The sequence below is a fragment of the Phasianus colchicus genome, chromosome 4 (assembly GCF_987193195.1).
Source record: "Phasianus colchicus chromosome 4, bPhaCol1.hap1.1, whole genome shotgun sequence".
Lineage (NCBI taxonomy): Eukaryota > Metazoa > Chordata > Aves > Galliformes > Phasianidae > Phasianus > Phasianus colchicus.
Window position 1 is genome coordinate 25,088,839 of NC_143439.1, and position 114,133 is coordinate 25,202,971.

Below are 114,133 nucleotides of genomic sequence, written 5' to 3' on the forward strand. Positions count from 1 at the left end.
CCAGCTATGGCAAAATGTCCAGTACAGCTCCACTGACTTGAAGGAAACAGTGCTAATTTATGCCAGCGGAAGATGTTGATGGCAGTGATGAAACAGGACAAACAAAGATAGTATAGTTTGAAAGTGGAGTGATGCTAAAAGAGAGAATAATAAGAGTACCAAGTTAATCTGATGCACAACATGAAGACAATAACATCAAGATTAAATAACACGCTGATTAATCTGCCTAATTTAGGCAGATTTTTTTTCAGAATTGATTTAAATTTTCTAGTTACCACTTTATCTGTCTTGCTGTGAGAATCAATCTATGCAATTTTTCTCCTTTGCTAATAGCCTAATTTTTCTTACTTTGTCCAGCATTATCAAACCATGCCACATATTCTATTAAGTTGTTGTGATGCCAAAACTTGTGGTCCTGGCAAAATGTATCATGCAGCATATCTAGGTAAGTGAATTAAAAAAGCATCTGAGCAGGTATCTGGTGCATGTCACAGTTCGTTCTTCCATAATAAACTGTGTTCTCCTTCTCATTCATTTGTCAATCATAGTAACTAAAGATTATTATTTGCTGTATGTACGGGACACCAGCAATTTGCAAAGTCTGTTGGCAAGAAAATCAGGTTAGAATGACAGAGTGAGAAATTAAGCAGAAGTCTGATGTAATTAGCTACAACAATCAGTGCTCTAATTTCTGATTTATTGTTTCCTGTTTTCCTGCTGCTTTCAGTCCATGCATACTGTATACGCTTCATATAGGTCAAACAATTGCCTTATCAGTCCTGGCAAACCAAGAGGTCAGAGTTAACAATATTTATTTGAACATGCAGGATGCTTCCCACTGCAATTAGGAAATAACTATTACTAATAGGTCTTTGGTGCTATTTCCTCATTTATACAATTTTGTAAAGAAACAGGCGATAGGGGAATTCAGGTTTCATACTTCTTTGTAAATATTTTTTTGCAGATAGATTTACTTGTCTAGTAGTAGCCAGTTTGGCTAAATTGGCCGTACTGAATTCTCTCAAATGACAGTTTGACAAGTATTAATGTGGAATGATTAAATTTACTTGTATCAGTTTAATAACTATATACATACAGCATATTTTGCATTTGTCATGTGAGATCTTAAAAAGAGACTAGCCAGTTCTTAGTCCCCCTGAAATCCATGAGAGTTTTGCTTCTGACTGAGATGGGATTACAATATGCCCTTGTAAATTTGTTCTGCTTGGCATTTTCACGCTGTGCAGAGTTCAAGGTCTTTGGATGAGCGATCCTTTTTGCTAATACAAGACAGCGTATATTTTACTCTCACATGGTTCTTGCAATTCTATTAGGAATTCCTGTGACTGTTTGTTTTGATTTGAAAACTGTACGGTAAACTGTGTGTTTCAGCAGAAAAATATTTACTATATATATTTAACCCCTCAGAGTATGGACACATTTTCATAAAAAGTGAAGCTAGAGGAAACCCTCAGAGGCCATACAGCCTGGCCATCAAACTATTCCTAAAAATAAATGATAACTAAAACATTCCTGAAAGAAGTTGGCTTGGCCTATTCTCTAAAAACTCCAGAAATGGAAATCCTACAACCTGCTCATGTAATCTATTCCATTATCTACTCTTACAGAGGGGGAATAGGAATAAAACTCCAACCAAAACACCCTTGCTGTAAATTGACTCCATTACTTATTTTCCTTCCTATAAATAGGCATAAAGAGTAATATAATGTCTTTACAGAGACCTTTCATATAGCAACATCATGTCTCTAAAATTTTTTTACTTTGTACAGCAGTATACAATATTTGTTCCTTGAAATTCACATTTTGTTAAGCTCTGATCATTTGCTTTTTTAATGCTAGACCTTGTCCTTTATAGGGCAATTGCAAAATCATGTGTTCAGCACATAACTCTCGTAGCTATACTTTACATTATTATAATTGCTTTATTAAAATTGCGGCACTGTTTTGACTCTTGATACATCCAGATCCCTTTCTATAGAGCTACTGTCTAAGCAAGTCATTTCTCATCCAGTATTTGAGAAGCCGATTCACTAACTAGAATTGCATTCTATTTATTATAGTCTGTTTCTTCCATTTGTCATTCCTATTTTGAATTCTAACCATGTCATTCAAAATGCTTGCATTCCTTCCAGCTTCTTATCACATAAGATTTAAATAAACTTACTTGCTTTTGTACCACTTAAGTCATTAATGAAATAACTATGTAGTACCAGAGTCAAGTAGTATTGTGTTCAGCAGAATCCCAGTTGATACCCTAGTATTTCAGCACACTGTTTTCCAACCTCTTCCGCACTCTTTTTGTACTATTATTGGACAAAAGAGTTATTTTTCTTTAATTTTTTTTCCAATCAGGTTCTCATGTGTGTAAAACAGTATTGACAGTTTTAACAAAAAAAAAAAATACACAGCACATATACTATTCTTTCTCTACGTCTGAGACTTGCTTCCTGTCATACAAGAGAATTAGCTTGCTTGATATATTTATTCTAGTTACATTATTTTTGGCCATTACTTATCATTGGTTAATCTTTTAAGTGCCTAGAAATAGATGCCTTGTTTATTTCTCAGTGTTTTGATGTCAGACCAGCTCTTCTAGGATTCCTTATTTCTCTCTCTTCTGAGAGTAAGCACAACATTTGTATTTTTTCAGAGCTTCAGAACTGTGATGTCTGTAGATTCTCTAATTTGTAATAATTTTAGGATTACTCTGCCACTTCCCTAAATATCTACTGGATTTCATTCAGGCTCGGCCTTTATGAGGTCCTTTATAACTCAGGGCAGTTGAGGTATTACCTTATTGTTAATGCTAATCACAAAATCGATGCAATCTCAGATAACTACCTTTCATGAGAACTAAACAATTTACTTCACTTTTCAACCCTTTGGACTACCAGGCTTTATTATTGTTTAGTCTTCCTCTACTAATAATGTAGATTTAGAGAATAATTTCTTATGATCTATTTGATCACTGCATGGGCCTGACACTGCATGGGCCTGATCATGACTTCATCTTTCTAATTTTTTAATCCTACATGCTGTTATTTTTGTATATATATGCTAAAGCATATATATGTCAGGTCATTGTTGAACCTCAAAGTAGAGCCAAACAACTTCACAAACAAAACTCAGAACTGAAACTGAGTGAGCATTTACTTTCTTAAGCTGCAAACATTCCTTTACATCTTCACATTCTCAGTTGTTTTCTCCCTCTTTGTCAAAAATAAGAGTAACATCTATGTACTTTTTCTGCCTCCTCTTTCAGAAAGTTTTCCCATGACCATAAATCTGCACTGTGCTTCTCCTTTCTTCACATAGCTGGAGGTATCTATCATCCTGTACATTTAAAACTTATATTGGTTTATGAAAAGCTTTTTCCACATTAGACTCTCATGTGACAATGCCTTTTGTTTGGTTTTTTTTTGTTTGTTTCTTTGTTTGTTTTCTGGAGGCTTCTTAGAAAATGTAGCTGCTACAAGGAGATCAACCTGCTCAGAAGCACTGGAAAAGTCTCATATGTGAAGGCAAGTTCTGCAGATAGCTGTGTGAGCCCCAGGGCTGCTCTGAAAAAAGTAGAATTATGATTGCAACATGCAGTATTATAAAGTCATAAAAAGGATCTGATATTCTGCAGGCTTAATTTATATCATGCAACACCCGCTGCCTACAGATATGTGTGACTGCTTCAGCAAAGGGTGGATGAGAATGGAGGGCAAAGACGAATGGAAGTGGATGATGATGGTAAACAAGAAACATTAAATTGGTGACAGAATGAACTGCTACGATCATTATTTTCAGAGACTATGGATTCCAGCCAGGGAGTATGTCAAACAGAATATTTGTGAAAAACAAAAATTTGAATTAGTACATCTTAGAAATTGATGTTTGGAAACAAATAAAGGGAGCCTGTAGAGAACAGAAGACATTGGAAGATTAAATTCGGAATTCAAATTATTTTTTAAACAGATTTCTTTTTTTTTTCTTTTTACAGCTGTAGCAGTTTTTATGTTGAATAAAGTGATTCAGTTTGACTATCCTGCCTATTATTTTATTTAGTCTTTTACATTTTTACATTTATTGGTTTCAGACTGCATTAATCTTAATTCTATGAGCAGGTTACTCCACATTTCTTTGTTAAGACTTTGTGGACTGAAGACTACATTCACAGTATGAAGTTTACTCCCCAGCTGAATGAAAGTTGCATTCAATTCAGACATTCCAACGATAATTTCAGCTGAGTTTTTTTACTTTTTTTTTTTAATTTTTAATTTTCAAATCGTTCACCTTTCTTTCATTTTTCTCATAATTATTCTCCTTGAACTGTACTGCACAGGCTGTGTTACAATGCAGGGAAGTAAAATTGACCAAAAGTTTTTTTCAAAATTTTGTAAAATGGATGACTACACTGACTGAGAACTTATTTATAAGCTAACATTACCTAAATAGAATTTTTCTTTTGGTTGGTTTATATTCCCTAAGGGATATGTCCCGTTCCCATTGCTGTCAATGAGAAATCTCCCATTAAGTTAAAAGGGTGTGGAATCAGGTCTTTAAAAACATTATATTGAAACACAACATGGTTATAAATGCTAATAAAACTTTCAAGAGTGATCTTTCAATGACCCTAAGAATTGAGGGCTGATCCACACGAAAACATGCTTTCTGAAACAGTGTAATGCAAAATCCTTCCTTGTTCCCCTGCTTTCCAAAAGTTAGAAAGAAAAGTATAGAGAACTCCTTGGAGAAACTTTCTTGTTCAGAATCAATAGTTTTTCATGGAACATATGAATCTGCTTAAACTCCAGCACACATTCAGAAGTTTTCTGTGTGTACCTTGAACCAGCCAGTTTCAGGGCTGTGAACTCTAATGAGGGCCTGACTTCAGGCTGGAAAGAGACCTCCCGAACCAAGAGGGAGTTGTTGCATCTTCCCATCTGTATGGTGAAAGACACAAGACGCCAGAGCAACAAAAACAGATGTTTAATAGCCAGGTAAATCCATACTTTAACTTCTCTTTTTGTCTATTTCCTTGGTGCACTGTGTGTTAGAATTTCTGGTGGTTTCTGAAATGTATACATATTTTTGATAAAGAGTTACTACTTAAAAGCTTATTATTTCAGAAAATTTTATTTTCAGTAGTACTTTTCTTGCATTTCAAAGCACTTCATAAACAGGATGAGCCTAATTCATCATTATTCACACATCAATGTTTAGGTCAAAAGGGACAGCACAATTGGAACGTAGTTGTCAAATGTGTGTGTGAAGGTACTGTAAGAAAATATCACTGTGCTGCTTTGCTGGCTATCATTCAAGGATATAGAACAATATCTTAAAGCTTCCTGGGAACACAGGATAAACCACTGTAAGATCCAAAATAGAGATCAAGAATTTTAATTTCCTGTAACTGACAGTTCAATACAAATTAACATCTTGGCCAAATGTTCAGCAAACATCAATCATGATAGATTCCCTGAAGCCAATTTACACCACCTTATGGCAGATGAAGATAGCTGTAGGATATCATAAAGATAAAAGACCCACTGGTATGAAAAGTTCTTTCACCATACCAGGCTAGTCAAAATGTGAGGAAATATTTTCTACAAAAAGAACAGCTTTTTGGCCAATAAACATTGTTTAGAATATCATTGTTCTCCTTCCACCCACTGGAAAAAAAATCTTATCACTCTCAAAATTCTCATTTTTAAAATACGAATTAGTTTGGTCTTATTTTCTTAAGAACTTTTTTAAGCTTCTTTATAATGCAATGAATGGCTGTGACATTCTTGAGCTCTGTCATCTCTGTTCCTCAAAACTGAAAAACCCTGACGCATCAGATAAGAGCTGATTAAGTGAAGAAATTTAGGAAAACGTTATCAAATTGTAATTTCTGTGGCATTTGATCCTTTAGAAAAGTGTCAGAAATTATGTAGAGCAGAACTTCTGAACTCTTCAAATTACTTCTGCTGAAGAGTCCTGTAGGTCCAGAGTCATGATTTCTTTTTTTTGGACACATATAGAGCAGAAAATCCATCTATCCTGAGTAACCAGAGCATCAAAGTTACAGACATATATTTAACATTATGAGATGAAACTCAAGACAGAAAGAGTATTTCTAATCCCAAGCATTGGAGGTATCATTCCCCATGTATTAAAGTATCAGATACTTACATTTCGAAAGACAAAGACATACAAATGCTAACATTGTTTGCATCTTAACATTTGACTGTCCATGTACGTATGTACTTTATCTGTCGTGGACTAAAAGAAGCAATAACTAATATTTTGTTTTCCAGTTTAAACAAACAAACAAACAAACAGGAACACTTTATGACTTGCTGACTCCACTGTATTTATGCTCTTGCTTAACATTGAAGTTAAACACATGCCTCAATGTCTGATAAATTAACAATATATTTTTAAAAAGAAATAAGTATTTATTCCAGCAAAATTAACATTTTCTACATTTCCATTTATAGCCAGTTATTTGCTGCAAATTTAAACCTAATGTGACATTTTGAGTATAGTACTTAAATTAAAAGTTTGTGGCCAATAATCATTGCCCAGATTACTAATACTAGATTTTAGTTTAATTTTCTAAAATTTCAGGTAAATGTCAACTGAACAGTATTATGGTCTGCAATTGTCCCAATATTTATGTCCCCCCAATTTTTAGTGGGCCGTTATTTTTTTCCCAAAGAAAGTGACTTAATCTTTCTTATTTGCTTCAAAGTACTAATGATAATTTTCTTTGCCAGTTCATTTGGAGGTAGAAAATCTAACTCGGGCTCAGACCCCCTTGTTTTATAATTTAATACCGATATTACTTACATTATTAGTTTTACTGGTAAATCAAGGAGCAAGTTGCCGGAATCCAGCTGTGACCCCAGGGCAGGAACTTTCTGCCGGCTGTCACCTTCTGACAGTTCGGGCTGTTAATTACCTCCAACAGTTGGAGCACAAGCACCTCTCTGTCTGCCAGCTGGCAGCCTCAGCCTCAAACTGGCAGCCTGAGAAGATTTAAAACCTGTAACAAAAGGCTGCTATGTAAACAGTTTATCGTAAAATACACAATGGCAGCAGTAGACCCACATCAGGAATCAAAGGTAACCCCTGCGCTCGACTGGAAATGGTACAAGCTCCTGCCTGCCTCTTGCTGCCAGCCAGTGGACAAAACCCAAAGTCCAAAGGGAAACTCCAGAGCAGATCAGGCTTTGCAAAGTAAGTCTGAATACTTGAATCTAAAGATCTGAATTGTTGAGCTACCATTGAACTATACCAATTACTGCAACAAACAAAAACACTGCAGTGACATTTTAACTGCTTCATTTGACAGCCACTTAAGTTTCGAAAAACAGAACCACGGGTTTCTCTGGAAGGAGGGTCAAAAATGTTGCCCAGAATATTTTGTTACCTGCAGCTAGAGCACTTGCTGAGAGGCAGTGCTGGATTGCTGTCCACCTCAACCCCGAGAGGGTTCAAAACCTGGTGATAAGCCCTGTAATTTCCAGGTGAGTTTGGGCTGCTGGAGACCTGGAATTGCAAAACTGACTAAACCAGAGCAAGAAGGAGCTTGCTCTGTTCATAGCTGTGTATCAAGATGAGAGAGTACTGCCTGGCAGGGAGTTGTTGTGGATTTGATTCTTACTCTCAGCAATGCTCATATGCATAAGCATGCATATTTTTATGTGCTTGCTGTTTTCTGCAAGCACACAGCTTATAAGCACAGGATTTCTTCAATGGAAATTTGCAGTTTCACAGTTCTGAGGTACAACTGACAGTAATACCATATTATCCCACACTTTCCAAATGTCCAAATGTGTATATATGCATTTTAATGAAATGCACGTAACCAAAGATAATATGCTACTATTAGGCTTGCATATCCAATTGCATATCCAATTTCAGGCAAATGCAATGTGTTCTTTATCAAACTTAGGTAAAAGATCTTAACAGTGGGGACAAGTGAGATCTTTCTGGGGCCTTTAAATGGTGTCAGTAGAACAGCTGAAATCATTGTTTAACTGTAAGAAATGAAGTAAAAAACCTCACATTTCTTGATAGAAAATAAGTGAAGATTTGTAACAGAATGATTGCTGTGGAAATGTTTTTGATTAATCATTATAAGATATTCTTTTTCACAGCCTCTGTTGCTAGGTTTTCACTTGGAATCTAAATAATTAATTCATACATTGGTATAAATAGTACTTCTTAAGTGGAAATGAAGTTTCATGTCAGTGATATGTTTTCCATAGTTGTCAAAATATTGTTTATTAAATGCATTCTAAGAAATGTGGCAGTTTATGTCCTTTGGAATTACTCTTAGTAAAAAGGTTCAAATTGCAGCTTGTAGAAAAACATTCCTATTGAACTAGCAAGATCCAGGGATTTCTACAGTAGAAGTCAGCCTGAGTTCCCTAATAGATTCAGATCCCACTATTTTTTAATTAACTTTTAGGCAAAGTTCAGTACAAACTTTGCTTCTGAACATATTTCAGATCAGGCATGGAAACATCTCTACATCCTCCGTCCCTTGCAGATGTAAGGAAGCCAGAATAAATTGTTCAGAAAAAGGGGAGGCTGAACTTTCAGTTTTGCAAAAATTGACAGTAGCAGTTCCACTTGCCTGGTTTTCTGACTTGTAAATGAGCCTGCAGCTCCTAGGCAAGAGATGTCTGAAATATTTTAAAATTGACACATCTGGAAATTGCTTTTATATCACTATGGAGCATGCAATTTCATTCCTATGCTTGCAATTCCTTTGTTCCTAGTTGTCTCAAATATGCAAAGTTAATAATGCTTATTCTCACAATATCCATTCAGATTGAATGTCTCCAGTGTTAGGATGTACCAAATTCAAGGTTGATTACAATGGAGTTGCCCAAGTTTTATGCTGGCACAAATAGGAGGAAATATTGGTCCACTGTCTTCAATTTGTAACTCCTGAAAAATTCTTAAAATGTATACCTAATCTGAAGTTTGAAATGTTGGATACAAGTAATACAAAAGTAACTTTTAATCACTTTTCCCTATGATTTATGCATCTTAACCATTACTTATAAATTCTTTGCACATTAGTATTGCCAGATGCTTTCAAATGACATCTAGAAATGCAGTCACTTACTGATATAGAGAAAGCCCACCTTCCCTACCAGCCAAGCTAAAGTAAGGTCCATTCCTTGCCATTTCCTTCACTAAAACCGTTGACAAACTTTTTGACAGCTCCCACCCCTATATGCAGTTCCACCCTCACATGGTTAACTGCTTCATTATTGGCCCAGCAGACACAGCTGTTCTGTGCTGCCATGTCAGGCTGATGCTTCCTTGAAGCCAGGAAAATGTCAGCAGGACATACCCAGTATCCATCATCCGCAATCAAGCTATCAGATAACTGCAGCAAAAACATTTCAAAGTAAATTACAAGATATTCTAATATTTTCATAGATCAGAAGCACCAGAGTGGTGTTGAATATCTTTTTTTTTCATCCAAATAAACCTCTTTTAATTATCAGTTAAAATAGCAAGTACAAAGATATTCCAGAATTGTTTTTTGAGCAATGTATTTTTTAGGAAGGAATTTGTTTAGCCAATTTTCTGGCCAATCTCTGCAACTGTTTATTTTGTTTGAAAGTTTTTGTATTCCCCTTTTCTCACCAAAGTATGTTCAATTCAATTTTCTAGTACAACATTTACATCTGTAAAGTCATTTAGTGTGTCTTTATTGTTCATTGGAAAAGTTTATACAATAAATAAATAAATAAATACAACGATATAAACATTAAAGATCAGATTTCATGGTCACTTTCATTAAAACACTGTGAGATTTTAAAGCCTTGTGCTTAGACAGGCCGCTCTGATGAAGATGTAAAAATCTACGCTGGGGATTGGAGGAGATGCAGTCTGTGGGGGAGGGATGCCTTCATTTCCCTTCTTTTTGTGATTTCAAGCACCATAGAGAAGAGGGAAGTGTAGGAAAGATAGGTCAGGGAAGAAGAAGCATTGCTTGGACTTTCTTTGATCTGCTCCAGGTGAAGCTTTTCTGACCCAGGCAGAGCAGATCAAAGAAAGAAACCAGAACACAGAGCACTCGAGTATTTCATGACTGTAGAAAATATTGCCACAAAAGTGCCCCTTCTGTATTCTGAAAATGTGCTCAACTTACTTGTAACCTGTCATGGCACTTCTTACTAAAACCAGATGATCACAAACTATTGATTATTTCATACATCTCCTTCAGGAAGGCATTAGTTCAATACTCAGAATAAAAAAACCCTACAGAACTGTGCCTGGCATGCAATAAAATCAACAGGAAAAAAATATTATAAATCGCACACCTATTAAATTTCTAAAAAGATTTTTGTGTAAAGAAAATCTAATTTCTAATCTTCATTAAGTTAGTGATTAGTAGAAGACTTCCTTTAATCACCAGTAAGCCCCAACATTATCTTGATAATTCAGCCCTTTTTCAAAGGTTGCTAGCTAGCTCTTGTAACCAGCAAATTGGGGCTGCAAGCAAGATGATGTAGTGCTGTCTCCTTACACTCACAGCACTGAGTGGTGTTTAAAATGTATAGTAGTACGACTTGGTAAGGCCTGAATCCTGATATAGATCAGTTATTAGATGAATTTATATCTTGTATATATATGCATATGCATGCATGTTATGCTAAGCCACATGCTTCGTGCTGCATATAGCCATTATTAGTGGCCCCAGAGGCTGCTAGCGAGGCCTTCTCCCTGGGGCTACATTTCTGCCTTGTGGGCAGCTGCACAGATTTCCACTGGACTTGCTGAAAAGTCACGATAGTCTCAGCTGTGTAGTTCTGTTGTGCTTCCCATAGTCTGAAGACATTGCAGTCAGAGAGAAGGCTGCCATCTACTGAGGCTGCAGTTCACTTCTTGCTGTGCACACAGTGCTCCCAAAACACTTCTCAGCACTGCACCAAACCGGAAAGCTCATCAGACTGAAGTAAACTCAGGAATTTGACAAAAAAAAATCGTTAAAACGAGCACGTGAGGCTGAGATGCATTTGTTTGAGTTAATGTCTTACTGCTGTGGCCATGTACTAAGTAAATCCAGTAACTTTATGATGAACAGGAATCTGATGCAAAAGATGCTTTTGGCATTTATGTTTTAAAATAGCAAAACTCATGATAAAAACCTGTTATTTGCACTCTTACTGGGTGAGTTGGATTGAGCAGCTGCCCTGTAGGTGCTTCAATTTTTAGCCCTGAGTTTACTCTGTCTTCTTTTAAGGAGCACAACATTTCTGTTCAGCATTTGTTAAAATCCAGCTTATGTTGATTGTTATGCACTGAATTATCATTTTATGCCACACTTGTAACTTTAAACTCATTACCCTTAAAATATATTACAGAACTATTTCTGCTAATACTTTTATCCAATACAAAATCCATCACTGTGACACTTTTTATAATGAGGGCTACATACATAACTTTGTAATCACAGCATATTTTCCTTGTACAAGAACATTTCTGAAAGTTGTCTTCTAAGTGCTTAGGTCAGTATGTTTGCTTTAAAAGCCAGATCTGTATTTTGCAGAACAGACTTGTTTCATTATCTATTGGTGTCTGTCTTCTTTAATGAGAAAAGGACACTAAAGACACTGGAGTGAAAGAACGAATACCTTTGTATATGGCTGTGAGTAAATCACAGGCTGTGTGCAAGCCTAGCACATGCTTTCTGTTCATAATCCACAAGGGAGTGTACTAATCATGCATTTTTACTGCAGCTCCATGTATCCAAACATTTGACCAGGTAAAATTATTGGAGATGTCAGGGAAAAAGATATATTTGCTGTTCTTACTTTCACCTCATCTTAGAACATAAAACCCTGTAAATAAAAGCTAATCTTGACAAATCATGCAGAAAAAGTCAAAATCAACTTGTCAAAGTAATAAACAGTCCAATACAGCTGACAGATTTCTTTGTTACGAAATAATATACACATATGTCAGCTGTAAAAAAAAAGATAGGCTGAGACCTTACTGTACTGCTTTTGAAAAAAACAAGTTTGTAACGTTCTTGTTCTAGGGATTCTACACAACTGGGCTATTGTGAAGTTCAAAAGAAATATTTAATGTATTTTTTCCTTAAACATTTTCATCAGCCCAGTAATTTATGCCCTCTGATAGATAGCAAAACCAGAGAGGAACATTGGTCCGTAGCTGCACTGGTTTGGGGGGATTTTCTTTTCTTTTACTGAAGATTGACAGCTGAGGTTGGAAATTATTCAAGTATATGCTCTTTGTGTCTTTGTCATTCTCATCACAGGTTTATGAAATAAATGCATATTTTCAAGTGCAGATGTAAATTCCATGAGTGTGTTTGTTATCAAGAAGTATTTATGGCAGACCAAATTGTTCTCTGATGTTTTTGGACAGATTTTACACTCAGCAGGTTGAGTTAACAGGACTTGTGAATTGTATCTAAAAAGCATTTATAAACAAAAGTCAAATTTATACATGTAAGAGAATACTGAAAAGTTTGACTAACACTGTCAACATTTCTGATGCCAATACAGTCTTCTTCTTCCCTTCCAGTACTTTCTGCTAGGATTCTTTTTTTGAGATAGCTTATTCCCTAACCAGATATGCGTGTATTGTTTTAAGCTGCCAAATGAAACAAAGCTGTGTGGCTGTTATTCCAGAGGTTACCTGCTTGTAAAAGTGGTTGGTTTTTTTTTTTTTTTTCCCTGATACTCCTAGGGTATCGCTGCTTCTTTGATGCAGATGTACAGAATTCAAAATATTTCAAGCCAAGCTCATAATTCTGATGAAGGGCCTGGAGAACACCAATTTAGTTTAGAAGCAACATGGCTTATGTGTCTCTCTGTGTTTTATATTGTCACCTATGCTTTGGATGACTGCATGATCTTCTCCGAAAGAATTAAGAAAGTTAAAATTAGGTGGATTCTTTATGTTTTCCATGCTTATTTTTGTATTGTTTACAGAATTTCAGAGCTCACCAAGGCCCTGTTGTGAGAGGCACTGGACAGAAACAAAACTCCAAGCCATGCATGTTCAAAATACACCTTGTAATCGTTCATACCCTGTTACCACTGCCCACTGTGAAATCATGAAGACTCACTGCAGATTTAATGCAGTCTTTCTGGGTTGCTTCTAGAGTAAGATGTCATGGTGTCATAGTCAAGCCAAAATAAATTTTTAATGAATTGCATAAAAAGTTGTCAATAATCAGAAAATAATCAAGAAAATTCATTCTGCCCTCGTTTTTCCCAGTTGAATGTGGAAAATATACATGTGAACTGTGTCCTATTGCATATATAGAGGGCTATGAATCATGAACTCTGGTATTTTAACTCTGGCTTTTATATTCAGTCATTGTTTGGCTTTGGGCACAGAATTGAGGCACTCCATACTTAACTTTTTGTATATTTAAGAAAAGGGAGAGATGGCAACAGCATACTTACCCACCTCCCCTTTTAAGGGATGATCAGTTAATGTCGTTACAACACTTTGAAGATAGGCTTTCCAGAGCTTAAATATGATTAGACGTTTATACAGATAATAAAACATCCATACTTACCTAGGATAAGATACAGAAGATTTTAAATACTCAAGCTTCCTGGCATAACTAACTGCTTGAGATTATGAGGGAAACTTTTCCTGCAGGCGGGTTATTACTCAGGGTATTACAGTGGGTTGTTATGGGTTGTCATGCATTTTCCTTTGAAGCATCACACTCTGCTTGCTGGAGCAGAATACGAGGTTAAAAAACTGCTGGTCTCACTGAGAATGGCAGATCTTCATCTCTGATGGTTCTATATCCTGCATGCCAGGTGAAGAGAAGCCCTCCTGCTTCCTCATGCTTTGGTAGTACTCAGAGCATGCCTGCTTATAACTACAGCAGGGTAAGATGTGTCCCACCCTGTCCAGCACCTTAGGCATTTCTGTATTTTGTATTTATAATAGGAAATTTTCAAGCTTGATGTTCAGTGACATCATTCAAATACGAAGAACCTTACTAAGTAGAAGCTATTCAAGTACTCTGGGTCCCTTTGACAGAGCTTGAATAGAGGGTGATTAAATCTAATTGTGCTGATAGATTTGGGATTGGATTGTCTCCAGTGCCAGTGCCAGAACTGAGTATCCTCCTGATACATTCAAACTATACCTCGCCCACTCATTTCAGGAGCTGGAGTGGGGGGAAGAAAACCTGCAGCAGATTGGCAGACAGGACCTCGGACAACCCTTTGTCACCCATCACGGTGCCTGTGACCTGGTCACTTGTCATCCTGATGCTGGAGTGGGAGGTGCAGAATCTGCTCCAAAGCGGTCTGCCAAGATGTACTGAAACAGTAGAACTGCTGCCAGGATAAAGCCCTCTGTTGGAATATTTGGAATAAAAGAAAAAATAAAGCACTAGATATTGACTTACATTTAACAAATAAGAACTTTCCTCATGGCAAAAAATGCAGTTTGCACCTTTGCCCTTGTATTTTAAAATGCACACAACGGTATGCAGTGCGTTTGTGGTATGTATGCACGTGTTTGGGTAATAACTAGCTTAAATTCAGGCATGATTATTTTTTTGAACTTGCTTATTGGACAGCATGTCTCATTTAATTTCTATTCAGCACATAGTTTATGTTTTACAGCCTTATTATATTCGTTGAGTTCACTGGATATTTCTTCTTCGTCACCGTTTTTTTTTTTTCCTTTTGTTATATAGTTTTTGTTATATAAAAAGATAAATACACACACAGAGCAAAATAATTGCTTATGAGAAATCTTAAAACTCTTTCCCTTTCCTAAACAGCAACAAGAGATTTACGTATACAAGCAGAGAACTGTGGGTAGGGAGGCAGGATGCAAGCATACGACAGCAGTGAAGTTACACAGATAAATTTTTTGGTTCTTTTATCTAGTAAACATCCTAACAATCAACATCAAAGGCTGGAGAGAGAAGTCGTTTTTCTCTCTTGTGCCAGACTGAGAAAGAGTGGGCTCTTTTACATCTCATATGGGAGATATGAGGAGCCTTTGAATGGATCATTGCTTTTTATGAGTAGTAATGAGGTGAGAAGTATTCTAGTGTGTGGCACAGGCCTTCATTAAAAGCGTGAAGCAGAATGGCTTATGGTTAAAAGGAGTAATTTGTTCTAACATACTTGCTAAATTGTGCTGTAACCATGCCAGGTCACTGGACTACATTTTCCATAGGATTCCCGAATGCATTTGTGTGCAATTACTCTGCCTGTAGAGAGTTCAGGGATTTTTCCAAAGGCTTGTGCTAACTAGTTGACAACACTCATTCCTCTACTGGAAACTTCTCTAAATGCTGTATTTTAAGAGGTGTGGAAGAGCCCTGATTCTATTGCTTGAGCCGGTATTTCCTTAAAAGAACCAGCAAAACAAAATAAAATCAATGTAACTGCTCTGAATGAAGATCTTCCTAGCATGACAAAAATAGCAGGAAAACCATCCACACTGCTGCCTCCCCAGGGCTGCCAGGATATTGACTCCATGCAAACTTAAGGCAACTTGTTGTATATTGTTGTCTTTTACAGTAGCATGTTCGAGCTTCCCGAGCTCCTATAGCTCTGTTCAGCTGCTGCTGCTCACATTATTGTCAGTGGTCAACTGTGACAGGTGTCACTTTGGGAAATCAGCAACTTGCACCCTGTGCTGCCGAGAAACATGATAATTAAGCAGCACCACAGATAACACTGTGCACAAATGCTTTCCCAAGTTCTCATTCCTCTCATGCCTTAGGAGAGGAAACTTAAATTTCATGTGCGGCACAAAATTCTGCCTGGATAACTTTCTGGAGCAGAAAAAGAGGTATGGTCCCTGGAAATGACACTTGTGAACTGTGAAGGACTGGAATAAATTACACTGGCAAAAGAACAGTTTTTCCAGTGAACGTTATACACACAATAGGAGTCCTTTTGTCAGCAAGACACTCTTAGCATCTAGATCTGACCTTTAGGCATTAAAAACACGCAATCTGCTCAGGATTATGCGTCAAGGCAGTGGCAGAATAAGGAAGAGAATGCAGACTACAGTCTTTCCCCTGCTGCACTCACTGCACCGTGCTGCCTCCCAACTCTGTAAACATGTTTCTGTTCCCAGCACTGAAAGAGAAATAGCCTTAATCCCTTTCACGCACAGGAATGGCAGGTCTGAATCTTCAACTTCATCCAGTGTAGAAGTAAAAGCTGACTAGGGGATTTTCTGTGGAGCTTCTCTAAAAGGAAGCGCTAATTCATCTACATTTAAAAAAAAAAAAAGCAGAAGTGATCAGCTACAATTTATGCCTGTTCAAATAAAAAGAAATAAAAAGAACTAGAGGGAAATCAAAGTGGACAATGTATGTGTATTTTGTCCTCATTTTAGGACTATTTTATAGAAGAAACATCAACAAATCACAATGTCTAAGAGAAATTTTAAAAGCCCAAATCTTACCAAAATGTTTTAATTAAATCAAGCTTTCGTTTGGAAGGCACACTGATGAAAATTTATGAGATTCCAACTTTTTGCCCTGAGTCAGAGCAGGAAAATGTTTGAGATCTCAGAACCATTTCATTCCAAGCTTTGAACTAAGGGAAGGAAGACTGTGTGTCCATGCGTGTGTGTGTGTGTGTGCGTGTGTTTGGCAGCAATTAAAATATGAGAGCTGAGCTTAGAGCCATATGCTTCCTCAGAAACTGATAAAAGTTGCATGTGTATAACTGATGGAGAAATTGTCCCATAATTTTAAGTCAGCTGATATAAGCACAGTGGTTTCTTTAAGTAAGATATTTCTTCCTGTACAAATCATGACAGACTAGCCCACTTTAACCGATTGAGATTAATGAAAAAGTAGAGAATATTGAGAGAAACACATGAAACTTAGTCTGCTTACTGTTCATCTTCTGAGCGTCAGTCACTCAGAAAACTGAGAAACGGATGAATGAATTTCTCCACATATGCAGGATATATATTTTATGGTCATTTATGGTAATTGCTAGAGTCATTCCTCATAACTGTATTCACAAAGATTTATTTTAAAATGCTAATGAGAATTCGTTTATTTCAATGCTGTGAAAAAAAAGTAGAATGAAGCAGAGCACAGCACTTAGACACACACAAAAAGTATATATATGTGTATGTGTATTTATGTATAGTGAATGTGTGCTACTCCATACTACATACAAACACAGCACAAGCAAAATTTTTGAACAAGCAAAAAATACGATGTCTTTCTCATATAGGTTAGAAAGTTTTTCTTAGTTTTTCAGTCAGAGAGGCTGCAACAGGGCTAAGATTGGGTACTATGCCTGCAGACATCTGGAAATTATAAGGGAATTGAACATATTCTCTCCCTAAGCATGAGTGAAGAAACTCATGCAAGCTGATCCAGGCTTTTACAAACAACTGGGTGAACCCAGGTTGTCATGAAGGTTTCAAAGGCTGCCTCCAACAAGTATCTGCTACTTGTTTATTGAGATGATCTGAATGTCTGGCATTGCAAGAGCTGCCTGGGATGCATAACAAGATAAACATGCCTTCACACCAGATTAATTGGGAAGCCTATATTTATATACTCTGATAATACTATTATGATATTAATAGAAATTGTCAGTTGTCATGTGTTATGAATCAGAACTTTTAAAACACATACTGAACTGATGGCTCCTCTGTGGTTGTAAACAATGTTTGAAATGAGCTTTCTGTTTTTGTAATGATGCCTTGAATTTAGGTCTACCGTGCCACTTTTGCTTTTAATCTGACTGCCTTACAAACAACATAGAGCTTATACTGGAACTACAATTAAATATAATATTTCTAAGTTGGGAGCAACTTACCTGTTCTTCCCCTCTCTCTTACCTCAAGTGCACAAGTGCACATTAGCTTTGAAACAATTTGTCTGAAATTGTTTGCTCTGTAAATAATTGCTTAATTGCTAATCACTTAAAAAGAGGAGAAAATAAAGCTGAGTAAATAAAAACCTTGAGGCTGTTTGGGAAAGAAGCAAATGCAATACTCCATAGCTACCAGCAGGCAGGATCACAGTTTGAAGCAATGGAGCTAAATTCATCCATGAAGATACCAAAATCTACAGCTGGTTGTCACAATCCTGCCCAAATGTCTCAGACAGTATTCAAAATATTTTTGTTTCACAAATTCTAAGGTTTTAAAATTTAAGAAGGACTTTCAGATTCTGATAAAATGACTATAAATATTGATGTTAATGCCCTCTCTATTAATAATTACTAAAAAAGCAGGAATACAAGCATTATAATGAGAGTCAGTCTTCCTCTGTGCCTCAGTTTCTCTCCATAGTGTGTGTACAGCTCTCAGTTCTCTGTGATTGAGTTTCACAGAGTTCAAAGTACTTGATAGTGGTCAAATTCCTATATTCAGCTGCTTCATGCAAAATTGCAATCAGTGACTTCAAACCTCTCTCGATTAATCTTGAGTTAAATTATCATCTAATATTTCTCCACTTTCAGAAGGGAAACATATTTACAATGAGTCTACTCTCTTTGTTGTGTCAAGGTCCCTTTATCCAGATCTGCTTGTAGAGCATCACATAAAAAAAGGAGCTTATATGTCCACTGTGTACTTTTTCAGACTGTTCCTTTACAACACAAATCCTGCTGCTTTCTCATGTCTTGAGTCCTACATGTGAGCCAGCAACAATCTAGCTTTCAGGAAGAAATTATAGGAGGCAGGTGTATCAATCCTCTTCATCCCTCTATTTTTATATGGGACTGGATATACAACTTAATCTATTTTTGGCCTGTACAACTTTCTGAAGAAAGTGACTACATTCTTTAAGGTGACACACTTCTGCTGAAAGTTGTATTTATTTGCCTTCTTTTCATGCTTTTTGCCTTCAGGCATGGCTCCAGGCTTGCTTTTTGGGCTTTGGGCCTTAGTGCTGTGTCATTACTCCTGCATGGGACCACAGTCTTCTTTTCCATTCATATCCACACACTGCTAGAATCTTTTATTTAGTCGCTCAGACTTTCCTTGCCTTCAGAAAGTCTTAAGTATGTGATGAAATGTCCAGTTTGCCAGAACAGCTCTATAGCCAACTCAGTAGACTCATTTTGGATGAGAAGCTTAATGTCTTGTCCTCATCTTTATTCCAGGCAAATCTCATCCAAGAGTACTGCGAGTATGATGCTATGGGCACTCCAGCAGTTCTCTACTTTTGGCTGTTGTGCATCTGTGAACCTTAATGACCTACTGAAAGCAGAAGGACAGAAAAAGAATTAGCACACTGTGGTTTCAATCACAAATCACAAAGGTGATCTCTATCCTAGTACTAAATTTTTATGTATTTTTGGAAGCTTTATATCTTGCTTAGAATGCAGAATTTTCTTATATCACTTATGGAAGAGCTGAAAGTTTATCCCACAGAATGGTATGTTTCTTTAATAAGTGAAGGATCAAGCCTAAGCCTGTTGCCGAGTACCCAGTGATGCCAGCAGCTGGGCTTGTACAGCTGATGGAAGGCAGCAATCTACCTCTCCAGCCAGTGGGAGACTCTTCAGCTGTCCCTAGTGGAAGCTGCAGGTCAGTACCACTGCTTGTCTTCTATACTTACAGATTTGGCTAATTCCAATAAGACTCTCAGACTTCTCCTTTAGATCCTGCTGGAATTTTGCCCTTGTGTTATTCTTTTACTTACAATCCCCAAAATGTGGAATGCAATGAGAAAAATAAGTTATGCTGTTAACTGTCAAGTATGGAATGGAAATGTAACTACAAAAATGGAAATATTTCCAAAGGAATAATTTTTGAAAGCTATTGTCCAGTTAACAAATACATGAAAAATGTGACAGTCAGTGAAAGGGAAAATTACTGCTGTTACTTTTTTTGTAGGTCTCTTGTAACATTTTATACCACTCTGCTAGTCTGACCTAGAGCACAGCCACATCAACAGTTGCACTGGCACAACTGGGGAGGCAATAAATTGAAGCTGAGATTAAGAGAGTAAGTGGATGAAACAAAAAATAAGTGTTTCTTTTCTCATTTCGCTGCCAAGCAAATCATAACTTGGTAACAGACCTATGCTTTGTGGAAGTTTGTGTTTATGACTCGGGTTTAAGCACATCTCAAAACACTGTGCATGCAGAAAAGGGAACTGAAGATTTCCTGGTAGCAAAGGTTGTACTAACTATCCCTGGTAGTGGCAGTGGGGAGTAGGGATATAAGGCAGAACAGTATATGTGAAGTATATGAAATATCCTGTAAAATCTACTGGAAGTAAAATACATGAGCCACTGGGTACTTAAATTATGCTATTCTGGTGTTTGCTAACATTTTTTTTCTTATAAAATGCCTAAAGAAAACTTATTTTTATAAAAATGACAAACAGTTAACCCTTCATTCTTAAGCTCTCACTTGTGCTGTTGAGATCCAGCATGTACAGTATGTTTCAACTAGCTGCTAATTGGGCTCCCTGCAAAAATGGCTATTGAGGTCAGTTGCATCAAATAAGGAGAGTTCGACCTTTAAATCCTGAGGATCCACACCCTTCTGCTGATTACAGGCAGCTGCCTTTGCTACTAATTAGAGTAAAATGCATTTATCCAGAAAGAATAGGCTCTTAGCTAGTTTTGTGATCATGAATAATGCTTCTAATAATGTTCACTTGCATTTGGAGTTGCACATCAGAAAGTGTAATGCTCATTCCCAAGTACTTTGAAACAAAAGTATATCTGCTTTGGATTATACAACGTAATTAATTTTCATCTTTTTTGTTTCTGTCTTGGACTTTTTTTCAGTATGCTTAAATAAAAATGAACCATAGAATTAGAAAGTTAGAAATCATCATATTTTGGAATGCATTAGAATATTAGAAGTCCCAGCTCTTCTGTAATGTGAGAACATATTTCAAATGCTACTTTTTTTGATCTTATTGATTCTGACATATATTAACACGTCTATTTCTTTTATTTTAGCACAAGTTGAATGGGTGTGAAGCAAAACAAGAGAATTTATCAGCACTGTCTAATAACAAAAGTCTGCTAATCTACATGCTATCTTCACAGTGGCCATATAGTGTACTTGTTTTTGAGGCTGAGGTTTTGTGAACATCCTGCCAGCAGAGCAAGAATCTCTTATATACATCTTAAGTATGACTATCAAAGTCAACAGAAAATCTCCCATTGTCTATACTCATAGGCTGTGTAAACAAAACATTTGTGAATACCTCACTTATCCTGAAGCCTTATGGAACTGTTGCTGATTAAGGAGTCTCTTTACTTAGCATTTGTCTTTCACATTTATTTTTAAAAGTATTTCCGTAACAGGCCAATGTGACTGAAGTTTCCTGACCCTCTGCCAATCACAATATAACCTTCAAAGGGAAGAGATAACCTCCCACTGAAGTAAGCAACAAAGAAATGTTCTTTAGAAGAAAATCCAGTAAAATTCAAGTAGGGAGTGGAAAACTGGAACTGTATTTGAGAGCCAAACACTGAGATTAATTTAACTCTTTAACTGGTAGTGAAGGGACTGAATTAAATCAGAGTTCAGTCTACCCAACCATGCTGCAGGGAGTAATAGCAGGGTGAGATAAGACCTTCTGAAGGAGACTCTTTGAAAGGCAGTTAGAAGCAAGGATCTTTCAGCCAGGACTGCTTGATGTTTATCAAGTGGGAAGAGCTGAGATAAGCAGATCTTAGATTCCTGTTTTCATTAGATCTGAGTGATGGTGAGATTTTGGTCCCTAGAGGTGTTCTGATATATTGATATTGTTTTCATCCTAAGTCCCAAGAAGCTTGGAAATATCATATTTTGTGGGATTTTTCATGATTTCAAAATTATGGATCATTTTGTCTGTGTCTGTTTATAAATAATCTGCATTGCTGCACGAGTATGATAATCCGCATTCCTTGTGCCCGAATTCTTTTTGTTGCCAGTTTTTTTCTGGCATTATATTTCTTTTCAGGAGCTGGATGAATCATATCTCAAGGAAAGGAATGATTCCAGAGAATAATAGGAAGTGCTACTTGTTCCAACGGTACCCATGAAAATGATGTTTCTACTTTTATACTTCTCAAATATAAGTGATAACTTCTCAGTTACATAAGAGACCAAAATAATGTTCTGTAGAAGAAAATTCAGTTGTTGGAAAATGAAAATAATCCAGATATTTATTTATTTATTTATTTACTTATTTATTGCTTCATGTATTTCACAGAAAGAGCTAAAAGAGCTATTTCCACTGGGCACAGCCTCATATCTCTGTGTCTGTTTACTATATTTATTGACAAGTGATGTTTAACTGGAAATAACCAAGGTTATTAATTGTAGCAAAGAGTATTACCAAACCATCACTAGATGCCTTATCTATTTTCAGCATTTATTTTTACTTATTTTGAGAAGGGGGGGGGGAGGGGGGGGGGGTGAGTGGCTTACATACTGCTTCCTAGAAACTCTCCTTTTTTTGTCTGAAAGTATAAACTCTGTCTTTGCTTCATAGTGGTCAAAGCACTTTCATTTTTCTCCTTTGTTTTGTTGTTTAAATTCTGAAGGGAAGCAACTAAGAATCAGGTTGTGGCTGGCCCTTGCACAAAGCAGAGGCAAGGGCAACTTCTTGGCATTACAGTAACCTACAGAAGCACGTGTATTCATGTAGAGTATGTATCATAAAATATTGCTCACTCCCTCATTATCTTCTCTGAATTAAGGAGGAATAATTAGTCATGCCTGTAAAATGCCACAAGAAAGCACTGTTTTTTAACTAGAGCCACCCTTGATTTACGAATGTGAAACCAAAGATACACAGAAGAAATAGAACCTCTACTGCTGTTCTTGCCAATATTTGGTCTAGGTTTGTAAGTAAATTCTGCATTTCATCTTATAAATCAAGTGACATTTTATTTGTGTGAGTCTGGTGCTTTTTTGAAGTCCAGAAGAGGAAAACTGGTGACAGATTGTAATAAATGATAGTTCAGAATTTAGCTAATTGTGATCACAGAGTCATTATTATCTGGACAATTATTTTTTCACTTGAAGTTACTTGCTTTTTATCTTGGACACTAAAACTGCCAATTAACTTACTTGTACATTCCACAAATGAATTGATGTACATTTACCAACTTTGGGGTGAGAAACTTGTCTCATCCTTCAACAGAATTAAACAAGGCAGGTTTAACCTGAGGCAACAAGTACAATGTTATTACAACTACTTAAACATTATCCTTGAGTTTCTCTCCCAGCTTTCATGAAGGCCACTTAAAGTTCTGCTTTGGTATCAAAAGCCAGAAAATATGGAAGGGGAGAAGAGGAAGGAATCCCATCTTGTATCTTTAAAGCTATGGAATGGTGTAAATTATTACAGTGGTTTCACATTTTCATGGGATCAAGGCAACAACAGTAAGCTCATAAAACAGATACCACTAATTATGCAGAGGAGAAGTCATAAAGTCACTGGTGGAAGCATGTTTTATATTCATGAACACATCATTAAAACTTTAAGACGCACTATCAAATTCTACGTTTTAATACTACACCCAACTGCATTAAACCCTCCCAACAAGAAAATCAGATTGTTTAATGATGGTGTTTGTCACACAGGTTTTATATGTCTGCTGTTGAAGCAGATGTGGACTTTTCTGTTGCAGGACAGCTTTTATCACTGGACAATTAAAAATAATTTTTATGCAAACAGCTTAAAGAAAAAATATATACCAAAAAAAGGAAAGAAAATTACCAAAATCTTAGAAATGTTTACTTGTAGAAATATTTAAAATTACCTAATCATATAAAAATGTTTTTATAGCATTGTCAATTTGATTTTACTTCTCCTGTATTTTTTCCTTTTAATTAAAAAGTCATTTTAAAGTAAAAGGGTAGGAATTCCAGCAGGCTAGAGGCCAGCATGAAAATGGTAGGTATTTTAAAGGAATTTTTAAACATGGGTTAGCCATTTAAATAAAGGGAAAAACTGATAGGAGATATTTCAGACTCTACTGCATCTCTTGGAATACCTAGGAGTGTCCTGAGTGACTTTCACTACAGTCACAGAGAGGCCACTGTGAGAAAGGGAAAGATGAATTTTAAGGAGCCAAATCCTTTGGTATGGGAAGAGGTGCAGCAGGTGGTAGATGAATGGGCTGTTGTCGGGACAAGGACAGCACTGGTGACCCTTTCAAAGCTAATTCTTATAGCCTACAACAAAGACTCCTGATTGTGGGTTTGGACAGACAGATGCAAATATCTGTGAAGTCACACATTTGCACGTTATGTCCCTTCCAAACCTCTGCTGTGGACAACTCCATTTTGTTGCTCTATTTCCATGCTGTTCAGTGAGCTGCTAACATTTGGGACTGCTAGAAATCTGTCCCCCTCCAGAAAGGCTGAGCACAGTCAGGCCAATCAACTCATTCTTAATAACTAGTATCTGTAGCTAAAATTGCAAGTTATTAATGCTACATATAAAATTCATATTTTTAACATACAGCAACTGCATTTTGTGAAAACATTATCAAAAGAATGAAACAGGTCTATGTCAAGTTAATTGTTATATGTTGCCTAGGTATCAGCTCATACCACAGTTAAACATTTATCTGACAAACAGTCAAGTGGGATTTTCAATTATTAACACAAAATTGTTGCCATGAATTCAGTTAGAAGTCAGTGGAGACTTCTGCCTACAAAAAAAAAAAAAAAAAAAAAAAAAGTCAATGGCTCAATAAGGCCTAATATTAGTTCTTTTCTAAACCTTTCTTTCTCCAGAACCAATATTTGGCCTACACTATCTGCCAGCATCATTTTAATGAGAAGCACACTTCTAAAACCTCTCACAGCTCTCAAAATTTAGGAGTAAATATTTTTAAATTAAAACCGTATGCTAAGCAGTGCAGATTTGCTGGTGCAGATGTTATTTTTGGCTCATTTTCTTTAACTGATTCGTAACCATTATACTTGGGCCTATGTTTCTACTTTTATTATGATGATGAATTCTACAGATAAAGCAAAAGATGTTAATAGAGTTAATAACTCAAGGTGTTTTAGGCAGTTTTTTATTTAGCAGTGAAATCATCAATAAAATTCAGTGAATGAGATGTATCCCCAGGACACTATCAATGGGGAAAGTGAGGGAAAAAATAGGAAATATGGAAATAAAGATGACCTATCCTACTTGTTCCATTGTCTATATATGTACATATAGTCAAATTTTAAATTCCCCTGCACATAAAATCCTTTGGCAATTGTTTTTTTTTCTTTTCTTTTCTTTTCTTTTCTTTTCTTTTCTTTTCTTTTCTTTTCTTTTCTTTTCTTTTCTTTTCTTTTCTTTTCTTTTCTTTTCTTTTCTTTTCTTTTCTTTTCTTTTCTTTTCTTTTCTTTTCTTTTCTTTTCTTTTCTTTTCTTTTCTTTTCTTTTCTTTTCTTTCTTTTTTTTTTTTTTTTTTTTTTTTGCGGTTGATTGTTTTTTTTCATCAATAGTGCCTTGGGGCTCCCACAGTCATTCCAACACTTGGGGATTTGTTACAACATCTACTTTTGCTGACTACATGTGTCTGCTGTCATTCTCCTCTGTGAGACACCGGAGCCTCTGATGGAAGACACAGACCTCCACCCTCTGCTAAGTCTTAATTAATTTTTAGTCGGAGTTAATTCTCTGGTTATGAATGGTCCTGTTGTTTGCCAAATTACTATATTAACCAATGGTTTATTATAGAATGGATCATGATTTTTTAAAATCTAATTAGCCTTCTTTCAAATGCTGGGGTTGGGCTAGTATGTCTTTAGGATCTTGAAACCTCACTATTTCCAAAGATCATGGTGTTCCTTTTCATCAAACATGGAAAAACACTAACACAAACAGAGCTTCAAAATTAAGGAGCTACTCAGGTTAACATTTTGAGTGGACAATACAGTGACATAAAGTTTGAAGAAAAGAGATGCTGTCCATTTCATTTGCAGTGATCTGTTAAGATTTTTTTCTTTAGAGCCCAAAGTTACCATTTTTTCCTTTGTTCTAACATGAATAAATTTTCTACTTATTTCAGCCCATAACTTACTTAGAGAATTGTAATATTAAACAATTGTGACATTGGGCAAAAAGGTTTTTTTAAGCAAGTAAGGAAATGTGAAATTTGAGAATGAGAAGTCCCAAAGGCATGAAGACAAAATAATAGTCTAACATCAATTAATGATGCATGAGCTTACACAGGGAGTGTGGGTATAGGTATAAAAAATGTTCCAGACTATATGTACTAAACATCTAGTGTTTAACATGTAGGCCCAAAAGAAGTAAACATTAACTGAAGATTTTTTTTTACAGGATCAGGTCTTTTGACAGAATTGCATAGGGATGGCTGAACTCCAAGTTTTATGCTACTAAATGTTTTTGTTTGTTTCTTGTTCTGTTTCATCAGTTACATTTTAGACCTATATAAGATACTGTTTTGTCCTTGATGCTGCAACTGCGACTTCATAATTTTCAAAATTACTTTTAGTACTGTAAAGTAGAAAAACTAAGTTGTTCCAGGATTCTTACATCTTTTGAAATGTTTTTTCCCAAAATTGTGGATGTTTTGCGGAGTGTCACATTTTTTTGAAAAGAAACAAACCCCAAACCTGCAGGTTACTCATTTTCATTGTCCTCTGGAACAAAACAGAAACATGGAAAAGGTGGAAAATGTCAAAACCAACTTTTCACCGCTTTGTTATAAAGAAGTCCTGATATATCGGTGAGAAAAGATTCAGGAAAAAAGAAAAATCTTTGAATGACATGTTCACAGGCTGTCATTCCCCAACCACAAGGATTCATATATAAAACAGATAAGAAAACTCTCTTTAGCCAATCTAATAATGACCCCCTGTTATGAAGATTGCAAAGTCATTCAGCAGCTAAATTTAGGCATAATTTATAAGGCAAACTTCATTGAATAATTTTTATTGTTTATCAAACTAAGCTAAACTCTGTGGTTCGGTTTAATTGCTAGCTTCATCTGTTTTAATGCTGGTCAAGGATTAGGTTGGCTTGGAGAATGATTCGACCTCTCCTTGTGATCCTGATCCCACCAAAACATTTAGCTGTCAAATTCCTAGTTACAGATTTCAGAGGAGACTGTTAAAACGTATGTTTTGATGCCATATTAACCATTGAATTATCCATACCATACTACCTAACTCTCTAATAAGAGCTTAAAGCTGCTTTGAAAAGCAATGTGAGAATCACATTAGTAAGCAACTAATATGTTTTAATGTTCTGTTTTTTGTTACAGAATGCAAAAATGCTGAAAAATGAGCCAAATTGAAAAAGAAAAAATGATGGAGTAAGATTAATTTTTATGTTTGCAGGGAGAAAATATTTGAAGTTAATATGGATAACTGAAAATTTCATATAAAAACTCTTCTTCTATGGAAAAACAGTTTATGATTTCAACTTTTCACAAAAATGCCCCTAAACAAAACATTCTCAGCCAAAAATTTGTCTGGTTTTGGTTATTTGGGAGGGAGGAGGTTGAGAAAGAATTAAAATTTTACAATATGGGTCTAGAAGGGCTCTTCTGCAGTTAGTTATGTATATTTAAGAAATATCTCCCTCCTGGCATGATTTGCAACACAATAATGGAGCAATGTTGAGAAACCAACTCTATTTCTCTCTATTTAAATTCCCAGAATTGTCAATCTGGCATCTCTCACAGTAAAACATTTACATAATTTTTAAATTACAGACAATTACATAAAACCCTTCTCCATCAAAGGACCAATTTTCTTCCCCACCCTCCCCCTGAAGTCAACAGTAAAGCATCCTTTCTCAGCAGTGGAAACAAAGTGTTTGGTGGTTATACTCATGAAATAGCACAGTATGATTAAAATCATTATATTTTTGCTTTGACCGATACTATGGTATGTGAGAAAGCATGTCAGTAATGAAGATGCTATGGACAGTAGCTATGAAGTCTTTGACAGTATGCATTGTTCGAGTAGAGCAAATATAGTGACTACTAAGAAAGAAAGAATCTAAGAAATAAGCAGGTAATGCTGGATTTTTGAGTCTGTAGAACTGGCAACTCAGACAGGAATAAAAAAAAGGTTTAGCAGGAAAATTGCCGATAGGCTTTTTGTTTGTTTGTTTGTTTTGTTTTGTTTTATTTTGGAGTGTGTGTGTGTGTAAGTTAAATGAGTGTAAACAATAATTGTCAGCCAAGGAAACATAATTTCCCGAGTGTCCTCTCTTTCTTGCCATCAGCCCTTTAGCTACATGAGAATTACACTCTTTACAACAGCTAGCATGAAACAACAAAGGATTCCTCTTATCTTTCACTGGTACCATGGATTTTTTAACAAAATTGTAGACAGATGGATGCAAATATGAATGACTTACTGCTCACTTTCTTGTAAACTGCAGTGTAAGCATGTGCATGTGTGTGTATACATAATGTTGATGTGTAGATTCACATACACACACACACACATTGTAACTGGTGTTTGGCACATAACTTTGGGACAAACACATGAGAGAGAAGATTTGATTGTTTTTTCTACATATTATGTATTGATTCACAAATGTGTTTAGTTATAAAAAGCTGACTCTAAAGGTTTTCTTTTTTGCTATAGCAGCTGTTCATATGAAAAGAAAAACAAACAAACCCAAAAACTTTTCTTTGATTTTACTGCAGGATGTATTCTCAGTTACTCTCCTTGTGATGAATAAATAATGCCCTCCGTGCAGTGTAGCAGTGGATCTTGCCCCTTTTTGTTGTTAACCAGCAAAAAAGGCTGCATCTGCTTATTCTCAGACATTAATACAGCTAAAGGAATAAGACATCAGAGGCCTGTGAATAAGAAGGTCTTTTTACATTTACAAAGCATTCGCTCCTGAATCCACCTCATCCAGATTGGGGAAAGTGCTTTTGGCACCAAGTCACCCTTCAGGGAAAGACTGATAATGATCACTAAAGACATACTACGGGCTCCTGCCTCGCTCACTTCAAAGACCTTCTCTCTTAATCAACATTAAATCATCATTTTGCCTTGGATATAGGGACAGCTGTACACAATCTATTTGTTTTAAAACAGATTAGGAATGGTTTTTCTGCCAGAGTATAAGCTGCATGATAAATGTACTTTAAAGATATAACAAGGAAAAACATTGCTCCTTTGCTTAGCTAGATCCTGATACTAGCTGAGAACATGAGGCATTTAACTGGGATTGGATCCTTACTTAGATGTTCAGCAACATCCAAGTGCACTCAGGAAATATAGTAATTTAGAAATATAAAATGTATCTATTGGTCTTATCTATGTATTCTGTTGAGTTGCTCATGGACAGCAATAGTAATGGTAAAAGTAAGTCATATAGAATCTTCTAGATCTTCCTCTTTTTATTTCTTTCTTTATCTATTTATTTATTGCCCTATTTTGTCCACTGACAGTCTCACAAATGGTAAGGTGACAACAAAGGCCTTTTATTACCCAGTTAAATACTGATAGCCTAATAGTGACTAAGTAATTAAGTAACAGTTCCTAGATATAAGGCTACACCCCTCATCTAGATTCACACGAGCTATTTTACACAGCTACTAGGCATCTCTCTAAAGGCAATGCAATGTAAGTGACATACTGACATGTGAGATTTAAAAGATTAGCCAAGAAACAAGGTGTATTTCCAGAATAGAACAGAATGTTTTGTGAATTAGTGGCTCTAGAAAAAAGTTTGGGAATCAAAATGAGTATGCAAATCAATATTAGTCCTGTAAAAATTTGTGGTGAATTGAGCTACTCATCTTTTGTGTGAGCAGAGAGAACATTGAAACTGGAATACTGTAACCAGCCCCGTTGATGTTTGCTTTTTATAGAGCTATATTGAAAAATGAAAGTGAACATAAGAGAGTGAGCAAATGAGAGTGAGCATAATAAAAAGAAAACATTTCACAAAAAGAAACTTGGAATGTTCAATCTGTATTGCTCTCTACCCCAAAAAATTTTTAAAAAGAAGATTGATAGGCAGCCTGATTACGTGATGCTATTTTCTTCATGGAGAGAAACTGATGTTTGTAATCTTTCACATATTACAGAAATACAATAATAATTTCAGGAACTGAAAGCTAAAGAGAGACAAATTCAAATATGAAATGAGTTCCAACTTCTAATAACAAGAAAGACAGTCAGAAAACATTTATCAAATGAAGCCATCTTTTCTGTGCTTGCTCTCTCCCTTGCTATCCTTTAGCCAAAATCAGCTATCTTTCGGTGGACTCAAGTTGCCTTAATCTCAGTGGTAGTTCATTCAGAAGGAACTGGTTGAAATGCTGCACCTTCCTAAATAAGAGTGGTCTGTGTGATCCAACATTCCATCTTGAGCTCAAGCTTTTCTCTCACGTTCTTGATTGAAATGCAAGCGTCACTGCACACCTAATATTTTCAGGCGGCTATCTTATTTGTGAGCATGTGACAAATGTGCAAGTGAATTGAAGTGATTATGAGTGGGAACAATGACACCTACGTTATACAAAGAAGGGATAGGAACTAAATGTCTACACAGTGAACATCCTATCCACCTAGTAAGATAGTATCATTCATTTCTTAAAAAAACAAACAAACAAACAAACAAAAACAAGAAGACATAAACAAAACCCAAGCAACCAATATTGTTAAGACCGTTATACAAACCTGTGAAACTAAATTACTAAGAATGGAAATTCCACGTTTTATGCTTTTATGATAAATCTCAGTTTTGTTTTAACCATCTCATCTTGTTGTAAATGTTCATTTCAAAATGAGGAATGTTTCTTACCTGATGCTTTTATGACAAAACTAAACTATTTCATTGTAAATGAACTATGTTTATTATTTATCTCATATATATATATATAAGCGTACTGATATATGATAATGATAATACAAGGTATGTTTCCTTGCCAGAAAGGTAAAGTCCAGTATAGCAAGGCAGATCTTAGCATTGATTTTATTCATGTTCAATTTAGTTTTGTGATGGTTAGGTAGTATATGAGAAATGCAGCTTAACTTCTTTATGTAGGTGTTATCATAAAAAATATTAGACTTCTGAGAGGTTACTGTTAGGCATGGTAATAGAGGAAGAAAAAAGGATGAATAGATAATGTTTTAACTAGCAAACAGTGCAGAGAAATAGCTATGTAAAGGGAGGTCAGAATATAAATGGAGTAAAAATCAGGTATATTATTGACAAAAAAAAAAAAAAAAAAAAAGATTAAAGATTGAGATAAGAATAATTCTGGTACTACCATAAAGAAGAAATTACAGAACATGTGGAAAAATTTTATCTTAGCTAGAAAAAGGCTCCACTTGAGAAATGCATAAATAATATTTTGAGTAAAGGGTGGCCAGTTCCTTATCCTCCCAGAAAACCTATTTCTTGATGGCTGAGAATTCACCAGATGATCTAGCTAGGAAGCGGGATGCAGGGAAGGAAAAGGCATATAAAATGAATGGTACGTGTCTGAATAACAACAGAATGCAAATCAAGGCAACATAAATTCAAGAAAAAGAGGGAGAGAAGGTTACTGTAGGGGCTTTATCTCTCTCCCCCCACAGGATACAAGCTATTTCCTTTGACTTTTGCAATGGTAATTTCAGGATTCTACTTCTGGCACTATCTGAGCTGCATGTATTTTCAGAACTTGGCAAGAAGACATTTAGAAGATTGAAGTTCTTTTATTTGAGACAGGGAATTCAACTTATTGCGCCGTGACAGTAAATAATGCATTTCTCCACTGAGGTCACCATTGCACAGACAACAGTAAATTTGCCATTTCTTATTTTTTTCTCTGTTTGACTTTGCAGCCTAAATAAATTTCTTCTCTTCATTGGGTAATTGTCCACATGGAGTCCATTTTTATTATGCTCGTGCTCATGGCTAGCTTCAGGCACAAGGAGCACGTACAGTCCAAGAATGGACCACATATGGATAACACATTTCAAAGATGTACAGATTCTGAGAGGTAAGTCCTTATTAATGTACATTTTACTGTGCAGCGTTGAGAAAATGAAGATGGAGTTCTCTGTCCATTGCCAATGCAAATTGCGGACCTGTCATAATGTGCAGTGGATAGACTTAGTTCTGTCTTCTCATCACATTTTTACTACTGAGTAATTCCACAATGTACTTTAAAACAATTAATAATTCAATAAGATTGAATAATGTTGTCCCTTTATAAAGTACATAAAGCTGACTAGAGAGTGAAAAATTAATTTCCCAAAATATATGTCAGCATGTTATATTTTTTAGAGATAACTACATACAGCGTTATATAAAAATGCTGAACAGCGTGACCAACGGTAATGGCAAGGGGAATAGCTATGGCTTTAATTAATGAAGGCAGTTATAGGACGTAGGAATAGCCATACTGGCTTAGATCAAAGCCTCAGTCTGTAATGGTGACCAGTAGCAGATGTTACAGGAATATAAGAAAGAGATGGCAAGTCCTGCTTCTTTTTCTGCAGTCAGGCACTGTAAGTTTATACAGTCAGACTTTCCTGAGGAGGGCCAGATACACAATAAGGCAACAACAGGCTATATCTTTAACTGCTTATTAACAGAAGTCTCCATTTTCCAGAGTCCTGTTTCATGTTGTGAAAGATCGTATTCTCTTGACAGAAGATGAGAAGTGGCTATGTATTTCTGATCTTCACTGAGCAGAAGATATCACCCTCTTTAGGGAAGCTATGGCACGCTGGATGCCAAGAGCAAGCAAAATACCTGAAGCATAAATCTGAGTTCATTCCTTATATCCAGCAAAACCACTGAAATTGCTGAGTGTCTGCCATCTTTCAGCATCAGTATATAAAACTCACAGACTCAATCAGATAACTGATCCTTATTGAACTGACAAATTATTACTTTGATTTTTAGTTTTATCTAGTATTAAAGGTAGAAGTAAAGTGTAATTTAAGAAAAATACAATACTTGAAACGTGCATTTTAATTCACTGAGTGGTGCTATTTCTTCTTTGCAAGAGGAGACACCTTTTATAGTTTTACTGGGACATAAGAAATATGTTTCTAGTAATTTATTTATTTCTGGACTCACCTTATCAGTAACTATAAGTAAACTTATAAGGTAACATTAAAAAAAATCACAGTGTAATTCCACTTTTAAGTAATAGCCAGTGGCTGCCAACGTGAAGTATCACAAATCTTTGGAACTCAGTTATACAGCTGTCAGATACAAAGGAAAAGGGAAGAATTGAAATCATGCCTAAGCTGCACTTGCCTTACAAACACAGTGAAGAGAATTAGAGTCCACAGTTTTGGTTAATTATGAAAAATAAGTAAAATAAGAAAAAAATGTACTATTTCTAAAAGAACTTACTCCTGTAATTGTTAAAAATGTTATGATTAAACGCTTATTTTAAGGCTATTATTTCCTTCATCATTAAGCTATGTTGGAGTGATTCCAGTGATCTTTGCATTTGTATACATTATGTATACAGTAAAGCAAAATGCATCAGATTTGCTTTAGGTGGATATTAGGAAAAGAAAAAGAAATGCCTTGTTTTTTTTTCTCATCCAACTTAATGACAAGATGTGTGACTTCCCATCTGTCAATGTTGAAATAAGGCAAGGAAAAAAGTTCTTTATTCACTCAGTTTTGAAAAACCGAGTGTATGTATTCAAATCAAAAGTAACCAACAGTATGTTCAATGCAAGATTCATAACTCATTAACTTTAGAAATTTAGGCCCACCTTTGCATTAATCTAATCTTGTGCCACAATATTCCCACTGAAAATGACATAGCTACACGATATTAAGTTAGGGAATGGTTTAGTATTTAGTTAGGCAGTGAAGGCAGGACCAGACGTAGAACTTCATGTCCCAGGTCTTCATTTACTTCCTCTTATTTGTATCCTCTGGTGTGAAGAATACAAATTTGTTCTGGTTGTATTTGCTTTGTGAATCGAACTAATGATTAAGAGCTTAGATTGATCAAACAAACAAACAAACAAACAAAAAAAAACAACCCACAAAACAAACATAACAGGAACAAGAAAGGTGAACAGAAAAACACTAAAGATGTCAAAAAAGCTAAGGAGGATTCTCATTTTCTTAATACTTCACAGAGTAAAACAACATTTTACAAAATGTTATACTGAAAATTATAATGGAAAAGTCAAAACTTCAACTCAGAGTGGTGTCTCTTGGTTTCGTTGGTATGTCTTAATACTATCTTTGAGGGAATATCAGATCCTATGTGGAAGGAGTATAGCAAAGTGAGCTGGTGTTCATTTCTTTCAGCTTACACACTTCCTCAGATGAGAAAGGGTTAAGCATGAATTAGGGATGCATGCAAAAATATATGGGTGAAGTAGGAAAAAAAAGCTGTTCTAGCTTGAGTCACTCCATCTGTTCCGTTAATTCAGTGGCAGACCTTGACTGGACCCTGGGATCTGCTAGTTCCACACTTCACACAACTTCTCTCTGTAAATTAAGTTGTTGGCCTGTGTTGCTGAGGGTTTAGGAAGGTGAGTGATGACCTTGGTTTGAGTATGTTTGTATAGAAACATGTCACTGCAGGATGATGTCTTTCCTCCAGGGACATAGGGCCCAATACTAACCATTTGTTAAGAAAATACCAAAGCTAAACATATCCAGAGTATGAAAGGATCCTACACCCTTGCCAAGTGTAACTTTCACTCATCTTTGAAACATCAACATGCACTGTATTTTAAAGGTTATTTTTAGCACTTGTCTTTTAAACTGTTTCCCATCTGATGTTAACATCTTGCAACTTTAAAACTAGTATGAGTTATTTTTATTATTGAAATGGGAAATCTCTTTAATATATTGTAGTATAGCAATATGTTTAATATGTGCTTTAAAAAGGAGATCTAAAATAGTATTTATGCTCAAGAATGAGGACATCTAATTCCAGAGAAGCCACATCATGCTTTCAAGTTTGATGTTTCTTTATATAGCAAAGATTAAAAATAAAATTTTAAGTAGGTTATAGTTCTCCTTTTCTTTTTCTTTCTTTCTTTCTTTTTTTTTTTTTTTTTTTTTTTTTTTTCATCTTCCTTGTAGTATTTTCTATGCATAGAAACAAGCAGTTCTCCAAGCAGTTCTCTAGGTTTTTGAGTTCTAGTGCATGTCTGTCAATGTCTGGAGAATTCTTTGAGAAATAATCTGAGAAAACTTGTTGTTAAATAGCAGAAGTTGTCTTGCTGTATTAATTTGGAAACTGTATGAAATCCTCTTGTTATCCCATGCTGATTCTGTCAGAGCAGTAGCTTTCCACAGCTCATGATGTCAGCAGGAAAACATGGAAAGATAAATTTGGATTAGAAACAATTTTTTTCAGATCAGGTAGTCTTAAAACTGAATCCTCAATTGCGTATTTGGATACCTAATTTTAGGCATCCTGAGCCGTTGGCCTTGTTTAATATTTCTATTCAGGATTGATTAATGTACAGTCAGGATGTTTTTCCATACAGGCAGCCTATAAATGTTACCTTTCTAAAGTTCAGTCCATACTTACTTGATGTATCTTCAAATAATTTATCTTCCTTCCCCACACTCTTTAAATATTTCAGCCTATTTTAGGTTATGAAACAGTTGTGAAAACGCTGATTTGGCTCTAGAGCTTTTCCAAAGTATGAGACACAGCTAGTGTGGGGGACAGAACTTTGTTTAAACAGGAGAGAATGAAATCTTAGCACAGTTAAGAGTCAGTGGGAGCTTTGCCACTAGCTTCCACGCAGCCCTGATTTTACCCAGTGAGCCAGCTTTGCTCTCAGGTGATGTAAATCAAGCAAGACTGCAGCAAAGAGTGTGAGAGCAAAAAATATGAAACTGGTATTGGAAAGGAAATCAGACTGAAAACTGTTAGAAGAACTGTCATGAACTGGTTGAAGTAAAGTACCTATATTAAAGGATGGTGCATTTTCACGTTTTCTGTAAAACTGCAAAATTTTCCCTATGTTTCAGGAAAGACAGTTTACTTCCATGTGGAACTATTCCCAATAGATGCATCACTGAAAGTAAACAATAAAGATACTGTCTGTTTTTCTTTGTTTCTTCCACAGAGAAGGGCTACCAAAGTTGCATAAAACTGATCACGAATCATTTCAAAATGTCTCTTTTCTTCCACATGTAAACAATCTTTTTTTGTCCTACTTGAAGTCTAGAAAATTCCCAAATCCTGCTCACTCTACCATAAACACAAAACCAGCAGCACGTTTCAGTTGTTCCTTTCGTGCAACTGTGTATTTAAATTTTTCTCTTCAAAGGATCTTCATAGGAATAACTTAACGTAAAGAATGTACTCGATCTCTTTAACTGAAAATAGGCTTTATTTACAGCTAGCTTTTCGCTTTTTGGGGAAGTTGTCATTCCATTATACATTTTCACATAGGTCAAAGCAGAAAAAAAGTGTACTTGAAGAGAAGAGCAGGAACCAAAGTTCATTATTCCCAAGGAAAAGCATATATTTTAGTCAGGCCAGTCCTGAAAAGAAGAAAAAAAATGATTGGACAGTCACATGAAGAAATATTCAAAGTGCTTTCTGGGTGAGAAAACACTTTAAATTTAATGAATTAATAAACTATTAAATAAACAGAATAAAACGTCAAGTTTATTTTGTTTTATTCTGAACATAAAGAAGAGAATAACAAGCCCTTTTAACAGCAGCCAGGACAGCATTCCCAAAATAACTTCAAGAGATGGAAAATGCTGTGTTGTAAGAGAGCTGCAGCTAGATATCCTTCAGTGGAGCTTAAACAATCCGCTGGGTATAAACCACCAGCCTTTACCTCCTTCAGACATACAACTCCACTTCATAACAACTATCAGATTTTAATGGAAAAAAACCAAAACCTTTCAAACCCTCATCCAATACCAGAGAGGTCTTAGAATTTGAGCTTTCTTGGGTGTAATGGAAATGCTGAGTCACAGCTTGAACCATTAATTGAGCACCTGGTGGAAAGGAGGGCCAACACAGGGGAGTTCAGGTGTGTGCAATGTACCTGAGTGACCAGAAGCCACGGAGCCAGGATCCACCCCTTTACAAACCTCATTTAAGGGTTGACAGTGGAGGCAAGAGTAGCTGTTTGGAGACTGTTTTGTATGTGTTAGGCCTTCTGAAGGTAAGAATCTTCTTTCCCTTGTATTTGCATCTATGGTTGTTGCATTTGAGTAAGTCCTCATTTTCTGTAGCCTGGGATCTTGCTGCTCTGCCATCACTGTTGTGCTTTTCATCATGTTACAAGGAGGCAGAGAAGTTACATTACTGGGCTAGGTGAAATTAGGAGTGGTGCTAGAGATGCTCTGGAGGTATGCACTAGGGCTAATTATCAGCCCCCGATTCCCTCTTTAATTGAGGAGATGGACTGTAAGGTATAGGAGTTGTTTTCTACTCTGTAGAAGGCTTTCTTCTGGTAGAGAAGTGGGTGGATTTACCTCTGAAGCTGCCTTAGCTTATGGGGTCAAAATCTAGGGGCTGATGCTCTGCAATTTCAATAGGGAACTGAACCCTTTTCCCTTTATTTCTAGTGATTAAGTTTCTCATTTTACTCTACCTCTCATGGGCTGGCTCCTGTTAGTGAAACACTTTGCTAGATTACTCTCCACAGAGGAGACCTGGACCAAAATCTCCTTGGAGTCCCTCTTCTTTGTGATAACAGCAAGTACTGTAACCTGACCCTGTCCAAGAAGTAAAAACAATAGCTATTAAGGATGTGCTAGATCTGTAAGTAATTCAGACTATTCCTTTGTCAAGTGAGTATCTCTACCCATTTGGTTGCTGTCCCTGCCTGTAAAGGGAAGGTGGTACTTCACTTTACATCAGTTCTATTGCTGCACTAGTGGAGTGCTTCTGCATCATAGCTGGGGAACAGCTGTTCCTCCTGCTTCTTTGTTTCTTGCTTTGTTATTTACTGCTATCTCTTGTTGCCAAATCTGAGGAAGAATGAGATCCTCCTGCAGCAATACTTGAGCACAAAACAAAAATGATTCCTTGAATTTGTTCCCCTTTGTGACTATTTCTCCCAGGGTTTTGATACAGAATAGTGAATGAAGTAGTACAACAACAGCATCTCCTAAGAAGTATTTTCAAAAGGGGTGGTAGTCTTGCTACTTTTTTCTCTGAGTTATATTAGGATATTCTGGTCTGTGTCAATCTGGCACAGTTACAACAGATTTTCAAGGGTACTTTCTGTACCACAGTTTAAAAACAGAGCTTGAAGCAATGTTTCCTTTCCTTTGGACCTGTTATGCTAGGCTCTAAGGTAGAGGAAAGGTGCATGGGCTAAACAAAATCTGTTTGTACTTGACACTTTAAGTCAATTTACAAGCCTGCTTGAAGACATAAATGAGCTCTTGTCTTGAAGATCTTCCTGTGTCTTGTCATCTGCTTGTCAAATGTGTATATTAAGCTGATTAATGCGAAGCGGGAGAAAATGCCTTTTTTTGGCGTATTTTCCTATTTTCTGCTTTTCTGTGCTCTTTCATCAGATAAGCTAGCAGTAAATTTCCTAAGCTGAGGTTTTTCTTATTGTGTTTGTAACTGTTGTAGCTTTTCTGGACCATTTTTATCCCTGGTTAGTAGCAACAGTGGTTGGTTATAGCCATAAGGTCTCAGCAGAGAACTGAACAAAAGAACAATAGCAGGAGGAATATCTCAAATATCTTCTCTCTTTGTGCTCATTAATGCTCACTGTGGTGCAATACCCTGAATGTTGCAGATTTTATTTAAATCTTTTGGTGTTATAAAGGAAATGGCATGGCTTTTCATTTGTGTCATTTTACAGTTTTCTGTTATTTATGTAAAGATAGTGTGTTGGTTTCAATCAGTAGATCTGTAACACATGAAATTACATCACCTCTGGATCCTTCCTAGAATTAATTGCTCTTGTGAAGTATGAGAAGTATAACCTTGTACTGCAGGCAGACATGAAAATAATGGCTTGTAATTTTAAACCATGCTTTATCCAATAGTATTTTTAGTCCCACTTTAAATGGAAAATCTGTAGATGTCAGTCAGTGTTCATGTGCATGCCTGTGACTATATTTCTATTTTATTAAGAGTTTAATATTGCTTCTTGGTATTCCAAAGCTATAGGCAAAAAATGTTAATGAGAAAGATATATTTTCATGGCAAGTAGATGGTATTGTAAACAGAAAACAGGTCTAGCTTTCAAAATTGAGATTTGGACTCCATTCAGAAGTTCATAATTTACACTCCTCTGCTCCCTTTTAGAAATGAGTTTGAAGTGTGAAATTTTTTGTATGGTTGACATCTTCGCTTGTCACACTGTCTTGCCAACAGAATCTGGATTCTGATTGACAAGTTCTTAACCAATGACAAGAATGCTTCCTGGCAGGTTGTAAGAGTTTTCCTGCTGTATGGTTTTTTTGGTGATGCTCTTCTATTTTTGTTATAGTTTAGGAAAACCTCCCCCCAGCAGAGTGCCCAAAGAACAGGTAATTCCCCCTTCATTTCACTTAAAATTCAACTTCAATTTCAATTTTTGAATTTTCAATTTCAATTGAAAAATTCAAGTTCAATTTCTATTACTGTTTCCTTTCTTGGTTTGGTATCTTGGGATGTAAGGACATTAATGCAACCCCAAGATTGCTTTACTGCAGTTCTGAGGTAGACAGAGCAGAGGAAGCAAGTGAGAGCTGAGCAGATGGTGGGCACTTCTTCACCTGCTGGGCTCTGTCTTGGGTCACTACACATTGAAAAACAATCCCCTGCGTCTTGAAGCAGGGAGAAATAAAATGAACTTGTTCAGGCAAGGCGTTCCCAAACTGAAAGCAGTCTGGTTGTGCCAGCATAGCTCTGCACTGCAGCCAGCCCAACTTGCCCTGGTGCTGCTGGGGGATCATGCATCTCAGTGTTCAGGACTCAAACTCCAATGGTAAGAGTGAGGAGGAAATCATTAAAGGTCCAAACAAAAACAAACTTTGGAAACAACATACAAGAACAGTGTTAAGGAGGTGAAGTTGAAAAATCTTGGATTTGAAAGTGGGGGCACTAAATTTGTATACTTAAAATATAAAAATTTATATTCATATAAATGTTTTTATTTAAGCAGTTCACAATCTTAAACCTCTTACATTGTTCATGTGTACTGGGTATAATTTCTCTTTTGCTAATCACAAACTGGAAAAACAAGTAGGGTGAAACTTATAGTGAAGTGGTGACTTGCACGTATACAGACAAGGAACTTACAGTTACACAAAAATATGTTCTAAATTAAGAATAATTCCTTAATTTGGGGTATTTTTGCATATGTATCTTTAAAATCACTCATCAGATTGGATCTTTAATCTTCTAAATGAGTCCCTGGTATTTTAGAGATGGTGGAAAAGCATGTAGTGGACTCAGAAGCCAAGTCAAAAGCAGTTTGTTATGAGTCTTTTAATGCTTCTCAAACAAAGATGTATTATAATTTTAGCCATCTCACTTAGGTAGGGATGGCAGACTGTTAAATGTATTGAAAACAACAGAAATTATATCAATATTTTCCAAGTGTTCTGAAATAATAATTTAAAATAGTCTTCTACTGTAAGGTACATTAATAAGGATGTTGGGAGAAAATAAAAACAAGTAATATAAGCTGACTTAATACAGTGCTATATCAGTTGTTCTCTATTAATCCTGCAGGAAACCGTATGAAATAATTTGTTCCTTAATGACCAATAAGAAATTTTGTTCCCTTCCTTTTGATTCAATGCTTTTTAAGTTTAGATGTATAGCTATTGAAGTTGCATGAAGTGTTTGATAGTTTATTTGAGGGGTTTCTATTGCCACCTAGTGGCTACCTCTCCTTATGCTCTACTATAGGATTTTCCCACTCCGTGGGGAAATCGAGTTTACTGGCAAGTGAAGGAATGACGTAATTTTTGAGATTTTCATAAGGAAGGAAGGTGAGAGTTTAGGTGCCCTGATTATATGGACTAAAAAATTCGTAGAGCAACGAAGGTGCTTTCCATCTCTTATAAATTAAGATTCATGCAACAACAGTAGTGAATATTAATTAAAGCTGTATCAATGTACATTGGTATGGAATGTACAGCATTACTTCTGCTTAAAGTGATGCAAGTCTGTGGTTCTTTCTTGGTTGAGTTTTAATCTTCTATAGTACTGTGCTGGCTCCTCAGGAATTGAATTAATTTTTGGCCCTGCACAAAAATTACTTCAACTCTTCTGAAAAGAGTGAGAAGTATGTGTTGCTCTTGACAATGTATGTTGAGAGAAATTATATGAAATGTGTGAGTTCTTCAGTTCTAGTTGATTTTAATCAATAACAGTGGACACAAAACAATCTGCTGTTTTTTTTTTTTACGCTTGCTCAGTTACAGTTGAGAGCTGAAACAGAAATGAACATAGTGATCCAAAGTGAGAGTATCAGCCCCCCCTTATTTGTGCCAATATAAAGTCTGAACATGCACTGAGACCAGTGGAGGATCTCTTAACTGTGGAGGCGAGATGTGCCTCCTATTCTAAATAGAATTAGAATCAAGCCTACAAACTTGAGTAAAATGTAGAAGGTTTCCTTTGTACCTGATCTCACATGGATAATACAATACTGTAATACAGATTATACCTTGTAACACCTGCATTTAAGTGTTCCACATATCAGAGTTTTATTTGCCCATGAGGCAGTTGTTCAAAATATCCTTCCTTTTTGATTCAAAACTTTCCTTCACATAAACTACTGATGTTTTCAGCGTAGGTTAAACATCTTTTTCTTGAAAACTCTATTTTAATGATATATTAAAAACAGTAAGTGTTACTTTTGCCTCTACAAGAAATGCTGTATTCTGAGTGATAACTATTCTTCCTTTTAAAATCTCACAGTTTTGTCTCACACACATTCAGCACTAGAAGACTTATCTGCTTGTGAAGGCTTCCTTAGCATGCATGGTGACTCAGTTTAAATGCATTTTCAAAATACGGAGAAGACTGCAGAATGGAAAAATAAGTGAAGGTATTGATAATGATATCTTAACTGCATGTATACAGAGTTAACTATCTCGTTCTTAGTGGTATTCCTTTTCAGAGCCACAAGAACTGCTCATCTGAAGCAGACATCTGCACCTAGAGGCTTTTCCAAATGCTTTTAATGCTCAGTAAATTGGATGGGAGAAGGAGGACTGCTAGGAGACTGCTGTGGGACTCAAGGGCATGCATCAATTTTCCTATTTGGTCAAAGACTTCCTGTGTAACCTTGACTGGTTCACTTGGATTCAGATTTTCAGAATTATGAAAGTACTTTAAGAAGGATCTATTTCTTACATACTCAGTTTTCCAACTCTAAAATAACATGCTGCACAGAAGCACTTCTTTTGTTTGGATAGCATTTTTGTATGGATAACATTTAGGAAGAGCAAAGAATTTACCTGGCTTTTGTCTCAGCAAATCCCACAATGAATTACTGCCATGTTTCAAATAAAACTGAACAGCAAAGTGATGTGGATAGCCATTCCTCAAAGAGTATGGCTTATTTGCATTGAGACTTATTGCAGAATGAGAAACTGGTGATTGCACCTTGGAAAAATGAACACAGCCAATATAGGAGATAGAATACTAAGGGAAGTGTATAGGCAATATCTGCCAATCTTGATGTTTGCTTGACAACTCCAGTACAGGAGTTAAGCTAATAGACCTGGGAATAGTTGTCTGCTGTGACTGATGATTGAAAGAGCCAGCAAGCACCAGCTGGGGCTTGCAGTTCTAATTTTCTTATTCAAATGCTGGCTGTCTATTTAGTTTTGTATGTATATATTTACACAGATTCAAACATCTGAATTAAGAGAAGATTGAATTCTGGGTTTAGTGGGTAAATTATTAGTGTCCTTTTCTATCATTTCTTGAAGTGTTTCAAAATTCATCTTTCCTATAGAGTTTGGTAGATAATGAATTTTAAATCAATTTTTTTACTGCCTTTATTTTTTTGTACAGGCATTTTTCAGTTGCAGATCCTGCCTTTGCTAGCACAATAGCTATCATTGAAGCACACTGAACATGGTTTATCTATATCTATTCCAGGCTGTTTGCTGTCATTTTGACCCAGACAGATATAAACTTTCCCAGTGTGATCATCAGTGCAGCAATGTTTAAGCTACAGAAGCCTAAGAAAGATTTCTGTTAGAACATAACATAGTATACCTTGGCAACTAATTGATAGGGTGAGAAGGTCACGGGGAAATGCTGGTCGCTCAGATGCCTGAGATTGTAAATATCTTTCTGAAATGTTTTGGCATTTGTGTGGCTGCCATGAGTGAGTTAAATAAAATGAGGCATGTGGGGGAAAAAACTGAAACAGTCAGGCACAGAGAAGTGCTTCTAGCTGCTCCCCAGCAGGGTTGGTGATTAATAATGGACTTTTCTGAGCCTCTGGTTTGCCCAGGATATGGATGTTCCCTACAGTAGTCCTCTGGGATGAGTTGAGGTGAGGGCAGGAGCTCTATATCCCTGCATAGTGAGTATGGTAACTGTGCACAGAAAAGACTTTTCTTAACAGCTTAAGATGCTTTGGACAATAGGAAAAATAATTTTTTTTTAATCCCCCAAACTTAATGTGATGTTGAAACTTTTCCACTATTTTCTGGAGAAATTAATTCAGTAGAACAGCAGTTTTTGAGATGCCTCTGTTACCAGTTGGCAGTGTGCAATTTATCTACTAGATAGCCATGGGCAACACATTTATTGCTGTTCATTTTGGTTTCACACATTGACAAGTGCCCATGGAAATGTCCCTGGCCTGGATGTGTCTGCTCTGTATGGGATATCCCCCTATCTGAATTCTGTGTCAGGAGTTAAGAGAAACATGTTGCCTGCCTGTCATCCTTCTCCACTACCGAGTGACCAGGCAAAATGTTATAAGGTTCCCACTTTCACAAGTTCCTGCAGTACCAGTGCGGTAGTACAAGTCTCTAATGTATCAAGGGCTGTTATTTTTAAATCAGTAGGCACACATTTTTCCTTCATTCCCTAGCATTTGTTTAAATCCTATTAAAGCCTGTTGTGCTTAAGCACATACTGAAAATTTTGTGTTGCTGAAAGGCAGACATGAAGAATGAAATTGAAGCAACTCAGTTGTACCTGCTAGTTTAACAAAGAGTAAACTTTATGCTTTGTGTATGTGGATTGCAGCAAGAGAATCTTATTGACCTGTATGTTCATATAAGGATGCTTTTGCAACATCTAATAGAGAGGATTGCCTGCACTTCATTGGTTGACTATGATTTAGTGAGATTCTGGTTGTCTTCCTTCTCCAGAAGTTTTGCTTAGGTAGCATAAAATCATGTGTTTTTCCTCTTTATTGTACTTTGGCCTAGTAATACTGTTTGCAGAGAGAGAGAGACATGACAGCCCTCTCTGAAGAGTTTGCGTTTGAAATAAATGTTCTAGGAAACTTGTTTTCCATGTATATTAACTTTCTGAAAATGAACTGCTCAGGCTCTCTGTAGGATGAAGACAGGGAAGTCCAATCCAGTCTCAAAGAAAATGTTTTTAAGAAATATTCTTAACTTAAAAAAAAAAAGCCGATGCAACAAAATATCTATTTTTCCACTAGCTGTCAGTTCTGAAACTCCTGGGAACAGTAATGCTGCTGAGGGGGTAAAAATGCACCCGTTCTCTCAAGCCCCTTGGGAACTGTACTTCTTAACTCTCTGATGGCACATAGTTCATTTCTTGACCTCTGCAGAGATGATGGGATGGGGGGAGGGTGGAGGGAAGTTTTTTTCTTTAAAAAAAAAAAAAGGGTAAAACAGCCCCTTAAGGCTAAGGAGCGAATGTGGAGTTCAACTTGAAATATAGGAAGACAGTTTTTCAAAAGTTGTAGCTGTATTTAGCATCTGAGTTCATGAGATCCACATGTCCCATCTTCTTTTTCTACAAATCCCTGGGGAGGGGGGGAACATTTATTTTGATAGCCTGAAAGGAAAAAAAAATGTCTGTTCATCAATTTCCCTCTTTTTAAGTGATAACCACCGACTCTACCCGTATGTTATCTTTATCCTGAGGCAGCAAATTTATCATAATTTATTCTGGTATATTCTAAATTTACCATGTTGATTACCACTGTATAAACAATGTCTGGCATTTGCCTCAGCCAAAGAATTGAGGCTGGCGCTGATTTGGAGTAGAGATCTGTGGAAGAGCTTCAATTTACTGAAGTGGCTGTAGTATCAGAACAAACACCAGAGATAGATAGCAAAGGATACGGTGGTTTTAAAAGGAAAAAAATAAGGATTCTTCTCTTATGTAATGCTAATGAGTCACTTACTGAAATATATCTGTTTGGAAAGGGAAGTCCAAATGACACAAGGTTAAAAAGCATTAGAAAGTGTTCTGCAAGTACAGTGGGCTGGACTCTCTCATGGAAAAGCTGCTCTTAAGCCTTCTTAGGGATCAATGGGTAAGGGTTAAGGAAATCTTTTTGTAATTACTCCATACAAATAGAAGCAGTAACATGAAAGCATCTTCATAGCTTGGATTGAAACCAGTCCTAATCTTAGACTAGAAAGGATTTAAACATCCACCCCTCAAGAAAATGTGAAGCGGGGTCTCATAACTGGAGATAAACTGTCTACAGGAAGTGAATTACTTAATGAGTTGGTAGAACAACATATTTATCAAAGTATACCTGAAGCCCACCACAAGAAACTGGAAGAAGTAAATTATCTGTTCCATCATACAATCTCAAGGTGACTCCTTTCTTCATAGCTTAACAGTAACTCTAATTTAAATGGGAAATTCTTAAATGAGCCTGAATTCATGAAGAAAACTTATAAATAATGTAATGAGCTCATTATATATAATATAAAGCATATTCAGGTTTCATTTTTTCTTTCCAGATGTGTGATTGTCATCTTGTGAGTCTAGTTACCCCAGAACATGGCCTCTTCTGCATAGAGAGCATGAGTGAGTTGTGACTAAATTTAATGAGGCTACGAATGTCCAAATGACTTTCCTGGCCAGGATTCCCCTCCGTTCTTCCCTTTTTTTTTCTGTGGAACCTACCCAGACAAGGTACAAAGTGTGTATACAAACTCTTTTAATCAAAATTCAAGGAACTATCTACATTACTTAATTGCTTGTCATGCATTCCTGGACCAGCAGTGTGTTTTCTATTGTAACAAAAAGACACCAGTTTGTCAATTCAGAGCTCTACCTTGCATGTTTGCTGACTAAAATGGAAAATTAGCTTCTGTTATGTGTGGAGTTCATGCTGTCTCAATTTGTGAACATGAGAGCTTTTGGGCGAGAGTTTAGCAAATACTTTGTTGGAAACATATTTGACAGTCTGTCTCTAATGTTTTCAGTGTTTTAAAATGGTTTTGATTCTTTTACCTTTGTTCAATAGTGTTAAAGAAATCCAGACGTGAGTTATGTTTCTGATTTTTTTTTATGAGTTAAGCTAGACAGATAATTTCAAACTGTCTTCCTACAGCTTGGCACTTCCTACAGATTCTCCTGTACTCTGCTCTTCCTGTACAGACAATACTTAAATTCAATATGAAAATAGGATTCATTTCTAAACAGCAATGAAGGAAACACATTAAGATATATTTAATACATAAATATTTACAATTATTGTAGCATTTCTTGAAGACAGTGCACCCTAAGGGACATAAGGTTGTTAAATGCATCTTGTATAGAGGAGATGCAGTCTAAGAAGTATTTTGAGTATTCTCATGTAGGCCACAACTTCCTGAAAGCCAGTGTACAATTTTTGGTTGCTTGAATTGCACCCATGACTTCTTAAACTCATGATATTAGTTGCTTTAGGGATCAAACTGGGATGAACAAAACCTTACAGGAAAAAAAAAGCCTGTTGGAATGTATCTTTTCATATATCAGTGTTTTGATCTGTCATGTTAGCCTGTACAGCACTTTTATTCATGTTATAGCATAATAAGCAGCACAGTATATCTTCCAAATAAAAGGAGCTTTGTTAAATAAACAAGTTAGTGCAATTTTAGTGTATCCCTTATGGAAATTATTACATGAAAAGCAAACTCAAAGCTCATCCATTCAGCACATGCCTAAATAAACATGGGAGTGTATGTTAACCTTTGGCATCACCACCTCACTTGTAAAGCTACATGCTTGACGGTAAGCACCCATCTACTATGCTTTGCTGGCTTGGGATGTATGTTGGCTTTCCCCTTCAATCCAAACAAGGTTGTTAATTTTTGTTTATTCTTAACAAATTTTTATTCTGATATAGCAAACCTTTTATACTACAGTAGTGTGAAATCTGACTTGTGTGGTGTTTTTTCTTATTCATGTCAACTAGGGAACAAGGTAGTGTGAGATGAGCTGAAGCAGCATATTTTTTGCCTCTGAATTATTTGCAGGTGGACTGAGAGGAAGCAACACACCCTTGTAATTGCAGGCAAAATCAGCATCCCACCAGTGCGTTAGTGAGGTAAGAAGGAAAGAGGGATGTCAGGATGTGGCTCTGGCAGTGGGTGGCTCCTGGCTGTGATGCAGCTCTGTGCACAAGGATGCTTAAATTGTGCTGCAAAAGGCATTTGGGACAGATGAAGGCAGCTATAGGTGATGCTCATTAACCAGCCCTGGCAGCATTCTGTGGCAGCCTTACCAAAGCCTGTGGAGCAACAGTGCTGACTATGCTTCAGTTTCCTTCCTCTGCATTCATTTTCCTGAGTGTTCAGGCAGGTTTCTTTGAAACACAGTTGTTTCATGTTTTTCTTGTAAATGTATAATCCATGTTGCTTCTGATTCATATGTATTTATACCATGAACTGATCTTTTGCCTGTGGATTGAAGCCCAAATTAAAATGAGAGCACGTCTGTGAAGACAGCATCTCTATAAAGCTGAGGAGAAATAAGTGTTTTCTCTCACAGTGACAATATGCTACATTTAGCAGATGTTGTCATATCTTACATTTGATAAACCACATGCTTTGATTCTTTATTCTCCTTCTTATTCTTGAATCTTAATAAATGATTTCTGTAAAGAATCCTTCTAGAAATTCAATTTGGTGTTATAAGTCATTTCTTCATACAGTCTCAGATATTGGCTTCTTAGAATGCTAAATGCACATTAAAGAACTGATTTTGAAGTGATTTGAAATGCTAAGTTTCTCTTAATGCCACAACAATCTTCTGGGACTTGAAAACAGGCATTTGTTCCTACTTGATAGCTTCTGAGTAGTCTTTGCTTTGAATACTGCATTTGGAATAATGAAGAAAAAGTATAGTACTACTTCTTGAACAGTTTAGAGGGCTTCTTGGCTGATAGACAGATTGAATCTCTACTAATGTGTTCTTTAGAGCCCAGTGCTGTGAAACTTAATTGGAGAGTGCATAACAGACTTGATCTTCTAGGATAAAGAGAAGCTGTGCTAATATGTTTTGTGGTGTAGCGGATTCTTCTGTGGCTTTAGCAGCTTAGCCATGTTACCTATACGCCAGTTTGGGAAGCAGTCGGAATTCATTGAGAAAAATAATATTAAGAATAATGTGGTCTTAAAAAAAAAAAAAAGAAAAAGATCAGGTATTTACAGTCATGTATTTCATGTACTTCTGTGTTGCTAATAGTCATGAAGAAAAGACTGAAGTTCTTCTCATAGAATATAATTGAGTCTTAAAATATCTGTAACATTATCTCTTACTCTAGTAATCGCTACCCAGATATACCAAAAGAAGATGCTTTCCCTTAACAGACTGTTAAACTGGGAGACAGGTCAAGAAACTAAAGAATATACTGGCAAACTTCACCCACTGGTTTTGAAATGGTTATCTAATAAGTTCAGAGGCTTAGAGGCTTCATGTGGACTTTGCTGATCAGGCATCCATATTGCATTGGGTACAGTGTAGGTGATCATCATTGCTGCAGGGCAGAGATGTTTTGCTACCTTGGTCATTCAGTCTCAATGGTCAAATGAACTTCTATAAATTCATGGCTATCTTTGGGGGCTGGCACTTCCTTCTACCTGTAATCAACCAGTCAAAATCTCAGCCATGCACTGTGGTGTAATACTAAGGGTAAATGATAGTAACACTGTGAAGTGACTTTCTTTTGACGTTGTGCTGGGTTCTCTTCTGCAGAGGAAGAGAAGAGTGAGAAGCTAGATGAAGCACTTCTTGAGAATAACTGAAACCGCAGTTAACAGAATTGAATAAGTTTGATCTGGGTTTTCAGGCTGCCTGAATTGAGCAAAATACACTGCAGACATGATGCTACGATTTGAACTCCTAACCACTGTTCACCTTCATGTAAGGTAGGGGATGGATATTCAAAGAATAGGTTGCTTCCTGCATATGTAGTACAAATCATCATACCTCAATATACTATAAATGAAAGTGGTAGAAGTGGCTGTATCAGCATTTTGGGGACAAAAACTGCATCATAAGAAGATTGTATTTACAAAATGAGATACTTTTATTAGATCAAGAGTTGTGACACCATAGCTCTCCCTGAACAGATCCCTTCATAAAACTCTAAAAAACACAAAGTTGATTTAGGCGTCCAAACACTACTTTGGGTACTTCTATCACAAAAAACTTAAAGATGCCATAAATAGACATAGTACTCCAACAGTCTACATCTCCTCACAAATTGTTTTTTTTATAGAAAAGCTGAAGTTTCCTCTCACATGCTTCATATTGTTGACTTATTTTCCTGGAAGTTTAAACACTGAAATTTAAGCAGCTGAACTTCTTAACTGTCTTGCTAGAGTGGACACAGGCACGTGAAGGTAAAAGTTAGGCTTCCCAGGATAAGACCTCTGTATCTGTTTAGTTTTATCTTTATTTTGCAAGCTGTTTCCACTACAATGAGTCTAAACACTAAAAAAAACTATTTTCATCTGTTTATATTTTCATCATTTAATTTAAACAAGATATTATGATGTCTTTAGATACAAAGTAAACACTTGCCGCTCTGACACTGCAAAATGTGATGCTGTAAACTATCTGGACCTTTTCCAGCTCTACCTTGTCTTGGCTATTTTAGGACTAGATTTTAATATTACTACTGGGACATAATTTTCAAAGTAATAAACAATTAAACAGTAGCAACAGAAACAATGTAGTGTGAAGAACTGTATTTTTCTTACTGTAAGGCTTCAGCTGGCTTGGGTTTCTGCTTACAATGATTTCATGACTAAACACCAACTGCCGCCTTTTATTCTTTCCTCAGATATCTTTCAATCAAAACAGGGAAGGCAAAATTCATATCATAATTTTGTACCAGAACTTAAATTTATTAATGAATTAACTGAGAAATATTTGTCAGTTGTAAAAACCAGACTTTCTTTTATGGTCTTTCCACTGCTATCATGCTTTTTATTCTTGAAAATATAAAATCAGGTTAGGTGCCACGTAAAACCTCATGAAAGTAAAAGTTAACTGTAGGTGACTTAACTGTGGCCATTTCTGGGATGAAGCTGAGCCCAGTGAAGTACTATGGGCCAGATTATTTTTTTTGTTCGGCGTCTTTTTTTTTTACTGTCAAAATGTCTATAGAAAGAAGAAAAAAATGCAACAAACAAACAAAACAACAAAAATGACTTGTATGTTACTAGAAAGAGTTTTATGTGACCATGATAGCTCTGTTTCCCTCAAGTTTTCTGAAACTCCATTCAGTTCTTCTGTTTTGGTCATGTTGCTACAAAAGAGGCATGAAGGCCCAGCAGCATGCCCAGAGAAGGATGATGAGGCTGTGAAGGGTCTGGAGCACAAGTCATATGAGGAGTGACTGTGAGAACTGGGATTGTTTATTCTGAAGAGGAAGCTCAGGGAAGACTTCATTGCTTTCTGTTCCTGTCTGAAAGGAGGTGGCGGTGAGGTGACAGCCCACCTCTTCTCCTGGGTAGCAGCAATAGGACGAGAAGGAATGTCCTCAAATTGCCCCAGGAGAGGTCTAGGTTGAATGTTAGGAAAAATTTCTTCTCTGAAAGGAGTAGTCAGGCCCTGGAATGGGCTGCGCAAGGTGTGGTGGAGCCACTGTCCCTGGTTGTGTTTAAGAAACATTTAGATAATGTACTAACCCATAGCTTAATGGGTGGAATTGGTGGTAGGTGGATGGTTGGACTAGATGATTTTAGAGGACTTTTCTAACCTTTGATTTTTATGATTCTAACTCATTGTGATCAGGTGGGCTATATGCATTGAAAGTGAAAGATATTGCATTTTGCAGAGGTTGAAATGTGTATTTTGGAATAAAATATATTTTAAAATTCATTAAAGATGACCTGCAAGTGGCTGAACAGGAAGACAAACATTCCTCAGCATGAGGATTCTGGTCATGGAGCAAATAATCTAATATTGAAGGAAAGAAAGCTTTGAGAGAGACTTTATTATATGGATCCAGTATTGACTTTTATGCTCTCGTAGATATGGAACAGGAAAACATACATGAAAAGCTGTACAAATCCTGGTATTTCATATGTTCTTGAGTATATTTTTCAAGTGTGTTTACCCTTCTAAGCCATATATTGCCTCTCCTGGCTCTCCATTTGGAAGCTACTTGTTCTCTGCTATGTTAAAATGCCTATGAGAGGGACCCTGTGGTCCATACATATTTTGAAAGCAGCCCTGGATTGGGTTGAATTTAGCAATAAAACAGTACTTAATATCCACATGGAGTAACAGATAGACTTGTTAGTTGTGATAATCCTTCACAACAAAGAATAAAACGAGCAAAAAAAAAAATGGAAAAATAAAATGTCATTATTGAGGGAAGGAAAACTTATTTTAAGGTCTCATCATGTAGTTTAGATACACTGTTTAGTTTCAGAGGAAGCATCAAGCAATACTGAAAATAATTCTGAAATCCAGGGAAGTGGTTTTCCCTGGTACTGTGACTTGGCTGCTCAGTGGGGTGCCAGTAGTGTGGGGCTGGAAATGTGTGCAGCCTACTCAGCACTGCCCCCAGGGCTGTGGCCTGACCTGCTGAATGAGGGGAACTTGCAGATACAGCAGCCTTGGGTGTCCCTTCTTAGTTGTATCTTCCTGTAAATGTTACCTAAACTATTTTATTCCTTGCTCTAGTGCTATTTTACACTTAATCCAGTGCTACAGAACTTCAGTGAGCTTTGTTCTTGCAGAGTGGTAATAAAGTATAAATGTCCTCTTAAACTGAGGGATAAGACTGTCCCATATGCAAAAACAGTGCAGGGTAATCCAGAAAGCCCTTTCCCTCTTCACTTCAAAACAGATTTTCTAAAGCACCCAACTGTATTGTCACAACCAAAATACTACTAAAGTCTATCTTCTCACTGATTTTAAAGAGCTTTGCAATGGTCTCTGAGTAAATAGTGAGAATTTCTTCCACCTCAATTTATGTTTAATTTTCAAACTAGGCAGTTATGTCTTTCATCTTTATATTGTTTCTTGTCTCTGCTTGTTATTTTAAGGAAGCAGAAATATATACAGCATCTATATACACAGTGTTCATTATATATAAAGTCCAGAGGATTGTCTTGCTTGGTGGAGAGATGAATATATGACTGCAAGAAGCACTTCAGAGTTCATCCAGAATACATAGTTGCCTGTTGCTTTGTAGCCTGGATTCAGTCAAAGGTGTATTTAATGGTAATTTAAGGTTTTCTTTTAATACCAGTTCAAATTATGATAAATGGTTCAGAGAAGATGCTCAGGGAAAAAGAGGGCCCTCTGTTAGTATCTAGTTTGCTGCTTAAGCCCACAAATTTCAGGAAATATGTTAATATATGTTCAATAGCAAGTTAAAGAATAAAGCAAATTATCCCATCTACTGACCAATGTGAAGTTGTTCCCAACTGCACATTCCCTGGTGTTTGGTCCCCAAACTGATTGCTTTTAATACCAGTCCCATACATGTGTGCACTTATGTGAGGACCTTTCAGTACAAAATCACATAACACTGGAGATATTAGCTTTTCCCTTCCAGTTTCCAAATTAACTGTTGTCTATGAATGATAGCATGCCAGTGATGATGTCTGCAAGCTGTTTTTGCCATGACGTGAAGTACCCTCATCATACTGTATGTTCTGTCATACACTAGCTTTCATTTTCATTTCTGAGTGGAAGGATAAATATTGCCTTTGGAAAGTGTGACAGCAGAGGAAGGAGAGCATTGTGTCAGAGATGGCTGTGGCTCTTGTGCTGTCATGCAACATGCTTCAGATGTTGGCCTGGAAGCTCCCCATCTCTGTGCATGTAAATGAGTCCTTTAGTTAAAGGAAATGTAATTGAGATGATGTTATCTTAAATTAACCTTCAAGCCTTACAACCGATAGAAAGGCATCTACAGAAGGGCCACTGGAATGCTAGGTACTCTTTTCCACTGGTGGTGGAGTGGGTCTGTCTGAGCAACATTGGTATCTCTGTGCCTGTGGTTAGATGGTGAACGGGGAGGATGTGATTTATTGGAATCTTTTAATGCAGAGAGGAATAATGAAGATTTCAAGGGGAACTTTTTTAACTTACCGAGCCATCATCTATGCAAGTGAGTGTGGTGAAAATGGGGACAAATAGGAGAGTTAGAAGAGGATGCATAAGGTCTTAAAAAATATATAAATTCATTGGTTGTAACAAATTTTTTCCCATTTATTTACTAATCACACTTTTGGAATAAATTAGGGCAGCATGTTAGCTTTTTCTCTTCTTTACATGACATACTGAGTTGACCTATGATGCTCCTTTTCAGAATGCTTTGTTCAATTACCATGTATACATGCATAAGTGTGTGCATGTGTACGTAGAGGCTGCCAAGTTTCTGTTATTCTAGTGCTATCAGAGTGAAGAACAACAGGAAAAACTGTGGGCCAGAGGACGTGGAGAATTGATCATGCTAAGATGCTCTTTGGATTTGAAATCTGGATTTTTGGGGTAGGAAGAGATGGGAGAAAGGAATGCTGGCATGGGCACAGACTCCCTGGAAGGTAGGAAAAAAACAAAATGGACATGCAACTCTCTAGTTTCTGCAAATGTAAGAAATGGAGAGAGGGGAGGTAGAGGGATCATGTACTTTGTATTAGCTTTTAACATGAGCTTTGTAGTGTCTGTACATAGAATATTTTCTTCATACAGATCCTAAGTATTCAAATTGAGTCACTTGAGATTTATTTAAAAAAGGAATGAAGAAAAAGAAACACAACTCTCAAATTGTGAAGAAAGTGTTCAATTTAAGCAGAATATAATGCATGATTTGGAAGAGATGAGGGGAGACTGGGGAAGAATTCTGAACAGAAACCCACCTGGCCATTTTGAACCAAGCATGCACAGCAGCTCCCTAGAAGAACGAATTTGGGAATGTACATCATTATAGTAGTCTCTGTTCAGCCCCATACTGCTCTTTGATTTCAAAATTAAAACAAATTAACAAACAGCCCAGCTTATCTTAAGCCTACTTATCGTTTAAACATTAATTTTCAGATATTACTGGCTCTTTTTATGGATGCACTTCACACCTTTTATGTGCCTCTAAAGATTAGAACGAGTTGATAGTTTCAGATGATGTACTGTTTGGGAAATTATGCTGCTTATGCAGCAGCTGCCTGTTCCCACGATCTTGCCAAAGTAGTCTTTATACACAGCTCTTCTTTAATGTCAGAAGTGTAACCTTCAGATAGCTCCTGTTCTGTGGCTTAAATGAACTGCAGTATTTGCTGTTTTGCTTAGAGCACTGTACTTTGAAATAATTTCACGTGGCTGTAGGACAAATTTTTGAGGTAAAACTCAAGCCCTGAGAATACCTTGGAAGAATTCTGTAGCCATTTTCAAATAAGAAACTTGTGCAGGTGCCCTGGTCCTAAAGCTTGTAGGATTATCTAAATTCATTAGAGTATCTTCAGAGCTAGTTTAACCAAGTCCAGAGACTGGACACTTAGTTTTGCCTCCCTGGAGGTAAAATGTCTTTTTTTTTTTTTTTTTGTGGTGGTGGTGGCAGGGCTATGGAGGGTAAGTTCCTTCCCCTTTTCTATAGACAAACTATAAAGAAAAAGAAACTGGGAGATGGGAAAGCAATTTCTGAGGCCAGAAAGCTGGTTCTTTGCTGTAGCATAGATACTGGAAAGAGATGAAACATCAAGAACACAGGAAATATTAGGCTCATAGTGAATAATGCCTCTAAATGCCCCTTTCTATGTATTTAGCGTGTGTGTTTGTATGTCCCATGTGAGGAGGAAAGCAAAATATTACTTTACTTTTATTCATAATTTCTTATATGAACTAACTTGAAATATTTGTGGTCAGTTTTCCACTGGAACTGAGTCCTCACGATTACTTCTGAAATCATCCAGTGCTGCTTTTCAAACTTCATGTATTACAAGTTTGATTTGTCACAGTACTATGTACTCCAAGATTGTCTCACAACCTTACAGCTGCTCCCAGCGTCAATTTTTAGTTTCTGTACAGAGCAAAAACCTCCATAACCTCATGGCTCTTAGTAAGATGTGAAAATAAATCTGCAAAGCATTCAATTAAAGTAGGTGTGTGAGAGAAAAGTGGAAATAGGCATAAAACCATGAAGTTTGTAGAGTATGTATTCAAAGCAGGGCTTGGGTGATATGCTTCTGTGTAATATGTGAACACACAAGGAGGGCAGAAGACAGAAAAAAGGTAGTGTTATGATTACACGGAATAAGGCAGAAGTCCTGTTAAAAATCTGAAGTGGGATCATAGAATTAAGCTGGATAAATGTGCATTTGCACAAAGAGGCAATGGCTGCAGGAAAGCTGTGTGGATTCAGGCAATAATCTTCTGGCATTTCCCAATGTAGTTCATCAACCTTAATCTTTATTAAGTATTTTCTAGAGGGATGCAAGTTAAACAGTGTTTTGCCATTTTGTTCAAAGTGTAGTGAAGAGTTAGTTTTACTAGCAAATTTGATAGTTTGAATGCTTAAATTCAGGAAACCAAGGATGCTTTCGAACTGAAAATAATGTATGTGATAAGAACTGAACAGTTCCTTAGCACCCTATAAATTATTATAGAGAACTACTTTTCAGTCGTCTCACAGATTTTCTAAGTACATCAAATCTTTGTTAATGTTGAAATAAACGATGCTGTTTTTAACACTTGTAGAACAAATCTAGAGACCTTTGAGATATTGAACAGTATCATAATGGGCTAAAAATTCAGAGCATGCTGCTGACACTTTATCCATCTTAAATTCCACACTTTCACAGAATACATGATGAATCTGAAAGAGTTAATACTTGTAAGGAATAAACAGCAAAGAATAAATCAGGAGACCTTCTGAGTTTGTCTGAAATCTGACTCCAGCCACATTCTAGCTCTGTATGAAAAAGAGAGCTTCCCAAGCTCCCCTCCGTCCATGTTATCTTTCATATGGAGAGAGAACTTGTATGCAGAGTCCATATGAGGGCTTTTCCTTCCAATCTTCCACTTGGAATGGAGGAACCTGAGAGTTTTCACCCTTGCTCTAGTTGAGGCATAACAAGCTTATGATCTTTATATGGCTTGTGAGGAGACTAGGGAAGCTTTTTGTGAGTGGCCAATGTTCAATGTGGACAAGCGAGGTGCGCTGATCTTTATCTGTGTTCCCTTAGTACCTTTAAATTCTAATCATTGGCCGTGACCTGAAGCTGTTTGTCGATCTATATAGACCATAAAGAAGAACATTACATAAAACTATAGCACTTGAACAATAAATATACTTTGATCTTTCTGAAATGATGTGGGTTCTTTGAGGTTGCATATTTGAGGATGTCGCCTCAGTTTTTCATTGGAGAAATTATGTCAATTTCTTTTGTCGTTTTAGAAATGTCATATCTTTATAGAGAATATATTGAGTTGCTCTGAAATGTGTGAAATGCTTTCCTGGCTGTGGTTTTATACAGGATGTAAATATAATGACACAGTATTCTCGATCCTGTGTCCTAGCAGTTAAGATAAAGCTTTTATTGATTTCAGTGCCTGGAATCAATGTGATCTGGATCTGAATTTTCAAAATCTAGCTTCAGAAAATTAAACGTGTGCTTTTACAAATGAAGATTTAGTTTACTGTGAGCAGTGCGTCTGAACAAATGCAGACTGCGTTTCAACTCATTTCCACACACAGCATACATAATATATTCCTTGGTAGCCGTAAATACAGAAACCTTTCAAATTTGTTGGTGTCACCTCACTTTCTCATAAACATGAGTTTCCTGGTGAAAGCAATTAATGAAACTGAGATTAGATTTCAGAATCTTAGATGCTGAAGAGATAACAAGAAAGCAGCGACATAGATATGTTAATATAACTCCTAAAGCAGAATAAAATTTAACTTTAGCAAAGTCAACAGAAACATGCTTCTTTTCACATTTGATTTCCATGAGAAACTACATTAAATTAAAACCTTTCAGTGTGACGTTCTTCCATTTTTTGCATTTTTACTACCTAGAGATCAAACAGTTTGACACAGCAAAAATTCTCGTGAGTTAGAAAGAAATGCTGATTGGTTTGTTGGCTGGTGGCCGGGGGAATGTTATGACTGAGTAATTATGTGTTCTGGACAGATGTATTAACCAGGCTTCGGGCTGGAGCCACTGGATATTATTTTAGTCATAAGACTAGAGGAACTGAATCATTTTCAAAGAGCTGGCTGGCTGACACTACTCTAGTGATGCCTGTTCCAATGATTATTTGGCAACAACTTCCAACGCTGCACTTATGACACAGTAAACAAAAACTACATTAAAGGTTTGTTTTTTAATCATAAAGAGGTTGAACATTTCCACTGAGCTTTTTTTGCTATTTATCAAGAAGCACTGAATGCTGTTGTAAAGCTTCTATCCTTGTTCCTCTCACCAAAGAACTGGAGCTGTTTAGCAAAACTGTTTGAGATCTGGTGATAATGAGAATAGTTCAGAATTCAAGGTCTTTCTCAATTCGTTGACTTCTTATCGCTAAACCTGCTGTGTCATATTTATTTATTCAGCCACTCTGTGAGGTGAGCAAGAATGTTTTGTTTTGTTTTATTCTGTTTTGTTTTTAACTGACAAATAGGATTAGGGAGGTTTTTCCTTATCAGCTTCAAGTTAAGAGGGGGTGAGATTTCTCCTGTTCTGGTAAGTAATAAAATCATTTTGCAAGATTGTAGAATATTATACCAATAGCTGCAGAAAGAAATTGAAAGGGAAAAAGAAATCTTTATTAAAGACAGTTTTCACTGAAATAATTTAACTTGTATTTGTAAAAGCATATAACGTCTGTGTATTATTTATGCAGTATTTAATCTTTTCTATACGTGATTCTTGAGATATTTCAGGAGGTTTTGTGACCTTGTTACCAGATGTAAAAAAGGCCTTTAAGCTTTGAACAAATCATGTTTCAATTGCTGTTAAACCACTTCATTCTTGCAGCTAATTTGCAAGTGCCCACATTCAGGGCTGAGTTCTTTGTGTTTTATGTGGTGCGAATCGGTTCACATCCCTGAGTCTTTCCTAAGGACTCGCCATGGAAGAATGACAGCACATCAGTTCAGAGTGGGAAAGATTCTGTTGTTTTGATTTTTCTCTGCAATGATGAATTCTGAATATAAACTCTTACATGAGGTCATTTTGAATGTTGCCTGGAGGCAGTATGTCAAGCAAAGGCAAAGTTTCCCTTTCTTAGAATCAAAATGGATTTGAATAAGGAAGGATTTCTTTTCTGCCCTAAAATTTTGAGGACACAGTATGTGACTGGAAAAATACAGATATGTCCTACAGTCTTGGCAGCTGGTTATTGGAGTCTTGAGAAGCAGTTTTATTTTTAGGTCTCTATTTGTGGTAAAGGAGTGTCCTATGCCCTAGATGCACCATTTGTAAAACACAGGTGATAAACTATTGGGGATGCCAACAGCTACCACAAGGCTAAATGTCTGGGGGTTATGTTTTTCTTGGTTTGTGGGGGGGGTATGAATAAATCAATACTAAAAACCAATGCAAAAAGCAATGGCAAAATGTACTAGAGTGAGAACAAAACTCATCTTTCCAAATAGCACAGAGCAAGTTCTTCTGGCCCCTAGTAACTAAATTGTCTTTTGACAGTTCTGTGCATGTTCTGTGCCTTTTAATTTATAGACCCTGATCAATTAGGAAGGATCAATTCTGAGTGTTTGTCCTGCACTGTACTGCTGTTGGCAAAATGGTGTTTGTCTGCTAACTTCCCTTCCATATACCTCTGCTGATGTACAGAATTGTAAAGTCAGAGTTTGTACAGCACTGACACATGGAAAAGCGAGACACTCTGATTCTGAATTTGTTCTCTTTCTTTATTATGTAGTTTCGGGAAAATAGGAAGTTTTTCTCTGAGAGAGGAATAAAAAGGGAAAGATAGGCTAATTGGGCTCCCATACAAATACTTATTTTATAATTGTTTTGCTTTCTTAATATTTTTAATGAAGTGTAACTTGTTGCCAGCATCGTATTAATAATGTACATTGCAAGCCTATGTATTTCCCAGTTTGATGGAAGCTTAGCAAATAGCAGACAAACAGATGCTTCTCTAATAGGAAACCACTGAAGAAAGAGTCAAGAGATACCCTCATGCTTTTGTTCCATTGTCAGTTCAGTCACGAACTGGGTTATGGCTCTGTTTTGGGTCTTTCAAAAATCTGTCTTATTCTGAGAGGACTTGAAAGCACTTTTTTTTTCCTTTTCAGAAACGTGGAGGGGAGTCAGAAAAGCATACACTTCATTTCCTAACTAAGACTTTGTGGTCTACATCTTTGCGTGCATCCACGCATATACATCCGTTTGTGCATGTGCATAAGTGATGCAGATTATTATCTGCAAGCCATTCAAGACTAGCAGACAAAAATTAAAGCCTCAAAGTGGCACTTCTAAATTTGTTCCGAAGTCCCAATGTGTCTAGGAATCTGGCCAAGACAAGGTCTGAAAATGTCTTCAAGAGCTGCTTTCTTCAGTGGGCCAAACCTAAAGCAGCCCATCAACAGCAGACTCTTCTTTGTCATTCATTCATCTGATGTGGAGGGGCTCAGTGGATCCACCATGCTGATGTGAAGAGAATGTAAGTGATCACATATGCATAAATGAGATCCTGCTGTCATAAGTGTCTGAACTGTGCTCATTTCAATCCCCAGGATACTTATGAGTGCACAACAGTCATTAATTCCTTATCAGCCATAATGAGATTAAATGGTGAGCTGAGGTCCCTGGAAGATTTATGCAAGTGTCGTCTTTTCCTTAATTGGAAAAAGTTAGGCTTCAGGAAAAAAAAGATAATCGTGCAAGCACGCACACACAAAAAAACAACTCCACAACAATAGTAATAATAGTGAAAAATAATCCTTCTGGTTTAGTTGTAATTTCTTTTCTGGTACTTACATCCAAGATGTTAACACTAGAGTCCAGACATTGAACTCTCATGAGGCAAATATGTTAAAGCTTTATAGATTACAATAATTATTATCCCATTTACCCTGGGAACAAGTGAAGAGATACAGAAATGAAAAACAATGTGAATAAATCTATGATAACCTTGACCAAGAGTTGCTTTTTTAAAGATAAAAAGTGAAAGGTCATGGGACTTGAGGGCTTGAGCTCCTTTAATAATGTGTGCTGACAGCAGTGGCAAGCAACTATAATCCTTATAGTATAACTATGCATTATCCTACAAATTGCTGTAAATGGAAATAAACAGTGGTGTTTAGGGCAGCTGGTGTTAGTTCACACAGAGCAAAACAACCCACTGTGAGTACAAATGAAGACTAACATTTTTTCCTTCAGCTAATTTCTTCGAAGTGTGTATATACCACTATATCTAAGAAAAGAAAATTAGAAATATATTCTGCATTGGATACACATGTGCATGCTGAAGTTGAATGGATAAATGTCTTCAAGCATTTGGACTCAGCCATCCATGGCTGTGATGTGATTTTGAATGGTAAATGATTTACTGGTACAATCCTAAAGGTTAGAAGCCCAGCACTGTTAGATGGCCATCGCTGAGAAGTGATGGGTCATTGTTTCTCCCATATTTGGAAATCAGCAGGAGGTTCAGGAGCTGCTACCTTGAAAGAATTGAAATCCTGTTGACCTGCAGATTAACATCATTTCTTCTCTTTTCAGTCACACAAGATCTTGCTTCTTCTATGTCTTGTAATTTTAGGGAAAAAAAACAACACTTGCTACCATCCTTGGTACCATACGGACGAAAAAAGCACCACCTCAGCTCACCCTGCTCCCTTGGCAAGCGGTGACATAGGGATTGGTTTGGCTCTCGGCTGGTACATCACTTTTAAATGATGAGATTAGATGAGCAATTTAGAGGCTGACTTATTTTACCCAGATGTTTTGGTACTGGGGCCAGATGAACTTTTTAAACTTTTGTTTTTGAGAATAAGAACAACTTAGAAGACTTTTAAACATACACAATGGAGGTGGAGTCTGATTTACAACTGATGGGAGTATATATTGAAAATAAATCCATTACCAATATAGCACTATCTGAGCATTAAATTTATATTTATTTGTAAGTCCACCACTTGAGCTCCTCTGTTTTCTTACTAATTAAATCCTTTCTATACTGGCAAAACTCTTGATGCAAATATGTTACAGATAGAAAGGAGAGCAGACTATGAATGAAGATATTCTGCTTTGTTTTCAAAACAAAGAAAAAATAGAAATTCTAGTGCTAGTAGGTTAGGATTCAGGATGTTTACATGATAATTTGAGTGGGAACTGAAACAAAAGGAATATTTTAATCCTCTCTGATTAGTAAATATTTGTATGGGGCTATAAAGATGAGAGAATTGTTAAGTGTTATTAATTAATATTCTTTCAAAATATTTATATGATATTTATAATATTTATATATATGACAACAAAAAATTTTCAATATAAAAGTGAATCAACCCAGAAAAAAAATGCCGAGCTTTTGATCTGCTTATACATCACATCACTGCAAACCCTTTCCTTTCAACCTAGAGTAACATTCGAAAGCAGAAAGATATACAGCTGACGTTTCAAACTAAACGACACTACGATAAACTAGGGTTTCTCCAGAAGATAAAATACATCATAAATCGGTGTAACACTTACCTCATTTTAAATATTACTGTCTCCTTTTATCAGGTAACACTATATAACCTCCCCTTACCTCTTTTCTTCCCATATTTTATTTGGTATATTAATTCTGAACAATGATCGCAACCAGAATTTTTTTTAATTAAAATCAAATATATGGCTTTAGAGGCTTAGGTTATCTGATGGAACTATTTTAATTAAAATAAGATACCAGCTCTCTTGATTCATTGATGAATTGATAGTAATTGAAATGTACAGTGTTAATTTTAATCTGCAGCCAGTTGTTTAAAGAAATAATTCTTTCCCTTCTTCAAAGTCAAAAATAAATAAGTAAAAAGAAATCCCTTGAGGAGGAAAGGAATCTCTGGCCCAGACGATCTTTTTTTTTTTTTTTTTTACTGCAGATTGTTATAAAATCATCCATTATTAAAAAGAGCTTATTATTTTTACTTAAAACTTATTTTCCTTTATTTTTCTAAGAATAAGGAAGTATTTGTCTGACTACAGTAGCTGACTTGTTTCTATTTTCATAGCACTCTACCTGTACAGGAACATCATGGCTCTCACAAATGTATTTGCTTTACAAAATGCCAGCTCCATCATAATCAATTGGGAAACAGATCTCACCACAGTGGGTATTTCCCCTGGGCCTTGCCCCAAGGAGTGTGCGCATAACCCAGACAAATTTCAAACCCAGAAAACTATTTGTATGACGGCTGTCATGGAGCAGCTCTGCAAAACCCCATTAGAGGAATGTGGGGAGTATGAAATAAAATTCGAACTGCTCAAGAACAGCCCCAGAGCACACAAAATCAGGAGAAAGAAAGTAAACGTAGGTTTTATTATTATTATGAACACTGTGATCTACTATCAAAATAAGTTCTCCTTAAGGTATTTCTTAGAATGCTTCCCTTCAGTGAGATTTAAAATGCTGTTATAAAAAGTCTAGGTCAAACTTCTATTCAGAAACTGTTTTAAGTCTTTCTTTAAGATAAGATTTTTAGGAGTCGTTAGTTAATATTTTATGTGGGCATACAGCTTAGCATGAATTTGATAACTGAGGCTAAAACAAAAGTGTAGAGTTTTTATCGCAGCTACTGAAAGAGTTTCTATATAATTGAAGAAAAGTTGGAAAGAGATACATGTGCACGAGTTACAGAAAAATGTTTTTTTCCCCCTTTGAGACTGTTATCCTTAATTAGATATTAATTCCATGTGGGGCGTCAGCTGGAATTCTTTCATTTAGAATGATTGATTTTTAAGATCTAATCCGCTTTGATAAATCACTGTGAGCATAGCTCAGTTCAGAACAGTGATTTAATTCTACTGTGACTATTCTGACCTTAAATATTAAGCAAGCATGGGATACTTGGTGAGAACTGTAGGGGAATGTTCTTCTGAACACAAGCATTTTTGTTTAGTTCATTACAGAAATATTCCAAATCCGCCAATGATTAATCAAAACGAATGAACTACAAATAAACAACGACCCATTCCTTCTTTCATAATAACTTTGGTTATTCTACATGTGCACTCTGTCTAAGCCACTGAGAAAACAAAAAGCTCAGATGTGGAGTGAAGCTGTGTGCGCCATTTGATACTCGGTACAAGTAAAACTGGCATTATGCTATAATGGCACAAGGTATGCATGCTAGCAGACCAAGTACGCTGAAAGCATAGATGCAGCTATCAGGATACGGAAGGTTATTCCCTTCCTTTAACACCTAACACCTTCTGCCTGAGCAAGTGCCTTACTTGGGCAGCTAGGTGAGTACTGCAAGTTTGGGAAGCGCAGAACACTTGCCACTAGTAGGAATTGCTGGCCAGACTTCTGTAGTGGGCTACATGAGATACTGAGAGTCCAACTGTTGGCACTTAATTCTTTTGCTAAGCAGCCATAACACCTACACTTTCTAAGCCTATGCACTGTTGATAACTGAGAGCCCTTCTAGATCTGGCAAATATTCCTGTGCTGAAGCTCATTCTTGTGAGTTCTATGGATTGTCTCTAAATGTGCTCCTGTATCAGTTTTCACTTTGCTGTACAATGTTGTGTTGTTCTTATAGTGGGTAAGAGTTGAAGGTTTGTTTATGAATATTGTTTATTATTTCATCTGTTACTTTTGCAAAAGCTTTATAAGTTCCAGCAAGATTTGCCATTTTGAATACTTCACAAACTTTGAAGCATGTATAGGGTATGAAGGAGGATAAAAATCAATTTATTAGTCAATGACATTTTGGAACCAAATTTTAGAAAAAGGTAGATAACTTTTGAATTCTTTGATATGAAATTAAAAACTGTCATGCCTGCACTAGTGTAGTTATTTTCTCATCATTTAATGTTATGCTTTGACATATTTACCTTCCTAACATCTACCTAATTACCATTATCTAACCATAATAACAGAACCAAAGAGGCACTCTGGATGGGTATTTTAAACCAGTGCCAATCCATGATGAGTAATCTTTAGGGTGAAACACATTCATCAGCTCCCCAAGCACTTATTACGTATGTGCTTTTTAGTCTCTTACTCCTGTCTTTTTAATGTCTTGCCCCAAGGAGTGTGGTAGGAAAAAAAAAATGAAGATCAGCATATAAAGTTCTTTTCCACTAGGTCAATAGGTTTTAGGAACAGGTTTGTGGGAATCAGACATCCAATCTCTTTTGCTTGTCCTTCATCTCACATCTATGCTGTTTGCTCCATCAGTAACAGCTAGGCTGAAGAAATTCAAGCTGCTTAAAAGTTAAGTCTGTCTGGGTTTTTCTTTAGCATAACTTTTAAGACAACATATTTCTGATCTCCTCTGTTTTTTCTTTTTAATGAATCAATCTTTTATTATCTCCCTTCACAGAAGGGCAACATTTGTTTCTTTATTTTGTATATGATGTTACTACAATAGATAACAGGATATTGCAGTCTTTGTGATGATTTAGAACCAAGGGGGGCTTCTTTCTTTTCCCCTTTTTTTACGTGACGTTTCTTTACCTCGTTTGCTTTTGGTTTTGCTCATGCTGGATTGACCTGCACATGTAGACAGTCTTCTGGCTTGCATGCGCGCACACACATGTGCAGTGCATACACCAACAGGATCTGCCTCTACATTCTGCATGCATTTCTGCAAATAAAACCTCTCTCTCTTTTGAAAGTGTGGCTTACTGATGTGACTCAGTACAAGTTTAAAGTAAATAAATAATAATAATAAGGCCAACTAAATACCACCAGACCTCAAATTCAGCGTATCCTGAGAGAGAAATGCTCAGAAGTGCTCTAAAAATCTGTATTTGGAGCCACTTCTAGCCTCCCATTTTTTTATTGAATAAATCCAAGTACAGGGAGGGGGGAGCCTTTCAGCCTTGAAAAACACACTTCTGTTACAGTGGTTGCATCCTGAACACACACTCAATGCTAGTTCATTGATTTATCAATACCTATTCTTTAGGACTCTTTTATTTTCTTTTTCCTGGTGATGATATAGAAGTAGGAATAATCATATGGAACACAGAAAAACAATATTTCAAAAACTCACCATTTTTCGAGTTAAAATGTGGGTCTGCTGAATGAATATACTATATCATTTCTTCTTTGGTTTTAATAAATGCTTTTCTCATTTTGAAATAAAATCTTCACAAAATTCTGTTGAAAAAACGTGTTCTGGGTAAATGCATAACAAACCTGCAAACTGCAAATTCCTGCTTAAATAACTTTGTTCAAAAATTAGTTCTATTAATCTAACAGTCTCTTCAAACTGAAATAAAGGAAAAAATTCTTAAACATCACATTGCAGCCACATTTTGCGTCTTATGAGTCTCTTTATCATTCCTTAAATTACTCAATTCCCCAGTCAGAGACTAAAGATCCATCTTCTGGCAGTGCTTCACTGCTTGAGGTATGAAAATTTGTTAAAAAGGAAGTATAGGGTCAATATACTGTTAAAGGTATTACAGGAGTGAAATGTTAAAATGCCGCAATGGTATGTTGGAAACATTTAATTTTGATAGGCATGATGTATAGCTAGGGAAGTAAGCACGCTCAAATAATTATGCTGTCTTTGAAAGAGTAGGCAATTTAAAAGTAGATTATCCAATGAGGCTGAAGCAGTAGTTATCAAATTTTCAGGAAGTAATTAAACAAGCAGAGGTTCTCTCTTTTTTACTGGCTGTTTCTGGGTTGCATAGGGGTTATGAAGAGAGACAAGAAAAATGACAGAGCAGGATAAACAACACATCAAAATCTCCTTGAAGAAAACTTTTTATTTCCTTCATGGCTTTCTGACTTACAAATAAGTAAGGTGAGATTTTGCAATGTTTTTGCTACAGGTCTCTGATAAAACATTGCCTGGTGGAAAAACAACAGCCAGTGTGGATTATTATTTTTTTTTAGTACCTCACAATGAAATCTGCATTGCACCCACAAGACCGGTTCCCTGCTTAGGGCTTTTTTTTTTCCTTCTTCTTTCCCTCCTCCTTCCCCCCCCCCCCCTCCACCCAGGGCTTTTGTTCAACACCAGGCCCTGCTGGTTGGCTGCCATCTGGCACATAGCCTTTCCTTTCCAAACGTCTGTCCGCAATCCTTTCCCCAGCTGCTGTCAGCACTGCCTGAGCCCTCGCACAGCCCCGCTCGCACGCTGCTCACAGCGAGCCCAGTTCTGCAGCTCCATCACACATTCAACATGCAGGTTACCACCGGGTTTTTTCCCAGCAGGATGCCTGGGCCTTGCGCCAGCTGGGACTTCCCCTGGGGCTGGCACTGAGATGGTGGACAGGGCTCATGGTCCAGCACACGGATGCAGCGAAGTGACCAAAACACATCAGAAACACAGAGGAAGAGGTGTGCCTTTAGCCCCACCTATCCCCCCTTTCACTTAGTTTGCTCAGGAGTGGACAAAACTGCCTCATTTTTTATGACTGACAAACCAAAACACTCTGTGGAACATTCCAATGCCCATGGAAAGGTAACTCTTTGACTCCATTTCTTAGTTTTCTCTTATCTACTGAAAAAATGGTTTCTCCAAAAAAATAAAAAAAATAAAATAATAATACCAATGATAGGCTTACTGTTATAATTATTATTTATATTTTCTCACTGCCATGTGGGCTCAGGGTTTCATCATGGTTAAACAGAGCCCAGTTCAAGTGCACTGGGAACTTTAATGTCCCAAACTACACAGTTATGGAATTGAAGCAATAAAGAAAAAAAAAAGAAAAGAAAATTGAAAGTCCAATTAAATATTGGAGACCAAAACTTTACCTCATAAATCCTAAAGCTGTTATTGTGCTCTACCCACAGTTGTGGCTTTTGGGATTTGTCCCCACAGACAGGTTTCAACAGCCAAAAACAAGTCACACAATATTTAATAGCTTTGAATATTCTTATGTAGTTATCCAAGGACTCAGTGGCTTGAGTATCTAAATGTTAAATGCCACATCAGAGCAATGTTTTCTGACTTCAGGGAGAGAAGAAAAGTTCTGACCTAACTGCTGTATGCATTCTGGAGCATCTCTACCAACACAGTGCACTGCCATACTTTTTTGCAGAAGTAGAGAAGTTCTGCAGTTTTTCCTTCTTGTCATCACTTCCATGCCAGTGCCTTCTGGTAGTGAGGGTAAAATGCCATCTATTGCAGGAAAGAAAAGAGCCAAATTTAGGTTTGCCAGAATGGCTGAATACTTTGAACTACGGCTGAGTTTTTGATTCTGTAACAGGATAGAAAGCACTGAACAATAAATCTAATTCAAGGGTGAGATTTGGCACACAGACAATTCTTTGGAAGAGTTCGTGTAACTCACATATATTGCTTTTATCAGATAGAGCTGAAATCTAATGCTCTTTAAAACACAGCATAAATGTAACAGTTATGAATTCATAACAGTGAAGTAGCTAATTTTTGGCTGTAAGGCACTGTTCACTTTGCTTTCTTAAAATAATAATAATAATAATAATAATAAGTAAGAGCCACACACACACACACACAAAAAAAACCATGTTATTTAAAAGCAACTCTATTTCATCTGTGTCCTGTTTTGTGCAAATGCCATCTCATCATCAAAGGTAGATTCCTGAATTCGTATACATTGAGCTGCCCTTTAGGGAGGATGATAAATATACTAAAGCTCAACATACAACTGTGCAATTGTGTGTGTGTTACTGCCTTTTCATTTTTTCTCATTTGCAAGGTTGCCAAACTAAGAAGCGCTGCCCAAGCAACAGAATGTGGCAATTCACAGCTGGGCTCAGCAGTGTTGGGCAGGGTGCTCAGCTTGGGCAAGTGGAGTGGCTGTGCTGCCTGCAGACCAGCTCATGTCCCTGAACCTTCCCTCATGGTCTAGTGTGACAGGACTGTGCTCACCAGCCTGATTGTGTTCCATTTTTGGTAACAGCTTTCTTTTAAAAAAGCAGGAATCTGAGAATTTAGGTGCAAAGGTTTTGGTTTGTTTTGAGATTTTTGAACCACACAGCTTGTAGTAGCTCCTCTTCCACACCTTGCAAATGGTTACATCTTATTAAAAGTTAATGATTAAACTTTTTTTTTTTTTTTTTTTTTAATTCTGATTAGTTCTGTATTCGTGTATTGAAACTGCTTTTTCAAAACATTATTTCCTGCAGTTGGAAAACTGAGATGTCAGGAAATCATGACCGAAGAAGAAAGTGACAGCTCTTCCAGAATTGCACTATGTTTTAGGAGTGCACTACTCCAAATGGTGTTGATGACACTGAAGAGGCTCTTTTCAACATCTCCATTCCTGGTACACCTGCATATCAAGAATATTGCACCACAATTCCAAAGGCACTTCTGACTTGCAGCCACAATGCATAGATGTCGACAGGAGAGGTATCAGAATAAACACTTCTTTTCGTTGTTAGAGGCATGGAAATCTGCACACCAACTCAATCTTAACAGACTGATTTTGTCCGTAACGGAGATAGCTGAACAGAGCTGAGTGCTCTGCTTGTGAAGGCAGCAGCCTGCTGGCTTTGCTGCAAGTGCTGCTGGAACCAGTGTCCGTAAGGTGACTGACGCCACGAGGTGGGATTGCTGCAAATGGGTTCGTGGCTGGTGGGAGAATCTGTCCTTGACGTCCTGGAGAGGAGATACTCAGAGCTCATCGGGAAATTTTCATCCAATTGGCACAGCAAAACGGTAGGGAGTGGAGAATACTGTGCGATATTAAATTGAAGCTGTTGATTGCAGTTATTAGTTACTGTGAGGGTTAAAGGAAGCGAAAGAATGTGTTCAGGGCATCCCCCAGTACCATTCTCTCACACCGAAGTGCACGATGCTGAGTTCTTTACACTGGCATGGCGTTGCTTCACAGTACCAGCACAGGGGGTTGGTGGTACGCGTCAGCCTGCACGTTTGGGGAGGTCCTGGACATGATTGCAAGACAGGGAGAAGAACTTGCCGGTGATTGCGAGAGACACCGAGCAGTCCTCTCTAGACATTCGTTGTCGGTTAATTGCCGTACTTGCTCAGAAATAATCGGCTTCGGAGATGCCTCCAGATGATAAAGCTATAACCTATTTTGGGAACCTTCGTACCTTTCCAGCTTCCCCACATGCCCCTTCCCTCTTGTTTCGGGGAAGAAGTGCCCCTCTGTACTCTCCCAGGAGAATAACCCCGAAGCCAGGGAAGTTCCTGTGCTCTTCCTATAGCTCTTTTTCAGAGGGTGAGGGAGGCCGCCCTCAGCTAACGGGGGTCAACATCCCGCCGCCGGAGGAGCCTCCCCGACGGCACAGAGCAGCCCCGGGCGGGCGCCGCGCCCCTCGCGTTCCCCGAGCTCTGGTTTTCTTCTCCCTGAAACGCTGTATACACAAAAGGCTCGCTTCTGCCTTTCAATTAGGTAACCAAGATTTATTTACTTTTGCTCTTTCTCCCGTCCGTACACATCTTTAGCGTTTGCAGCCCCTGTCAGCTTTGGGCTCGGGTTCCTTTTCTCCTCGAGAAGTTATTTATTTGTGTTTCTCGGGAGACGTCTTTAAATCAAACGCCCGTGTCAGGAGGACTCCGTCCCGCCCGGCTCTTAAAGCGGGCCGGCGGCTCTCCGCGGTGCTGTGGGGCCGGCTTAGGGCGAGCTGTTGGGGCGCCCCGTGTCCTGCGGGGGCCGACCGAGTGAGACCCCCCTGCTCGGCTGGGCCGTAGCTCTCAGGGTGCCCCCTAGGTCTTCCCTACCCGGTCCCCGGGGCACCTCACCGACAGACGGCCGGGGAGCCTCGGTTGGGGGTGGGCGGCTGCTTGGCAGCGCGTCGGGGGCAGGACGAGCCCGGCTGCCGTACAAGCCCTCAGGAAAGGCAGGAAAAAAAAAAAAAGAAAAAAAAAAAAAAAAAAGAAAAGAAAAGAAAAGAGAAAGGAAGGAAGGGAATTGTTGGAAGGCGAGGGTTTCCCCGTGGTCTGGGGGTTGAGATGCGGTGAGGGCGCTCAGGGGCGGAGGGAAGCTGCCTGGCATCTGTAGGTTGCGGGCCTCCCCCAGCAGCCAAAAACATGTGCGTGCGTGCAGGCTGCTGTGCCTTACACCCAACCTCGTGCCGTTGTTGATGACTGAGGAGCGTTACCGGAGGAGCCCGGGATCCCCGAGGTGCATCAGTCCCGAAATAAGGGAGAACAGCAGCATCGCTCCCGGCCACCAAAGGTACACCCGTTTCGGTCAACAGCATTTTTTTTCCACTTCCCCTCGGTGTTCGCTAAAGGGCGCGGAGCTGCGTGCGATTCCCACAGCCGGAGGAGACGCGAAGCGCTTCTTCTAGCGGACGCTGCTCCCCATCCCTTCCATCTTGCGGGGTGGGGGAACGGAAGGGGCTCGAAGGACGGGGGGAGCAGGGGGATTCGCTATTTGCCTTGAAGAAAGGTTCAGAACAGTTATTATTAATGCGCGCAGCGGGCACCTGCTCGGCTCCCTGCTCGCTTCCCGAGCGGTACTTTTACTGCCCGTAAGCAGCGAACCAGGGCCGGTAATAGGATCAGGAAGGCAGGCGTTAGGCGGAATGCCGCAGCGGCACCACGCGTAAAGGCGCGCTCCCGACAAACGCCTTCGGCCGAGAGGCTGTTAACGTTTTATTGGTAATGAGAAAGGCAAGCATTTGGCACGAAGGGAGGGGGTAGGGTCCCAGCACCCGCTACTGGACGGGGCCGCGCTCGTTGCTGAATGCTGGCATGGGGACTTCGGCCAGCCGAAAGACTTCTGAAAGCAAGCCAGTAACTTTTACAGAGGAAAAAGAAATATTTAAAGTCAAGAACTCCTCAAGTAGCTGAAAATTAACTCCTGACAACACGCGAGATTTTTCTCTCCCCACCGTATCAAAGAAACGTCTGTACGTTAATTTCACCCTGAAAGATTTGAGAAATAACAGCGCCCCAGGGCAAATTTTCAGCTTCAGAAGGACCCTTTGAGCCAAAGCAGGCGCAGAGAGCACGCCCAAAGCTGCGCAGTAGAGCCGCACTGATTTTGCGGCGGTGTTCACACGCCCGGGGTATACAGAAGCGCAGAACCCTGAGTTCTTCCGACGAGATTTTAATTAGGAAATGGAATTTCCCGCTCTGGAGCTGTGCCTTCGGGTAGCAGAGGCATGACGGCTGGAAGCTGCCGCTTTGCAGAGCGCTATTCGGCTGCGAGGGTTGGGTTGGGGTCACGGTGCCAACGAGCGGAGTGGGGCCGGGGCTGTCCCAAACGGTGGCTCCCTTCCTTCCGTCCTCCGTTCTTGTTTCCTTCCTTTTGTTTTCCTTTTTTTTTTTTTTTCTTTCTCCTTTCGGTGTGCTGCTGAGAACCGACTCCGTGAATTTCCCGAAGCGGGCCCCTTGGCGTTATCACCACTTAATGCGAACGTTCCTTTCAAGAAGAAAGCAGCAGAGAGGCAAGGCGCTTGCCGCTAGTTCGTTGTTACCGTGGACACGGATTTAAGCGGTTCGATTTTTTCGATGCAAAAGAAAACGCTGAAAATTGAGGTAAGGATTGGATTAGATCCGAGTCTGCCACCGCAGTGCAGCGTGCGCTGCGCGATGCATACGAGCGGAGCTGCCGCTTGCTCAGAGTTGACCTTGAAAAAGAGAAGAGCTTGGCGAGGCGGGCACCGCTCCATCAGACGAAAGCGCATCTGTTATACTTAGATGTTTAAATCCCTTCGTCAAGATTATGGCGTTATTCCAAATAGGAAAAAGCGGCTATTTCGCTTCTCAATGCTGCAAGAAAATAGACATCTCTACTTTTCCCACTCTAGAATAACGTTTTAAAAGAACCCCAAGCATCAGAACAGTTTTGCTTTTTATTTTGCTTTCCTGATTCAATGCTGAGACGTTACGAACGATTACGGGTTGGAAAACCCATCGGAAACAGTGCGGTCCCATTATGACAAAGCGGTAATCTGACGCTTGCACGCTTGCAAAACGGTGACAGTTGCAAAGTTTTTTTTTTTTTTTTTTTTTTCCTTTTTCTTTTTCCCCCCTCTCCTTTGTTTCCTTTCCTTTAAAAATAAACCTTTCGGAAAATAAAATAAATAATAATCCCAAATGCTTCCGCAGTAACTGCTAGTCCCCTTTCTTATTGCAAGGAGCCCGGCCGGGCTCATTTAATTATTTTCATTCTAATCGCTTTAATCCCCCACCCCCCCGGCCAAGAGTAAATGACGCTAATGGGACACATGTGGAGGAGCCCCGGGGTGGCGGCGCGGCTCCTCCCGGCCCCGTGCCCGGGCAGGTGGAGCCGGCGGGGCGGGGCTCGCCTCGGTCAGAGGCTTTACAATAAATAAAATACTGCCATTCGTTGTCGGTTGTTGTTTTTTCTGATCTTCTCCCCCAGCCCCGCCGTTGACCGCTGTCTGCTCTAGGCTGGTTCCGTTTGTCGGGACATGGAGAAATGGAAAACTTCCCTCCCCACCGACGCAGCTCGGGATCCGTGCCGGCGATGCGGCCTTGGAGCCGCAGGAACGCAGCGGCAGCGCTCCGCTCGGTGCCCTCGGGTGTTGGCGTCCGTGTTCGAATGCAGTACCTGCCCGCTGTTATAAACATCCCTCAGTACACAGCCAATCAATCACGCTGGCAAGCAAGCAGATCGGGAGCCGAGAGTATATACAAGGCATAAATACAGAGACGTGAAACCCCCGTCAGCGTTGTAGTATTTACACATAATTTTTCTAAGGCTCTCTCTAAGAGAAACCACATCCAGGGTATCGGAAGTTATGAAATCAAGATTAAAAAGTAGCAGACAGTGCTAAGGAAGTTCAGTTATTCTAATACTAGTGAGGGAAATGGAAGGAAGAAAAGGAGAAAAAAATGCCTGAAGCTGAAGACTGAAAAAAAAAATCCTATTACACTTACAGCCAGGAACACAAATTGGAGACTATGTGGCTGAAAAACATGAAAACCGGTCGTTTAAAAATACGATGCGATAGATATATCTGGAAAAGACATGAGTTTACCAGATTTTCCAGTCAGCAGAGCATTCTTTATGTTGCAGTCATTTCTAGTCTTACTTTAATTTGAAACATATTTACATCCAGGGATAAGTCCTTGCAACTGTGCTGTGTTTTTTAACAATCTTTTGATAACAAGAACTGTGTGCAGCAGGGAGTCTGCGCCCCTCGCTGTGACACTGAGGCTTTGCTGGTGGAAGGACGTGTGTGAACATGGGTGGAATCCCTACAATGAAGTGTGCTGCAGATCCAAGGCATCCCAGTAATGTGGAGAGAAGGGTGACATATCAAAGCAGGGCAAAATGAAGTTTCAGGACTTAAAAGAAAAAGGTGTATATTATGTTGTGGTAATTTAAGAGTTTCACTGAAATGGAGAAATGGTTGGTGCTGCAAAATAGCAGGTTTGCGGTTCCTGTGTTGCCGGATCCTGAACTATGCCCTGGTAGGCCATGGGCTTTGGCCTGGTGGAGGAGAATGATCTCAGAGGGCAGGAGCTGTGTTTCAGTTGTCAGGGCATGTACCAAAACAGCTTGTAAAGCTGGGGAGCACAGTGTTCTTGCTCATGAGAGCCCTTGTGACCACATCCTCTCTATGGAGTCCCTCTCAGGCATATTTTTTTCTTGTGCTGCAATTACTGCATTTGTTGTGTATGTTTTCCAATCAAGAATAAATTTGATGCTAAACTCACTTTCACACTATTGTTTCTTTGTGTTAAATTGTATAAGAGGCCAAAACGAAACACTACTGATGTCGGCAGAGCAGTTTTTGAGGCCGCCCTGCAAGCTAGCTTGGTCCAGTTGGCATGAGTAGTATAGAAAGTTGGTTTTGTTGGCCTCTTAGAGATTTAAAATGATGTGTTTCAATATATGTATTGCCAGCACAACAGGGATTCAGCTGCTTACATTTAAGAAGCCCCCCATCCTCCCCATTAAGGACTGTGTTTAAAATGGATTGGACTACTCACTTGCTTAAAGGATATTTCATTTTATATAACCATTTCTACTTGTCATCATGTAAGTGTGGGCTTCATCTATCAGAACTTCATCCTGCAAACTTGACACATGGTTTTCTGTGGGAATGGATTATGGAGCCCTTTGACAGAAACATGTCTTGATGTGTGGTAGATAACACTGACACAAAAAAGAGATAGATGCCTTAACCAACAATTTGCCACTGAAATAGTACATAAAATAAATAACAATGCTTAAAATAGTTGATGAAGAGTCTAGAAATATTTAATAACTTTGACATAAGTGGTATTTTCTGTAAGCACCATAGTCACCACAACACCAGTTCCACACTTTAATCTTCTGGGGTGGTAATAATAAGGGACTTCCATCTGCTCTCATCAGTGGATTAATTCAGGTTCATGTTAAGTTCACAGTCTTTTTTCACAAAAACTATTGGCAACTTAGGAATGGTATTTTAATGTTGTGAGAACATTGTGAAAGCTCATACACTTTTCCGTTCTAAAGATTCACTATCATTCACTCCAATGATAAATGGTTGTTAAGAAAGATACAAACAAAGCAAGATCTTGAGTTAATTCTTTAAGCTACACATCGTGTTCTTTGAGTTTGAGAGAAAAGCAACAGTTGGTAGATGCCAACATTGCAAACAAACTGAAGTGTTTGTCCAGTGACCCAGTACAAGGTTCTTACTTCAGGAAGAGCTCTCAGCTCCCTTCAGAAAGCTAGGACAACTGAACACACACGTTTATGGCCATGTTTGGCTTATTTCTGTGTGCTTTCCCCTCGCACAATTTTTCACATACTTCTTGTTTCTGGAAATGAGGGAACAGTATAAAAACCTCAACAAACCAAAAAACTTGGCTTTCTCCAACCTTTGAGCATAACCTCTGAGCTTTGTGATACGGTTACAAGACAAATCTCTTCCTGGAAGGTCTTCCAAGGACAATGTTAATTGTCTTCCAAAGTCTTTAAGTGCCAGCCAGAGCAACCTTACAAAGACCACATATGTAGCTTTGTCAGCCATGTTCTCCTGTAAAGATTATTTTTTATCAGTCTACAAACAAAGTCTCCTCAGTGAGAACATGTGGTATGCCTGTACCCTGAGAACTGGAGGAGAAATCAAAAGGGCACTTTAATGACTATTTAAGTAAATTAGATGGTGGTTTACTAACAGTGAGATGCCTTTTCATTCAGACCAGTGTTCTGCTATTGCCAGTACACATGGAGCTCTTCTCTTTATTTTATAGTCCTCCTACACATCATGGGCATCAAATTGTACTGTATCATTTTTCTATATATATTTGAAATGTACTATATGTCTTTTCTCTGAGGTTAAATGACTTTTGACTAAAATTACTTGTACTAAAAAACAGCCTACTTCTAGTAAGCATAAACCTTCCAGTTTTGTTTCTCTTTATGGACAGTAGGCTACCCAAAAAGATTTGAGGATACTGCTACAGAGCAATTGATAACACAGGGACATTCATCAACTCAGGCAGTGTGCTAAGCTGAGATGTGGATCTGGAGGTGAGGCATTAGAGACACTCCTAAGCTATTGCTTCTTCTGAACTATACTGACAGTGTGGCTCTACTTCTTGTTTGCTTTTAACAGTGGTGGGGTCAGAATTTTACTAGGGTGTGTCTTGTTAAATGCACTGTAAGGATAATGTAGATAAGCCTCCTCAAGTGCTATATCTCAGTGATCTGTTTAGTCACTAAAGGACCCCATATTCTATATAACATTCTGCTTAGATCAAGTATGTAGTGAACAGCTTCCAGAGCAGTCTAGAGATTGTAAACCAGCATTAGCAGAATTGACTTGGGGATGAATTTGGAATAGGGATGAGGCTGAATTTATTGACATAAGGCTGTATGTTTGGCAACATGGGCTTCCTTTCCTATGTATAATAGGAACAACTGTTTATACTTAGAAAATATCAACACTCACTGAGAACACATTTTAACTGCTGTTATTTAGCTAGTGTTAAGAAATTCCTGAGAACACTTTAAAACGTAAAAATAACAGGCTTACACATGCTAATCTGTGGAAGGGAAGACTGGGATACAGAGGAAGCCAAATTCTGGGCAGCTGTGGAGAGGAGTAGCTTTGCTGGAATGCTGTTAGCTCTGGAAGAGAGAGGATGACTGTGAGCAGGACTGGGACCAGGTATTCTCTAGAAACTACTCTTCAAACTTTTTTCTTAGTCTAGGCAAAAGCAAAGAAAACCTAGATTTATCATTTAAGGATAATTTCTTGCTTTAGGCTCTCTGCTTCTCTAAATGTGCCTTTAGGCTCAGCCATAAGTCTTGATTTATATGAGCTTAATGTTACTATGCAATACTTATTTAAAGAATTCTCAATATGTTTCAGTCTCTTCACCTTTTTATATGAAATCTACTTCATACAGAAAGTCCATCTACTTACTACTTAAATTTCCAAATTAGGCCTTTAAGTGCTGTGATTTTCAGTATATATTATTCAGTGCAATATACACTGGCAACACTTCATACCAAGAAAAGGAAATAATATATTAATAAATTCATATTAAGAAAAGCTGAAAAGGAAGTCTTAACAAAAGCTGATTACTAACCATGCGACTTGTGCATTTTATTACATATCTAAATGCTATACATAGGAAAAAGATTCAAATGTTTGTTATCATATTTCTAGATAGAGAAATCTTTTGTATTTACTTTAAGTTTTACTGCTATGTCAGGAAAAGAAAAAAAAAACAACAGAAATCCAAGAACATATAGAACACATTTTGCTATTAAAAATCAGAAATGGTACTGTCAGAGTTCAGACAGCATGAACATTAGCAAATAAATTTATTGAATTTATTTTATTATTTATAAATTTATAAATTTATAAATTTATTCCTAATTGGAACTGATAAATAGAAGTTACATTTATGGGGAAAAATGCAGGACCTCAACTGTCACCGAGAGCTGTGCAAAGCGAGACACACTTCTCCTTGGCAGATCTTAGCAGCAGTTCAGTGATAAGCTGGCTTGTTTTGTTATGCAGGTGATTAATGCTGCAGAAGGCAATCTAGTGAGCCTATTTAAATCTTCTCCAGTAATAAAAATAAGTTTCCATTTAATTGTTTTACTCGTAACTGCAGTAATTATTCTCTGTTCTTGATGTGAAGACAGGGAAACAATAGTTGTGAAAATACTTTTTCTAACATGTATGAAATAGCTTACATGGAAGTCATGTGAAGGACACCTGAGGCACCGTGCCCAGAAGAAATGTCTTCTCCCTGATGTGGCAGAGTAGCGCAAAGTCTCTTTCACCACCTAAACCTCTGTGATACCTACTGAGTTTGTGGATAGAACACCTCTATACAGAGGTCCACAGGACTGAATGAAAAGGGCTGAGCACTGCTGGCAGTGAACTATCTGACTGCAGAAAGACTTGTGCAGTGCAGGCAGATTGATGTTTGCTTGGAAGGGGAAGGCCTGCTTTTGCCTTTTTCAGTTTCTGTATACTTGATGTTTGAGAAGAACATAGTGCTCTAGGTATAGTCCAGCTGATCACATTCCCACAGGTAAAGGGAAGAAGACAAATAATAAATCATTTTCAGTCTCTACATTTCAAAGGACTTGCTCTTCTTCTGATGCCATGATTACATATTGCAGATATTGTGAGCAGATTAGCTTTTGGCAATTAGCATACACATGTACATAGATCTATCTGCCTTGAGCCCAGCACTGCATCCCTTGCAGCTCAGCAGCCTCTTGGCATGAGCAGGGCTTGGAGAATGAGAGCCTCAGCCTTTAACATAGTTGAAAATGGGACAGGTTGTGTGGATGGTCTTTCTCCAGGAAAAAAAAAAAACAACAACACAACTTAACTGAACAAGCATTGACTTTTTTTTTTTTTTTCTTTTTAAATAACTTCTCAGCTGCATGGATTATAGGATTTTCCAGAAGGTTAATAACAAAGGCTATGCCTTTTTGGAAAACTGAAGTTTACGCTGCTATCCACTGTCAAATGCAGCCATTGAAATAATGAATGAGGTTCACTTCCTCAGAATGTGTAAATGTCCTGACTCAGAGTTAAGCTGTCAACAGCTGAAAGACAGTCCCATTGACATGTACCTGGCAATAGTTACTCAGGTTTATTTTTTCCTGGAAAGCTGTTTTGGGCGACAGAGTGGCGTCCGGGTTTCCCAAGTTGTTGTGCTGACAAACTGCAGCGGTGGTAAAGGCAGGGAGTCTGACAAAATCTCATTAATCATTTTAAATTAAATCCAACATTCCTCTCCTACACTGCCAAGAAGAAAGCTAACTTTTACAAATGAATACCCACTATGAAAAGAACTGATATTCTGACCGTATTGCTTTCAGACAAATATTCCCAATTTCTGTCATGTGTACATGCACAATAAGTATTATTTTTAAACTTTAAAATAATGAGTTTGTTGGATGGCTAGAAAACAGAAAAGTGCTTTTTGCTTGTTTTCTATAATAGATGCTATGTGTGAACATCTCTGATAATTAGACTGGCTTCATTTTTTCAATGAATTTTAGCTTTTTGCTTTTCAATAACAAATACAGAAAAAAAAAGTTGCTTCTTAATGGAATAAAATTTTATAATCTAAACAAGCTTTGAGAAGAAATAGATGAATAAGAAAGAAATATTGTAGATTCATGAAGACCTCTGTCAACAAAAGCACTGAAGTGATGAAGGAGCAATGTGGTCTCTGCAGCCTTTTACATATACATTCATTTGTATAAGTATTGCTAGCTATCTGGTTAGGATGTAACTATAAACACTGCATGTTATCTTAACATCTGATAAATAATATGAAAAGATCACATAAAATTTGATCTTATTGAAATCACTATTATATGTAGGTTATAACAGATTGTATATTATTTCTCTTTAAGACAAAACAAAACCATAATATGCCTATGGGAGACACAGTCTCTGTCCTTTGTCCATTTTAATAGCACTTTTGAGATTAGTGATAGATTTTACAATGGCAGAGGACGAATCATCTACCCTAACATTTATTACCTTCAATATTTACATGAAAAATGTGAAAAGAAAGAAAAACCCTTATCTTAAATTCTCATTTGTGATACAATACAAGGCAAGTAAACTTGACTTTTCTAAATACTTAACATCATTATTTTAACATGAGAAAGTTACTGCACTTCAATCTTTGCTTAAGTACTAAAAATAATTTAATACTTACTTTGAAAAAATGGAATTAGAAAAAATATCAGATTGCACAGCCTTACACAGAGAACAAAAGTATTGCCACTTCAAAAAAGAACTATTCCTCCTCATAAACTTATGCAATAGATGTTACTAAATTCCGGTATACTGCAGAGGAAATAGTCACATCTATTTGCCCATCTATTTGAAGTTTATTTTTCTAAATCTTTATTCTGAAGCTGTTTTAAATATATTATTTTCCAGTTCAGATTCCTTTCACTAGAGGGAATAGGAAGGAGAGGTTGAAGAGAACAAATTTAATTGATTTTTCCTGAATGAGAATTTCTTGCCCACTTCAAAACTGACAAAATGTCTCTAGCCTACAACAATTTGGGCTTCATTTGTTGAACAAGCTCTGTTTTATTTTGAGTAGTCAAACCAGTATAAATCAGTTTGGAGGGTGAGTGGAAACTATTCAAGCTTTAGAAACATGAGAAAACATGGAATGTCAGAAACTGACTATAACTAAGCCACATGAATATGTAATATACATCCTATTCTTTAAACAGATGAAGCCTCAGAATTTAATACAGCCAAAAATGAGCTGTATAATGTGACATTTGACATCAACTATGGTATACTAGTTTCCTCTACTTGAACAAAGAACAGTTGTCCTTTTGTCACATCCAAACTATACTAAAGTCAGCAAAATTTCAGAAATGGCCATTCAGAACATGACTTTGGTATTCTACAAGCAGAATAACTAGCATTTGTAGGGGGATGGGCTGCAGCCTCTTCCTTTGGAATGAAGTTATCCCATAGTTTCCTGAGGAACACACAGTACTGGTACAAGCTGGTAAGATGCATGGCCAGAATTCAAAGGACACACAGTAGTGGAATCACACAGTACCTTGGGAGTATGATCAAGTATGATCATGCTCATGTAACTAGATTTGTGATCCTCTACCTAAATCTTTCAAAATGCTTGATCAAGTAGCTATCGTCACAGCACACCAATGAACAAACTTAGTAGCACCTGGATCAATGAAGTATCTATCACTAATTTCTTTTAAAACATACATGGAGAAAGTAGCAGTGCACTGAAGAAGAAACTGCCCATTATAGAGTACTTCTGGAGCATGACTAAGATAACTTTATCTTTGCCATTGGTAATATGCTTAATTTTTGCATGCAGCCTCCCATCCCTTTTAAAACAAGGTGGAAAACTGTCTAACTTTATGAAAAATTGTGATCCTTAAAAATGGAAAAATTGCTTATCTACCACTGTACAGAATGACTCAAACCTCAAAAGAAAAAGAACAGATGAAATATTTATTGTCAGTTTTGGTTTATTGGATATTTCTAAAAGAATTCACACATGGCATGTTGAGTTAGATGCTTTCTATCCACTCTGAGTTGCTAATATAATGTATAACATGAGTTGGGTGCTAATCAATTAACAGTATTCAGAATTTCTTGTGAAGATAAGAAGCTGTTATTTATAGGAGTAATTTTTTTTTTTTTCCTTCTGGATTTACAGAAACTATAAGCATGTTCTCCTGTTTCTTATTAATCTTCTTGGTTGTTACATGGGCCTTGAATCTTTCTAAACCTTGTTAATAGATGTATTCAACTACTCCAGAAACAACACATTCTGCCTGCCTGGAGGCTTTGTTCTCTATCTGTTTGAGGATAGGAACTGAGAGTCACTAGAAATTAAGAGAAATGTAGATTAATGAATTGTACTCTCATATCAGTGTAAAATCAAAACCAATATCTCTGATGTCAACGGAGCTGCCAGGAAAAAGAGAATTAGACTCTGAGCTGCATTTGTGGTCCCAGAAGAAAACTTTTCCTGATAAGATTGTAACTTGTTGAAACTTCAGAATTCATGGAATTCCTATTTGTATGTAACATCTGAAGAGTGTATTTTAGGAAGTGGTATTCTGCAGCCTTCAAGTAAAAGTACTTTAAGGAGCATATGCTTACCCTTCTTGTTTTTTTTTTTTTAACAACTTAAAAAAAAAAAAAAAAAAGGACTAGAGATCTTCGTGCCTTAGGCAATGTTTAATATTATGCTTTTAACATTTTGTGTTTGACATTAATCGATGACTAATGATTAAGGAATGCATCCTTGAGCCTTCTGAAATATATGAAAGGACCAAGAATGAAGTGATGAGAGCTTACCCCGAGAGAGGGAAGCAATACTGTAAAACTTCACAGGAAGATTGCTGTAATACTGCTGGGTCCTGACTTTGGTTGTGTATGCCACACAAATACAAATTATGTTTAAATTTGATTAGAAGTAATTTACTTTAAAATGCAATTCTTTCTGGGTGCATTTTTGCGTGTGGACCAGGGATGTGCATAACTGTTTTTACTAAATACTTGAGGTACCAGCAGTAGCTCTGTTTTTTCCCCCTTTATTGATGTAGCCCTTATGTACACTGAAATTAGTATATTGTCAGTCATCATTCTTCTCACATCTAAGACAAATGTAATATCCACTCAGTGCCAAAAAGAAAGCAGCAGCGTAGGCAAAGTACATATCTATGAGTATGAGCTGCATTCAGTTTCTGGCTCTGCCATAAGCTTCTTACACTAAAAACAAACAACAATCACCTCTACGGAGGTTTGTAAAACACAACTAAGAATATCTTCCTACCTCATCTGATGGTGTGGTATGTAAAAATGATATATCTATTAGTTATTATGATAAAAACAGATGCTAGAGACAACTGAATATTATATAAACAAATATAATCAGGAAGAGTTTAAGGAATGGCTCTTATTTCAACTACATATGATGTCAGTTTATGAGAAGCACTGTAGTATGAATTAAAACAAGGCAAATGCTTAATAACTTCCTGCACTTGCACTGCAAATGCAAGGCTAATATTCTGCATGTTTCAGAGAATATAAGACACAACCTGATTGAAACCATTTTTCAAGTATTTTCGTAAGTCTAGAACTATTTAAAATCTAGCTACAGAAGATATTTAGGAAGAGTCTGAGTTGGCCAAAACAGTCTGAAACAGCTCCAGTCTTGCACAGTCAGCACTCTAAGCTTGCTTGGTCACAGCTCTTAACAACTTTAATAATGAGTCATCTGCTACAAATCTACCTGGCTGTTTCCATCTCTGACACTTCCAGACTGAGGGAGATGGTTGAAAGCAGCAATGTTAGCTTCCCTACATCACTTTTCCTGCTTAAGTTTTCCTTGCTCACAGGGTTGAATAGCTGATTGTAGTTGTTCTACACCACCATTAACTACTGCCAGCAAAATAAGTTTTCTATCTCTGTGCAACATGCACACTTTCCCTTGGCTATGCCTATGTGACCAATATGGTTATTCAAGTTAGTCATATAGTATTAAATATTAACTTAGACACTTTATAAGTGTTCTGCCATCTCTCAGACAAAAACAAACTTTATCACAGTATTGAGACCTATGTTTCTCTGACTTATATATCTGAGGTAATTAGCACTGTAAAAAAAAAGTTTAATGTAAAAGAAAGAAGTACACTTTTAAGAGAGAGGAGAAATTTTAGTTAAAATATTTTACAATAAAATAATTATGATTATAAATCTCTTTAGTTAAATATATACACATCACACAGTATCTTAAAAAGAATGAACTTATTAAAGTTTCAAGCAGATCTAATGCACAAATCCACCACTTTGTCAGCTTAGACTGTAATGTCAGTTTTAACATTTGTAATTAGTTGTGTCAGACTAACGGCACTATTTTGTGCAAAATTAAAAAAATTATGAAAAACAAATCTCCAAATCCTTCCATTCCCACAGTAAATAGATAGAAAAGGTAGTTTACACATACATACACTTACACACAAACTTTGATTGCATACAGAGGTTAGAATGACCAGCACTAAAATAACCCCCATCTCTACAAAATAATCTATTTCTTGAAACTATGTAGTTTTTGAAAATTACAAATTGTGCTAGCAAATTGTGCGTTTAGGCAGCCACGTGGCCAATAAGGTAGATGTTGTCATAAAGGTGCCCTACAAAATCTTCACTAATATTTTGTGCAGCTCGTCGTGTATTCCGGATGAATTCTCTCTTTGACATTTTGTTCTTCACGTGAGGGCTGGTTAGATCAATGGAAAGAAGAATCAAAGAGTAACACAGTACATAAACTGCATCTAGACAAAAGAGAATAAAATAAAATAAAGGAAATTATGATCATTAAAAATATTGTTGCCTGACCAAAACTCTTATGCAGTCTTCAGCATTTGGGCCTAAAATAGCATACATAAAAATATATTAGAATTCAAAGGAATATCCCATTGTCATAAAATTTAATATAACCATTTTCAAAGCAATAGAATCAGCACATTGCTAAATAAACTTTTACAAATCTCTTAATATTCCTGCAGTATCCAAAAATCATGATATCATTCATTTAAATGGAATCCTAAAATCTTTGTAATCTAAAGCCAACATCCTGCTAAGTTTATCTTTAATATGTAAGCAGTCCCACTGCTAAAAATTGGCTCCCTACTACCTGTTAGAAATGCTTTTTAATTTCAGTGAGGTCCAAAATTCCCTCTCCTTTCTGTGGGACTATCCATAGGGCAAAATGTTAAACGTGCAGGTCTTTGCACAGGGATTTTAGAGATACTAGAGAGCTTAAGCACAGAAAAAAAGTGAAGAAAAACTAACATGAAAATATCCCCACCCTTACCAACTAGGTCAAAGAAAATAAACTGTATGTTATTTATTTACCCACTTTCAACCCAAATGGGATGACAACTGAATACTCAACAAAGATGAAGGATGCTATCAAGCCATGTTTGTACTTTGAGAAATATTTGTTTAGATGCTGACTGTAGATCTACTGTGAACTGTAACATCATCCAAACATATATAGAAATACAGAGAGTGATTCATTGAACAAAAGCTCTTTTTGCTTACCAGGGCTAAGGCCAAGCTCTCTCATCAAATCAGGGTTACAAGCACAGAATCTGTGAGAGAACTTCGTTATGAGAGTCTCAAGGTACTCCCCGCGCTCCTCGGGGGCATGAATATGTCTGAAGAACTCTCTCAGTGCATTTGGCAAGAACTGATTTCTGAAGTTGTGCAGTGTCACAAGGTCATCCAAAACATCTCGCCTAGTAGAAGAAAATCTCAGGTAATTAGAAAAGTGATTTATTTTTTTTTAAAGCCTGTTTGATCATGAAAATGTAGGTTTAAAATCAAAATAAAAGGTTTAGAATAGTTTTGGATCTTTAGAGTGTTTTATTCCACTGTTTCATTTTTGTAGAATATACAAGGAACAAATACACATTCATTAGACACTTGCAATACTAGAAATATAAATTTCTTTAGAATAGAATACAATAGAAATTTCTTTGCATGCATATTGATTTACAGTACACATAAAGGCTGGCAGAATTTAATTATCTGGTGAAGTCATTAAAAATGCAGTAAAGGCAATATATTTGTGCATATTGTACACATTTTGTTGCCTAAGTAGAAACTATTATAGCAGCATCCTGTTAAAAAAGATTTCAGTTAGATAAAATTCGCTCACAAAACCTCTTGAAAGGTTAAGTCCATAAGGGTACAGTGCTACCAAGTGTTTTCCACTGAACACAGAAATAACGAAGTGATTCAAACTAGCCTATATAAGCAGATGTGCAGAAGTAAATTTGGAAACAGAATATTTTGGCATGTTGATTCTTTCTATTACATATATCAATACTATGTGGGGTGTTTTAATGTCTAGAAATCTAATTTTTACTTCTTCTGCTTGATTTCACTTTATGAAGGGAAGAATAATAGCAGTAGGGATTGCTAACTTTAATCATTAACTTGCATCTGGTAAATGGTTTCATGTTTTTTCTATTGCTCTAAAACATGGTAATCTGAAGTTTTACAGCATAGATTTGTCTCTGATGGTGACACTAAAGAATGACTGCTTTTACTTGTGTAGCAGTGAAGGCTGAAGGGAATGAGATGCATGACAGGATTCCTGCTATAAGTGCTGCTGTTCACCTGCTCTTCCTATTTAAGTATAGGTATTACTTTCCCCCTCTATCAAATTTGTTTGAATTTGTAGTTTGTACTCCTCTTTCCTGATACTGCACCACCCAAAGCTGAAAATATCCTGGTGGGCAAAAGAAAGCATTCTGGGGATAGGAGAGCATGGTACAGCAGGGGCAATGTATCTTGCTGCTTTCATCCAGAGGGTGCTCTGCTACATCTTAGGGAGTGAGCATATCTCCCATTTGAGAAACATCGGAAAATCAAATAGAGGTTATAGAATCGATCGTGAGTTAAAAAGCTGCAATCACTTGGTAGAACAACTGCCTTTTCCTATTAACATTCATACTACATATGAAAAAGGAAGACCAGATTAAAAAAAAAAAAAAAAAAAAGTAGTAGAATATATATAAAATCTGAATGTCATACAGTAGAGACTATCCTGTGCAGCTTAAATGCACATTATACTTTCTAAACAATTTATAAGAAGAATTACAAAAATAGTGAAATAGCAAACTATGTGAGAGTCATTGGTTATATGTAGTATTTTCAGAGGTTCTTATATGATCAAAATTCTGGAACTAAGGAACTGTTCAGATTTAGCAGCAGCATTACTTAGTTGCATTTCTATGTATTTTTACATCAATAAAATTACAAGCAAAATAACTATTGTCAGGGTTGCTGTGCATCGACAAGAAATAGTGGCTTTCTTCTAACAGGAAATTCAAATTACCTTTCATCGAGATAGATTCTCAGCTTCTTCCAATTTAGTGTTCTTGTGCAAAAGATAAACTTAGCTATTTCCTTTGGCGAATCATCTAGTATGCCCTTGGACATAAAGTAGTTGACTCCCTGAGATAAAAGACATGTACGCATAAATATGTTTCATCTTCATATTACAGTTAAGAACAAGCACTGTACTTAGCAACACAAGAAAATTATCCCACTAATTACTCACATTTTATTCTAGCAGAATAATTTCCACTTCCTCTCAATCACATTTCAACATGCACAATACAATCTAAAATCACAAATCAAATGCAAAGGAACCTAATTCGTTGTTATGGTTGAGATTTTACATATACTTAGAGTAGGACATTTAAAATTATGAATCTCATACAAGCATGGTAGTTCAGCAGTACTTCATTTACAGTGTTTTAATATTGTATAATTTTATTTAACCATACATTTTAACCATAGATTTTAATTTCAGAACTTTAAAAGATAAGAAAATCTTAGCCATAATACGTTTTGTCTTTAATATCTTTGACTAAAACATTAATGTTCACACATGTATGTGATGCATCACATTCAAATAGATGCATTAAATGCATTTGTTTAAATGTGTAATACTGCAAAAAAACACAAGCACGCAGATTTCAAAGCATAGGTAAATATAAACATATAAATAGACATAAAAATATGCATAGACGAAGATAAGAACGCTTCATTATATAAAAATGCTTTAAGAAAGACAGAACTAGTGTGTATTTTTTATATTCATTTTATAATTTGTAGAATTTTCGACAGTTTGCCAAGCATACATTTCTTATAGAATACACATGCTGAATTTCATAGAAAACAGCAGTGAAGAAGCATATATTATTGTTAAAAGGTTGTTGTTTTTTTTTTTTTTCCGAAAATAAATACAAATCTGAAGGTTTTATACACTTAGGGAAAAAAAAAAAACAAAACCTCTAGCAATATTAGCCTGATTTTAAGAAGAAATCTAATTTGAGACAGTAGTGAAATGCATTGCATTATAAGCTTGTATTTAGGTCCAATTTAGATGATATATAAGTCTGTCTGTAGTTAGGATGGGCAACATAAGGTTGAGTATTTTCTTGAATAAGAGCTAAACATGAAATTAAATCAAAATGAGTATCAACTGCTTATTAATTCCTCAAACCCTTTGGTGGCAGTTTGCACATGACAACTAACAGGACACCAGCGCTTCACCAGTTCGTTTTACTTTCAGCTTATCTATGCCTCCTTGAGACTTCAGTATTTGCTTATTTCAGTAATGAGCACTTGCTTAAGGTAATACAAACTGAGGCCTATCAAGGAAGTGTCAGTAACACTTCTAAAAGCATATTTCTGCTGCAATTATTTAATAACCGATTCTGCAACATATCTGGAAAATACCTGGCATTTCACAGCTGAAGCAACATGAAAATAACGTCTACTTTAAGATAGATGGTAGGTTGGTTTCTTTGTGCCAGTAAACGTCAAAAGTTATTTCTTTAGTAACAACTCAATGAAGGACCTTCACCAGATATGCCACAGAGTCTCTGCAAAATGTTTGTGTTCCCTGTCTCTAACTCCCAATCTCTCCCCACCACACAACAGTTGACCATATATCCCCCTGTGAATGCAGTCTCTTTATTCATTTTCGTTATCACTTTCACAAATAAACAGGGTGTAAATATATTTCAACATGCATCATTTTAAAGTCGCTATTTATTTCTTCCTAAGCAACGACAAATACTTTGCAACAATATAAATCTGATTTCTCTTTATAGTTCTTAAGTTTTAAAAATTAAATTTATTTTCAAGATTTAAGGCATGTCATCTAATCAATTTTTCTGTAACACTGTAAACATCCTCAGATACTTCTCAGAATCCATGTTTCAAATAAATCACATCTGGTAGCTAACATGGTTGCTTGTGACAGGTACATTAACTGAAATAAGTAGTTCTATGCACTATTAAATCCTATGCTAAGATTATTTTTCAGTCATGTGGTGATTCTCTGAGGCAGCATTTGCCTGAATTCAGCTAGGCAGATCTGTGCCACTACCTATGAGGTCTGAAGAGGTGTTTTAAACACTTAGGAAGTACAGCAGGATGAGCTGGCTTAGTTGCTGAGTAATTAGGTGAAGAGCACAAGGGTGAAGATTTCCAGTAGCTCTTTGTGGAATCTAGTTGGCATTATAATGCTCTTAGCATTAGAGATTTAGGAAAGATGCCTTAAAGATACCTTGCCTTTCACGGCCAAGAGTGCTACTGCTGAACTTCAGACATTTGTAGTTTCCTTTGTCCTTTTTATTTGGATATGCACACAAAACAAACTAACTGCATTCTAAGTTGGTGACAGAACTTTCTGAAATAACATTTTGTCTTTTCCCACACATGTTCCATCTTTTTAGTATTTAAATGGAATTGGATGCCAAATCAGAATTAGGACACCATGAAGCTTTTTACCTAATACATGTTTAAAAATACTACAGCAAAATATGTGCCAAATAAATTAGCCAATTAAGACAAATTTCACTTAAAATTTGAAATTTGTCAAACATTTCTACAATTTGCTCAATTTGGTCAACTTAAGTAGTTTTAGAAGGTAAAACATTCTTAAAGCCTAGGGAATATGGGAATTCAAGTTTAAACACTAGGTCGAATATACAGATGATTTCTGCAGGTCAGTGATTGTCGTTCTATTTGTATATATGGCATCAATTTGTAATTAGAGCTTCTAGGTAACACTAACATGATTAGTAAATAGTTAATTATAATTAGATATATGCAGTATTTATCATCACATTTTTTTAGAGAAATACAGTATCAATATGTTTCATGGTGCTTCTTCCAGTACAAAATACACAGTATCAATTTGATATTTTCTAATAGGTATTTATAAGATCGTTTTCGTAAGTTATGAAGTTATACACTGACCATGCTACTTGTTAACAAATGTGGACACAATGAAGAACACGCATTTTGAATGTCACTGTTTTCACTGTATGCCTTTTAAATGCATTCTCAGTGATACACATTTGTGACGCAATCTTTTATTACCAGAAATACGTTTCATGTCATGCAGCTTCCATAATTGGTAATTTGGAAGACTGAAATCTTTTGACTTTAAAGTACAGTTTCCAAAAGGTTTCAGCTGTTGGGTCCATTTCTTTTCACACACTTAGAATGGAAGTTGGAATCACATAAAGAACTTCCTGCCACTGTCACTTATGCATACTTTTAACATTCTTAGGACAAATAACATAGCACTTGTCAGCTTTGGCTTGCTCAGTAGATCACCACGAAAGAGAATAAACGTTGTAAAAATTTGGCTAACAAAGCACAGAACAGTTAATATTCCATCATCTACAGACTATCTATAATTAAAAGCCAAGTAATGGTGCTTTATCTAAGCCACTACAAATTATATAATAACCAAGGACTGAAAATTATAGCAAAACTAAGGGCAGGTGCTAACGAATGAGACAATTTCCATAAACTGGAAAGCCAGGTGTAGTGGAAATGCCATCATGGCTTGAACCAATGACTGAGCACCTGGTAGGAAGGCAGGGGAGCTCAGGTGTATGCAATGAGTGGAAGGGGTGGAGCCAGAATCCACTCCTTCCCAGACCTCATTTAAGGGTTGGCAGCAGAGGTAAGGGGACCTCTCTGGAGATCCCTGTGTACCTGATGCCTTTTAAAGGTAAGCAGCTTCTTTCCTTTTTTTCTGTGCCCGCTGCTGTTGTGTTTGAGCAAATCCTCACTTATTACAGCTGCTCTGCTGTCATTGTTGCACTTTCCATTGCATTACACTAGTCATAGGGTGAGCACTGCCTCTGCTTACTGCTCTTTACTGTTGTTATACTATGTATGGGAAATCCTGATCTCACTGAAGTCTGAGTATTCTTGTACTGTCCAGATTCCACTAGATCCATACAAATAAATGCTATTAAACAATTTGTAAGAAATACTATTGCTAAAAATGAAATAAAAATTAGATCTTTTCTGACTGAAGTATTCTTTTCCACTTCCCATTCCAAGTGTAACTCCATAGTATAGACCCAAGTAATTAACTTGCTAGGGTATTTTGCAGGGAACTGGAAACTGTATGCAGAACAGTAGAAAATAACTTCTGACTGCTTACAAACTATGTCATAAGCATACATGATACAGAATGAGCACTTCATAAGAAACATTCCACATATGTTATATGCTCTTCTAAATTAAATGCAGCAGAGATAATGTTGGCAGGTTCAACAAAATATTCATATTCAAGTCTTAATACTAACTCTAAACCATACCCTCTCCCAAAGAAACAAAAACCAAATTCCAAAGTCTTGGCTACAGTGGTTCTGGTTCTGCCATTATGATATAACAAAACAACAAACAAAAAATCAGAAACCAAACATGCACTGGAAAACTTTCAGATTATATGTAATGTGATTATGTACATCTTTTTTCAGCAGAATGTGAGCACCTGATATGAATTATGCAAGCTCATGCACATAGTCAATACATAAAATTACAGCAGATATCACAACACCATGCACACAACAATGGCTAACCAGAGAATCCTACCACAAAGCGTGTAGATGCTCTTCCCTACCCCGTGAGCCACCGCTAGCTCTGGAGCTGTTGCTGCGGAGCCTGGTTACCCATTTTCATGACATGGGCGCTGTCCTTTGGAGAATCTTGCTCCTGTGGCTGTAAGTATTCTTATTTTTATATTTTTTGATCAAGTCTGTTATCAAATGTAAAGCAGAGTTTGGCAGGAAATTCCAAGACACAATTTGTAATAGTGGAATGTCAAATATTCCAGTCACAGTGTCCTTGTAATAATAGTTTGCCAACATCACAGTTGTAAACAAGAAAAGCACTGGTATCTATGAATTCTCCTGAAACTCAGGCCGTGAGTAATTCCTACCAGGCTATGGTGCTTCACAGGGAGAGAGGAACAGAAGGCATAGGAGATACCCTGAGGTTCTCATCTCTCACTAGGCCTGATGCAGGCTGTTTGTATGCTACTGTACAACGTAACCGTAATGAAGCCTTAAGAAGCATGTTAGTATAACAAATTTAATACTTAAGCTAAAGCGACTTTGTAGTATACCTAAATTATCTTTGTTTTCTTGAAAAATGCTGACGCTTTCATTCAATGCCTTTTGTGAAGGATCCAAATGCTTTACACTTATTGTAATTACTTTAAATTAGGTAAGGCTGTTGCCAACTGAAACTTGATATATTCTTGAGATACATTTTTATTTGGAAAGCTTTACAGTTATTACTAAACTCATTAAAATCCTGCTGAAAATCAGTGCTAATCGCTCAAGTGGCAGGTGCTGAGGTCTTAGCACTACATACCAAAGTTCAAAGCAGAGCTCTGTGAGAGAAATTACAGAATACTTACTTATGACTAATAGAAGTAATGAATTTCTTGATCAAGCAAAACATGAGATAAAGCAAGAGTTTAAACAAAATCCCATTAGTGCAATGATCTATGTATGACTACTTTATTTATTTCACCCTGCAGCCTCAAGTTCTTGTTTTCTGCATCTTAGCAGTGCAAACTATTTGTTTCCTGAAAGTATATCTCTTCATGACTTTTCTACTTTGGATTTGTTCAGCTATCACTTTGTTGTGTACATATAAGCACATGTAGGAAGTTAATGTTTATTATTGTTCAAAACTGTCTACCATCTTTTCCTATTAAACATGCAGCATGAAGAGTCTAGTTTTATGTACAGAATACTATCTTGATCACTTTAGAATTAGCTTTTGCCTGGAAAATACTTAGTTATCCACTCTCAAACATGTTTCCACTTTGAAAAGCGAGAGAGAGGCACAAGCTGTCTTTTCCAGTTAGTTATACAAACTAATAAATTGAAACCTTTTTAGTTATTTTTAGAAAATAAATATATGGAGTTACATACTATGAAGAAGATTCTCTTTACACAGAACAGAAATCCACAGAAAAAAAAAAATCAAACTGATATTTCAGGTAGTTTAGCAATACATCTTTTTCACTGTGCTCCTTGACCATAGTATTTAAAAATGCCTTGTGAGAAACCACAATTGTCACAAAAGTAACTGCTGTCACTTTATACCTCATTCTCCTACAACTGAAATCAGGTAAAGTGGGAGCAAACCCATAATCTGAAACAGCATTTGATTGCATATGTAAGCACTTTTTTTTTTATACCCCACTTCTTCAGTTAGGATCTCCCTCCTGTTCCCAAATCAACACATGGTAAGGAATTTCTGGCATCCATAGCTCAGACTAGTATACCAAGCATTTAAGAGGCAAGCTGTGTAAATGATGTGCACAGGTACTGTAGACAAAAAAAAAAAAAATCAGGATAGGGCTGTAACTTAGTATTAACCATTCCTATAGAAGAAGAAATACTAAAGCTTGGCTTTTAATGTATCTAGACTATAAAATAACAACCACAAATACTTTAATATGTTTGTTACTATCAGCAATGATTCACTTACCTCATCAGGGTTGGCATTAAAGGTGAGACTGCCCTCATCTAGCTGCATATACAGTTTTCTAAAAGAAAATCCTAGAGGTGGATTCTTATTGTATATAGAACAGTGACCCCAAGTGGATTTGCACAACCTATGAAAATAGAATTAGTCTATTATCAAAAACCTTTTCTGTATACAGAAGCAAAATGTAATTAACACTGCAAAGCCAAGTACTCAAGCAATAAGAAAACTTCAAAATAAGATTGATTGTAACATTTAATTCTTAACCTGTCTGTATGTTTGTTTCTAAAGTCTTTAATTATGACGACATTTTTTTCTTGTAGGTTTTGGTATATAATAGTGCAACCTCAAAATGTACTCCAGTAGGTGGCATTGTAATGACATCTACACAGTTGAAACCTCTGACACTCCTAGTATCTGAACAGAAGGTAACAAGTGACAAATTGTTCTCTTGCAATAGTATAGATTAAAAATCGGTGTTTCTTTTCTTGTGCTCTAGTTGTGCAGTGAGTGGAACATCACATCTGCACCAGAATATGCAACCTGCTACTTTCGACCCATCCTTTTCCCAGTCTTGATGACTCTGGGTTACTTGATTAAACCCCATGCCTTCATAAATATTTTGTCGATATTTTTCGTTACTTCCAAAGTTGTTTCTTCTATCCTGCCTCTGACTCCATGTTTCATCAGTTTCTGTTCCTCATCTCAGTTTTCTTGATGATGCTGTCTAAACTGCCCTTGAACTTTCACTTCCTAGGCACCTTGTTTCTTATCTAAGTTCCTTATTTCAGTTCTAGTTCTGCTTTAACATATTTGTTTTTTAAAAAAACTGGCCACAGTGGGTTAGAATTCTTCAGGTGGCTGAAGTAGAACATGAAAGAAACTTGGCTTTCCTCTCAGCATCTTGGGTCTTATTTGAACTGAGTTCTGAAACGCAACTGTGGAACTTGCTAAATTCTAAACTTGATGTATGTGGATTATTAAAAATTAAGATGTTAGCAGACATGTGAATTGAGACATAAAAATGTGCTAAACCAGGACAAACTTTCACAAACAAATATATGCTTGAACTGAATATTAAGGAAGATTCCAATAAAAATGATTGAGCTGTTTCTCAAGGTGAACTTTAAGGGAAATATACTTTTTTTACTTTCATATTAAGAATATATATTGTTTAATTAAGAAGCTACAATATACTTGTGCTTTAGAACTGGAAATTTATTTGTATTTTGCACAGTTTTGATACCAAGGATCAAGAACAATATGATAACAAACTGCAAAGTTATTTTATGCATGTGATCTTATAAGCTTAAATGAACCTTCACTAGAACAACCACTTCTTGCCAAGATAAGTCCTGAATGAAAGAACAGCTGTGACTAAGAAGTTATAATTGCATTATCCTCTTGATGAAGTTCATGAAGTGAACTGAGGAGAAGCTGCTTCAAATGCAGAGAAGCAAACAGACTGAGAGAAGGAAATAACTTAGAGCACAATGAAATGAAAATAAACAGGACCTGGAACAGCAACCCACTTGTTACATTAATACTACTCGCTGTCAGTTAAATTAAAGGATAAGGCTGTGCTGTGAAAGAAGACAATCTACTCTAAAGATAGGTGTGCTTTCATAGGATTCTTTCCTAGTGCTCTGAAACACCAAAATGAAAGGTGGTGTTTTTAATTAAGATTTCATCTTGCACAATTTTATTTCATAGAATATTCCTTTATTTCTCGGACATAAAAACAGACAGAATTGCCTCTGCATGTCGTATGTTTCAGCTGTTAGATAGTAGAAATTTCGTTACATGCTTGCAGAACTGGCCTTTTCTTTCCCCCTTCCTTCTGTTGCTGTCTTCCAAAAAACAAGGGCATATGTTGCTCTAACTCAGCTGCAGTAAATGAGTTCTTATTCTTTTCTACCTAGATCTTCAGCTGAACAGATTAACTTGCTCAAGCTGGGTATTTGTGTTATTTCTCTGAACTTCAAACATTTCAGCTGTGCTTTGATTTAAAACAAAAGTGAATGAGTCCTTGTTTTTTTCACCAAACAACAGGTTTGTAGTAATACATGCATGTGCTTATACCCAGCATGTTTGTGTATACAGAAACCTCTTCCACTATCTTAGTAGTAATTAGAAATCCATAATTACACATTTTTAAACTGTGTTCATTTTCTCCCCTGTGCCAAATCTCATTTAACTCAGAAAACCTTTGCTAAAATTGGAATAATACAAAGCACAATTTGAGACAATTATTTTTACTATTCCCAGGTGATGCATTTGTTTTTTTGCTTACCCTTGCCAGAGGAGCTCATCATTAGCGAGATCCTGCCAAACACATGAAGCTAGACAGAGATCAGTTGCATTCAGATATGACAAAATGGTAAAACTAAGCTCTGGTGGCAGCATTTCCAAGTTAATGAATCCTTGTTCTTTAGATTTTCTTGTCTTCAGCAGGTGGTAGATATCAATGCCTCCTTGAGCTTGTTTCCGGTGGTTTGTATTGGAGACATTGTTAGTAGCTATTCTCTTACCATGCTCTCTGGTAAGATAGCCTTGTCCACTGAATCCTTGGTGTTGCAGTTGCTGATTTCTAGCAACCCTCCAGAGTCCCTGACCCATCTGTGAGCCTGCTGGATGTAAAAATACAAATTAAATGTTGTCATAGTCACACTTCCTTTAACATTTAATTAAATTAGTTTATTTAGAAACTATGAAGTGCTACAGAATGAAAGGACAGCCAAAATCATCCAGAGAAATGGGGAACACAAAAGCAGGTTGCGACTGACATAAGGACAACATTTAAGAACTTAAATATATTGCAGCTAGAAGCCATTCCCAAATTCAGTGGATTTTCTCTTTCTTGCTACTGAGCACCTAAGATGACGTTGAAAAAATGCTTAAGGAAGTATAAGGGTTAGGAGCTTGTGTCCATGTATTAAAGCTAGGACTCCAGCTTAAGCTATTTATCAGTTCTGTTGCTTCTTCTAGAAACACAATGTAGCAATACATCTGAAACACAGTATCACTCTAAGTAAAGATCAATCCTGCTCAGTACATGAAGAGGCACTGCGGCCCTGGGAGAGGAGGCATTACTAGAACTACTTATGCAGTACTGGTCTGGATGTGCAAAGATTACTTTCAGGCACTTTGGATTACAAAAGACCAATAAGAATCCATCAGATGGTTAGTAGATAACATACGTGTAAGTAAGCAAAAAAAGTTAATAGCCTCTTGAACTCTTGAAAACTGTAAGCAACAGTCACCTTGTTTAACTCTTATTCTTTGTCGTAGAGATTAAAGTAGTAAAGGAACGTGGAGGCTGAATGCTCAAAACACTGGCAGTAAATTCACAATTATATGGGTCAGAAGGGACCTCTAGTGATCATCAGTTATGGTGCTGGACAGTTCTCTGAAGTGTAAGTACACTGCAGCAAAGACTTGGAAGAAGTCTTGTCTGGAACATAAGGTGGTGTTTGTTCCTTTCTCTTTGCTGTCCCTCTGTAATGCCTTTTTGAAACTGTGGCACAATCTCATATCCTAAATCTTTAGAATAGTATCCAGAAGATTTTAGGTTCACTGTAAGAAACAAGATTAAAAGTCAACTCACTGACAAAAGCAAAACTTGGTTTCTTTGTCTTACTTATCTCAATTTGTACATTGTGCTTATTTTTTCTTGTCAAAATTTGCTGTAGATAGTAATAAAAAGAACAGAGGACTTAATTAACATGACATTCCCATTTTGCTAGGCATTTTATATGAGCTTGATAGTTAGTGAAGTACAGTACTTAGTAAACAGGTATCTCCAAATGTCTTGAGAGGCTCCAACCAATTCTAGCCCTTTGCCTTGTCGGTGAGTTGAACACTGTCAACAAATTGTCATGTTTTCAAACATGCAGATGACAACTTGAAAGGTCCTGTTCACTCCCAGAAGTTATGAGGTGATCTGAATGACTGAGTAACAATGATCTGCCAATTCAATTGTCAGAAATATTAGGTTTTTGAAAACAGGTAAATGTATAGACATGTACGTAGATGTGAATTGAGTATAACCTGCACATTCACAGACTCATCGTAGAATGGCTTAGGTTGGAAGGGACCTGAATTCCAGCTAATATCTAACCAAAATCTTCCCTCTTCCAGTTTAAAGCCATTTCCCATCTCTCAATCACTATTTGTGTAAAAAGCCAGCCTCTACCCTGTTTATAAGCCCTGCTCAACTATTGGAAGTCTGCAATGAAGTTTTCCCCTCCCACCAGGACCCCCAAGTCATCATCTGCAGGGCTGCTCTTGTAGAGTTCTTGCCCCAGTCTGTATGTGCTTTTGGGATTGCTCTGATCTAAGTACAAACAAACAAAAAAACATGCCTAAGTATGTAGCATTAAAACTAAAAATAATGAAATAGCCAAAGAGCAAGTCATTAGTTTCAGGGACAGAAAGAACCAGGTGCTTGTCATTCCTTATCATTATTTTAACTCCTCAGACACTAAAGCATCAGAAGGACGAAATATGATAAAGCTGAAATATCAAATATGGAATTTTACAAAATAAGTAATGAGTGAACTTCTATGTGAATTGTGTATGTCAAGTAATGAGAAAAAGTTCTGTTAATTAAGGTAACTTTTATTAGTCAGACGAAGGAACACATTTTGCTAATATTTTTGCTATCTATTCTGACATTAGTTTATATAATTTTAATAGAGCTATATTTCCACATACATTAAAATTAAAAAACAAGTCTTTCAAAAATGCTAACTATTTGGACATACATTAAGGCAAAATAAAAAAAAGACAACAAAAACAACAACAATGTAATAAGTAATTTTGAAGGCTTTGAAGAACATGAGATCATACTGCGACAAATTTCATAACGCACCACGGTGGCAACACAGAGAGAACGACAGCATTATCAGAAACAGATCATCAAAAGACTGCACCCAGGGAATTATCAAGTGAACTTTATTCCATTAGGTAAGGATCTGGCAATTTTATAATAGCTTTCAAGCTTCTTCAGTCAGATTATCTTTCTGTTCTGCAGGCCATGCTTATAAATGGGTCATAGTTGCAAAGGATCAAGTTTTCCTAGCCCTAAATCAAATAGCCAAATTTCATTTGCTAGCTTAATGTTTTTATTACAATACCCAGCTAGTAGTTCCTGTTTACAAACTGCATTCTGTTGAGCAATATCGAGCTAACAAGAACACCAGTGTTTGTTGCTGGTGCTCACAGGGTTCATCTTGCCACAGAATGCTAATTGTGACACATCGTTTACAGCCCAGTCACTATTAGCTTACTTATCATTATGGTTCCGAGACAAAAAAAAAACAACCAAAACACAAAACAACAAAACAGTGCTATGGTATCCAAGAAATTAGACTTCTTACAGAGTTCTCACATACTTATGCAGAAAGTATCAGTAGAGAAATCTCTTAGAAAGACTTCTTGAAATAAAAAAATGATTTAAAATGCATATTTCTATTTTAAGCACCAACTGAATGAGTTTCAGGGATGACAAAAAGCAAGACTCGATTCAAACCAACTGCTGGGAACACAGTGCGTGGCTGCTCAGCAGCAGACGTGCTGTTTGTAGAACCAACCACCTTTTCCCTGTCAAGCAAATGCCTTTAGCTTTGCAGTAATCCAGGATAACGCTTTGAGATCTCACTCATAGAACAGAGAGAGTCAGTGCATCATTTTTTCACTCAGAGGGTGGTGACACACTGGAACAGGTTGCCCAAGAATGTCCCATCCCTGGAGGCATTCAAGTCCAGATTGGATGTGGCTCTGGGCAGCCTGGTTGGCAACCCTGCACATAGCAGGGGGGTTGAAATTAGATGATCATTGTGGTTATTTTCAACTCAGGCCAGTCTACGATCGTATGGCTCTAAGAGTAATGGTATCCAAAAATATAATTTTGTAATATTGTGAACATCCATTTTCAGGCCCCAGATTCAGGAAGCCACTCAAATGCATGTTTCCAAACTTGTGATTGATGTAACTTCAGCCAGTACCCGCAACCTTCCGATGGCTTGGCTGTCACAACTCTCACAGGAAGAAGCGACACTAAGCTTTTTTGTGGACTGCTGATCTCCCCTGGCACTGCCTGGCCTATGGCTATCAACCAGCCTGACTTAACTTTGCAGAGAATCCCAGATCCAGGTCAGCTTCGTGTTACTGTGTTCTAGAGTAAATCTTTTTCGCAGTGGAGCCCATGACAGGAGACTACAAGCTAAACGCCATCTCCGTTAGGACGAAGATGCAGATGGTGACGGTAGCCCCGTCACCAACAAAGCACACGCGGAGGCTCCATGCGAGGCCTTTGCATTGCACCGAGCCCTGCGGCCGCGTCCGAGTTCATCTTCGCGTCTTAAGCCTCATTCCCCACAGCCGCCCTCCGCGCGGCGGCCTGCCGGCGCCCTGGCTGTGAGCGACACAGCCGCCCCCAGACAACAAACGTGCCCCTCGTGAACGGGCCGCACCGCCCCTCTCACCGCAGGGCTGTCCCCGACCCGGACCGCGCCGAGGGAGGCGGCGACCCCGGCCCCTCGCAGCACCACCGGCTGGTACCGCCCCCGAGTGCCATTGGCCCGCACCAGTCAGGCCCGGCCTCTGATTGGCCTCGTCGCCCGTCCATCATCTCCCGGCCGCTTGCCCGCCGACGGAGCCCATCCACGGGAGCCCTTCCGCGGTCCGTACCTGTGCGAGCTCGGGTCCAACCGCCGCCGCGACGAGCTCGTTGCGGGTCGGTGCGTGAGCCTCGCCGGACGGAGAGGGGCTAGGCGGCCCTAGGGGTGGGAAGAGGCGGTGAGGCCCCTACGGCGCGCAGGGAGACGCCGCCGCGCCTCCTGCCAGGCAGGTTTGACGTTCGCTGTTGTTGCTGGAAGTGGCGTCACCGCGGACGGACGCGCTGGAAGCGGAAGCTGCCGTTGTGCCGCGCGGCGGCAGATTCGGGTGTCAGAAGCGGGCGGGCGGCTCCGGCCGCGGAAAGCGTCGGGGGTGAGTGCCGACCCTCTGTAGGGCTTTCCTAGCCCAAAGCAGGTGGACGCTTCTGGCCAACCTGGTGTCATCCGCAAACTTACTGAGGGTGCACTCAGTGCCCTCATCCCAGTCGCCAATAAGGGTATTGGATGGGACAGGCCCCAGTACCAACCCCTGGGGAACATTGCTCCAGATTGGATGCCAGCTGGATTTAAGCCCGTTCACCACCACTCTCTGGGCCCAAACCTCCAGCCAGGCCTTAACACAGCAAAGAGTACAACTTACTCTTGTGTTATGGCAGATACTCAGAAGCAGATCTCAAGGATTTGAGAAATGCACTGAAGAAACATTATTTCCGTAACTTCGAATATTGTGTCTAACATGTTTTTGTTGGAGTTCTTGTTTGGTTTTTTTCCACCCTTTCTCTCCAACGTTTCAAAGTTGCTGAGCTTGGCGGTTTGCTAACAGACTTTCAGCTTGTTCAGAAGGCTAGGATGTAGGCTGTTTGTTGTCAGTTGTGATCTGGGGGCTGGGCTGTTATCCAGTCTGTGCTTTTAAAGTTTTGTGTTGGAGAAGAACTGATACTGTTTGCTTACAAACACGTGCTTGTAAGATACAGTAAACAGTGCTCACAGATGTCTGTGAATGTAATCTATTTTTGAAGGAGTATCAGCTTTATGCATTTCTTTTTATTTAGTTCTTCAATGACTTCTTTTTTTTTTTTTTCAACACAGTCTTCTCCTCCACTTGAGAATTTATTAATCGATTTGGCCAGAAAGTAACACTAAAAGTTTCCTGTACATCTTTATGCCTCTGACAAAGCTGATTTGGATGTTGATATATCGTGCATTATTGATTTTTTTTTTTTCTGTTTTTTCTTTCTTGCCGGATAGCTCTGCAAAGAAAGGGGCACCATTTTGTAGTAACATTATGCCACTAAATGAGTCTTCTATGAATGATAAATTAAAAAGCAGATTTTTTGACTTGTGTGTTACAATGCAGAGGTTAAAACTGGACCTCTTGGCTATAGTGCCAGTAAACTTCGACCTACCTTAAAGTACATAGGCTGCCTAGTTTGTTGCACCACTTCTGCCTGAACAATTTCAACTGGATTTAGTGGATTGTTTAATGGAGAAGCATTGTCTCCTTTGAGATATCAAATAAGCTTATTCAATCCTTTTTGTTTGGCTTAGCAGCCCTATATTCTTCATGTGCATACAGATACCTATCTTTAAAGATCTTTGATAGTTGATGGGATTAAGCATTTCTACTCAGCCCTGCTATGGGTGATATGAGGGAAAAAACTGGTATCAATTAGTATTGAGCCCTAGCTCTGTGCTGTTTTGTAATGTCAGAAATAGTCGCCTCTAGAAAAGAGAAATTTCAGTGATAATGATATGTATTGTAATTTTAATGTGCTTTTCTTTTTTTCTTTTCTTTTCTTTTTTCTTTTTTTTTTTTTTTTGGAACAGACAATATTATATTAAAATTACCTTGTAATCTGAAAGAGCAGTGTTTGGAAGAATGACAACAGGAGACCTAAAAGGATGTTTAAGAAAAATGGAACAAGGACTTCGCATGTTAAATTATCCAAGAGATGTGGATTATACAGTGTAAGAAACAGTGTTAATAAATTTATGCTAATACAGGATGACAGCAATATGTGTAAGCAATATACTTGCTTTGCATCCAGTGATGAGTAAGCAGAGAGGGTATGACTGTGTGAAGTTGGGATTTGATACACATGGAATGAAAAGTGAAATAATGCAGTTTTGCTAGTCTGAGCAATTTTCTTCCCCCCTTGTTTAATTTCTCTTTGTTTCTTTTTGTGAGTGCTGACAACACTTTCTTCAGGGATTTTCATCTTGTAAAGATGGAACAGCATGATGTTTAACAGTGAGCTTTTGGGCTTTAGACCTGACCATGTTGGGATCGTGTGGGAGGTCACAAAAAACATTGTTTCAGGTGTTTTACAGGTGACAATAGAGACTGCTGAATGAGATATGCATGGAAAGATGCTTGCAATCAAGGGAACCAGAGAAAAAACTCAAAAATGAAGGATAATATAATTCAGGTGTAACATGCTTGCTATATTGAGGATATGTAATTTTGAGTGTAATGTGTATGCTATGTTAACATTTCAAGTTAAATGTTTGCAATTGTGCAGTCTTTTATTCCCTTTTGCTATGTAAAGTACTTTTGTTTCTCAATAGGTTAGTGAAGGGTGATCCAGCTGCATTTTTACCCATAATTAGCTATTCCTTTACGTCGTTCTCAACTTACATAGCAGAACTTCTGGTGAAATGTGATGTGGAACTTACAGCAAAGAGTGACTTGCGCTTTATTGAAGCTATTTATAAGGTATCTGTCTTCACGTTCTTTAAAAAAGAGGCACAATTTTGTGTGTGACCTCATAAAAATACCTAATGAGAGTGAAAATTTTTGGCTGTGAATAAGAACTGTAATTTGGTTAACATTTAAGATCAGTAGTAACTAAGGATGTTCAAAGTCTTTAGCTTCCTCATTTTCAGAAAAATCTAAAGGAATTTCAATTTTTGGAACAGTCACAGAATCAGTAATGTATTTGCATTACGTATTAGGTGTGAGGAGTACTGAAATATTTGTTGAACATGTTATGTAGTCAGAAGTAGACACAGAGAAATCATAACCAGCAGAAGAAAAAAGTCAAAGCAACTTTCAATAATGATAATGAAAAAACAACTAAGATATTTTAAAATAATTTTATGTTCAAACTCCAATTTTTAACAGTTTATAAATTAATATCAAATCAAGTGCTTTGAACTGAATAAGTGCAGAATGAAAGAAAGACTGCAGAAGAATAAGAACCTGAGCATGTTATTTCTACAGTAGTTTTTAAAAATGATTTTCAAAGCAAACTTTTTTTTTTCCAGCTTCTTCGAGATCAATTTCACTATAAACCAATCCTAACTAAAGAGCAGTTTCTTCAGTTTGGTTTTGCAGAAAGAAAAATGCAGGTTGTTTGTGACATTATCAACTGCGTGGTGAAAAAACATAAGGAATTAAGTAGCCTGAATAAGGTACTGATCAAATGGTAACTTTACTGTGAGGGATGCTATTTTTGATGTAGTTTTGGTCCTCGAGGTAGAAGGTGAAGATCAGATTATTTTTTGTCAAAATAGGGGGGAAATTAGTATAAATTTTCTTGCTAAGATTCTTGAATGCTGTTGAGTGTATAAATGACATGAGCTGCCAGTGTATTGTAGTATAAACAAAATAAAATTACTAGAACTAAGATCAGTTAAATACTTGGTATCTTTATGGGTAAGTGGACTTTTCTGATTTTTAACACTGTGAATGTTTACGTAACTCAGACATTACAGGTAGATTTAAAAACAAAATCCTCTGTAGTATTTAAGTTCTGGTAACATTTAATTTAAATATGAACTTGATTTGTGTTTTGTTAGTATACATCTTATGTCTGATTATTTTTATTACTCACATTCGATGGTATTTTAATAAAATCTTGTCTTCATATTATATTTCAGTTGAGTTTAAAAGATCTTCAGAACTTCTTTGCTTTATTTCTAATTGTGCTTCTGAAAGTGACATACTTTTATCCTATTTGACATTCAAGCTTGCAAGTTCAGTGTTTGTGATCAACTTTCATACAGCATTGCGTAGGTGTTAAGAATATGTGTGTGGTATTCACTTTGAGATCTGTTTTCTCTGTTAATTTGGGATATAATTTATATATATTTATGTTGTATTTCAGAGTTTTAAATGCCTTTATGTGTGTGTTATGCAATTTTCTTGCCTGCCGACAGTGGTTCGAAGTAGTGTCTTCCTTTCCCTCCCAGAAAAATGTATCAGAATGAGTTTTTTTCTTCCTCTTTATTCTGAAGGTTAAATCCCAAACAAGAAAGAAATTCAGACCTTCAAAACGTGAAATATGGTCAAATTGTGGTAGTGTTCTTATTGATCTCAGTGGCAACACTCTGAATTCCAAACAGGTATGAAATAGTTTTTATGTTGTATATCTAAAAGTTAGTCTCACTTGTAGCAAGTCAGACTGTTTCTGGAATATGTGCTTTTGTGTAGGTTTTAACATTTGATCATGCTTGGTATGTTTTTCAAAATGTGGAAATAGTGGCTATTACAGAAACTATTCTTTTTTACTGAGTAGTTGATTGAGTCTTGGTAGCAATGATCTAATTCTGTTATCTGTTGAATTATACAAAAGAAAAAGGAGGAAGAGTAAACAAAATGAAGATATAATTGGAAAAATATTATATTTTTTGAGACAGAATTGTATTTGGCCTCTCATTATGCTGTTTTGAAAGCTAAATTTAAAATACTTCTTGCTTTTTTGCTGGAATCTGTTCAGCAAAGATTTCTTAATGTATCATTCCCTTTGCCTTCAGTTTTTTGAGAGTAATATTTGAGCTGATACATTATGTTTTTTTTGTGCTGTGGAGGAAACAGCTTTCCCCGTTTTTCCTGGTTAAAGTAATATCCTACAAAACTTTCTTTAGGACAAGGCTCAATAAAGCTTGATGATTTTCTTTAGCATGAAAATGCTGCCCTTAGCAGTGAGGAAAACTTCATAAAGAAAGCACTTGAAATCACTTTTCATCAGCCACGAACTGCCAGATTAGTGGAATTAAATGGGAATGTATGTGATTCCCTTGAAGAGAACGATTTCAGTGTCACTTCAAAACGTGCAGTGTCCTGACACTTGCAGATTACTACTAAACAAAACTACTAATTGTGGGTTCCTAATCATTAGATAATATATTTTGCTTTGTGAAATGTAGCGATGATAAGACTTGCTCCATCTGGAAAGAAGGGCAGAGATTGTCTTTTGTTCTCTCTGAAGAAAATATTCAAAGAAGGGGGGGAAACATGTTGATAACATGCAGTACTTTAGAAGTAGTGAAGGAAAAGAGATTTCCAAATTTCCCCACTAAGCTCATTTTTTCTGAAAGGTTGAGTGGTAACTTCATTGTTGAATCTATCCACGTGTATGTTATTGCATAGGAAACTAGAGAGTCCTAATCCACACTTTGAAATTTCACAATCCTAGCCAACGTTCTTGGTTTGTTGTTTTTTTTTTTTTAACAACAGGAAAGGCCATTGATTGTTTCAGCACTGTTTATAGATGCGAACCAGTATACTCAGTAAATATAGTAATTTGTGTGCATATTTATTTTGCAGATCTTCCATGTCTGTATGGCTTGCTTGTTTTTAAAATTTAAACTGCCTGTTGTGGGTTTCTATATTTTGCAGCCAGTTGGTATAAAACTTTTAAATTTAACAATTAAATGCTAGAATAATAGATATTTTGTGTCAGTTATCTGCCTGATGCATGTAAATATTCTTCTACTGAGAAACATCAGTGGGTTTTTACTTTTATTTTATTTTTTTTTTTTAAAGCAGGCTCAAAAGGTGCCTCTTGTAGTACGACACACAGGAGATGAAGTTAGGGATGACCTTCCTCTTGGGCCTGTTAATCCAACACCCCTTAATCCACCATCCCTTCCAGCAGAGGGCGGTAACGAAGAAGAATTGTACTTAGATGATGATGTTGTGGAAGAACAAGTAAGAATATTTAAGTTTTCCACGTGCATTCCTAACTTTTTTTTTTTTACAGGACCTTTCTTAAAGGAAGAGGTTTTGAAATAATAGCTGGATTCTCTTGAAATATAACTAGTATATATTCAGTGGTTAAAAATGTCAAATTGTATTGACCTTTCAAGTGCCAGTTCTGTTAACAGTTTCTGTAAAAGCTTGGTTCAATGAATAATTAGTTTATTGCAATTCTGAAATATATCTCTAATGTAGCATAATGTGCTTACTTAAATTGAGGAAAAATTGCATTTAATTTCATTGATCAAAGGATGAATTATATCTATGCCAGAATGAGAAAATGTGTTTTTATCCATGTTCTTAGGTCATAGAGAACAATTCTCAGATGGAGTTCCTAAGGAGTCAACTTGCTGATTGCCAGGAAAAGCTTCATAAGCTTGACTGGATGGAAGATAAGTTACGTGTTTTGGAAGAGAGGCTGAAAGGGAAGGTGATTATAGATGAGAAGGACTGGAATAATTTGTTGAGCAGAGTTTTGCTTCTTGAAACAGAACTGTTGCTGCAGTCCAAAAAGGTATATTAACATCAATTTTATTTCTATAATAAAAGCAGATATCAGAATAATAATTTTTTTTAGTGCTTCCCAGTTATTAGTAGGTGACAGGAGTATTGCCAAACACAGTGCTCTCAGCTTGCTTCTGTTTTTCATACCTCTTGATGCATGTCTTTCACTGTTCTTAATGGGATGATCTGAATGCCAGTGTTGTTTCAGGATTTGTTTTTTTCAATTTAATTGCTACGTTCTGTTGCTTTCTGATATTCTGTAGCAAACTACTTATTTGGAAACTGTTTCCAGCAGGTGTAGCTCAGTATATTTTCCAAAGTAATGACTGTGTGTGATTTTTTTTTATGACAATGATTTCATTGAGATAACTTTTACAGACTTAAAATTGTGCTGTCTTTGAAAGCTTACCGTATGTGAAGCGGAGAATTTCATTGTGATGGGGACACATTTAAGGCTCCTTTGTCCATGCTGTTTTGGATTTCTCATTCTGGGCTGCAAATGTTGTTTCAGTAGTATGGGATGGTACTTTTGCCACTGATACAGCCTAACTTACTTTTTAGTTTAATCAGTTGCTGTTATTTCCTTTGTGAGCTATAATGAAGTCTTAATCTTTCAGTAGTTATATATGTGGCATGTACAATGGAAAATAGAGGATTAATGGAGAAGTTGATTCTTACTTTAATCATGCACTTACTTTATGATTATCTTTTAAATATCTAATCTACTTGATGGCTCATCTCATTTTTGCTTGCTCTTACCTGTCTTATCTGTGATATGCATTGTATTTTTAAAAGTACGAAAGTATTCCAATTCTGATGTGGCTGTATTTGTCAGAGTTTATCAAGTATTTATTTTCATGCTGTTGATCTTTGCTAAGTAAACGCTATTTTATTTCATATATGACTGCATGTTTGTATTTTAAGATAGAGTGAATCATAACATCAGTTTTGTGATCATATGCTTAATTTCAAAATGTGTTTGCACGTGTATCCAAAGGATGCTGTCAGATTCTTTCCAGAAGTTGGAAACCCTTTTGAGAGGTGTGGGTTTTTGTTTTTTCTTCCCTGTAGTTGTAAGAATGTTGAATTGACTCATAACCTGGAGCTTAGAATGTTTTTCTGGCCCTGAAAATTTGAAGATATCACTAGTACTCATATAAAATACATGGGTTTTTTTAATTGCTTTTCTTGAAAGTTTTCTAGTTATGCCGAGTTTAGAAATGGGCAAATTTTCAGACTGACCATGGGATTCTTTGAGCTACATCCTTCAAAAATAATAGTGATTGACGTGATTTTTTTTTAAAACAGTCTTGGGTCAGTAATGGCTTATAGGATTTACCATTTGAAATCAATTTCTTGTGCTTAAGTGTTTTAATTTAATTATCACCTGACGTATGTCCAAGTGAGTCGGCCAATATTATGTTTTTTCTCCTCTGATCAGTTTCAAGGGCCTTTCAGCTACACTGCCAAACAGATTTGAGTCCTTTTCAGATGTATTTTCTTCAAGAGGTGATTACTACATGTGTGGTAGTGCGGAATGGCTTATTATTCAAACTAGGCTTTTTTTTTTTTAAAAAAAAAATCTATATATGTTTGGTTTTTATTACTTTGGTAACATTTACTGAAGTAGTTCAGAGGTCAGAAATACTATGGAATATTCACTGTGTAAGTACTTGACGTTAGTGTCATTCAAAAATTTACAGGAAATGAGTTTATTTCTGCAGTACCTGTTACTGTTAGAAGTTGTGGCAGAAACAAGTTTGAATTTAGTTTGTGTGTGGCATTGTTAGCACTTCTTTCAAAGCAAAAGAAGCTGAGTTTTAAAAAGAGTCTTTATTGCAAAAAAAAGTTAGTTTTAGACTTCTGATAACTGCCTGGAAATAATTGTTTGGGCCAGAGAATTGCTGCTGCTTTGTTTTTTTTGAAATTCCATCCAAGTAGTTCTTCATAGATACAGAAGCAATTTAGAGTTACTCCTTTCTTCAGGATTTTTTCAGGGAACATCTGGCGTCTAGCCAGCATAGCAGGAACACTGTTTTGCAGTGCTGCCACAAAGTAGCAGCAGCAGTGCATTTAGCTCAAGGAAAATCTGAGAGATTACCAAATCCCTTCAATGAAAGGAGTTGGGCAATAGCACTCAGTGCAGATATCTTTTTTTTTTTTTCCTTTTTCCCCCCTCCCTCCCTTCTCTTAGAGAAACACTCATAATTGCAGTCGTCCTTAGCTTTTTCACTCACAGCACCTACTATTTCTCCCTTATCTACTTACTTGGATATAATCCCCTGTTAAGTGATACAGTTACATATTCCAGTATATGAATTACTGTACTTTAGTGAAAGGTAGGATTTCAAACAATAGTTTGTTGGTTAATAAAGGCTGAATGTTGCTCAAGGGTTGTGGTTTTTTTTTTTTTTTTTTTTTTTTTTTTTTTAACTTTGAGGTAAGGAAATTGCATACATTTCTTAGTGGAATATCAGTTTTGTTTTCTTGTTTACAAACAGCCTTTTTGAAGCTAGATTGAGTGAAACTGAGAACTTTTCTAGAAACATCCCTCTCATTTAGGAGTCTGGAAAATTAGCCTTAGCTAGGCTTGACTTCTAAGCATTCAAGTGGAATTAATTTCAGTTCACCTGTAGGCTAATTCTTAAGACTAAAATGCTACATTTCTGGGTTTGGAAGGTGCAGTTTATTGAGGTTAACTGCAGCCTGAAACAAGATGTAGTTGTTAGCACAGGTCAGGAATATTATGGCTGTTCACTCTACTCATACCAAAGTTACAGAAACTATATTTGGACCTGCTTTTGACCCATTTTAGTAACAGCAATATTAATAAAGCCTCCATGGAATACATAGTCCTGTGAAAACACGTGTGGAATGTTTACGTAATTGGATTGTTGTAGAACAAGTATTCATGTTTAGTACTTTAGTATTCATTTGTTCAGTCAGAAGGTGTTTTTTATATATGGCTAAACTGCAGTAAACTTGTATTTCAGAGAGACTTATCTGCAGAGGTCAACAGCGTAAGTCATGATGAGTCCAGTATAATTCCCATCTCTCCTGGTGAGTGTTAATGACTTCTTTAATTAAAGTCATATGCTAAGTGCTTCTTGCTGACTTGATTAAAACAGTCTTCTTAAGTAGACAATCAATTGCAGTTCTAATTTAAATACATGCTTTAGATAAGAAATGAATCTAGTAGCAATTTCATGTTAGTAAATACAGACGCTAAATACATTACAGAAATATTTTTTTAAGCTTTAATACAAATACATAGCATGCTAATTAATTTACAAATAACACTTGACCAAAAGTCTCAGATGCTAACTTAATTAAGGTGTACAAAATACATTTGCTGCCACAGTTTATTGTATTTAAAATAGTGGCACATCTACATTGCTTACTTTTATAATAGAAGTTGGGGATAACTGAGGCAAAAACAAGTTCATAATCTGTGCTGAACATTCTCTATGGTTTTTCCCTCTTGAATCAGCAGTTATCCAACTTGCCTTTTTGCTGAACTTTCTTGTTTTGAAAAGCACAACAAAATCTTTCTTCAGTTTCTAGATGAATTTTGGTAATATACCAGACGTAAACGAAACAGCCTTAAATGGGAAAGAAAAAAAATTCCCAGCTGCCTTAGTAACTTTTTTTTCCCCTCAATGGCAGCTGCTTATCCCTTATGTTTCATCATTTATTAATATGACTCGTCTCCATGATGGCGGCTATTATTCCTACCACTGTTAATAAGGAGGATATTCTCATCTATTAGGCCTTTTGATCCAGTGTTGGACAGGAATTAGACAAGAAGTGAAGAACCTACTTCTTTTATCTGAGTAAACCAGATTCCATGTAAGTTAGGAAGGCCATTTCTTGATTATGTCAAGATTTATTTTTATTTTAAAGTCTCAGAAATTGCATCTTTATACAGACCTTAAGAAGTTTGCCATGTTTACTTCCCTTTGTGTGTTCAGTGATACATTACTGACATTTGAGGACTTCATACTTGGGAGATAGGATGGTGGATAGTCTTTTATAGGGAATTTTCATGTTTTCCTTTTTGTAGAATTCTTTTGACTTCATTATTCTAGCTTTTCAAAAGTTTGATCCAAGTCACTGTAAGCTTAATGATTATGCAGCCAGTTTTAATTGTATGTCTAAGGCTATCCAGTACTGAGTATGTTGGAGTTTTGTGGGTTTTTTTTTCATTTTTTGTTGTATCACTCTTCAAGAATCACTGCTGTACTGAAGGAACACTTTTAAATTTAAATTGATTAGAAATAATTTAATGTATTTTATGAATTACAAAATAGCTTAGCTGAACATGTTCCAAAGGCATAATCTGAAGATGCTTATATTATTTAAAATAAGGTCAGATGAACACTTTATGTACTAAACTATTTCTTTTCCTTGGCAATGGTATTCTGAATTTAAGAGTACTGAAGCCTTCCCATGTAAGAGATAACACCGTCTCTGCCAAATGGATGCCAAATCTAGTCCAGTGTGAGCAAGGCTAGGGAAACAGCAAGAAATTTTAAGCTGTGTGCTGACCTTATCTTTTCTGCTCCTTAAAAGTCAAGTTACTTAAAAACATGCTTGAAAAACAGATCACAATACTAACAGTGTAAGCCATCTGAAATTACTAAATCATACATTTAATAGTAATTAGAGTTTCTTAAGCATTGATTTCACTGTACTTATTTGAAAAAGGCAGCATTCTTAAGTGATCTTTTTGGTATTTGTCTTGTTTGTGTAATACCTAATATACTTCATTTTTTCTTGTCTTAAGAAATGAGAAAATTATTTTGGATCCTCACAAGTAGTTTTTTTTTTTTTTCCTTTCTAAACAATGCATTGTCTTCTGTTTTTATATATGGTAAATCAAGCTATTTGGTAGCAGACCTTGTATTAAGAGAGGAAAAAGGCAAAGATCACATAAAAATGAGCCTTTCTCCATAGATACAGAAAAGAAGGAGGAGATGACAGAGTGTCCTCGTCAGTCGTCTGGATACAGTTCATTATTATCCACAGACTCATCTCCTAAAGGCATGATAATTAATTCTCATGATCTGACAGAGATTTCAAAGGTAATTAAAACTGGCAAATGCTTCATTGATTTCCTTTCTGATGTCAAGAGAACAAGTAAGCATTAATATCAGTTGTATATGCTACTGGTGAAAAACAAGGAAATTATGCAAAGCTGTTCTAGATCTGTCTCTTAAAAAATCCTTTTGCTATGTTTTTGCTTAAAGTTGTATTCTCTATGAATTTTTCAGATTGAAAGTCCATCTGAAGAATGTCAGCTTTGAAGAGTTCACTAAACTTGTTGCTTTTAAATTGCAGGAGACAACAAGACAAAGAATGGAAAGGATAAGTAAAATGTAAGTAATGAGAAAGGGCAGCAGGAATTCATTTCCCAGGAGAGAGTTGTACTGGACTAAGACTTACAGAGAATGTACATATGTGTTCCAAACCTCAAAGGTCTCTACGTCAGGTGTGGCATTTCCTTATGGCTCCACTGGATAATAAATCCACCTACAGTTCTGTATTTGTGGGATGAGTCATTGTTTTGATTTCTAAAAAGCAATAGAAGCATTCTTAATAGTATCAACTAAAGACCAAAGGGTGTTTAGAATTCAGTTGACAAGGAGTAGCAATGTTATTTATCTTCTGATAGGAGTTCCCTAGATTGAGCAACTTTTCTTCCTGAAAAGTAGCTAATCTATTTTAACTCTGCTGTTTTATTATTTAAGAAAAAGAAAAACCAATTTCAGCCTAAGCATTACATTAAGGTGTGTTTAATGCTATTATTGCGAATTATAAGTAATTTTTTTTTGTAAGAAATACTTACATTACAATTGATTATTGTTAAGGAAAGAACAATGCATTTAATTCCTAGTCTATGAATGCCTGTCCTGAATAAATTATTGCCGTCTTTTGTGATTTAATCTTCTCTACTTTTGTGTGGGTTACTTCTCTGTGTGTGTACTTGAGGTTTTTTGATATTTGATAGACATTTTGTGTGCAAACCAATTGCAGAGGAAGAGGGGCATGGGAGGATGCTTAGTTTAATGCTATTAGTATTGTGGATCTATCTGAAGGTAAATAATTGATTTGCCTTTTAGTTTATTTTTATAAGTATATGTGACTCTGTAAACAATTTATTTTCAGAATTGAAGAAACCTCAGAATTGTTGAAAACCTCAAGTAACACCTCTGAAAAGGCCTGAAAGAATGGCTCTTCAGGCCGTTCTCTCTGATGTATGGATATAAAAATTAATATGTATGCTTGTACGACATTAAATTTTTAATATATCAAATTTATAATGGTCACTGTTTTTTATATTTTTTGAGTAAATATCTTTGAATGCATCTGTGTATTTATGATTTATTTTAAATTTATCTCACTGACTTTTACTTTGTAAAACTGTTGAAATAGTTTCTCCCTTTCTCATTTTGTAGAGCAAAGTCATCACAGCAGTGCATTTTTGTGTTGACATTTGTTAGCAGTGTGCTAAGTAGTGTGTTTTTTAAAGCATGGGCTTGAGGACCATGGTTTACATCCTGTTGGAAACACTCCAGCTGGTACTTACATATTGTACCCAAGAAGCTTTATTGCATACTGTCTTACTATTTGGACTGTTGAATAAATTTTAATGAAAACACACTTTTAAATACATACCTTTTTTAATAGAAATTTTTGTATGCATCTAGAGAGCACCAACGCATTATGGCTTCCATTAACACAAACAGAGTGTGAGTCAGTTTGATCCTAAACATTAAAATGTGTGAGTAAGTCCACAGACTACAAGAGATGTGTTGAGTGTTTTAGTACTCTTACCCAACATGTTTTAAGACTAGCAGCACAGATGGAGACCATCCAGTATACAAAGATGCACAAGACTTTCATGATTTGAAGCTGCATTAAAATTTCTCTTTAGCAATGTAAGATGCAACACTTTCATAAACATATAATCAAAAAAATATGTAGAGTGTGCCAAGATTTATTTCCCTTTGTAAATTAGTGGCCTATTATATCAGTATTTCTTTGTGCTATAATGCCCACTTTACATAAAAGATTTTGGAAGCTTGATTCATAAAATCAATGTTTTGGGTGTTTTTTTTTTTTTAGCAGTTTGCAAATGAAGGAAAGAACCCAGCTGTTCCAGGTTATGCTATAAAAAGTAATTTGTATTTTAACAGTAATGATTTTTTTTTCTGTAATCATAAAGAATTTCAATTTATTTTACATATAAACAAGTACATAACTTGATCAAACATGTTGTATAAACTTAATCAAGGATTTTTGAAATTTTTCATTAGAACTTTCCATTTTCAATATATTTGTTTCCAGAAAATAAAAGAACTTAGTAAGAAGGCATGATCTTAAAATTAGATCTTGGAAATTACTTCATTAGTTTTACAATAATGTATATACTTTTTTCTAGATATAAGAAGACGCCTTCTAAAATAGGACTGCAGCACCATCTTGTGGAAATGTTTATACAAAATAATAACCATAGTAGGAAAAAATAAAGTGTATTCTATACAGTTAAAACCATTGCTTTAAACTAGCAGTGATAAAATATTTTGAATTTACCAACTCCTTTTTAATGCTGCTTCTTTGCATTGGCTTGAAAGAGGGAAGGCAATTTAATTAAAATAATTATTAATATTTAATCTTCATGGCAGGAACCTGGAGAGCAATGAATCTGTTTATGTTGGTGTAGTGCTCAGTATGGGAAATGCTGGTTGATAAAAAATGGTTCAAGTTGTAAGTATTAATCCTTTAACATGTGTGAGTGATGCAGTGTTAGGAAAAGGTGTTTTTAGTCTGCAATTTAATATCATCTATATTCACTAATGCAAAATTGAAAATTCAGAGTAGTTCAACTATTTTCTATCCTAGTGCTTTTGTCTACACAATGTGATTCAACCTTTCGCTTCACCTGTTTCTAGGACAAAGCAAGGTCTCACTTCAATCAAAGTAAAGCTAAGTGTGTTACAATTAGGGCAGTGCAGCTGGTTTTCTAAAGGTATTTTTCTGACACCTGCTTTTTTTTAATGAAACTTGTTTTTTGGAGATGGTACCATATTCTGAAAAATATTGGCAATGCTTTCTAATCGTCTACATTTGAATAATACTTTCTTTTAAAAAAATATCCATTTGTATCATTGGAAACAACTAGAATGGCACATACTTCACCAAAGTAGTGCAGTGATAAGACGTGCATTTCAAATAAGAAATTAGCAAAATTTTTTGAAAATTACTAGTATAATGCTACTTTGAGCATTGTTA

General features: G+C 36.9%; 2 protein-coding genes and 2 long non-coding RNA genes across 8 annotated transcripts; 3 read left to right on the forward strand and 1 right to left on the reverse strand.

Annotated features, from left to right (window-relative positions):
- Positions 1-36,859: 36,859 nt before the first annotated feature.
- On the forward strand, positions 36,860-60,290 carry LOC149918127 (uncharacterized). The gene is made up of 4 exons (XR_016466401.1): positions 36,860-37,085; positions 45,814-45,988; positions 47,320-47,390; positions 59,571-60,290. It is a non-coding gene; the product is annotated as an uncharacterized LOC149918127 (long non-coding RNA).
- An 8,457-nt stretch (positions 60,291-68,747) lies between these two features.
- On the forward strand, positions 68,748-73,995 carry LOC149918128 (uncharacterized). 3 transcript variants are annotated; one of them, XR_016465946.1, is made up of 4 exons: positions 68,748-69,095; positions 69,619-69,795; positions 70,450-71,891; positions 72,742-73,995. It is a non-coding gene; the product is annotated as an uncharacterized LOC149918128 (long non-coding RNA). The 3 variants fall into 3 exon arrangements; XR_016465945.1 differs by having other exon boundaries at positions 68,751-69,795; XR_016465947.1 differs by lacking the exons at positions 68,748-69,095; positions 69,619-69,795 and adding an exon at positions 70,336-70,360.
- Positions 73,996-80,826: 6,831 nt separating this feature from the next.
- Positions 80,827-99,564, reverse strand: FBXO8 (F-box protein 8). 2 transcript variants are annotated; one of them, XM_031607415.2, is made up of 6 exons: positions 99,425-99,564; positions 95,025-95,361; positions 92,735-92,861; positions 86,238-86,356; positions 84,434-84,630; positions 80,827-83,661 (listed from the first exon to the last, which is right to left on the reverse strand). In XM_031607415.2, the coding sequence occupies exons 2-6, from the start codon at positions 95,348-95,350 to the stop codon at positions 83,474-83,476; spliced, it is 957 nt and encodes a 318-aa protein (XP_031463275.2). In that variant the 5' UTR covers positions 95,351-95,361; positions 99,425-99,564; the 3' UTR covers positions 80,827-83,473. The 2 variants fall into 2 exon arrangements, with proteins under 2 accessions (XP_031463275.2, XP_031463277.2); XM_031607417.2 differs by having other exon boundaries at positions 95,025-95,358; positions 99,425-99,563.
- Positions 99,565-99,591: 27 nt separating this feature from the next.
- CEP44 (centrosomal protein 44) lies at positions 99,592-112,154 on the forward strand. Of its 2 annotated transcripts, none has more exons than XM_031607413.2 (11): positions 99,592-99,724; positions 101,179-101,319; positions 101,920-102,067; positions 102,619-102,765; positions 103,591-103,698; positions 105,122-105,286; positions 105,639-105,848; positions 108,832-108,898; positions 110,795-110,922; positions 111,179-111,216; positions 112,007-112,154. In XM_031607413.2, exons 2-11 carry the CDS (start codon positions 101,231-101,233, stop codon positions 112,062-112,064), a joined length of 1,158 nt encoding a protein of 385 aa, XP_031463273.2. In that variant the 5' UTR covers positions 99,592-99,724; positions 101,179-101,230; the 3' UTR covers positions 112,065-112,154. The 2 variants fall into 2 exon arrangements, with proteins under 2 accessions (XP_031463273.2, XP_031463274.2); XM_031607414.2 differs by having other exon boundaries at positions 105,125-105,286.
- Positions 112,155-114,133: the final 1,979 nt, after the last annotated feature.

Excerpts from the sequence above, each read along its gene's own strand:
- FBXO8 (XM_031607415.2), bottom strand. The coding sequence starts at position 95,350 with ATGGGTCAGGGACTCTGGAGGGTTGCTAGAAATCAGCAACTGCAACAC. Across the intron at positions 92,862-95,024 it reads GATGAGCTCCTCTGGCAAGG|GTTGTGCAAATCCACTTGGG; the intron begins GTAAGCAAAAAA and ends CTATTTTCATAG. Across the intron at positions 84,631-86,237 it reads AGAATCTATCTCGATGAAAG|GCGAGATGTTTTGGATGACC; the intron begins GTAATTTGAATT and ends TTCTTCTACTAG.
- CEP44 (XM_031607413.2), top strand. The coding sequence starts at position 101,231 with ATGACAACAGGAGACCTAAAAGGATGTTTAAGAAAAATGGAACAAGGA. Across the intron at positions 101,320-101,919 it reads AGAGATGTGGATTATACAGT|GTTAGTGAAGGGTGATCCAG; the intron begins GTAAGAAACAGT and ends GTTTCTCAATAG. Across the intron at positions 102,766-103,590 it reads AATTAAGTAGCCTGAATAAG|GTTAAATCCCAAACAAGAAA; the intron begins GTACTGATCAAA and ends TTTATTCTGAAG.